This window comes from Lygodium microphyllum, chromosome 11, assembly GCF_053477565.2.
Source record: "Lygodium microphyllum isolate KBCC chromosome 11, Lygodium_microphyllum_v1.1.10, whole genome shotgun sequence".
Taxonomy (NCBI): Eukaryota; Viridiplantae; Streptophyta; class Polypodiopsida; order Schizaeales; family Lygodiaceae; genus Lygodium; species Lygodium microphyllum.
This window is the reverse complement of record NC_141145.1, coordinates 161513450-161657628: the sequence shown is the minus strand read 5'-3', so window position 1 is coordinate 161657628 and position 144179 is coordinate 161513450. Positions and strand designations below refer to the sequence as shown.

At 38.4% G+C, this 144179-nt stretch overlaps 1 protein-coding gene across 4 annotated transcripts; it reads left to right on the top strand.

Moving 5' to 3' along the window:
- The first annotated feature begins 44745 nt into the window (after positions 1–44745).
- On the top strand, positions 44746–138537 carry LOC148029587 (uncharacterized). 4 transcript variants are annotated; one of them, XM_087688456.1, is made up of 11 exons: positions 44746–45009; positions 45098–45187; positions 45338–45442; positions 80121–80222; positions 96443–96527; positions 116893–116959; positions 117117–117161; positions 117313–118845; positions 118930–119146; positions 119909–121368; positions 138463–138537. In XM_087688456.1, exons 1-10 carry the CDS (start codon positions 44815–44817, stop codon positions 120503–120505), a joined length of 3036 nt encoding a protein of 1011 aa, XP_087544582.1. In that variant the 5' UTR covers positions 44746–44814; the 3' UTR covers positions 120506–121368; positions 138463–138537. The 4 variants fall into 4 exon arrangements, with proteins under 4 accessions (XP_087544582.1, XP_087544585.1, XP_087544583.1 ...); XM_087688459.1 differs by lacking the exons at positions 44746–45009; positions 45098–45187; positions 45338–45442 and adding an exon at positions 79544–80006 and having other exon boundaries at positions 80121–80161; positions 138463–138533; XM_087688457.1 differs by lacking the exons at positions 44746–45009; positions 45098–45187; positions 45338–45442 and adding an exon at positions 79544–80006 and having other exon boundaries at positions 138463–138533.
- The last annotated feature ends 5642 nt before the right edge of the window (positions 138538–144179 follow it).

The following is a 144179-nucleotide window of genomic DNA, read 5'->3' as shown; positions in this document are numbered from 1 at the left end:
AACAACAAACAAGAAAACCACCACCACCACCACCACTACTACTACTACAAACAAGAAAAGAAGAAAAAATTACTACTACTACCACTACTATAACAACAACAACAACAAGAAAACTAAACAACAAATAAATAAGAAAAGAAAAAAAAAACTACTACTACTACTACAACAACAACAAACAAGAAAACCACCACCACCACCACCACCACTACTACTACAAACAAGAAAACCACCACCACCACCACCACCACCACTACTACTACTACTACGATGACTACGACTACGACCACCACAACAACAAACCACCACCACTACCACTACAATAAACAAGAAAAGAAGAAGAAGAAGAAGAAACTACTACTACTACTACTACTACTACTACTACTACTACTATTACTACAAACAAGAAAGCTAAACAACAATAAACAAGAAAATAAAATAAACTACTACTACTACAACAACAATAAACAAGAAAACTACTATTACTACTACTAGTACTATTACTATGACCACAACTACGACTACCACAACAACAATAAACAAGGAGAAAAGAAATTAAACAACTACCACTACCACTACCACTATGACTGCCACAACAATAACAAACAAGAAAATAAGAAATTAAATAACAACTACCACTACCACTACCACTACCACTACCACTACCACTATGACTACCACAACAATAACAAACAAGAAAATAAGAAATTAAACAACAACTACCACTACCATAACAAACAATTAAAAAAAAGAAATAAAAAAACAATAACAATAATAGCAACCTCTCTCTCCCTTCCTCCCTCCCTCTCCCTCTCTTTCTCTCTTTCCCTATTATTTTTAATGTTTTCTCCCTCTCTCTTATTCCGTCTTTCCTTTTCTTCTTCTTCTCTCTCTCTCAATACATATAATTTTTAACAAAAACAAGTAAAAGAAAAGGAGAAAAAACAAAAACAAAGCAAAAAGGAAAAATGCACTCACCGCAAAGGCCCGAGGATAGATTTAGCGGCTTCTCTTCGCCCTTCGTATACTTGCTCCTCTTCTTCGCAAATGGCGGCAGCGACGGTGAGAAGCTTTTCTTCTCCCTCTTTCTCTATTTCTCTCCCTCTCCCTCTCAAATGCAAGATGGAGTTTGTTCTCCCTTGCGGTCTCTCTTTCGTTCATTCGTGCAAAATAACGCACTCGAGTTTTGGCCCACATTTTTTCGTCTAACCACCGTCGCTATTTGCGACGTAAATAGCGACGCCGCTATTTTGCATCGGAAAGCGCCGTCGCTATGCCTCCGTATCCTTGTAGTATCTATATATCCATAGACTGCACCTATGTAGCTTTGTTTTCTTGAAGGCTCAGTGTCTTCTGGACTTAGCTTAGGGCAGTCTGCTTGGATGTGTCCTAGCTTATTACAATGGAAGCATTGACAGTAGAGACATCTCTTATGGATGTGCCCTATCTCTCCATATGTATGGCATCTCTTACCCAAATCTCGGGAGTCATCTTTAATACAATTGCCCAATTTAAGTTCTTGGATGATTGGATTCGTTTGGAGTAATGCATAATGCAAGTCCGTTGGATACATTGCTTCAAGATGGTGGTTTAGAGGAGTGTTTAGACCATGGAAAAACTTGGATACTTGCTGCGCAATATCCATAGCTGGTGCATATTTTAGTAGGGTTACAAAGAGTAGTAAGCTTCCAAGATTAATTCCAGTTGCTTGAGCTTGAAAAAATTCATTCATCCTCAAAGTCTGGTAGGTTGGCAGAAGGTATTGTCCGCGTATAGCATCTTTCAGCTAAGCCCAAGTGACATCAGCTTTGAAAATACCTTGATCCTTGCACTATTGCTTCCACCATAACCGGGTCTGACCAACTAGCTTGAGTTTGGCTATCATTGCTTGATTGGTAGAAGCAGTTCCCGAAGCAGAGACATAATCATCCATAGACTCAATCCATATCTCTACCTCTACTACGACGTCTATTCCTTCTCCATCAAACTCGGGTGCCTTAATTTGCTTGAGAAGAAATTTCTTCTCTTGCATGTCAGCATTTGTGGGTGCAGGAGGTGCCTAACAATCAAGCCATACCATTTAGGTTATTTTGTTTAGGATATGTTTATGAACCATACATTAATTAATCATGCATCATTATGAAGTTTTGCTCTAATACCAACTGTAAGATGCCCGCCCATCGGCTGTCTAGGCACGCTTTTAGCAGTCTATCGAGAAACAAATCTAAGTGTCGCTACTCGGCACTCCCATGGAATATTTCGAGTTTTGTCACCTAGGGTTCCCTAAATCCGCCTCACAACGGAATGCTCACCGTCGAACCCACTAGGATTGACCTGAAATTTGGGCTCCTATTGGCCAAGGTCTCCTAACAACATTCTAGCATCGAGGATCCTGGACATCCTACTTTACATAGAGATACCCAAGCAGAAGCAGACACATGCCCCACACTTGGTTCAAAGAGAATGGAAAACGAGAGGGATGCACTGCTCAACCTCTCTGCCTGTAGGACATAGTCCCATTCTGGTCCCCTAAAATGGCATGAATCGGGCTCTAGCCTAACCATACCCTAAAGATCAAATGATGGTAAAATATTGTGAGAAGACTCCCAGTTCTCTGGGACCACCCTGCCATAGGACAAACTCGTCGGGGGTTTCGCCCACTCACTTCCCTTAATTGCTTTAGTTTTCTAATTAGGTCCTACCACATTTATGTGTGATACTTAAAGTCATCTTCATTATTTAAGCCTTTTAGAGAACCGGGTTCGTTCCATAACTTACAGCACAAACACAAAAATAGAGCAAAGCAATCTATTGACACATAAGTTCAAACAGGTTCCTTAACTTATCTTCAAGTTAATCTTTGTCTCTCGCCCATATAGGAGAAATTATGTCTCTCTTTTTTCCAACAGAAGTATCCATTCTGCCTTGCAGAAGTAACTAGTCCAAATCACATGGCACCACAAATTCAATCCTTTATCTAGAATAGGATCTCCCAACATGCCCAGATGTTGGGGGCCACGGAGGTCTTCAACTCCATTCTAGACCCAGCAAGGGGTGTCCAAAGCTCCACCTAACCTGCAAGCTATCTAGGAGCGAAACATCATTCACGTGGTTGGCCTTTTCACCACTTGACCTTCGGCCTATGAATCTAGCAGTGCCCTCTCGGGTTAATCCGTGATGCAATCATGGAGGTGATCTACTCGTGCAATATATCCTTCCTTAATTAAATCCTTTAAGAATCCAGCACAACAAGGCATTCAACCCTAATATCATTTTCCAAGAAAACTTTCCTTTATCTTCATGGCAACTTGTCATCATAGACCCTTGCCAAGCATTTATCATAAATCACAAGCACTTGGAATAATCATCCAAACAACAAACTAACAACTAGTTGAATGTAAAAGTATTTAGGGTGTTGTTCGATCAACTAACAAAACCAATTGTATTCTTTCCAAACAATGCAAGAATAGACGATATAACATTTCCATCGTATATTTGCTCTCCCCCTTGGGATCTAAGAGCGATACTATGCAAAAATGTTTCTTAACACTTCTTCCTTTCAACTAGGGCATATGTTAAGGGTTCAAACACTATTTACGACGTAAGTTCTATAGGTCACTTACATTGATCAATAAGCCAACCCTGAATTTGGATTGAAAGAGTTGTCGCTATCCAACTGATCTCAAGACATCTTATTTTTAACCCTTATGATTAATTTCTTGTACTAGCTCTTAGTCAAGTCATGAGGCAAATAGGAAATCATCCTCATATATCAAAACATGTTATAGGCATAATGTGTAAATACTTGATAAGATAAGTGCAAGATGATCTCAAGTAACTAGACTCTAATAGGCCTTGCATTGAGCTAGAATCTAGTTCTTCTCAATATTTTGGCTCTTAAGCTAAGTACTTTTGAAGTATCTAAACTTTAAACTAGTACATTCTATTCATGATTCTTAATGTCATATTATTTTAGCAATTATGCTCTTTATAACCCTTGACTATGCTTTAACCTAGCACTTGTATGCATAATCTTTTAATGTCGTTCTTTTGATGACTATATCATTCATAACCCTTGACTAATTCTTCCTTGTAATTGCTCTACCAACAAATAAGCCATATGCAAGTACGTGCAATTAACTTCCCTTGATATATGCACTTCACAAACTCCATTTCTCGAGTAGGTGAGATGAAATTTATCCTTTCTGATGATGTATACTCGTGCATCATAGTATGGGCATAACGTATCTCATACGAGAATAAAAATAAGCATCTATCAATTTGGAAATACATTATTTACGACCGGTGCCGCAGTTGGATTGACAGTGTTGCCTTCGTCCGAAGCTTTGTTGTTGGTTATGGGATTGCTATCCGCACGTAACATTCATCGCTTGGGGGCCATCATCCGCAAGTAGACTCAAGAGACTAAGAAGGTGGAATAGATTCAAGATGGGAGAGCGTAAGAGAAGATAGCTAAGTCGAGGATTGAGATAGAGGGAATTGAGCTAACTCTCTCCCTTGCAGCCTCTTTGAGTAACTCCTCTCTCTCTCTCTCTCTCTCTCTCTCTCTCTCTCTCTCTCTCTCTCTCTCTCTCTCTCTCTCTCTCAAGCTCTCTCTGACAATCTCTTGGAGGGGTATCCTTCTCTCTACCTCTCTCTCGCAACCTCTTGGGGTCTCCTTATCCTTCTTGTACCTCCCCATGCTTCATATTTATAGTGAATTAGAAAAGAGGCTTGTGGCTGAGAAGAGGAGTTCTTTGTGGAGGGGAATCTTGGAAAAATTAATGATATGATGCTCAGATCTTAAATCTAATGGTTCCATTGGCTCAAAAGGGGGGTAAAACCCCAAGAAACTTGATTAGAAAGCTCTCACTTTACTCCTTCTTTCCTCTGTTCGAAGTGTTGTTTTCTGTTTGTAGACTGTGATTGCGGCGCACACGATTTTGCAAATCCCTATCTTTATTTTTTCTTTTGATAAAATCTCCAAACTAACTAAAACGTCACTTGTCTTTTCTTTTAAATGACATCCAGTTCTAAAAATCTCCATATCTTTCTAGGCTAATATCTAAAATATCTAAAATATACTAGTTTTACCCAAAATCTAATATTTTTTAACCATCCAAACTATACACATTAATACTAGTGATTAATATAGCTCATAAGTCTCGTTCATGTTGTGATTTCCGTGAAGGGTGGCTACGGTCCTTGTCAATCCGAGGAAAATATCGGATTTACGACTCTTGATTTTTCTAAATAAAATATATTTAATTAAATAAAAATTATTAATTACTAATGTTATTTAGTTTTTACCTTAGTTAGTCTTTAGTTAGTAACCTTACTAACTTATTAATTGACTAACTAACTTTCAAACTAACCAACTAACTTTTAATTGCATGGAAATATTACAGACACCCCCAAAAATGGTTGCATGAGTGTTTGTCAAAGGGCTATATTTTCCACTCTACATGTTAGGATTGGCTTTGTGTGTGAGAGGTCTGTCAATAAGGAGCATAGCTAGCTAGGAGACTCTAGTCGTAAATCTTGGCACATCAAAGACTAGTCTAACCCCCTACGAGCCCGAGATGGCTTTTTGAAATGTCTTAACACGAACTAAGGGCAGAAATTTAGTGGAAATGCCTTCGGGTGAGTCCTATATTTGATAGATTTATTTATGTAAATGAAGCTATATTGCTTAATTGGAATAAAATATTGTTATTTTTTACTAAAACGATTGTTTGATATTATCTTCGTGCCCATGCCATAATTTACATGAAGGAACCCTTGATCGATTTGTCCTATAAATGAGTAGTCTCATGGTAAGTCAAGAGTTTTTTTTCAAAGTGCTAGACTTACGATGTTTTAAGAAGAGTTGAATGATAAACTTCCTAGGGAATTCTATGAGACTTGATGTCATGTTGTTTTAGGGAACCCAAGTGAGACTTTGCCTTATGGGCAGAGGGGTTGACATGTTAGCTCCCCTAGTTTCTCACTCACTTTGAACCAAGTTCCACACAAGTTTGCTTCAGTTTGGGATGAGTTGTGTAAGCAAGTGCACATGTGATCGATGTTAGGTGACCATATTACTATTTTAGGAATGAATGTTTAGGTAACAATATTATTGTTTTAGGGACCTTGAATTTACGTCGATTCTCATGGGAATTGGGCAAAGCTTTCCATGCAAGGTAGACTCAAGCAATCTAGGGTAATAAAGTTAGTAATATTTCTAGGGAGTTTTGGATGGTGTTCCCTAAAAAGATCTCTTGATGGACTACTAAATCATGCTGACATTAGGTACATTACATATGGTATTATAGCCAAATCGAATAAACATCTAGGAAGGTTTGTTTGTAACCTATTTGAGAAAAAATTGAGTGTAAAAATGATTTTTCATCTAACAAATGGTGGGATTATTTCTAAAATGAGAAAGATTGCAGAAACTCCTTATATTTCAAGCAATGTTTACCTCCACAATGCATTCTCCTAATTTTGATTGGTTGGATCACTTCGTGAGAGTCTTGGAGCATATATATAATCCTTGTTGTATTGGGAGTGGCAATGGATGCAAAGTGGAGTCTATTGACTCATAAATGCCGTTTGACTTTCTTCTTTACAAATTAGTCTCAAAAGGATCAAGTGGATGAAAGACCTTAAGGTGGTCAAGTTATTCATCTTTGGAAAATCACATCATATTCTCAACATAAGCAGAGAGTAGACTTGCTAGAACTACTATCTCTATGACCAATTGCTCTCCATTATGTCAGTCATCATTTTAGGTGCTCACACTATAATAAATATTCTAAAGATGGCTTTCAAGGTATTCCCCTTAAATATAGAATCTTAAATATCTATGTTGAGTTTCTAGAGCCCCAAGAGGAACACTAAGGAAAAGGGGATTCTACTGCAAGAAAATCTATCTTGTAACATCAACAAGCTTTCATTTCATTCTTTTGATAACCAAAACAAAGAAAACAACAAATCTTCACACAACATCATAGTAGATATCTCTCACGGATTTGATAGAATCAATCATAATCTTCAACATCTTCATAAAATCCATCAATAGAACAATGAATATAAAATAATACACCATTTTTGAATGGAAATCAATCACATAATATTCATCTTCAATGTCTTCATAGTTCTCTCTCTCAATCTCTCATATATAGTTACACTATTTTGATAGAATTGACTATCTCTGGCTCTCTCTCTCTCTCTCCATCAATAGTGCTTAATCTCCTCACTACAATACTCAATACTAACTCTCAATAATCATTCTTAGGTCGTGGATGCACCTCCCAAGAGGTATGTCTGATGTGAAGAGGTACTAGAGATACTACAATGTCTCTTCATAGCTCACTACTGTCACTGTCACTCCAGTCTTCTCTTCAGTCTTTAGTAGCTGCTTTTTCCATTTGTTTTAGCTCTTTTGAACTTAGATTCATCCTTTCCAAAAGTTAAAAAACTTTCCCAAAGTCACACATACATTCTACAGAACACTTACAGAAGATCTACAGAACAGTACAGTACATGACCAGAGCAGATACAGAACAGTTTACAGAGCCGAGACAGAGGCTCTACAGAAGCTTTACAGAGGGTTACATAAGGTCATCAGAGAACATCAAATCCTCATAACTCATACTAAAACCATTCCAAACTATCAAAAACTATCCAATAGATTTTCAAAAGATTTCAATCTTCATCAATCATCAATCCATACTTCATACAGAAGAAAATCAGAACAAAACAGAAGCTATCAGAAGGTATACATAACCAATCAAAACCTCAACAGAACCTATCAGAACATCACAAAGCTTCATATCTCTACTAAGAATCATCATGAGCTTCCAAAACATAATCAATATCATCCAAAATGCTCTCAAATACTTCCATTAACAACCAAACATCACTCTAAATCCATAAAAAATCAATCATTTAGTCCTAAAAAACAACAAAAATCAGTCAAAATTCAGTCTTTTTCCACTCTCAACATATCCCCACACTTAGAAAGGAAGCATCCTCACGACCTAAGGAAAAGAAGAATATAAGTTCATTAAAGAGCTCAATTTTATCTTCCGTAGGATCTTCAATAATCTCTCTTAACCACGACCCCAACTTATCACCTATATCTGATAGAAAAATACTTCTAAATGAAAACTTTCGTTATTCAGTAACTCATCTGATAATCATTTAAAAGTGATAACAAATTTGTAAAGGATATAAGAGGTTCTTCTTCAGCTTTCCACCATAGACTTTCCATCCACCATCAATAGTTCGAAAAGAGCTCTCAGACAAATTATTCAATCAGCACAAACTCATCACATACAAATTATTACAACACACACACAAACACTAAATACAAAACCATCTGAATGACACTTCCAAAAAGAGATATATATATCAGTAAGAATCATCCAAAATACATTGCAAAGGCATCAATGAAGGTGATCCCTTTTGAAGGCTTGGTGATTTTGAAAACGATCCATGGAGAAGGACTCATCCACAAATGTCTTTGGAGGATTTTGAAAGAACTGAAGGCAACACATCCTTTCTACCAAAACAAGGTATCTGCTAGGTAGACATAGGGCATGAAAATAGAGGACATCCAACTGTTGGGAATCAATGTTCACATTGACATTTATACAAAGCTTTGGAATGGCCTTTTGATCATTATGGGAATGCCTATGCATATATGCTAGATATCAAGCAAAATGAGCTGTCAATCTCACTGAATGATCTAGAGATTGTGAATATTGGTGAGCAAAATGGAGGTAATTCTGGTATGCTTGACTAGCAGTAGTCCAGTCCCCTGGTTTTTTAATGGCCAGTTAATCTGTGGTCCTATGAGAGAATCAGTCGAGCTCCATCCTCTTCTTCTCAAAATCTGTTGATCAAATCCATCGTACTCACTAACCAACTGAGGGGGTTGAGAAATAGAAGTGGCAGGAGATAGAAGTGGAATAAATAAAAGAGGATGAAGAGATGGGTAGGCAAAATCATAAAAGGAGGAATAGGCTAAAGAAGGAGTGGCTGAAAATTTAAGTGAATCAGTTAGGAAAGGTATCAATTGATAACCAAGAAAAGTAGAAGGTATATGGATAGATGGTGAAGGGCATAGTGGAGAAGGGGAAAAGACTTGATATTTGATTAAAGAACAATAGGTAAATATAGAAATTTGAGGAAAACCCTGAGATTGGAAAAGAAGAGGTAAGATAGCTGTTGAATTGGTTTGATAAAGGGAAAGATAAGTATCATAGCGATAGGCCATTTGTTGATAGTACGATAGGCTAGGAACAGAGGGACCTAAAACAAATATTCTTTGATAGGCATCAAAAAAGGATGAATCAAATGGATGGTTCTTGGAAAGATAAGCTAGGAGATCCACCCTCAGTTGGTTAGTGCTTTGCACATAAGTAGAAGCTGTATTCTGACGTTGATTCAGGATCACAGAATCAATCATTGAATGCCGTGAATTGTCAGGGCAAGTAGCCCCTTTTGAAGAATAACACTAGAACATGACATCTATTCTCAACTCCAAATAGTTGACATACAAAACAGCTTGCAAAACCACATCCTCCACATACTAGGCCAGATCTACATCATCTGAAATCAACAAATCACCTCGTAGATACATGTAAGACAACAACATGGTATTTGTCGTCACACAGAATCTTCAAAAATCGTACGGACCACTTCTATCAGCAAATCAGGAGACCAAGCCCCACTCCAACCATCCTCTGGAAGAGAAAGATCCATCGTTGAAAGCTTCATATAGAAGGCCAACTTCTGCATGATAGTGGGCAAAGAAAGAATGGTCCGGAGGAACATACTCCTGAAAGTGCTCAAATGTAGACCATAACAAATCCATCGTGGATTGCAATCTTTCCACTTTATCTTGAAACAATGGACACAATGTGGCCTATCTCTAGAGAACTGCCAAGTCCTACTGAGACATAGAAGGAATCATAGGAACATTAGGGCTTAGAGGAATGGACCGTGACTGTGCCAATTGGTATTACAACTGCTTAATTTGGAAAGCTTGTGATTCCACTGTATTATGAGCAATCTGTAAAGTGAACAGTTTTGTATCTAAAAGAGTCTGAAACTCTCGAGCTTCTTTGGACATTCTCTCTTTCTCCTCTGGGACTCTAGTGACCTCTGACTGAGCTTCTGCTAAACTGAATCTTCAAAGAAGATATTTCTTCTCTCTGAGTCTCAACCATTTGGGTCTATTGCTCTATCTGCTTAAACAAATCTACAAGTGTGTCTTTAGCAGAGGCTAACTTTGAGGTTGCCTTATGCAACTGGTCTTTGGACTGCATCAATTCTTCATAGAAAGAAGCATACAGCTGTTGAACACAAGCTGTCATTGAAAGTTCAATCAAACTTTGGATGTCATTACAAAGGAATGGAATAGTATCTCCTAACACTAAATTGTTTCGTGAAGGGATTGATATTTCCAAAGAACCCTCTCTATGTGCCTTGAATAAATTGTTACATGGGAGGTAAGCAAGGAGGTCACTGCCAGATGTAGTAGGAATTGTGACTGAAGGAAGTACTGAGGAAGTTTTATCTGCTGCACGCTTCAAGCGCTTTCGCTGAATGACCAATGGAGGAGGGGAATCAAGATCCTCTATGTCAATAGGTTTTGACTCTTCTGAAGGTGGAGGGGGAAGAACTGGATCAGATGGAGGAGGTGGTAGCACACCCTTCCTAAGGCCTGAGTATATCAAGAAAGCATATAAGTAGGAACCATAAGTGACATTTGTGACATTCCCTCTGGTTACTTTGACAAAATTTTGGTCCATCTTTGTAAGCAGATAAGTACTCCAATCAATGGCCACCCCATTTAACACCATCCTGGAAGCTGTGAAGAGTTCTTTGGACAAATAATGGGATGGCATTTTAGCAGGCATAAACCTGTCTTGGAGGAACTGGTAGACTAACTTCGAAAGAGGATCAATGATGATCATGGAAAAAGATACTCCTAAAGTGTTTATCACTTTCTTAACATCCAGAATCTCTTTGGTCTGCTTTTGTAACAACTTGATAATCTCATCATTGGAGAATAATTGACTGGCTGTAACAAAGGGCTCTCCTTTGTAGGGAAGAGACAAAGCCTTCCCTAACCCTCGGGGTGTCAACACCATGGAAGCACTACGAACCAGGTCCGACTTTTTACTATATGATGCAAGAAACTCATCACACATGGATGGATCATCTGGAATCAATGGGAATGAAGCAGCCATGAAAGTTGCAAGTCCTGCTTTCGCTATAGGCTCAAAAGCCAATAGGGAAGAATAATCCCTACTGATCAGCGGGACATACTGGATAGGAGGAGGAGTGTGAGGCGCCATTCAGATGGAAAACACACACACCACAAAACACAGACAATCACAAAGGATGCCTGCAAAATAACCGAAATAGCTATAAAAAAGAAATCAATCCAAAAGAAATACACACAGACGTAACTAACCAATTTACCACCCCAAACAATCCACATCCTAGAAAAAATTCAACATGACCTCTACACATATGCGACTGAAAACTTCATGCGATGCAACAAACAGGCACCCAAAACCCCGTATCAGGCAAAAAAAGAAAGAAAAACTACAAACCGCACCCATAATCGTAGCACATAAGCAAATCATAATACCATAAAAATCTAATCAAGACCTAACCATAACTTTGACCAACAATTTCAACTTAGAGAACTTTACACGCCCATCCCAAGAAGCGTGTTTATTAAAAAAATTTAAAAAAATGTGTAATGAGAAAAAATGGTTTTAAAGAAGGGTTCATTTTAAGAAATTATTAACAATGGGTGACATTTTATTAGGTTGTAAACCTTAATAAGAAAACGACAGTTCCTTTTTAAAATTTAATTACAATTTATTAGGGTGAAGCGGTGCTTAAACAAAACCCGGACTGCGATTTCTTTATTAATTAAAAATTAATGGTGATGTGGAGTGTTTTTTTGCCAACGCATGCTTTTTTGTGATGGCTGGTTTATTTTTATTAAAAATTAAGGTGCCTCTGAAGCACACGTAGCGCATGCAAAGTGAACAGCTAGTTGATTTTTAAATTATTAGAACATTGTGTGTTTAGCACGAGCACGCATGAAAAAGTGAGTGAATATAGTTTATTTAGCAATTAATTATGGTTAAGGGATGATGAAAATGAATAAAGCTCAAAAAATAAATACATGGTAGGGGTGTGTATACAATAGACTGAAGGCGCACTGGATAGTCTCCAAATGCAAGGAATCCATTAAAAAAAAAGAAAGCACCTTAGTGTTTTTGTATTATTTTTATATTTACTATTATTGTTGTTGTTATTTTTTTTATTTTTTAAAAAAATAGTTTATGTATGTTTGTATTTTGTGTATTGTATGGTTTTGTTTTTTTTTTTTCGTTCGTTTTCTTCCTTTGTTTGTTTGTTTTTTTGTTTTTTAATTATGAAAACGGGATATAGAACACATGAATATATTGTGAAGTATAAGGGTGGAATTTCAACAATCCAGCAAGTATCAACAATGTGTTGTAATTTATCCATGATTTTCCAGCTAATTTTTAAAATTTAAAATGAATTTTCATGAGGTGAAGTATTAAATTTAGGATTTTGGCTTCAAATAATACTTTAGCCATTTATAGAAGCATTTCTGGTAAAAGAGGCAAGGAGATTTGTAGAATTTTCTAGAATTTTTTTGGAAATATTTCTGAAATTTTAATGAATTTTACTCATATTATATGTATTTTTAAAGAAATTTTGAAGTTTTGAATTTTTGACAATTTATTTTCTTGAATTCCCACTTTAAAAAATATTCCAAATGATTTTAGCAATGTTCGAATTTTTTTGCACTTTTTTTGGATTTTAAATGAATTTTTAAAGTTTTTAGGTGTTTTATGTGTATTTTTATGTGTTTTTCGGGTGTGGAAATTAAAAGGTGATACCAGAGCTACGTATGAACATCGGAGGATGACTGCATGTGAACGGCTGACTGCAACACACCACCGCACAGACAAATCGGAAGCACGTCTTCGCACGTCAACGCCCGCTAGCAGCTCATGTACGCGTGCACGCACTGCGTTGTGAACAAGGGAGGTAGAGGGGAAAAATGAAGGAACGAAGCGAGCATAGGGGAAAACGGGGGTGAGGGGAGGATAGGGGATGAAAGGATCGAAGTTAGGTGAGGGAAGGAACTGAGGTTAGGTAAGTTAATTAAGGCGAGTAAGTAAATTAAGTAAACTAGGTTCATTAGGTGAATTAAGTTGATTAAGTTATGTTAAGCTAAATAGGGTACTTAAGTTGATTAGGGTAGTTAAGTTGATTAAGTTATATTAAAGTAAATTAAGTTAAATGGAATGTAGGAGGACTAACCAGGGGGTGGTGGGGGGGCGTTCGACGGCGGCGTGGGATGAGAGGAGGAGAGGAGAGGAAGACGGAGGTGGGGTGGGTGTTGACAGCGGTAGAGAAGGAGGAGAGGAAAGGAAGAGGGAGATGGGGCACAGGCATCGACGGCGGCAGAGGAGGAGGAGAGGAAAGGAAGACGGAGGTGGGGCGTAGGCATCGATGGCAGTAGAGGAGGAGGAGAGGAAAGGAAGATGGAGGTGGGGCGCAGGCGTCAACAGCGGTAGAGGAGGAGGAGAGGAGGAGAGGAGGCGGGCGGACGTGAGAGAGGCATAGGTGGTGGGAGAAGGGCGAGGTAGGAGAGGTGTACGAAGGCGGACGTGGTGGAGGGCGAGGTGGGAGAGACGGAGCAGGGTGAAAAAGGCAGAGAATGAGGAGGTGGCGACAATCGCAGTTGGTGTAGAGGGAGGGAAAGTGGCGATGGAGCAGGGAGCACGCGGAAGAGAGGAAGGCGAGGAGAACGCAGCAAAAACAGGTAAACAGTTTTTTTTCTTCTTCTTCTTCTTCTTTTAAAAAAATAAATGGTTTTTTTGTTTTTTTAATTAAATTTATTTTTATGTGTAGGGGGTGTTTGTGGGTTTTTTTAATTGTTTTTTCATTATTAGTTTTTTATTTGTATTTGTATTTTTGTTTTTTATTTTTTTAAGTGTTGTGTGTTTTTTTTTAAATTTACATGGGGATTAGGTTTGTAATTATTGTTGTGTGTTTGTTTTAATGGTGGGTATTGTTTTTTGTTTTTCATTTTGGTTTTCTTTAAATAAAAATAAATTGGTTATGGGTGTAAAAAAGAAGCGCATCCTCGTCCCGCGCGCACGCGCGGGGCAAGAGTAAAAAAAAATGCAATGACGGGATCAAATAGGGCAGGGACGGCGATGTGCAAGGCATTGAGGCGACGAGGGCGTCCGGAGGCGCATAAAACTAAAAACAGGCGCGTTCACACGCAACATGAGAAACGCGGCCACACGACAAAAAGAAAGAAAATTTAATAAAACCCAAACCGTTCGTCGGATCAAAAAATCATAAAAAAGAAAAAAGTGTTGAGATATGAGGGGAAAATCATAGAAAAATGTGACTGTTTTTGGGGAAAAATCAGGGTGTTCACATGGAAAAAATACAAAAAACAAGCCCAAAAACACATACGGGTATTAATATCAAAAAATTCGCGCATCGCAACGAAGTGTGAAAACAAGGAAAAATGTCCAAAACAATGTGTCCAACAACCCTATCACTGCAAAACACAGCTCCGATTGAGATAGGATGCAGTCACATGGGAAAAACTCCAAAAACATATCCAAAATGGACTTAGAAATTAATATGAGAAGAACCATGCACCGGAATAGAGGACAATAAACAAGAAAAATGTCCGAAAGAAAGGGATTCATAGGGTTGGCGCATCAAAACTTAGTTTGGGGGAAATTAGGAGGGGTTCATATGGGAAAAACACAAAAAACACCCGAAAACACTTGAAATTTTTAATAACTAAAAATCTGACAGTCGGAAGAGGGGTGAGGAAAAAGAAAAAAGTGGAGGAAAGGCTAGTAGGACATAGTTGTCAAATTAAACTGGAGTTTCGGTGAAAATAGGGCAGGTTCACATGGAAAAATGAGAAAAATATGTACGAAAAAAGGCCCCGAAAACCTGCAAAAATTAATACCGAATAAACCGTGCATCGGAAAGATAGGGTGTAAAAATGAAAAATATCAGGGGGAATGGGTAGGATAGGGTTGGCACATCAGATTAAGGTTTCGAAGCAATAAAGATGCGTTCACATGAAAAACCATCCGATGTACATAAATTACTTCAAAAATTAATAACTTTAGAACCGTCTGTCAGAACAGGAGTTAGTAAAAAGGAAAAATGGGCAGTTCAAAGGGACGAACAAGGTTATAAGGTTGGATGTGAGTTGCGGTGAATGTATGGTGCGTTCACATGAAAAAATCACAAAACAAAGGATAAAGGCAAACAGTCAAGAAACAGCTCCAAGGATAGGGTGAAATAGAACGGAGGAGTGGGGAAGGGATCCCATTAGGGTAAAATGAATTCATGGCATAGATACATGATCATAGCAGGGTATATACATGGGGTTATGCAACAGAGACGCATTCTCCATGGATCATTTTCGAAACCACGAAGCCTTCAAAAGCGATCATCTTCATTGATGCCTTTGCAATGTATTTTGGATGATTCTTAATGATATATATCTCTTTTTGGAGGTGTCATTCAGATGGTTGTGTTTGTGTTTGTGTTTGTGTGTGTGTTGTAATAATTGTATGTGATGAGTTCATGCTGATTGAGAATAATTTGTTCGAGAGCTCTTTTCAAACTATTGATGATGGATGGAAAGCTGAAGAAGAACCTCTTATATCCTTTACAAATTTGTTATGACTTTTAAATGATTATCCGATGTGTTAATGAATAACGAAGTTTTTCTTTAGTAGTTTTTTCTAGAGATACAGGTGATAAGTTGGGGTCATGGTTTGGCAAGATTATTAAAGATCCTATGGAAGATAAAATTGAGCTCTTTAGTGAACTTATATTCTTCTTTTCCTTAGGTCACGAGGACACTTCCTTTCTAAGAGTGGGGATATGTTGAGAGTGGAAAAAGACTGAATTTTTGACTGATTTTTGTTATTTTTGAGGTCTAAATGATTAAGGCACTTTGGCCGCAGTCGAGTGCTGATGGTCACTTGCAACTACCTCGCGCTCCTTGGGTTTTGTCCACTAAAGAAAAGCGCATTGTGAAGCAAATAGTCAATTATATTTGCACTCCGACGGGTATGATGCATTCTCTCATGTCTGCGTTTTCTAAAGACAACTAAGTATCAGGGCTAAAATCCCATGATTGGCATAAGATATGTCAAGTTTGTACTACGAATGGATTGTAAGTGGCCTGCATATTTTGCTATTCGGAGTACAATCGTTGTTCATAATGATTTCTCATTTGTGACAGTTTGTACTACCGATCGAGATCGCACGATGCCTTACTCCAAATATACATGGGGTAATTTACAGGTTGTCGACTTTAGTGCACTGGATCTCACAGAAGGAGATTAAGACGTCCTCTATTGAATCCGAAGACAAGGAGCACTGGAGATAGTCTATCTCTTTGAGAAATACCTACTTACCAGCATGCTCACGATACAAATCCACCTTCTTGTGCATCTTGTAGATGAAGTGGAGATTGCTGGACCTGTCCATACGCAATGGATGTTCTTTTTGTAGCGCTTCATGAAAACCCTAAAAGGCTTTGTGCGACAACGAGCTCGACCAGAAGATAGTATGGTTGAAGATTGGTTGGTGTCTGAGGCACTAGTGCATATTTCATAATGGCTACCAATGATGGATTCAGAAAACAGTATGCTATGGTTGCTGAAGGACAATGATAGATTGACCGGAGATGTGGATCGATAGCTCACCCTTGGATCCCTAGAGCTCACATACCCTTCTTTTTTGGTCACGTGAACTGTGTAGACATTTTCTATGTAGTAGTAGTATATGGTCATGATTGTACCGGTCGCTTTCATTATGCGATCATGTATTTATTTCATGTAGCAGTGTTGTGATTTAAGTACACTTTGCCTTTATTTGCACGAGCATTGTACACATTACTGAAACTATTTTGTATTGCCCAAATAAAGCACATAGTGCTATATGTGGCAGGGCATCTTGCTACCTTGCCACAAATTTTTTCCCCTGTTACCGTCACTATTAGCATTGCAAATTTACTGCACATGTCGCTATTAGTGTCACAAAATGTGTCGCAAAGTGTCGTTATCAGCATCATTTGCGTCGATATCAGTGTCGCAAATACTGATGCAAATAGTGACGCTGATAACGACGTTGATATCCACTGTTCTATGGCGTCGCCAATAACGACATCTTTTGCAACGATGGGGGAAATTTTCTTTATGAACATTTTCGTCGCTTTCAACGTAGGTATAATGCCTATATCTTGTAGTTTTGGCTATATTCATTAGAGTAATGGACCTGACCTAAAGCAATTGGTCAAATTCCTACTTCACTGATTTTGCCATATGAAATTTCCTTTGATACAGTTACATATAGATCGAGACGACATTTGGTTTAAGGGAAATCTAATGTTAGTAAAAGTGTGGATCCATGCCTTTCATGTCAAAATAATCGTAGGCAAAGACACCTTTGAATTTCTGTATTAAAGAGATCGACTTCTCTTGGAACTCAAAAGCTAAGTGAGCATTGATTTTGACAGCCTTCATATCATTCAAACCCATATAGATTGTAGAAATTTCATCTTCAATGAGTTTGGTCACCTTTCTCAACTAGGCCTCAAACTTCCCTTCCTGATATAGTACTTTCCCCACATTAGAATGTGTGAGTGTTGTGGATACATCAACTTCATCTTTGGAATTTGGAATAGTTGATTTTGATGGTTGTTGCCCCAATCTTGCCTTTGTTGTTTTCAAAATATCTTTCAAAAGGAAAGAGGCCACCATTGATGAGAACTAAGATATTAATGACTAACTTGAAGAATATCTACCAAAGAAAAAGGCTCTAGATTGGAATTATCCACCAAGAAAACAGCTTCCTCATCATTGCTTAAGTCTTCTACCATGTTAACTATCTTTTCCACCACCTATCCGAACGTTGAAAGTGGGAAAAAATCATATTGAGTGAGAAACAAACCTTATGATAGCCATGGCAAATGGTTATCCAATCACGATCCCAATTATGGCTGACTCTAGTCTACTGCAACCAAGGCCTACCTAACAAGAGGTGATAGTCTTCCCTTGCCTATTCCACGGTGAGCACCACCAACAAAACCAAGAAGAGGATACGACCACTTTGATCAACATTCATGCATGAATGCCCAATGGCCCTACCCATTTTGTTGATTAACCATGCAAACTAAGCATGGGACTAGCTCTCCCAATACATTAGTCCAAAAGCTTTGCATGTTGCCACTGTAATGATATTAACCTTGGATCCACTATTATAAGAATATCATTAATAACTTCACTGCCAAATCGAACATAGATGATTGGAATGGTTGGGTCAGATAAGGGATGTGGGGCCACATGCTGCTACTAAACCTTCCAAATTTCTTTGAGTTTTACTTTCACCATCAAATTTTCCACCTCCTACATGGATTGTACAAGATGATCCAATTGAATAATTTTTAAGAGATGACCCTTGTGAATGTCAGGAAGACCTGATTCAACGAACGACCCAAAGAAATAGTGATGCAAAACAATGGGCATTCTGAGTTTTCCTCAGATTGCACCAAATTGGATCCCATTGATAGTGTTGCAAAACTTTTGATCACCAAATATCCCAAATTTGTGGGTTTGCCTACATGCAATTGAACATGAATAGGTTGTGGATCTTGCATCGTCGCAGGCTCTGTTGTAGACCATCGTGCCACTTGATGAGATGAATAGCCTCCGATTCTGCCCATGAGCACAACCTATTATGTTTGTTGGATGCTGCTTCAAGCTTTTTACTAGATTGAGTCACCACGTGAATTGTTAACACACAAATCTCTTCTATTTCCATAGTGTTCATCACAAAATGTATAGTGATTTTATCCTGACCTTTTAGTTTCAAAGCATCATACATCTGGGCATTGGGATATTTCACCCACTACAAGTGCCCTTCTAACGCATAAAAAACATTGATGTTGCCAAGTGGGAAAGGAAAACCACCTCGATTGCCTCAACCCCATCCTTGACCTATGCAACCCATGTCAAAAGCTAGATAATATTGTTGAGTATAAGTGATTGTTGGCACTTGTACCACAGATGGCCCCGTAGTGCTCCGATTGGTAGGCACATTTTCTCATGACCTAGGCATCCTCCTTGGTGCACCATGGGAGCACACGAATAATATCAAAAAATCTCAATAGTGTACTGAGTTGAAGTCTTCTAAGGATTTGTGGCCATTTTCCGTCTTCTTTGGCTTCTTAGGCTTCTTCCTTACCTCTTCCTCAAAGTCCTCTTCATCACTATGGCTATCCTTCTCCATGTCCAAATCCAAATTTGAGTCACTATTATCTATACTATGTCCTTTGTCTCACTAGACTTGCTTGAGTTCTTCCCCTTTTTCTTTTTGTGTTTAGAAAGCACTAACTCCGTCTGTAAAGCTTGTTGCACAAAATGATTCAAATCATGTGATGCCAAATCATTTGTAGTTAGTATGTGATGGAGATCATGTTGTAATCCATGAACATACATAGAGTGAAGCATTTCTCCTCCTAGCTTATTAGTCGAGGTAGAAATTTAGCCCAATAACATCCAAAAGCGGGTATTGTAGTTTTGAATAGTATAATCACCTTGAAGTTAGACTCTACAAATGGTTCAACTTCGAGTTACCATTCCTATCCTGCTAAAATTTATTGGCAAATGCCACCTTTGTTGCCACATAGGTGTGCCACCCTTGCTCCTTAGCTAGCCAAAGCTGCCATCTTCTTCCATATACATGACTCGAACAATAACTCTTAATGGGTCTCATCATTTAGATTAGGAAAAGTAATCTCATAAGCCACCTCAAAATGCTAGATAAAGGCATCCAAGTCTTGGGAATCTATTCCATTGAAATGAGAAAAATCCACCCAAGGTGTCATCTTACAACAAAAGAGAGGGATAGAAGGCACAAGACTTGGAATGGTGGAGGAGAATAAGGCTAGATACTTTGAGTGGGGTTTGACGGTTGATAGGCAGAACTAAGGGAGATCCCCGAGCTGGAGGAAGGGACTATGATAGCTAATGATGCAAGAATTCCATCCTCTTTAGGTTCTTGATCTCTCCAAGAAGTATGTATCCAAGAACCTCTAGGGTATGAAACCTCCTTGTCTCATGCCATGAACAACACCTAACCACAATAGTGGGGGGACCTTGAGATCATGTGTGCATGAAAACTCACAACAACGGGAACAATCATCTTGGTCACTAAGTGTAATTGAGTTCAAACATACTTAAAAAATACAAAATGCCACAATACTCTAATCCAACGAAGGGATTTGCATATTCATGATACATTAGTTCATTGTACAAAAGAATAGAAAGAACATTGGGCAAATATAGAATTCAGAATAGAAAATTCATTGCACTTTATTATCTCTCTCAAAGTACATAATCATCATTGTCATTGTCATACTAGAATAGATTATAATACAAGAAAAAGTTCTACTCAATCAATAGATGACAACAGACACTATTCCATACACAACTCTTGACTCTTTTAGATGCCCCTCTTGACTCCTCGGTATTTGGTCCATCTTGCTATCTAGCATCCAACACTCATCTTCCAATAGATTCACTCCAAAGTTTGTTGGATTTATGTGCCCATGATATGATTAATATGCTCAATGATTGCTGCAAGACTGGGCTAATGCTAGTCTAGAGGTTCCATAAAGAATCATTCAAGCTTGTTTTGAAAAGAGTGAATAGAATAAAGGCAAGCTACTGTAGCCGCCTTACCATCCTTAACTTGGCATACATAATCTTGGCTAAATTGTTGACTTGAAGGGTCTAATTCATCCTCTCCAAGGTGTCTCGCCCTCAACACTACGGGTTCATACATGTAAGGATGATTTATGAGGCCATCTTGAACTTGATCCCTTGTATTGACTTGGCTCTTAGCTCCCAACTGGAATTTGTGCTAGCAAACATGAATTTTGATCGTGTGCACAATAGGGTAAGCTTCTCCTTTATATGGTATGGTCCAATAGTTAAGCAATTGGTTATATCAAAATGTTATCTTAAATTAGTAAAAATGGTCAAGGCTTTTTTCTTATTAGAGAGAGAGAGAGAGAGAGAGAGAGAGAGAGAGAGAGAGAGAGAGAGGGAGGGAGGGAGGGAGGGAGGGAGAAGAAGGTGAAACGAATGCTAGATGTAGGAGCAAGCGAATATGATGTGGATGGTGGTAGGAGTATAGTTGAGGGAGGAAGGAGAGATCGATAGGCAGGTTGTGATGATGGCGATGGTCTCGCACAAAGAGAGAGAGAGAGAGAGAGAGAGAGAGAGAGAGAGAGAGAGAGAGAGAGAGAGAGAGAGAGAGAGAGAGAGAGAGAGAGAGAGAGAGATTTGGTTAGACTTATATAATATTAATAGTATTTGTAATAGTTAATAATTAAATATTAGTTCTAGTATTAGAAGTTAGACTTATGTTAGTTATACTTATTAATAGTATTAGTAGTTGTAGTATTATTAGTTAATTAGTCAAACTTACATAGTATCAGTAGTATTTGTAGCAATTAATAGTTAATTATTAGTATCGGTAGTATTTGTAGCAATTACATAATATCTGTAGTATTTGTAGCAATTAATAGTTAATTATTAGTAGTGAAACAAAAGGAAAAGAAAACGATCTTTCTGAATGTATAGAAAAAACAAAGCGTAACAATCTTTTAAACATACTGGAAAAACCGAAACCGTAGATCTTGAACAAACATTATATTTTGAATGGATAGAGGAATGACACCTTTCCCCATGATTATTTAAATATAAAGAGACCTGTGCCAACTCTTCGGCATGCTATATAGCATGCTTTTCCATTTCATTTAGTTTTTGAAGTATTGTTAATGTTTATCAATTGTATTTATTTATTTGAATTATAAGTAAGTGAAAATTTTAAAAATCATCATTCTTGCACGTAAAACACATAAACTAGCTTTTTAACTTTTTTTAAAATATGTAATTACAAAGTATAGCATGTTGGCACCATAAATAAGTATATTATAGTTGAATGATAAAAATATATTGTTCTCATTAGCATTATTGGGGACACTATGGAAAGACAAAGTCATAGGACATCCTTGAGGACTTCTTTGGACCTCGGGTAGTTCACTATATGTATACCCTCTATATCACGTGCATTCAATGCCTATTTACAAATATCCTTATCTATGATTTTTTAAATAATAAAATATAACCCTTTTCTATTCAATTGGTAACCTCTTTATATGGAACTCTTATGTATGTAAAAATGGTATTTTAAAAATCCATTATGTTGAATCCACGTGATGCATACATATATTTATGATTGACCTCCCCGAGTTTTGGACAAAAGAACAAACGACATCATAGCATACATACCCAATTGAGCTCCTACACTATGGATTTAATATCTTGCTCAACTAGTTGGTAGAAGCTATGAAAAAAAAAGATAAGAACATACTAGAAGATTATGTAAAAAAAGAACCACTACAATCATGCTCGTGACAATCCTGCAATAATGATCAAGAAGATTACATACCTTTTGAGCAAAGAGGTCTACACCTACAAATACAGTTCCAACACTACAAGATATAGGCCTTATACAGACGTTAAAATAGATGAAAATGTTCATAAAGAAAATTTACATTGTCGTCGCAAAAAACGTCATTATTGGCGGCACCATAGAACAGTCGGTATCAGCATCGCATTTACCGACGCAAATAACAACATTGATAATGATGCTTTGCGATGCTAATAGCGACATGTGCAATAAATTTAAGACGCTAATAGCGACAGTAACAGGGAAAAAAAAATTTGTGGCAGGGCAGCCACATATAGCACTATGTGCTTTATTTGAGCCATACAAAATAGTTTCAGAAATGTATACAATGCTCGTGTAAATAAAGACAAAATGTACTTAAATCATAACACTGATACATAAAATAAATACATGATCGCATAATGAAAGCGACCGGTACAATCATGGCAAGATACTACTGCTACATAGAAAATGTCTACACATATCACGTGACCAAAAAAGAAGGGTGTGTGAACTCCAAGGATCCAAGGGCGAGCTATACATCATCGCCATCCGAAACCTCGTCTCGCCGCAAAGAAGTATCGAACGGGCTCTGCAAAAAAAGAAACAACTACACATCAGTCCACCATACAATAATGCATTCTAAATAAACATGGTAACTCCAGATAAGAAATTAAAGATGAGTGACTTACAGGGCCGCCGCGTCCATACAATCAATCGATCAATGCAATGAGACCGTGCCTCTCTGCATATCGAGTCTCGAGGCCGGTGGGATCGCGATTTGTAATGGAGTGCTGCAAAGAAAACAAAATACAACTGTTAAAAACACAATTGTCAGTACTATAAAGGATATTGCAAAAAAATAAGCAAGCAAAACAAAGGAAAAACTTACAAAGTCCTCCAGACATGTCCTGTGGCCCGCCACTCCCAAGATGATGAACCACTCCGGCCTCTAGTTGTGCCCACACCACCTTACGCTGTTGTCTCCAACATCTTGGAGAATCTATAGCCTCCTCCTTGAGTCGACATCAGTCATCCGTGTCTAGCCACTCGGGCTTTGAAGCCCCACTCTTGAGTGCCTTGCGTGCGTCCGATCGTCTGTGTGACATATATATATGCATGCACTCCATCATCCAGCCTGTAGAAAATCTAACTGTTGTGGGTGGTATCGGAAACTCCTCATGCAAGGATGCTACTATGTAGTCCTTGCTCCTCTCCAGTATGTTCTTAAAAATGATCCAAGATGTCGTGCCGAAAAACTTGTTACCACAACTCTCTCATGCGCGAGCCATCACCCTCCTTTCCTCATCATTCATGATGTTGCCTCCTGACCTATCATCTACAAGGTAGGCATACCCCTCTGGGGTATGCCTAAGATGGGTCCTCTCCCACCTGCGACCACGCTCCTGGGTATATCCAAGAGACCCCTGTACATCTGTTGTATGTACCGGGGTAGTATCTATCGGAGTAGCATCCCTAGGGGTGCCACTTACAAACGGCTGTGAGCAAAAGCCGGAGTGAGTGGAGTAAAAGTCCCCACAGGTGTGACAAATCTCGGAGGTGATGCAACTCCAGCAGAATGACGAGACAGAGACACTGCGTCCGTGCCTCCACAGCAACCACCTGAGCCATGCTCTCTCGAACTGCCATGAAAGTGAGGAGTAGTACCTATATCCCGAGCCGATTGTGGGTTCACTACATTCGGATCTTTGCAATATCCCCTTGAACCACTCCCTCCGTCTGGCCCAAGTCTGGAGCGTCGACCTCGTCTGTTAGAAACTGAAGCATCAGATTGTGCCAAAGTAAATCTAATAGAGCGGGCCGACGGTGTCCGAGACAGATCCTGTTCCACCATGTTTCTGAATCTCGCTATCTGATCTAGAGACATACGCATGAAGATCTCCTGCAGCTCCTCATTGCTCATCCCTCGACTCATCCTGATGATCTAAATATCCACAAAGGTCACCTGTACAAACAAAAAATAATGTTATCATAATCAATATAAATCATACAAAGCATGGTAATATAAATCTTTAAAAAATGATCTTACTTAAAATGCATATCTTATGTACCCTTATAAGCGATTTTTCAACGAATTAAGTAGGTGGATGCTCCAAGTATGAAGTATCCTATGGTCCCATGTCAATATCCTGACACAACTCCGCATGCACTGGAATGTTGATAGACATGTCACCACAAAAGGATGAGTCAACATCGTTCTCAAAGAATTCTTGGACTCATGTATTTCCATCATTGTTACCCGATGCTAGCTTCTCTACATGCTCCAAGCTTTTGGTGGCCTCCACCCCTCGCAATATCGACCCCTCTATTTGCATAATGTCCTTATCTATGCTCGGAATATCACTTTGATCATATACTCTCGCACTTTGGGAACCTGAAGGTATAATGTACCACCATTGAGGTTGTCGGAGGTTTGGATAGAAATTACATGTTCACAATCACGTACAAGAGAGATTTAACTATTGTGACATATACCATGTCACAATGAGTCACAAATTGTTGCTCCAGCTCCTTTAAGTACCACTTTGAACCACTGCACATCAAATAAGATCATGAAGAAGTTACGATAATCCATCATGACAAGACTTTGCAAGTTTTCCAAATACTATATCTCATCTATAACCGTGTTTGGATCTGTTGCTCGTCATCGGCTCTCTTGCTCGAACCTTGCCATGATACCACAATCTGTTGTGGAGCACATTTTGTCAATATGCTCCACGCAAAAAAGACGTCCGCACGACCACGTTGCACTATATATTTTGTATTGTACATTGAAACACTCAATTATTTGTCGCATATAAAATATAGATATGACAAACCCTAAACATGTCATCACCTTTGGACTACATCCCCTCGAGAATTTCCACTCCTCGATTGAGACCTTCGCCCCTTCGCAAGATGCTGCAGTCAAAGCTCCATGAGAATTCCCACTCCGCGGTTGAGACCTTCGCCCCTTCGTGAGACGCTGCAGTCAAAGCTCTCCATGCAACCATCACGTTGACATGAACCGCAGCATCTTCCCCATGCTCGACGTACAAAACATACTATTTATGTGGGGGATATGTGAAAAGTCTCTAAGAACTTTTTCAAGGGTGGTTTGCATTTGCAAGTCCTGTCGATACCTGTGAGCACCACACTTTGGGCATGTCTCCATAGTCTCGTATTCTCTTGGAAACAGTATGCAATTGTTGATACATGTATGGATGTTGTTGTAGTCCATTCCAAGCTTTCGTAAAACATGTCGCGCATCATCACGAGACTCATGCATGGTATTTGCTAGTAATATATGATACTTCAGTAACCTGAAAAAAAATCATTAAACACCTTGAAAAAGTACAAATGTTTTTAATGATAATACCAAAAAGAAATCAACGAAGCGTACGTATAAGATACTTGAACAACTCGGTCACACTCGCATTGCTCCACCTGTATTTTGCTTGCACACTTAGAAGTGCAAGCAGTGTCTTTAGGCGAGATACTCGACATCCATCATATAACGGTATGGATGCTTTCTCTCTAAGCGGATCAAAAGTCTCGACATCCATGGGCATCAATGCATCGATCATTGCCTCCATCTCAGGCTCCAAGATTGTAGGTAAGTCTCGAAGGCTGCCAGTCTCCTATGGTATTGACAGTATAGATTGGGCAGTACCTTCCAAGTGGTGGATTGGCTCAAGTACTCCATCCATCGCATGCCCACGAACTCTTCTAATTGGCTGCAAAGAGTGCACTCCTCCTTAGGACAATATGTCACCTTCCTGGATAGAAAATTTGCCAACCACACCCAATCTTTTTGTATACCGTATTCAATTATCTTGCGAATACAATGTATGATTGATATACACTTTTCTTACCATTTACTCAAAATCTAAGATCGTCTGATCAATGATCTCAAATTGAAACTCACCGAAGCATCATACGTGTTCTATAAACAATCAACGTTTTCATCTAATTGTCAGCTTACATTGAGAGCAAAGACATGGGACACTCTGATTAAGATATGCCTCGCGATCTTGAACAGCACGACCTTCATCGTTTTCCATTTGATTTACATTACGACAAACAAATTATTTTTGTTATCATTCTTTTTTCCTTTCTTAAATTGTTTGAGAATGGATTTCTTCTCTTGTAACTCAGCAAAAATTAATGTATGTAAAGTCTCCACCCACCCACAAATTAACGTATGTTGAAGTGTTTCCTGTCTTTATTATGTTCTATGTTTGTTCACTCTCTCTCGTTCCTTCTTCCTTTTTCTCTTCCTCTCCCTCTCTCATTTCCTTTAACAAAGCATGTCTCTCTCTCTACTACCAATTTCCTTTAATAAAACAAATCTCTCTCTCTCTACCACTACCACTACCACTGTAATAAACAAGAAAATAAGAAAAAACAACAATAGCAATAACAACTACTACTACTACAAGCAAGAAAAGAAGAAATAACTACTACTACTACCAGTACTACAACAACAACAACAAACAAGAAAACTAAACAACAATAAACAATAAAACAAAAAAAACTATTACTACTACTACTACTACAACAACAACAAACAAGAAAACAACTACTACTATTACAACCACGACTACGTCTACATCTATGACTACCACTATAATAAACAAGAAAAGTAGAAAAATCAATAACAACTACTACTACTACAATAACAACAAACAAGAAAAAAATAAAAAACTACTACTACTACTACAGTAACAACAACAACAAAAAATAAGAAAACTAAACAACAATAAACAAGAAAATAAAAAAACTACTACTACTACTACAACAACAAATGAGAAAACTACTATTAGTACTACTATTGTAATCACGACTATGACCACAACTACGACTACCACAATAACTCTCTCTCTCTACTACTACCACTACCACTACAATAAATAAGAAAAGAAGAAAAAACAACAACAACAACTACAACTACAACTGCTACTACTACTACTACTACTATCACTACTACAACAACAAAAAACAAGAAAACTAAACAACAATAAACAAGAAAAGAAAAAAAAAACAACAACAATAAAAAACAAGAAAACCACTACAACCACAACTACGACGACTATGACTATGACTACAACTACCACTACAACAAACAAGAAAAGGAAAAAAAAAAAAACAACAACAACTACTACTACTACTAAATAACAACAAACAAGAAAAGAAGAAAAAACTACTACTACTACTACTATAACAAACAAGAAAACTAAACAACAATAAACAAGAAAAGAAAAAAAAAAACTACTACTACTACTACAACAAACAAGAAAACTACTATTACTACTACTACAATCACGACTACGACGACTATGACCATGACTACGACTACCACAATAACAACAAACTAGAAGAGAAGAAATTAAACAACAACTACCACTACCACTACCATAATAACAACAAATAAGAAAATAAGAAATTAAATAACAACTACCACTACCACTACCACTGCCAATACCACTACGACGACAACCACAAAAACAACAAACAAGAAAATAAGAAATTAAACAACTACTACTACCGCTACTACTACCACTACCACTACTACTACCACTACCACTACCACTACTACTCCCACGAATACCATAACAACAACAAATAATTAAAAAAAGAAAAGCAGAAATAAAACAACAACAACAATAACAACAACCCCTCTCTCTCTCTCTCTCTCTCTCTCTCTCTCTCTCTCTCTCTATTATGTTTAATGTTTTCTCGCTCTTTCTCTCTCGTTCGTTCTTTCCTTTTCTCTCTTCCTCCCCCTCTCTTATTTCCTCTCCCTCTCTCAATACACATTATTTTTAACAGAAACAAGTAAAAGAAATAGAGAAAAAATAAAAACAAAGCAAGAAGGAACAATGCGTTCACCATAAAGGCCCGAGGATGGATTCGACAGCTCCTCTTCGCGACGGCGGCTCCTCTTCGCCCTTCGTACACTTCCTCCTCTTCTTCGCGAATGGCGGCGGCGGCGGTGAGAAGATTTCCTTCTCCCTCTTTCTCTCTTTCTCTCCCTCTCCCTCTCAAATGCAAGATGGAGTTTGCTCTCCCTTTTGCTCTTCCTTTTGCTCTCTCTTTTGTTTGTTCGCGCAAAATAACTCGCTCAAGTTTCGGCCTACGTTTTTTCATCTGAGCACCGTCGCTATTTGTGATGCCACTATTTTATGTCGGAAAGCGCCGTCACTATGCCTCCATATCATTGTAGTACAACTTCGATCCATTCAACAATATAAACTATGTAACAAGCAAGTTCTCAATGATGACTTCTTCTCAAACATTTTTATAAAAAATCAAATTTTTTGGCACAAATGCAAACAGAAGCAAACCAAACTTCTGTCAATGCTAAACTTGCAACCTCAACCACTGAAAATTTTGCCACCAACTTAAGTACTTTCATATTATATGGGAGCCCACGAGCCAATCCTGAAGTGCCAAAGCAGAGACACAAAAGCAAGTACTTCATCTGTAGCATAAGATGTAAGAAAAATGACAAGGAGTACGTAGGACAAACGACCAACATCAAGAAAAGAATCCAATAGCATTAAACAAATCCCATTAAGAAAATAAAGAATGATCGAGAAACATTCCAACCCTTCAAGGATAACTTCAAGGTTAATATAGAAGCAATAGTTGATCACATATACAAGACTAGGAATTTCGAGTAGACCACCATCTGTAAGGAAAATAAAACAATGACACGTTACAACAACATATACGAATATCCAATAAGATGTAAAAAGTATTATTTTTTGAAGAGAAGAAACCTCATTTAACACACTACAACAAAAAGGCCTCTTAGACACGATTTTTGAATTGAGAGAAAATCTTATGGGCACGTCTATAAGCCTGTTTAAATGCGTGTGTACCATTTCGCACCTATAGTCACGTGTATAAGGAAATCCACGCGCACCTTTAGACGTGCATACACAAGCATAAATAAACACGTACACGAAAATCAAAATTATTATTTATTTAATTTTTTTATGTGTCTACAAGCGCGTCTACTTGGAAGATTAGATGGGTATATAGACACGTGCATAGACGCACTTTTACGTGCGCTAGTAGACGCGGCCACAAAACCAAAAATCTCATTTTTTTAAAGATATATTTTTTAAATTAATTTGAATTATATAGTGCGTCTATGGGCGCGTGTACTTTGCATTTTAGACGCGAGTATAGATGCGCATTTTCTGCAATTTAGATGCGCAAATAGACGCGAAGCACTGAACATGCTCTCTGGTTTTTTTTTTTCCACCTCCCATACATCAAATTGTGCATTTGGAAAAAAAACAACGGATATGAATGCACGAGAATTGAAAACAAAAATCCATGTATTCATTATATATAAAACGCATTTACATGGGGAGTTTAAGTGCTTGCGACCTAAAGTGTGGCCGCAAGCAGTAGGCCATAGAGGAGGTATGGTGCTCCTCTACGAATTTGAAGAATAAACATTTTCGCTAGCACCACCATCGCTACTGGCGTCGCTATCCCCCTCCTCGCTATGCTCCACATCGGGGTTCACCTACACACACAAAAGATCAAGGTTGCTTACATGCAATTGCAAAGAAAAAGTTATAATTAATAGAAAAGTAAGAAAAACATACCTCATCTGGCTGTCGAATCCTCATAGCCCGGTTGTATTGCTCCTCAGTGATGAGACCCTTCTCATAGAAGTGAAGCCATGTGGCTACCCAGTTATGGCCTCGATGGTAACCTACCTCTCTAGGAGTAGGTATCCTACCAACGATAGTAGTCTGCAAAACAATTATGATATACAAACAATTATGAGACACAATGTATCAGAACATATTATATAAACAATTTTAAAAAAGATAAATGAAAAAAAACTAGAAATCAAAATAAACTTACAAACTCTGCCTCCCACGACTCTCTGCCGTCTGATCCATAATACGACGATCCTATAGTTTCCATTTGGATGCATCGCGCCTCTACGTGCTAGCGACTCTTCACTTTCTCTGTTGCTTTCTTTTTGGCTTTCTTCCACTCTATGTGGTAGCACATAGGTGGTTGGCTATAGGCTCCATGCCCCTCCTGTTGTCTCCGCAGTGACTCCCTGGCGCATATCATGAGGTGGGATCTTTTGTTGTGAAGCAAATCCCTCACTTTTGTGCGTTCCCAATCATCCGAGAATCGCTGACCCTCAGGATTTGGGTACCTCCTATGGACTGCTCTCAGCACCTCCTGCCACAAGCTGCTTTTCTGATTCTTAAAGTAAATGAAACAATCTTTATACGTCACATGCACGACGCTCCTCATGTACGCCATCACATTCCTTCCTTAATCATCATGGAAGATGCCACCAGTATATCTGTAACTCTATAGTACTGGCGTACTGGCTCCTCTACGTGATCTTCTAGTCAGGGTGATCGCTCGCCACCTCCTAGGAAACCCTCACACAAGCCTCATCCTCCTCCTTGACTCTCCCTCCTCCCTCTCTATCGACTACCCTATGCCTCGTTGGATGCACGTGCTTCCGCAAATGCACGTGCGTCGGCTGACGCTTATGCTTCAGCCGATGCATGTACAGGCACTGCACGTGGGAAGCAAAGACGTCAAAGATGTTTCAAACATGACACTGAACACCTCGTCTGCTGTGGGAGAGCAACCAAGGTGTCTAGTCATCTCTCCCATGAAGTCTTTCTTACTAGGAAAACCTCCAAAAAAAGCATTGACCCCTCTGCTGAACATGACCAATGTATCATTCATGTGCTCCAAATTTGGGTCATTGCTAGATGAACTAGGATGCGACATCTGCAAACAAAACATAAGAATAAGACAAATTTGCTAAACTGTAATATTGTGTAAACTGTACTATTGTGTAACATGTTTGTACAATTTCAGAAATAAAAGCTTGTTTTTTTAATCAGATCTGACGCGTCTATATTCGCATCTGAGATGCAGAATAGACGCACTCTCAGATGCTCTGGTGCGTAGATCGGACGCTGTATGCTCTCGTAGTGAATGCCAGAAGGTCCCCAAGAACAATGGAACTCTACTTTTTGCACAAATTACAAGGTAAAAAGCATGAACGACAAGAGCAAGAGACCAATTGGGTGCAATCTCCCCCCATGCATTGTGTGAGCGCTCCACAAAGCATGTATTTTATGTATTATTCATCTTCAAGCTCAAATAATAGCCCAAATTACAAAATAGCAAGCTTTTAGCTTTTGAGTTTGCTTTAACACAAAATGGGAATAAAGCTAATGGACGGTGCCCAAAGAGTCTGGCACGCCCAATACAATGTCCAAATAGAAATAACATAACCGTGAGCCCATACGCATGCAAAATAATAATAAATAATCGATGCCTCAATAAATAGGCATGACAAAATATAGGCGTGGCATCTATCAAAATATAATCCATAAATCGAATACTCGCTATCCTCCAATGCTTTCCTCCGCCACTGCTGCTATCTCTACACATCAACTGAAGCATTCACAATCGTTAGTAAAATAATACAATTAAATCGACAAAAGTGAATACCTAGCAGTCTTCAACTACATAAATAAATCGACTGGTTAGAAATAAATCCTAACCTTAATTTATTACGATTGCGCACTCTAAACTCATAAACGTTTATTAATTTAATATGCATTTTGCGGAATCACCCGCTATGGAATCACCCATGTACACACTAAATTAATGAAACGCCTGAAAAGGACAGGCGTCCCCATTAACTTCTCGCACAAAGAATCCACTTTGTGTATGAGCCCCGGTCATCAAAGTTTACGGAATCCATCGTAAAACCTCACGGAATCCACCGTGAAATATACCTCTTGGCATCATACCCCCAGGGTGGGATAGCAATTGACCTTAATTGCTATTAGCTCAATGTGGAGCTAACAGAGTGGGGAAAGCATTTAAGTCTCTAGCGTGCATCCATTGTGCTTCCTCTACAGGATGGTTCTTAAATTTAACTAAATATCTAGAATATCTTCGGCTAGTTCTAGTGGTCATAAAGTCAGTGTCTATGATAGCTTCGGGTTCAAGTATTTTAGTCTCTTCCTCTAATAAAGGTGGGTTTTCATAAACAGGGTGTACATGTAATTGGTCCCTAAAAGGTCTTAACAAACTAATGTGAAATATGTTGTGAATTTTCCAGTGAGGTGGTAATTCTAACTTGAATCCATTGTCGTTAATTTTATGAATGATCCTAAATGGTCCATAAAATCTAGGGGCTAATTTCACAACTGGATGTTTATCTACACTTTGTAGTCTACGTTTTTCTATTCTCAACCAAACATAGTCATCAACTTTGAAATTCATTGCTTGTCTTTTCTTGTTGGCTTGTTTGGTATATGATTGCTGGGCTTTAGCAATCATATCCTTAACCTCATAAAAAATAGTATTATGTATACTAGCAATATCATCAGCACTTTGAATTCTATTTGACAAAGATGCAACATGTGTAGATAATCTATATTCATAAATCACTTCAAACGGTGCTTTCTTTGTAGATGTGTGTGGTGTATTGTTATATGCAAACTGTAATAAATGCAAATGTGTGTCCCATGTCTGTGTTTTAGAGATAGTGTATGCACGTAAAATATCTAAAATAGTGCTATTTGTGGCTTCTGTTTGTCCGTTAGTTTTAGTATGAAATGCAGATGAGAAATCAATCTTTGTGCCTAGGTTAGCAAACATAGTAATCCAAAAGTTGTTACAAAATCTAGAATCACGATCTAAAATAATAACTTTTGGCAATCCATGGTTAGTGAAAACAATTTTAAAAAACAATTGTGCTGCTTGTGATGCTGTTAAAGTTTTCTTACATGGAATGAAATATGCTTGTTTACTAAATCTATCTACGACTGTCCAAATCATATCATGGTTAGATTTAGTATTAGGTAAACCAGTAATAAAATCCATAGAAATTTGTTCCCAAGGTTTAGATGGAATAGACAAAGGCATAAGTAATCCATATTGTTTACCATGATGTCTCTTAACTCTTTGACAAATCAAACATTCAGAAACAAAGTTAGATACATCAGTGTCCATATGCTGCCAATAAAAATCTTCAGTTAACGTACGTAAGGTAGATATGATACCTCTATGACCTTGATAGGGAGGACAATGAATCTCATTCAAAACAAAAGATCGAAATGGAATTGTAGCACACAATCTCTTTTCATAAAACATAAATCCATCATTATATGACAATGAATCAATAGGAATCAAATTATTTTAAATTAATTTATTCCAATCAGCATGAAAAGTAATATCCTGATGATAAGTATCTTTCATAGCAATCAAAGAATCAAACGATATAACAGAAGTATTATGAATGGCAGGTCTTCTACTCAATGCATCAGCCAACTACATTTTCTTTTCCAGGTTGATATTGAATGATAGGATGAAAACTTTGAATAAAGGATGCCCATTTGATATGTCGGTTAGAGATTTGGGGTTGGCTAAGTAAATGTCTAATACTTTGCGGATCGATCTTAATCATAAATTTTGAACCCATTAAGTAGTGTTTCCACTGTCTTAATGCTTATACAACTGCTAATAGTTCTTTGTCATATGTGGAATATTTCAGTTCAGAGGGTTTCAACTTACAACTAGAATAGGCTATGGGATGATTGCCTTGCATAAGTACAGCTCCTATTCCTGATCCACTAGCATCGGTCACTACTAGAAAGAATGGTCTATTAAAATCAAGCAACTGTAGAACAGGGGCATGGGTTAATGCATGTTTCAATAAGTCAAAGGATTTCTGTTGATTTTCGGACCAATGATAAACAATACCTTTCTTCAAAAGTTTGGTTAATGGTAATGCAAGTAATGAAAAATTACGTACAAACTTCCTATGGAAACTAGCAAGACCAAGGAATGAGCGTAACTCATGCACGTTTTTAGGTACAGGCCAATTCAATATTGCATCAATTTTCTTAGGATCAACTTTAATTCCATCAGGTGATACTATATGACCTAAATACTCAATTTCTATTTTAAAGAATTCACTCTTTTCAGGATTTGCATACAATTGATTATCTTTTAGTAGCTGAAAAACCAATGACAAATGCTCATAATGTTCTTTCTCATTTTGACTAAACACCAAAATATCATCAAAGAAGACAATTACACAATACTGATATTTCAGAAATATATGATTCATCATTCTACTAAACGTAGCAGGTGCATTAGTCAATCCAAATGGCATCACTAAAAATTCGTAATGACCAAACTGTGTTCGAAATGCAGTCTTGAATATGTCAGACTTATCTAGTCTCACCTGATGATAACCAGACTTAAGGTCTATTTTACTAAATATAGCAGATCCTTGCAGTTTGTCCATAAGGTCATCAACTCTAGGAATATGATACCTATTCTTTACAGTGATCTTATTTAAAGCTCGAAAGTCAACGCACATACGATAGGTATTATTCTTTTTCTTGACTAATAGAACAAGTGCACCAAATGGAGAACTACTAGGTCTAATCAATCCTCTATTTAGTAATTCCTCAACTTGACTCTGAATTTCTTTTTGCTCTATCTGGTTATGTCTATATGGTGCTTTGCAAGGTGGTTGTGTGCTAGAGATCAAATCTATCTTATGGTCTTCTGGACGTGAAGGAGGTAAACCAGGTGGTAGGTCTTCAGCAAAACAGTCCTTAAAATGTGCAAGAAATTCTTTATGCCTAGGGTGCATATGATTATCTTTTACTTGCAGTTCATTCACCCAAATGAGATAGGATTTACTACTCTTGCGTAATGCACGTTTAGCTTGAGTATGCGAAAGCAGTGGAAAAACATTAGATGCATGCATACCATATAATGTAATAGATTTTCCTTGAAAATTAATATTCATTGAGTGTGTGGAATAGTCTATATCTGGGTTATGCTGGTGACGCCAAGGCATACCTAAAATAATGTCACTCGATTGTAATGGAACAACTAGAAAATTTCTTCTTTCTGTGTATTGACCAATTTGAATCTCTAAGCCATGCACTTCCTGTGTACCATTATACGTAGTGCCTAAGAATGCAGCTTTGATGCGGTAATGCGAAACAGGCTGGTGACATTTATAGCATACTATTGGCTTGGCTTTGGTTACATTGTTTGCAATGGCGGGAAGTCTAGGGACATTAGGGTTTGGTTGTGGAATAGGCTTAGGATTTTGATTGACATTGGATGGTAATGCAGGTGGTTTTGCCCAATTTTTACGGAAAGATGATGAAGAGAAACGACCTGGATTAAATCTTCTAAAATTGGAATTGAATTGCTTAGATCCATAATTACCATTGGCTTGGAATTGCTGTGGACGTCTGTCTCTACCTCGCAACTTGTCTTCAGTGTCGTGAGCTAGTGAAATGGCGTCTTCAAGAGTAGCAGGCTTGAACATGTTAACTTCAGCGTAGTAATGCCCAAGGAGTCCAGACATATACTTGCGCTTGTGTATCGCTTCATGTACATCTTCAAACATGCGTAGCTGGAGTAATACATTCCAAAATCGCTCTGTATACTGAGGAATAGGCTCACGATCCCGTTTGCTGAAGAAGATCCCATTGCTTAATAGCTTTCTCATGAAATTGTGGAGGAAGGAAATTCTGCATGAACTTCTTCTTGAAATTCTCCCAAGTAGCAGGACAATCTATGCTCTTGCGTACTATAGTCTACCAAAGAGATGCTCTGTCCACTAAATGATTAGTGACACACTTGATTTTATCTTTTTCTGCATAGGTTTCCTCATGAAAATAGTCGTCAAACTGACTAATGAATGCTAGAACAGTTTTTCCTTCTCGTATGAAAGTACGGAATTTGAAACTTCTTTTACTTATCTTTGATTCCTTGCGGATGGTTTGAGCTTCAAGAGTTGCGTCGATGGTACGTCGGATAAGATCTTCAGCTTGAGGTTCTTCTTTGTCGGTAGACGCTCTTTGTAAATTTGCCAGTTGAACTTGCAATGCTTGCCTAGCCCTTCGTTCTTCTTCCAATTGCATCATGATTAAGTCCAGCTTTTGCTCCATCGTAGGTTCAGGTAAGTCGCCTTCAGCCATAATATCATCCATATGTGGTTCCGTCATCCTGCAAAACTCAAAAGACCTTTCTCACTTAAAATCAAGTTAGCGGGATGAGCGTAGCTCAAGTTCGGGAATACAAGGCTTATGTATTTTTGGGTATAGCTTTCACAATCTTCGAAAAGTTGCGTTTTATCGTTCTTTGTATGCTGAAAATGCTTCAACAAACCTGCGTATGGGTAGAGTAGCTTCCAATGAACAACTTTGCAGTTCAGAGTTTCTGCGCAGGAACAGTCCTTCTAGGAGTTTTGAGCACAAATCAGTTATGACTCCACTTGACTAGTCTGACTTGCAGAGTTGCAGACTTATGTGACTTGTAGAGTTGCAGACTTGCAGAACTTAGTCGCTTTACAGAACTTGCAGAACTTGACTTGAAGATACTTGCTCAACTTGACTGATTGGGTGTGACCTAGAGTTAGTTGTGACTAGCTAGATTGAAGAGCTTGTGTGACTCTAGCTTAATTGATTAAGCTTCAAGCTTTATGGCAGTAAACGGCGCAATTCGTGGGGGGGGGGCCCGTTTTTCAGTCCACGGCGCAAATTTCGGAGATGTCTGGATACCTCGTGTTGACAGTTTGAAGCTTAAAGCTTCTCTTAAGCTTTCTAAGCTTTAAAATTTAAAGCTTGGAAGGTATGAAATTGATAACTTATCTCTGTGTAACCACGACTTGATGTAAGAGAGTTGAGAGTGGTCCTCCGTCTCTGCAGACCGGTCCTTCGCGATCCAATGATGGAAATATGTGTTCTTGATTGCCAGAAGTCTGCTTGTATCGACGCTGCGCGACGAGATTGACCATAAAGCCCGATCGTTCCAAGAGCTCCGCCTTCGCACAAGATGGGTAGCGATTGGAAGCTCTTGATCTCAGCTTCGCTCTGATACCACTGGTGTGCAGATCGGATGTTGTATGCTCACGTAGTGAATGCCAGAAGGTCCCCAAGAACAATGGAACTCTACTTTTGCACAAATTACAATGTAAAAAGCATGAACGACAAGAGCAAGAGACCAATTGGGTGCAATCTCCCCCCATGCATTGTGTGAGCGCTCTACAAAGCATGTATTTTATGTATTATTCATCTTCAAGCTCAAATAATAGCCCAAATTACAAAATAGCAAGCTTTTAGCTTTTGAGTTTGCTTTAACACAAAATAGGAATAAAGCTAATGGACGGTGCCCAAAGAGTCTGGCAGGCCCAATACAATGTCCAAATAGAAATAACATAACTGTGCGCCCATGCGCATACAAAATAATAATAAATAATCGATGCCTCAATAAATAGGCATGACAAAATATAGGCGTGGCGCCTATCAAAATATAATCCATAAATCGAATACTCGCTATCCTCCAATGCTTTCCTCCGCCACTGCTGTTATCTCTACACATCAACTGAAGCATTCACAATCGTTAGTAAAATAATACAATTAAACCAACAAAAGTGAATACCTAGCAGTCTTCAACTACATAAATAAATCAACTGTTAGAAATAAATCCTAGCCTTAATTTATTACGAGTGCGCACTCTAAACTCATAAACGTTTATTAATTTAATATGCATTTTGCGGAATCACCCGCTATGGAATCACCCATGTACACACTAAATTAATGAAACGCCCGAAAAGGACAGGCGTCCCCATCAACTTCTCACACAAAGAATCCACTTTGTGTATGAGCCCTGGTCATCAAAGTTTACGGAATCCACCGTAAAACCTCACGGAATCCACCGTGGCATGGAATTCACAGTGAAATATGCCTCCTGGCATCACGCTTCCCCAAAGTCAAAGCTTTTATTTTCTGAGCAGAGCACATGTATTCTCATGTCTAGTATGCAAAATAGACGCGCTCAGAGACGCGGTACCACAATGGAAAAAGCTGAGCAGGACGCGTGTATACTCGTATCTATTATTCATAATAGACGTGCTTAGAGACGTGACTGCAAACATGATAACAGCAAATACAGCTATGCATCTATATCTGTGTCTGCTCTGGAATCTACACACGCTGTCAAACGCGCTAAGTCGACCGCTCTCAGGCTGACAACCGCCATGATTTTTTTTGTGATAAAAAAACTTCAAATTCATAGACAGAAAGATCCTAATACAGAAAGAGAGAGAGAGAGAGAGAGAGAGAGAGAGAGAGAGAGAGAGAGAGAGAGAGAGAGAGAGAGAGAGAGAGAGAGAGAGAGAGGACTCACCTTGGGTCTTTGGTGTGGACGGGTGGTGGCGCTGCTTCCTTCTCCTTCTTCCTCTCCTTGGTGAGTTATTCTCCCTTGATGCTCTGCTTGTTGTCTCCTCTCTTTGCCTCTATATTCCTCTTGTTCTCCTCTTTTTTGTTCTCTCTTTCTTCCTCTCCTTGGCTTTCTTCTCTTTAGCTGTCTTTTTTCCCTTCTTGTCTCTTTGAAGTGAAAGAAGAGGTGAGTCATAAAGAGACTAGTGGAGGTAGACTGCATCTTAGCTGAACTCGAGCTCCATAGAAAGAAAGATCCTAATACAAAGAGAGAGAGAGAGAGAGGGCTCACCTTGGGTCTTTGGTGTGGACGGGTGGTGGCGCTGCTTCCTTCTCCTTCTTCCTCTCCTTGGTGAGTTATTCTCCCTTGATGCTCTGCTTGTTGTCTCCTCTCTTTGCCTCTATATTCCTCTTGTTCTCCTCTTTTTTGTTCTCTCTTTCTTCCTCTCCTTGGCTTTCTTCTCTTTAGCTGTCTTTTTTTCCTTCTTGTCTCTTTGAAGTGAAAGAAGAGGTGAGTCATAAAGAGACTAGTGGAGGTAGACTGCATGTTAGCTGAACTCGAGCTCCATAACGCGCAAAAAACACAGAAAAGTCGTGGTTTGAAAAGAAATCGCTTGTATCTTTTGAATTTTGACATTTGCGTCTATTTTTGCGTGTATATGTGCGTCTAATTTTACGTAAACGCGCTAGTAGACGTGCAGATAGACACATGCATAGACGCGCATTTAGCACGCTTGCGTTTTTATCATAATTAGTTTTTGTATTTAAGATAAGTTTTGATAATAAGTTTTTATCATAAATTTTTATGTATTTATGATAAGTTTTGTGTATTTAAAATTAAATATCTTAGAATAATTAATACACCTTGAAGTTTTTATGTAAACATATTAATAATAAATTTAATGTTGTCATGAATTAGGTTTAATCATGTCGTCGTCATCACCTAGTACGGTGCATGTTGATGAGTCAATGAGCACATTCTCAAGTGAGGATGAAACATTACGTCTTCATAATCGAGATGCATGGCTACGACGAAAAATTAAATGCATGTGTGATCGTTGTCGAGGGTGTATTTTTCGAGCACGTCGAGTTGCAATGTCACACCTCAGCATGTATGGAGAATGGAACCGAGAAAAATCACCGGTATTCATTGTTTTCAACACTAAGATTGCCAGTCTATGTTTGAAATATATATCAACGTACATGTAACTCCCTTCTGTGGTTGAGCAGGATGCGATGCCACATCCTCGGATGCTCTCTCCCGGGCATCGAGAGGCTACAAAACGTCGATGTGAGGAGGCAGAGTCTTCAAGAAGAGTGGAGATTGACGACCATGATAGTAGCCCTCATGAAATACCCCATCAAGTTGTAGAGGATGAGATTTTGGACAACATGGTACACGATCCATTTGACATCAAAAGCACATCATACAGTGTATGGCCAGTGGTATTGGTGAACTATAATATTCCTCAATCCATGGCAATTAAAAAGGGACATGTAATGTTGTCCCTTCTGATTCCTAGAAAGCACAAGGTAAAAAACATAAACATTTACTTAGAGCCTTTGTCTGAAGAGTTAGAAATGTTATGGGAAGGTATTGAGGTGCAAGATACAATCACATCTGCATCCTCTAGAGATTTCACTTTAAAGGCCATGTTGTTGTGGACCATGCATGACTTTCTAAGATATGGAGAGTGTTCAAGTACATGTATATAACTCTATATTTAAAATTCAAGACTTGAATCAATTGCATGTTATTAATTCACTTGTTTGTTCAGGTTTAACCACATTAGGATATCATGCATGTTCTATTTGCGATCCCTCTCTGGTTTCCTCTAGGCCGGCACGTTTAAAGAAGATTATCTATGACAATCATCATCGATTTCTTCCTATTGACTATCCCAAATATGTTCTCCCTACTAATGGAATGACTCCACAATCTCTAACCATTCGAGATTGGAAGGAGAGATGGATTAATGCCGATAGCCACCCTCCACTCGGCATGAGTCAATAAGAAGTATATTTCTCTTGATTGACTTTAAAGTATATAGCATGATGAATTGTTTACATAATATATTGTTTGTTTATTAGATTCTCTATATTTTTTCGTCTTTCGTATTGGACTGAACTCAAGATCAATCACCTATTGGACCCCATGCACATATTCAAAAATGTTGTATCTACATCATGGGATCACTTGATAGGGGCTCATGATTCAGTCAATGTAAGGGAGGATTTATGTAACATTGGTCGCATGAGACGAGCTTGGCCATGCATTTTATGCAATATATAATGAAAAAATACATTGTATACACACCTCACCAGCTCTTCCATCTTGTTACTCCACTAATTACTATATTCATGGTTAGAGATACCCTTACTTGAATCATTTTGTGTCAATCCTGGGACTTCAAACCAGATAGTTGCTCCACACCTCTTTTATTTTTCTTTATGAAGGCTCCCTTGAGATATCTCATACATCCTATGGGTGTTCGAAAGCTACGTATCTGTTCCTTCACTATTTTTTCCTCGTTCTTTGACAGCATCCAAGATGCATGGGGTAGCGCAATCTTTCCTCTGGATCCATTATATATTGCATACATCATGTAGTGAACCTCTTTGAATTTCTACACAAATATAAACAATTGTCAAATACATCCTGACACACACGTGAGCTCAAAGGAAATTGATCCCAACACATTGCAAGATGCTCGAGTATTATCTGTCGAGGTGGTTTGTTTGGTGGAGGAAAAATTTTATCGCTCCATTTTGACTACTCAATTACATTTACTCGTACATTTGATTGATGAGATCGCTCTTTGTGGGGCAGTTCATGCAAGATGGATGTTTTTTCTTGAGCGCTTCATGAAAATCTTAAAAGATTTTGTGAGGCAAAAAGCACAGCCTAAGGGAAGCATGGTTGAGGGTTGGTTAGTGCAATCATCCCTTGTTTATATCTCTGAATATCTTGCTAAAGTGGACCCCTCTCAACCACGACTATGGAAAGATGATGAAGACTTGAGGATGACCTGTATAATACCTCAAGGAAAATGAATGAGTAAAGTGCTAACAAAAGAATAACTTCGTAAGTTAAATAGTTTTTGTGTGCTCAATAGTGATGTAATGAGCAAATGGACGACACTATATAATGAAGCAAGAGCAAGAAGAAAAAGCGAAAAACAAGCATTTCTCACCAGATATGGACGTAATGTCTCATTTTCAGATCATCTAAATGCGCTCCCATGTCATATTGATACAGATTGGTTACATGAGGAAATGGAGAGAATGGAAAAAGATGAGAAAATTAATATATCTCAAGAAGAGTGGGAATACGCACAAGGTTGCTAATCAAAGGTGAGACATACTATCAATTAATTTATTTTTAGTTATATTTTATATAATAAATTGACATGTTTGATCTTAATCTTTTACTAATAGTGCACATTATTCAACGCTATTTGGTGTAAGGGTAAACATCTTCAAACTCAACGTATAGATGAAAAGAGAAATATCCAAGATTGTGGTGCCCTTGCTCACTTCGAGGATGCCAATGGTACCATGGAATGTTATTGTGGCTTAATTGAAGATATTCTGAAGCTTGACTTCAGGTGAATCTTTATATATGTACTGGATGTGAAGTGGTTTAAAGAAGTGGTAACAAATGGTGAGCATTGCACAATCAAACGTCATCCAAGTGGTTTTATAATCATTGACTCTACAGAATTTCACCAAAGCAAGAATGACACATCAGTACTACCTCAACAATGCGAGCAAGTATATATGTAAAAGCTAAATTTTTAATATGCATACATGTAATATATATACACAATATAATAAGTATTTAAGTTTCTTGCTTTTGTTTTTCAAATACAGGTTGTGTATCATCCAATGGTAAACAATAACCGATGGTGGTATGCCATCCCTATATCTAATCGTTCAAAACCAATATATGGTAATATTACCGACATAGAGATAGCAGATGACAATCCAACAATTAATGATGATGTACATGATGACACTATAATGGATGATATGCGTGATATAGTACAAGATGAACCTCGCGAGAATATTCAAGGAAACGTAGAAGATGACAATAATGTGGTTGATAATGATGAAATTATTGAGCAATATAGCAACACATCTGATAGTGGGATAGGCTTATTTGTTTCGTTACCTCTTGGTAACATGGACCTAGAAGTGGATAGTTTAGCAAGGGCTGATCTCATTGAAGATGAGATGGATCATTCACTGTAATATACTTAATTTGCTTAATGATTCAATGTGTATTCTTAATTCTATGGAAAATATTATACGTACATGTGCATACTCAAGAATCAATTGTCAAGTTTAAAGCTAAATTGAATTTTCCATAATAAAAATAAAGTATAAATTATTATCTTCTTCAAGTAGAGAAATTACGAGATACATGCAATGCTTGTTACTAATTGTATAATAAGGTTTGTGTCGCTTGCCGCTAATTAGTTATATAAGGCTTGTCAACTCGAGGAACTGCCATTCATTAGATAGCAATGTAAAAATAAATATTAACTCTGGTTTTTTTATTATATTAAGTCTAATTTCAGGTGGTTTAATAATTACATGTCTGAAAATGTATCTATATTCGCGTCTATCTATGCGGATATATAGACGCAAAATTTGCGTTTATTTACACGCTCTTTTACACGCGCATATAGACACAATGATAGACGTGCCTGACTTTGCGCGTCTAACATGCGTGTCTATGACTCGTTTATGTTGTGGTGACATAGGGAAAAAAATGTAAATGTTCAAACTCATTATCATTGACTCGAACTATATAAGTATACATATTTTCCTTTCAAGATTCTCCATGTATTAAAACAACACTAAATCTTATCTATAAACGCACTTCACTTTAAAGCACGTTACATATCTAAACACTATCAATAAAAATGCTATATAATAAACATACAAGATTTGCATATGGAACTTCATAGTTTTTTACTTAGTTGTTGCGCATGTCAACCTAGTTAAATGTCTCTTTCTACTCCTGTTTAAATCAAAAGTTTCATTCGCTTTCTTCTCCTTCTATTTCAATTAAATTTTTTAAAAATATTTTTTAAATAATTTTTTTTGACATACTTTGAGAGAGAGAGAGAGAGAGGAAGAAGATGATGATGCTAAGAGAGGAAAAGAGGGGGGGAAAAAGGAAAGAGAAAAGATTTTTTAAAAATGTAAACTTTTTTATTACAAATTTTGACTTGATAGAGAGAGAGAGAGAGACAGAGGAAAGATAAAAGTTGAGAGAGAGAGAGAGAAGTTTGACTTAAACTTCAAACTTTGTGATGTCTGATTGGTGCTAATTTTATATATTGATGAAAATTTATGAGTTTGATGCATAAAAGAGATTGTATATATATTTGACGTTCTATATCATAAATTTTATAAATCACTTTTAATTTTAAGTTGAGAGAGAAAAAGAGAATTTTTTATAAAATAAAAAATAAAAACAAAAAGAAAAAAAAAGAGAAATAGATTGTCCAGCAAAGTTGCCATGTATTTGCTACTTTATAGTAGAGTTACGAAAAGCTGTTGCAAAGCGATCTAACGCAGGCTAGCTATATAACAAATCGTACTCAAGTTTACCGCAAACATGTGTGGTGCTACGTGGGTCCCGCTTGGTGGCACCGATCTATACGCTTCTGATCGCAGACATTATGGTTCCGTCTTTTAAGTTCCGTCGTGTAAGAGACTACCCGTGATCTAAACAGCCCCTTCTATGTCTTCAAGCACAATCGTCTTCCGCTGGACCGAAGGTGACTACTCTCTCTCGTTCGGGCTGCAGGAACGAGGGTGGTAAATGAATTTTAATGATACCATGTACGATGAGGGTGGTGGTTTACTTTTATGACATATGTCCATGAATGCCTATGCGAGAGTGATGGGAGTCCAGCAAGAGCTGGGAGACCTGTCTCTTCGTCTGTATGCGCAATACTACAAGCGAATACTCGTGCGTTATGCTATCGGATCAGTAGAGGGCGCGATGACAGGTGTGCTCGCGGGTGCTGTCTTTATGCTTGCAGGGTATGATCAGGAAACCGAAAGCCAGGTAATCTACTCTCTCTCTCTCTCTCTCTCTCTCTCTCTCTGCCTCTTTCTTCACGATGCTTTTTGATCGTAATAATGCTGACCATCAGCTGGCGAGTCTAATACTGGAGCACCATGGCGCCACGTCGGTCGACGTTGCATCCTGCACGCACGTCATCGTTCCAACATCGCTACTGCTGGTATTATGCTGCCATCTCTTTCTCTCTATATCGCCCCCCCACACATGCAAATGACTTTTAGTAATTAACATCAGCAAGAGGGGGCTCGTGGATTTGTGTTGTATGATTAATCGATAGCCTGTGAACTAATCATAATGAATTCTGGTTCAGGATGATCCGATCTGTGCCATTGCAAGAAGACATGGGAAAGCGATGGTCACTCGCCGTTGGATCAGTGACAGCTTGGCTTTCGGGGTCGCTGCCGATATCAACTCTGTAAGCATTTTTCCACTAACTTTCTCATGCATTAATTTCGACTTGCGCTGTGATTGGACCAATGTAGTACTTCATTTTAAGATACCAGCCGTTTTCAATACGCATGCTTCGGTTGTTATCAACAGGTATGATTGCAATAGTTTTAAGTAATGCATCAAACAGTTGAACCTCTTATCAAAAGTCTTATGTTACGCATCTTTTCCCTATAACTTCTCTTATTATCTGAAACTTGTTAGTCTTTCCTCCAATATGTCCTTGTGCCATGGCCGCCCACTTCTATCTGCATCAATCATTGCCAAGTTTTTTAGTGCATGCTTTTCGTGCTTGTGGACTTGCCATAGGAAAAAACATGTAAAGGCGATCTCCATTGCTACATCAAGGTAATTTTAATTGCTATATTTGGTAATGCATTGATGGAATATATGGAAGGGCATTGTCCATTCTTTTAGTGTAAGACTAGTGTCTCCGACAATATTAAGATAAGGAGATTAGCTTGTATTTTCTAAACCACACACTCTTCCTTTCTTTGCCAAGTCATGTAGAGAGATATTTGCCATGTTATAGATCACATCTGATAAATGCTCCATCACTTCTTGCCTTGGGAAAATGGGCTTGGCTTAAATGCTTTGTGAAGGTGTATAATTGATTCCTTTTGCTATCTTTTTGTCAAAGGCAAAGATATTCCCTAACATTGAGTCTTTCACTTATATACAAATAGTTTTTTTGATTGGCATAGGTCGGATACAAGATAAAGTTTTCAAACAATATTCCTTGTCTCTAATGGTGTAATTATCCAAAAGCAATACTGAAATTGTTCTAGTCAACTATGATGTTTGATGTATCATCGGGCTATTTTGCAACCCTAATCTCATAGTGAATAAGTTTTTGTCATAGATGTGATCTAACTTTGGTGTCTCTTGAGCCTCGAACTCTCCAAGTTGTTGGATGGTCACATTGTTTGAAGATTGTTCCTATACCAACACTATTGGTATCATTTAGAAAACCATGAATGGTCCATTGAGATCCAACATTCTCAACATAGGAAGGAAATAAAACATGTTCTTCAACTCCTTGAAGCTTGCTTTATTTTCATTGTCTATATCCATTTTGGTAGCTTTGTGGCATTTGTAAAAGGCCATGTCATAAATGCATAAAGCTTTATAAACCACCTATAAATTACTCTTGATTCCAAGACAAAAAGCATCTCTGATGTATGTTAAGCACAAGGCTACTCCATGATCACTTTTGATGTATTAAGGACAAGGTTATTTCATAATCACCTATTGAGGCAATTTGTCCAAGAAAAGAAAGTTGCAATACCAAGCTTTTCTTGTCCACATTTCCATGGCTGTGAAAGAGGACTATTGTCTTGCCTTTATTTGTAGATAATTTATTTGTAGCCATTAATTATGTTGAAAAATACTTCATTTGGTTAGAGTACTAGTTTGTCCTTATCAAAAGACATGGGTTTGATTCTTGTGAGAGTCTTTCCTTGAAAAGAAGGTAACAACATGTTCATTTGTGAACTACAAGAGTGGTATCCTTTGATATAAAGTTAGACAATCGAGAGATTCAAAACATGAAGCTATTGAAAGCAATCCTAAAGAAGCTTGAGAGATGTCTCGGATAGCTCATGCTAACTCAATTAATGTCTAAGGGTAGAGAGAAAGAAAAGTTTATGTGATTATAAAAGTTACTATATTGTGCTAGGTCTTTTCTCTGGGATGTCAGTTATATATATGTATGTAATGCATGGGCTCAACATAAGAGATTTTAAAAATAAAATTTTCATACAAAACGGTCTCATATAAAGGAATTACTTACATATTGAATAAAAAGAGTTATGTTTTATTAAGAAAAAGTTTACAAATAAGGATATTATAAGTAGACCTTGAATGTATGTGATATAAAGAGTATACATATAGTAAATTTCTTGGGGGTCTTTTGAATTGTTCTCTTTCTTTAGAGGTGAGATATAACCCCTACTTGTTGAGTTAGTTTTTTTAAGTGTGCTAGCATTGTGTCATAAAATGAGCAATTGATCTACCAAGTCCACTTATTGAGTTAGATTTTTCAAGTGTGCTAGCATTGTGTCAAAAGCTGTAGAGGGCTCTCATGAGGACATGTATTTTTGAAACCTCACTTAACATGTGGATTAATTTTTAATCACATGGTTAAGTAAATGTTGTACATGTGAAATGTAATTGGGATTAGAGTAAATTTATGAGCCAGGGACTTGAGAAAATCATGGGATATCAAAGGCAAAAGTTACTATAAGTTATATTACATATGTACTTGGTGGTATTTGGTGTTGGTTGTTGGTCTAGGTTATTCATTTGGCCATAAGTATCGATTGGTGACACTAGAGAAGTAGTGTTTTAATGGTACCTAATGCTAATCTGATGGTTAAAGATGACGCAAAGACACTTTGGAATGAAAGATGTCTAGTCAATTTAATTATTGGCCAATCAGTTTATTTTTTTGGACACTAAAATAATTATTAGATTAATTTTTAGTAATTAAAGGTTAAAAATTAATATATAATTATGAATAATGTTGAAATAACTATTTGGGAAGGCTATCACTTGTAAAAAATGCCCATGCAAGATTGAAAGACGTCTTTAGAGATTGGAGAGAGACATTTTTAGCATATTCAGCTTGTAAGAGGAAGGGAGGAGATGCTTCTGGTTTGATTTGCAGCCATTGGAGGACCTTTTGAGACAGCCAAGGGCAAGAGAAGATCAATTAACAACAGGTGATAACATCTATAAGCTGTTGAGACAAGACAACAGCAGTAAATGATAATCTTTTTTAGTTTTTTGCATCTACAAGCTATTGTGGCAGGGCAACAGTTGCATTTGACTGATTTTTAATCATTCTTTATGACAAAACTTTGAATTTTCTCTCTACAGGTTTCTCTCTCATCTCCTAACCATTTCATAACATTGCTCTGAAGATCTCAACATTTGGACCCTTGGAGGTTGAGAAATTGCAAATTTCTTTGTTGTAAATCCTAATTTACAACAGAAATTAGGGCTTCGCAGCAGCCTCAAGAAGCGTGCAAAAAATTGGAAGCTCCAAGACTTGGAATTTTTAGGATTGAATATGAATTTCAGCTAAATTCAGGTGGAGGACTAGCCAACCATTGAATTCGGGTCATTTTCATAGTCTATGAAGTGGGTGAAGGCCAATTAAGTATTTGAATCAAGGGGCAAAATAGTTTGGAGACTTGCCCGTCACTTTGGACAGCAAGGGGAGTTTGGATTGCGAAGGGGATTGGGAGAATCCCATTGTAAATAAACTTTTTTTTCAATAAGGCTAAAGAAATACCGAAAGGGGCATCAATTTTGGGATCAATCGGGTGTATATTGTCCAAGATCAGTAGGTAAGTTTGTATTTTCAGATTTACATTTATTGTTTGCTATTGTAATTAAGTTGTAATCAGGTATTTACCACCCATCCATGGAAGGAAGGTTGGTTACATGCTTGAGTCGGCCCTAATTGGAAAGCATCAAGGTAAAGTTGCAACAATTGAGGATAGTCTGTCAAGTCATCCTCCTCTATCCATTTAGCATCCATTACTGAATAATTCTGAAACTTCACCAAGTACCTTTTGAAAACCTTACCCTTGATCTTCCTCTCTTTGTGTGCCAAAATCTGCTATGGTACCAATGTTTTATCGAGCTTTTCAACCTCCAGTTGAATTTTAGCAGATACATCTTTTGGTACATCTCCATGAAAAGGTCTAAGCAAGCTCATATGAAAGGGATTGTCTATCAAGGTAAAGTTGCAACAATTGAGGATGGTCTATCGAGTTATCCTCCTCCATCCATTTGGCATCCATTGGTGAATAATTTTGAAACTTCACCAAGTATCTTGTCAAAACCTTACCCTTGATATTCCTCTCTTTGTGTGTCAAAATCTGTAATGGTATTAGTATTTCATCGAGCTCTTCAACCTCCACCTGAATTTCAGCAGATACATCTTTTGGCACATCTCCATGAAAAGGTCTAAGCAAGCTCACATGAAAGGCATCATGTATCCGTCAGTGTGGAGGCAATTTTAGCCTATAGCATGCATCACTAATCCTCTCCAACACTTACAATAGGGATAGATTTCCCTTTCAATTTTACATCCAAAGTATGAACTTTGCCTCTATGGAAGAGGGTCACAATCTTATCATGAGTATCAATCAAGGTATGCACACGATGACACCAAGGCATATTAAGCAAGACATCATATCCTTCCAATGGAGCAATAAAGAACTCTTTGTTGTCCACATAACTTTGGATGTGCAAACGAAGCTTTGCAATGATAGGAGTGACCAATTCTGCATGTCCCTTGCATGTCATACTAATCTCACCCATGGGTCCCATCTCATTCTCTCTAATGCCTAAATGAGCTATCGTATCAAAAGAGATGAAATTCGATTGTGCTCCTAGATCAAGAAAAATTAATCCATGTTGATCTTTGATTTTGCCCCATGTCCTGCAATGTTCAGTACTATCTTGATTAGGTTGATCTGCCACTACATCAAGCACTAAACCAGCAGTGGTTTTGCCTTGCTTTCCCTTATTATCATCCTTTTCAACTTGCTGTTTATTAGAACAATTGCGTGCCATATAACCTTCTTGTTCACAAATATAGCATTTATTTGCAACCATCAGCTCCTTACGTCGTGCATCACTTTTTCTACTTTTTCTCTGCAATCTGTTTCACTTTTCAGTCCTATTTTCAGATCTACCATGGTTTTCAACTTTATTTTTAGATTTACCCTTTTTCTCAGCCTTTGTCTCTTTGACACCTGACTTGGCATCATCATCATGGAATCCTACATCCTTTTCACATAGCAATGTGTGGGTAGTAGTAGTAGTTTTTGTAAGCTGAGACATGCTGAAAACAGTGGATTTAATGCAAAAATTCCAAATATCCCTTGGCAAACCACAAATATACTTCTCCAGTTACTCATAGAGGGGTATTGTGCGATAAGAAGTAACTGGCAATAATGCATCCCAAAACTTATTGTACTGATCCAAGTTCTTGCAATCTTTGGAATTCAACTAATTCCAAGCTATCATAATGTCTACTTCAAAGGTACTTGCCAAACAATTTGAAGCAAATATTTGCTTGAATTGGATCCAAGTGGTAGGTGACTTCTCTTGAATAAGAAGTGTAGACTACCACTGCAATGCATTTCCCTTCAAAAATGTGGTTGCCTTGCATATCTTAGATGCCTTTGTGAAATTGCCTCTAGAATAGGCTACATCAAACTGCTGAATAAAAACAAGCGCTTTCAGTCTATTTTGTGTAACCTTGAAAGGCTTAAACTTCACTCTTTTGCCACCTTCATCATAGTCCTTCGATGGGTTTATGGAAATCAAGTTATTATAAATGGGCTGCTGCAAAAAAATACATTGGCTGTATTTGCATAAAAACCAGCACTATCTGAAGTGCCTACATGACTAGAATCAAATCCTTGTGCACCAATAGTCCCTGGGGGTGTCGATACATATCCATATGGCCCTCTTTTGTGCCCCAAGCATCATGCCTATGTTGCCGTACATGGGATTAGGAATTCCACTTGCATTACTTGGATATGTTGGGTGCTGTGAGCCATGCATTGGTTGCACCATACCATAGGGATTTATGGCATACATTCTTGTATGCGATGTCTGTCCAACCATAGCTTGTAACTAGACTCTAACAGTCCTTGCACTGAGCTAGAATCTAGTTCTTTTCAATATTTGGGCTCTTAAGCTAAGTACTTTTGAATTATCTAAACTTTAAACTAGTACTTTCTATTCATGATTCTCAATGTTATATTCTTTTAGCAATTATGCTATTTATAACCCTTGACTATGCTTTAACCTAGCACTTGTATACACAATCTTTTAATGTCATTCTTTTGACGACTATACCATTCATAACCCTTAACTAATTCTTCCTTGTAATTGCTCTACAAGCAAATAAGCCATATGCAAGTAGGTGCAATTAACTTCCCTTGATATATGCACTTCACAAACTCCATCTCTGGAGTAGGTGAGATGAAATTTATAATTTCTAATGACTTATACTCATGCATCATAGTATGGGCCTAACATATCTCATATGAGAATCAAAACAAGCATCTATCAATTCGGAAATACATTACTTACGACCGGTACCGCAAATGGTACACCGCCAAAGTATCCTTGCTGTCCCATGCTTGCATGTGCATAATTGCCTTGCTGTCCATGTTCCCATGGATTGGCACTACCAAGTTGGCCATGCATTTGCACTTGCTGCCCCATGGATACCAATTGTTTGTGCATATCATGCATTTTGGGCTCTTCTAAAGAAGGCTTAGGTATTTTCTTCGGTTCTTGTGGCTATCCCAAAGCTGTAGAAGGTGTCTTCTTCTCTTTGCCTTTGCTATCCTTCTTTGGGGCATTCAAGAATTCAGTAAATTGGGGATCCTTTGCCAATTCAACAAAAAGATTTGCTGTTGTATGCATTGGATCCTTGAAGCTATCATCAAATTCTTCAGCCCCTTGTTGGTCATCAGCCTCTTTATGCATTGAAGTGCTAATATTTAGGTCATTTTTCACATTTTCAGCATGCTGTCCATGTTGAGAACCATGGCCAACATTAATCATTGCATTTTTCCCTTCACCACGTGATTGACCAAGGAGTGATGCATCCTCTCCACTTGATTCCGTATCACCACGTGAAGACATGCTTGTTGTAATTCACAGCTGAGAACAATTTCTCCAATAATGCAATAGTCCCAAGTTGAAATCAATTACTACGGGCCCACCAATTCAAAGGATTTGATGGTGTCCCGGCAACGGAACCATGTAACCAGTCTTTCTTTTGTGGATGGGTGGTAAATCCTTGATTACAACTTAATTACAACAGCAAACAATAAATGCAAATCTGAAAATACAAATTTACCCACTGATCTTGGACAATGCACACCCGATTGGTCCCAAAGTTGGCACCCTTTTGGTATTTCTTTAGCTTTATTGAAGAAAAAGTTGATTTACAATGGGATTTTTTTGATCCCTTCGTAATCCAAACTCCCCTTGTTGTCCAAGGTGATCGGCAAGTCTTCAATCTATTTTGCCCCTTGATTAGGACACTTAATTGGCCTTCAGCCACTTCATAGACGATGGAAATGTTCCAAATTCAATGATTGGCTAGTCCTTCATCTAAATTTAGCTGAAATTCACATTCACTCCTGAAAAATCCAAGTCTTGGAGCTTTCAATTTTTGACACGCTTCTTGAGGTTGCTGCTAAACCCTAATTTCTGTTGTAAATTAGGGTTTACAACAGAGAAATTTGCAATTTCTCAACCTCCAAGGGTTCAAATGCTGAGATCTTCGGAGCAAGGCTGTGAAATGGTTGGGAGATGAGAGAAAGATGTAGAGAGAAAATTCAAAGTTTTGTTGTGAAGAATGATTGAAAATCAATCAAATGTAGCTGTTGCCTTGCCACAACAGCTTGTAGATACAAAGAACTAAAGAAGATTGTCATTTACTGATGTTCCCTTGTCTCAACAGCTTGTAGATGTTATCACCTGCCGTTGATTGGTCTTCCCTTGCCCTTGGCTGCCTCACAAGGTTCTCCAATGGCTGCAAATCAAACCAGCAACATCTCCTCCCTGTCTCTTACATGCTGAATATGCTAAAAATGCCTCTCTCCATCCTCTAAAGAGGTCTTTCAATCTTGCATGGATATTGTTGACAAGTGGCAGTCTTCTCAAATGGTTTTTTCAGCATTATTAATAATTAAATATTAATTTTTAGTCTTTAATTATTGAAAATATTCTAATAATTATTTTGGTGCCCAGAAAAATAATTTGACTAGTCAATAATTAAATTGGTTGGGCATCTTCTATTCCCGAGTGTCTCTGCCTCATCTTTGACCATTAGATTGTCGTTAGATACCATTAAACGCCACTTCTTTGATGTCACCACAACTGATACTTATGGCCAAATGAACGATCTAGTTTAACAATTGGCACCAAATATCCACCAAGTACTCGTGCGGTATAACTTATAGCAATTTTGCCTTTGACATCTTGTGATTTGCTCGGGTCTCGGGCTCGTACATTTATTCTAATCCCAATTACACCTGATATGTGCAACATTTACTTAACCATGTGATTAAAAAATAATCCACATGTTAAGTGAGGTTTCAAAAATAAATATCCTCATGAGAACAAACTGCCCTTGTTGTCCAAAGTGACTAGCAAGTTTTCAATCTATTTTGCCCCTTGATTCAAGCACTTGATTGGTCTTCATCCGCTTTGGTGGACGATGGAAATGCCCCAAATGGCTAGCTAGTCCTCCATTTGAATTTAGCTGAAATTCACCTTTAGCCATGGAAAATCCAAGTCTTGAAGGTTCCAATTTGTGGCATGTTTCTTGAGGTTGTTGCTAAATTCTTATTTTTGTTGTAAATTAGGGTTTATAGCAGAGAAATTTGCAATTTCTCGACCTCTGGTGATCTCAATGCTCCAATCTTTGGAGCAAGGTTAGGAAATGAGAGAGAATGCTGAGGAGAGAGAACATTCAGACTTTTTTCGTCATGAAGAACTAAAGAAAATCTATCATTTACTATAGTTGCCATGCCACAATAGCTTGTAGATGCAAAGAATTGAAGAAAATCAATCGTTTACTGTTGTTGCCTTGTCTCCACAGCCCTGTAGATGCTGTCACCTGTTGTTAATTGGTCTTTTCTTACCCTTGGTTGTCTCAAAAGGTTCTCCAATGGTTGCAAATCAGACTAGCAGCATTTCCTCCCTCCCTCTTGTAGACTGAATCACTAAAAATGCATCTCTCTAGCCTCTAAAGACTTTTCTTAGTCTTGCATGGGTATTTTTGACAAGCGGCAGTCTTCCCAAATGGTTTTTTTAATATTGTCCATAATTAAATACTAATTTTTAGTCTTTAAATTCAAAAAATTAATCTAATAATTATTTCGATTGCCTAGAAAAATAATATGACTGGCTAATAATTAAATTGGCTAGGTAACTTCCATTTTGGAGTGTCTCTGTTTGCCATCTTTGACTATCAGATTGCTGTGAGGTATCGTTAAATGCCACTTCTCTAGTGTCACCAACTAACACTTATGGCCAAATGAATGACCTAGGCCAACAACTGGCATCAAATACCACCAAGCACTTGTGCACATAACTTATAATAACTTTTACCTTTGACATTCTGTGATTTTCTTGGGTCTCGAGCTCGAAAATTTACTCTAAACCCAGTTACATCTCACATGTGCAACATTTACTTAACCATGTGATTAAAAATTGGCTAAAACATCAATGGCATCATAACACATACTATTGTCTATGGAACTAGATATAAACAATTGACAACGAGCATAATTTGATCATAAAATGATCACTTGTTGCTGATCTGAGAACTGATCACAAACTACTGTAAATGTAACCCCAAACTAATCACAAACTCATTTTAAAAGCTGATTGGCAATCAATGCAAAAACTAATGCAAAATTGATCCAAAAAGTGACCATAAACGGTTCTCAAGTTGATAAAAAACTGAGTTGAAATTGATTAGAATTTTTGTCTCAAAATTGAGGAAAATTTCATGCCAAATTGATCATAAGTTGATGCAAAAGCATAGTTCTAGTGCCCGGGTGAAACTCATACTCATCTGTATATATCTCACAATGACTAGTACACTAAGTAGTGACCTCATGGCAAACTTAGTGTCAGCACAGTATCTTAGATGCATATTGAATACATTCGAGATCCACTACATACGAGAGTTTTCCATTGTTGAGGAGTGGAGGTGCTAGCTCCCTCGCAAGCATCAAGTAATACTCTGAACCTCTGCTTTGTTGAACTTGATTGAGCTCGAATTGAAGTCGGCTCTAATTGGAAAGCATCAAGGTAAAGCTGCAATAATTGAGAATAGTCTACCAAGTCATCCTCCTCCACCCATTTGCAATCTATTGGTGAATAATTTTGAAAGTTCACCAAGTACCTTTTGGAACCCTTACTCTTGATCTTTCACCCTTTGTGTGCCAAAATCTGCTTTAGTACGAGTTTGGTACCGGTATTTCATCGAGCTCTTCAACCTCTGACTGAATTTCAGAAGATACATCCTTTGGCACATCTCCATGAAAAGGTCTAAGCAAGCTCACATGAAAGGCTGTAACCATACTTTCTTCTTGAATAGGGTGGTAAATCCTTGATTACAATCTAATTATAGTAGCAAACAATAAATGCAAATCTGAAAAGACAAATTTACCTACTGATCTTGGACAATGCACACCCGATTGGTCCTAAATTTGGCGTCTCTTTCGGTATTTTTTTACTTTTATTGAAGAAAAAATTGATTTACAATGGGATTCTCCCAATCCCCTTCGCAATCCAAACTCCCCTTGATATCCAAAAGTGAGCAGTAAGTCTTAAATTTGATTTGCGCCTTGATTCAGGTACTTAATTGACATTCACCCACTTCATAGACAATGGAAATGCCCCAAATTCAATGGTTAGTCCTCCACCTGAATTTAGCTGAAATTAACCTTTAGCCTTGAAAAATCCAAGTCTTGGAGCTTCCAAAATTTGGCATGCTTCTTGAGGCTGTTGCTAAATCCTAATTTCTGTTGTAAATTAGGGTTTACAATAGAGAAATTTGTAGTTTCTTAGCCTCCAAGGGTCCAAATGCTGAGATCTTCGGAGCAAGGTTGTGAAATGGTAGGGAGATGAGAGAGAAAGTTGTAGAGAGAAAAAATTTAGAGTTTTGTCGTGAAGAATGATTGAAAATCAGTCAAATGTAGCTGTTGCCCTGCTACACAACATTTAGATGCAAAAAACTGAAGAAAATAAGTCATTTACTGCTGATGCCTTGTCTCAACAGCCTATAGATGCTGTCACCTGTTGTTAATTGGTTTTCTCCCACCCTTGGCTACCTTACAAGGTCCTCCAATGGCTGCAAATCAGATCAACAGCATCTCCTCCCTCTCTCTTGTACGCTGAATCACAAAAAATTCATCTCTCCAGTCTCTAAAGACGTTTTTCAGTCTTGCATGGGCATTTTTTACAAGTGGCAGCCTTTCCAAATGGTTTTTCTAGCATTATTCACAATTAAATATTAATTTTTAGTCTTTAAATATTGAAATTTAATTTGATAATTATTTCGATGCTTAGAAAAATAATTTGACTGGCCAATAATTAAATTGGCTAGGTAACTTTCATTCCAGAGTGTCTCTACACTATCTTTGACCATTAGATTGGCATTAGGTACCATTAAATGCCAGTTCTCTAGTGTCACCAACCGACACTTATGGCCAAATGAATGACCTAGGCCAACAATTGACACCATATACCACAAGTATCTGTGCCGTAAAACTTATAACAACTTTTGGCTTTGACATCCTGTGATTTTATCGGGTTCTGGGCTCATAAATTTACTCTAATCCCAGCTACACCTCACATGTACAACACTTACTTAACCATGTGATTAAAAATTAATCCACATGTTTAGTGAGGTTTCAAAAATACATGTGAGTTGAGACTAGGAGTCAATCTCACTCTATAAAACTATATCATATCATAAACATGGATGTCAATCCTAGCTCTAGGATTTCCAAACTTGCTAAACTTTAGTTGATGAGTCTTAATTGCTCCATCTTACCATCCTCTCACATGTCCTCTTTGGCATTGGTGAGTTGTGAGGGATAATGGCATCATTTGTACTAGAAAGCAATAGAGGAGGGACAACGATGCCCTTCTCCTTTGGAATCCTTTTGTGCGTGGCTTTGTCTTGGCTAGAGGCTTTGAATCGGAGTTGGAGTTGGAAGAGGATTATGACTCATCAGACGAGTTTGTATCCTACTTCTACTTCTTCTTTTTCTTTTGTGATGCTACTAACTTGTTGCAATCCTTGTGTAAGTGACCCTCCTTGCCACATTGGTAGCACTTAGTCTTTATCTTATTCTTGCTATCATCCCTCTTTGAAGTTGCAAATGCCTCATCATGGCCACCATGTTGAGATGGAAAACCTCCCTCGTAAGCTCAAGGATGCCTCACGCTCTTTTAGCATAGAGGACATGTGAGTGAAGTTCACTAGTGTTGATGATGTTTGGGCTTGTAAACCATTGGTGGCTTCAAACTTCAGAGAAGGCTTATAGAGTACAATCCCCATAAGATGAGCCTTTGAAAGGATGGATTGCATGTGCCAAAGTTGATTTTGAATCTGTGTAACATGAAGCAAGAAAGATTGGATAGTATCTTTAGGACCGAACTTCATCTGTTGGAGCTAATTATAGAGGGTTACGGCTTGTATGGTTGATGGAGCCTCATATAACATTTGGAGCTTCTCTGATAGCTTTGAAGCTATCCTATAGGAGGTGACAACCATTAAAATCTCTTTAGAAATGCATTGGAGAAAAGTAGATATACATGAGCATCATCCCATACAAGCACATCTTTCTCATTGTTGTTAGGGATAAAGGCGTCTCTGCCTGGCTGCCCGTGTATTACTACACTGATAGTCATCGCTATTGTACACTGCAGATGGCGAGTGTTTGTTACCGTCACTTTATTCTTTATTCTTTTAGTGACAGTTTGAATAAAGGAAGGCCCGGTCACACATTGTGACTGTTGGAGTTCTCATTTCTAGTCTCTCCCTTTCTTGCTCTTGCTCTCCCGCCGTAGCTCTCGAGTCCAACCTTCGATCCGTCGCTCCCTTTCAATTGTTATTGTGAAGAGGAGTTGGGATTTGGGGCTGCACAATAGCTTGTGAAACCAAGTACCATGGGTGCTTAACCATCTTTTATAACAACATTGCAGGTTAGATAATTAGGACCATGAAGTTCATAACAACACTCTAGGTAATTAGAACCATGCAAATGTTTATCATCAATGGAGCAATATGAAGGTGCCACTTGGAGAGGATAGGATGAGAAGATAAAGCAAAGAAGAGAAAATAGGTAGAGATAATACATACAAAATATAGCATAGATGACACTGTTGGGAGTTTACACACAGTGGAGAGATGGTAGATCACAAAGATGATTGTTGAAGCAAGGAAAATTTGATCAAATGCAGCCTATAAATCTTGAAAAATTAGTTGCCAAGCTTGTAGGGATGAAAAGAACTGAAAACATGGATGTTATAAGGCAAAACACAAGTAGAAGAAGTGTTAATGTAGGTTGTACAACAATAAAATATTGCAAAGATGCTAAACACAAGTTGTTGATGTCAAAACATAGGCAACAAGGTTGGAAAAGCATGGAGAGAGAGAGAGAGAGAGAGAGAGAGAGAGAGAGGAATGTTTAGAATACTAAACATTGAAGGTGAATAAATTAGAATGTGTATAGAAGGATGTGTGTGTATGGTGACTGTCAAAAATATCACGCTAGCTGTGTACAGTTGATTGGGGAAAAAAATAGAGAAACATGGGTTGAGTAATGTATAATTTGCCAACACTAGGTTGCTTTGATAGGCAGACTTGGTTAGACTTGCCTTGTGGCAAGCTGCTTGACTTGTGGTAAACTTGTTATTTGTGATCTTGCCTTGCTTGTGATCTTGCGTTGTCCAATGTTTTGGTTGTCATGTTGATGTTGTCATTCTTAACCTTCTTAAAATTGGTTTCTTCCTTGCTAAGTTGCGAGCCCAACCTATGCGCTTGTTTGGAAAGTGTTAATCCTCTAACACCCCCTCTTAGGTCTTGGACGTGGGATAAGGCTTGATGATCTAGAGTGCTACTTGACTTGAGGAAAAGCTTTGGTGAGGAGATCCACCAAGTTGTCTCTTGTCTTGTAGTACTCCACATTAATGGTATCATTCAAGATGTTCTCTTGGATGAAATGATATTGGATCTCCATGTGCTTTATCCATGCGTAAAACATTGGGTTTTGTGCATGTGGTATGTTGTGCTCATTATTGCATAGGACAGTAGCTTGGGCTTGAGGATAGCCAAGCTCTCCCAACATCCATTGAAGTCTGTACGGTCTTGTATGTGGTAGATGATGCTACTCGATACTTAGCCTCTATAGAAGAGGGAAACTATTGGTTGGTTGCTTCTTGTTGCTCCATGAAATAGCACTTGCATTGAGTAGAAAGAAAAAACCACTTGTTCATTGTTGGAGATCAGCATTGCCAACCCAATCAGAATTTGTTCATCCCTACAACACCAAAGTAGTGTCTTCTAAACTTGCAGGATAGAAGATGCAAGGGTTGAGAGTTCAAAGAGTCTACAATGTAGCTTGACCATGAGTTTTCTTGGTCTCACTCATAAACCTTGCAAGCAAACCAACTGAAAAACAAATGTCGATCTTGGTGTTAACCAAATCAAGGATCCAATTAGTTACTCGTCGATAGTTAGAAGTGTCAACATTTGGAGAATCTACATGGGGTGAAGCCTTTCAATTAGGATCCATACGAGTGAAAATGGTACCCAAGCAGTGTTGTAGATTGATGAAGTGCAGACAAACATGAACCTACTATCATTTTTGTTTAAAAAGTTTGATGATTTGCTAATAGTTGACAATTTTGCTGTTTTGCAACCATTTTTCAATCTTTTTTTTTTGGCAGATCTGCTCTCTAGTAGTCTATGTTTTCAAACAAATTTGTGCTTTCAACGGGCATTCTCAAAGGACGCATCAAATGTGTTAGTTGCCATGCTTTTGTCACTGTACTCTCTACACTTTTGTTCCTCGCTCTGTTTTGAATTGTATTTCTTGAATTGCTTAACTCCTGGTATTGGGCTTTGTCTCGGCTCGTGTTTCTCTCTCTTCAAACTCTTCTTTTATTTTCTCTACATCTCAACTACAATGGCAACTCCTTGTTTCTCTATTGTTACTTGGAGTGCCATCATGTAAACTTGGTTTGTGTAGCACCTATGGTATGTTGTTTTTAGAGCTACCTTATCCCTAGTTGCACTCTTCTATCTTGGACTAGGATGAAGAAACTTGTGAGGACAGAATGCTATTATTTTGGATCCAAGAAGAGGCCCAACTCTTTAAGGTTGACCTACCATCTTATTGGGTAGACCATATTATGCACATATTAAAGAAATCTTTACCCAAATGCCCAAATTTAGAAAAGGTGCAACTCACTTGCCTTTTGATCAAGACCTGTCTCTACCAATTGATTGTCATAAAATTGCATAGGTTAGGGCAAGACGGTTTATTGCACTGTATATAAGCATAAGGTAGATATGTGCTGTAGGAAATATATTGGAGGGATAGTAGGAAGCCATTTCGATGTCACCATTGTGGCTTGAAAAGTATTACACCTATAACTATGATGGCTGACCTTGTTTAAAGACATGACACATTTTGTGAAACATTGTGATGCGTGCTAGTGTTACAAAGGTGTCAATCTACAAGAAAATGAAACTCACTCCAATGATCATCCATCAATCCTTCAAAAAATGGGGTATTGATTTATTAGGACCCATTAGCTTGGTAGGTCAATACTTTGGAGTACAATACATCACTGTAGCTACTAATTACATGATAAAATGGATTGAAGATAGGGCAACTCATAAGAATAACACAAGGATGACAGTTAAGTTCTTACAAGAGCAAGTCATCCCTTGATCTCATTGCTCCATTGAGATGGTTAGTGGACCAAGGAACTCACTTCGTGATTAAAAGCAAAATCAATGAACAAATGTTGATAGACGTCCTTGCCAAAGCTATCTCTATCTCTACAACAAATTGGAATAACAAACTCATGGTTTCTTTATGGGCCTACCAAAACAAGATACAAGATAGCCACGGGCTAAAATCCATTCAGGTTTATATATGGCATTGATTCCCTCGTGTCTATGGAGTTTCTTATTCGCATTCTGTGCATAGCAGAGCAATAGGAGGGAACCAAAGCTTGGACCAATCATTTGACTAAACTCAAATTCTTAAGAGAGGACACGCCTCTTCTCCATAAATGCCTTGATTGCTAAGAAGGCTAGATGGAGAGCTTGCTTTAAGCAAACATGTGCAATGTAGACACTTTGAAAGAGGTGATTTGGTGCTCTTGTAGTTTGTTTTTGACAGGGTGAAATGCACACTAGTTCAATATAACCTATGGTAGCAGTCACCTTATGTTGATTTCCACACAAAGATGAGGAGTCAAGACACTACAATATAGCTTCCCATACTCCTTCAATCAATCATCCTCTCAAGGAATCTAGACTCTCGATCTAGACTTTAGTATCACCCTCTCTTGGACAAAGTTGTGCATGAGGAGGAATTACACATAGCTAGGAGATTTTGGGGGCCAACATTGCTTTGCGTATTCATCACATATCTTTGTATTCTAGCATGTAGACCCTTTGGTCTAAATGTTGTAGTAGACTTGTGGACCAACCTTGATTAAGACTTACATAGAATTCATTAGGACTTTCAATCCAAACTCGCAAGAGTGGAATTGTTGGGCTTTGGATTTGCAATAAACAAAAGACTTGCCGTGTCCCACTCTCACCATAGCTAGTGGAACACGCATTGGGAATAAGGCAAGGAGAAGACAAGTACAACAAAACCAAGAAAGCCTTAGCCATCTTAGGCAGGTGGTGGACAAGTCGAACCTAACTCATACACCAAAATTTTCGAAAGTTTGATAGAAGAGATTATGATGAGTGGAAAAGTGAAGCAAAATTTGAACAATTTGTGGATTGAGGTGGTAAATGACTCAATTATGAGTGCTAAAAGGATTGTCCACGAACTTCCAAGTGAAGAACTCACAATTGCAAAAGCCAAGAATAATTACATGTGGCGGCTTCTTAACTAGAGTCATTAATATGGCCTTGGGTCTACTTGAAGCCACACCACCTATTTAGAGACTCCATAAACATGATGAAACCCAACCCTATCTAGGAGGAGCTCAACTTTAAGGAGTGTTGTTTACAAACCCTAAAGAGAAGGAGAAGGAGAAGGAGAACTAGGACAAGGGAAGAGGCAAGGAGAAGAAGCAACACAAGTTGCCAAGGAAAAAGAAAATGAGTAGGAAAAGAAGAAAAATAGGAAGAAGGCATCTAGAAGCACAACAGAGAAAGCTAAACTCAAAGCTATAATAGAAGATTCCAAGAGGGGTTACAAGCCTTGAAGGATGCTCATGCTAAGGGATCTGAGGACACCCTTGTATCTTTACAAATGTCCTTTGAAAACCATGAAAGATGCTTGTGTTAATGGGTTTGAGGACACCCTTATACCTTTGCAAATTTCATTTGAAGAACATATGAGAAGGAAAGAGGAGTCCTTAATACAACAAATGGAAGCAGAATTAGCCAAGACCAAGTAAGTAGAGGTCTCTAAGGTAAGGAATAGATGGTGGAGAAACTTGCCTTAAGCATTTTCCAAAGTGACATTAAAAACCCCTCCCAACTATGCAAACAATATAGGAGGAGAAAACCAAATTTAAAAAGAAAAAAGAAAATCAATAGAAGTTGTGGTCACATCTTAAGTAGGGCAACTTGTTGAGTCAACCACTAACTCTCTAGACCATCTCAACAAAATGGCCCATATCCTAGGCAACATTTTGACATTAGAAAACTTATGTGAGGAGCATATGCAAGATAAGGTACGAGATGCCAAGGTACAATGAGAGCTCTAAATGCAATTGGATGAAGAAAAAGTAGATTGCTAGGAGTATTTACACTAGTCCACAAAAAAACTCTTGGAAGTGCAAGCACAACTAGAGGAAAGAGACAGAAAGATTGAAGAATTGAGGGCTAGGATGCTAGGCATGAAAGAGATTTAGAAGAAACATAAAGAAGCTAGGGCATTAGTAGTTGAGTTAATGATCCAAGTTGTTAGGAAGGGAACTAGAGAAGAAAGAGAAGAGAGAGAAATACTAGAAGTAGAGAGAGAAAGATAGGAAGATGAGAGGTGAGAGCAGCCATGAAAGCTATGCAAGAATGTGAGGATGAAAGAGACTTTTGATTATTGCCCAATGATGAAAAAGTTAAGTCTCTTTATATCTTTTATACCAAGTTAGCGTAGTTGGTATTTTCCCCTTATTTTTATCCAAAAAAGGTAGCGATGCACTTCTTCATCACATCAAGAATAGCTAACATTTCTTGGTCATACACATTCATTTCCATCTCCTTTTCAATCAGCTTGCAACTTTCAAAGCCAATGACTTCATGCTCTTAAAGTAACTATCCTCGTTCACTTACATCACATTAGAAAGTGAATTCTTTTCAAAAATCAAGATAGGAGCTGAACTGAGCAATTCTTTTAATCGATTAAAGCTTTCACCAGTCATAGCATCCCAAAAGAAAGCTTCTCTCTTCAGTCTATTTGTCCAGGGTGCTACAATAGTTGCAGAGTGCTTAACAAATCTTCAATAGAAAGAGGATCAACCAAGAAGACCATGAAGAGAAGTGGTATTTGTAGGTAATGGCTATTCCTTAACACGCTGCACTTTCTTTGGATAAGCCTTGATTCCTTCTTCACTCACAATGTGGTCCAAAAACCCCACTTTAGTTTGCATGAATAAGCATTTAGTCTCATTGGAAAACAACTTGTGCCTTCTCAAAACATAAAAAAACTTTCTCGTATGCATCAAATGATCCTCCAATGACTTGTTGTAGATAAGAATGTCATTGAGGAATACCAATACAAACTTGAAAAGGAAGGGTTGCAGTATTTTATTCATGAGATTCTAAAAGGTGGCTAGAGCATTTGTTAATCGAAATGGTATCACAAGAAAATGATAGAGCCCTCGATTAGTTTGAAATGATACCATTTGTTAATCCAACTGGTATCACAAGAAAATGATAGAGCCCTTGATCAATTTGAAATGTTATCTTTACTTCATCACCTTGTCTCATTCAAATTTGAAGGCAACCCGATCTCAAACCTATTTCGGTAAAGTACTTTGTCCTCTTAAGCTCATTCAATAAATCATCTACTCTAGAGAGAGGATATCTATTTCTAATAGTGATCTTGTTGAGGTCTCTGTAATCAATGTACATTTGAAAGCTACCATCCTTTTTCTTGATCAATGAGATTGGAGAAGCATAGGGTGAAGAGCTAGGATTAGTGAAGCCCATCTCTAGCAAATCTTTAATTTGCTTGGCTACTTCTTTCTTGTTGTATTTAGATTTTGTAAGGTGTCTTATTAATGGGTTTTGATTGGGGTTCTAAGTCTATGGGGTGATCCATCTCTCTCTTAAGAGGGAGGGCTACATACACTTGAAACAAGTCTTTATACTCCTCCAAAAGAGCTTTGAATGTTTTTTTTTTGAATCTTTGGATTTATATGTAATCTTCTTGTTGAGATGTAAAACAAAGATTTTTGAGTGCTTCTTGAACTCTTTTTAAAGCAAATTTGTTGTTATGAGCTAGAAATCTACTTTATTGTGAACTCCCTTTAAGTTTATGAGCTATCCTTCACTAACAAACTCCATGTGCAATTGAGAAAAATCCATATTAATCTTCCGTAATTGCTTTAGTTGAGAGAGATCCATGGTAATCTTCCCTAATTGCTTCAGCCAATCCATGGTAATCTTGTTGAGGTCCATGTAAAATCAATGCACATTCAAATGGTACCATTCTTTTTCTTGATTAACAAGACCATACGAGCATAGGGTGAAGAGCTAGGCTCAGTGAAGCCTATCTCTAGCAAATCTTTAATTTTCTTAGCTATTTCTTTCCTTTGACATTTAGAGAGTCTATAAGGTGGCTTATCAATTGGTTTTTTGTAGGGTTCCAAGTCTATGGGGTGATCCGCTGCTCCCTTATGAGGGAGGGTTGTAGGCACTTGAAACAAGTCTTTGTACTCCTCCAAAATAGCTTTTAATGTTAAATTCTTTACTGAATCTTTGGAATGATTTGTAACCTCCTTGTTGAGATATAAAACAAAGATTTTTGAGTTCTTCTTGAACTCTTTTTTAATCTGTTTTGCTGTTATGAGGTGGAAATCTCTTTACTATGAACTTTCTCTAAGTGTATGAGTCCTTCACTAACAAACTCCATGTACAACTCAAAGAAATCCATGGTAATCTTCCCTAACAGCCTAAAACTATATCAATAGGGCCCATTTCAAAAGCAATCAAGTCCATTGATACTTCATAATTTTCAGCCAGACATAGAGAGACCTTAGAGCACATTTGGGTGCTGATCTCTTCGTCTCCATTGGCCACTTGCACCTTGATCGGTTGCTGCAAATCGATAGGAAAGCATTGCAATATGCCCATTCCTTGTTTATTAATGAAACCATGGGTGGTACCACTGTCCACCTAATATATACACCACCTTGCTATGGATGCTCCCTTGAATCCTTAGCATGCTCTATCTTTCTTGAACCAATCCAAGCATCTATTGAAATTGAATAGGCTAAAGTGGCAATATCTGATAGATTTCTTGACTCATCTCCACCAGGTCAAAGGATATGTGACCACTTGGATAAATGGAAACCCTTCCAAATGATTATAAAATTGATCATGGTCATTCTCATCCTCATAGCCTTCATTTTCAGCATTATCCATCACAAGTGGAATTTCATCCTCTTCTTTTGGGTCTTTAATGCTGAACATGTTGTTTACTTTGGCTTTCTTATACACACATTTGGTTGCATGATCAACAATATAGTTTTCCCCACATTTGAAACAAAGGCCCTTTTCTTTGCACTCCTTAAAGAGATCCATGAGGATAAACTTTTGACTAGCTTGTGCTGAAGTATTTCTTGGTCTATTTTCAAGTTGCTTATTCTCTGTTTCAGGACTGAATGTTGTTCCAAAATTCCCTTGCTAGCTTGATGCATTAAAAGATGGGTAAGTTGGCACTCTAGGGATGCTATTTGGTACATTACTTCCTTCAAATTGTCCTTACTTACAATAGTCCTTGGCTGACCTACAGACAGCTGAGTAGTAGGCTCTCTTTGGTTTTCCTACCATATCTATTTGCTAGCTCAATGGCCTTGAATAAAGTTGCAGGAGATTAAGCCACGAGCCATTACATCAGCAGACAATGGTTTCGACCCATATTGTATATACTTATGCAACTTCCCATCATCACTTATGCTTTCCATATGCATTGTGAGGTTGAGAGATTGATTGGTGTACTCCTTTACAGTGAGTCATTGTTGCTCTAAGCCATACCATCTTCAAGCAAGTCTCTTTTTCCATGGGGGAGACAAACGCTTTTGAGTGTCTTAAACTCTTTCCAAGTATCCATAGGCTTCTCTTCATATATTGCCACAAGGTATGTGCAAGTCCTTCCAAATGTAGGGTTGTAAAATGTATCTTGTGCTCATCACTTTGTGGGAAAATATTATAATAAGACTCACACTTAGAGATTCACTTGTCAATATCGGAAGGAGACGATGATTGGCTGTTGTATCTAGATAACTCTATCTTATCCCTTAACTCTCGATCATTGTACATTGGCTCTCCGTCTTATGGCTGATCCTGTTAGCTACCTATTTGGCCATTGTTGCTTTGAGAAATTTCTTCCAAAAGATTGTAGAAATCTTGTTGCAAGAATTGACTCTCTTTGCCTATGGAAATTTGAACCATTAAAATTTCCAAAATGCTCTTTATTCTATTGGGATGGACCTCCCATTTTATATTGGCTGTTAGGAATTCCCCATTTGCCTATGATGCCTTGAGATTTGAATTGAGTGGTTGAAATGGAACTCTTATCAATGTTTGCTTGCGCTTTTTCTCTAGTCTCCTTATCCCTCATTTGAAATGCCATTCATTGTGAGAATCGAGTCATAGGGTCAGCATTAGATTTTGCAATTCGAGATGAAAGTGGAGCATTAGAATCCAGAAGCCTATCAGTGGTTGACTTAGTTTGGTCCATAGGTGCCACTAATTCATTGTGTCTTATAGCATGATGGGTTTCATATTCACACAAGGTACTATTCAATTGGCTGAGCTCCCCATGAAGTTCGGCACCTTTGGATGGTCTATGGTTGTTATTATCCACGAGAGAATCCCCTATTTACTGTGTTACTTCTCTTGGACCTTGTTTTTATCTTTATGCCGCCCTGTCATTGTTATGCAATCTTGTAGTACCTCTTGTTACAAAAACTTAGATAGATTTTGATAGAGAGATCCGATGACCAAATTTTTTGATTCAAATTGAAGCTATCCTCTATGAGAAAAGAACTTAAGCTTGATAATTAGTTTAGTACAAATAAGTTATTACAATTAGAAGTTTGCTGATAGAAACTATCAAGAACCTATCATTACTTGTACAAGCTTGTAAATGGTTTGTATACTCAATTTTGACCTTGTAAAGCCTTGTAGAATACCTATGGGATTTGTGTACACTTTGGGACCTAAATATCCCTTGTGGGAACGTAAATACCTGGTATTTGTATATAACATGGAAAGACTCTGTAATACACGCCAACACCTATGAATCTTGTCTAAATGTGTAGCAACTTGTAAATCCTGATAAGAGCTTGAAATTGCCCTATTTCTTCAGCAATGTCTTCGTCTTTAGTCCTCCACATATGGGTACTTGTGTGAGGGATAAAACAGCGGACAAGGCTCTTTAGATGTGTTTCGAATCATTGAAGTGTGTGCAAAGTTCCACCCTAGAAGGTGGGGTTGTGTACCACTTCAGAATCCTAAGTAGTAAGGGAGACTCACCTCTCGTTTCTGTTACTACCTTGTCTAGCATCCATCTTTTCCCTTGACGGGATTTTATTGCAATGGCATGCTAAACTAAGAAGACAAGGATGACATACATGGATTGAAAAGGAAACTTTCAGCTTTCGATTATATCTATGGCAATTGAAAATTTTCAATTGACAGGAAGAGGGAATACATCATCAATTAGTGACCCATTGAATTGCTTACTTAGCCCTTTACAATTTATGGATTTATGAATGGAACGAACACGAAAGAGTCAAAGATTATTCAATACATAGTCTTAGAATTAATTGAAGCATGGGTATGGATATATGCTACTATAAACGACTCTATGAATTCCAAGATTTCACTAATGAGCAGTCCAAGCATGCAATTGAAAATGAAGATGATGGTTGCATTTATGTTTGTATTAATATGTAAATTAAGGCTTAAGTGAAAGGATTTAAAGAGATTAGAAAGTAGTTTTCAAGAAATACCCTTGAAATGCAAGCTTAGAAGTTTAAAAATGCCCAATGCCTTCAATCTCTTTCATGACTTGACCATGGAGCTTCAATGCCAACTCTTGTAGACTCGTCCAATGCTCCTCAGCACAAATGAAATCTCCAATGTCAAAGAAAAGGCTGATATGCAACTTCTCCTCAAATCTTAGTATACTTTGCAATGCTATTTGAAGAATGCCTTAAATCTTTACTATCTTGATACTTGACTCAAGAATCTTCCAAGTATGTTGATCCCAAATTCTGTAGAAAAATTCTTTTTTCAAGATTTGAAGGCTTCATGGAGAATTTTCCATGGTTGTCTTGTTGTTATAGTTAGGGTTTCAAGAGAGGATGTGTCAAAAAGAAATGAAGATAATATCCAATCCTTGCCATGGAGCCTTCGGAATGAAAGAATAACAAGATTTTAGAGTGCCTTGATAAGATTCAATATAGAGATATGAGGTTGGGGGACTGCTTCCATTCAATATAAACAGCACTAAAAAATGTGTTGGACTATGTACATGGTCCCTTGAGCTATTGTCATCCACAATTATTGTTAACCAGCTATTTACTTGATGAAGAATGCCCGTACACTATTGCTTGATGCTTGACAGTGTGGAATATGGAGATAAAGGAAGCATTCCATCGTGGAAGTTGAAGGAGAGCTTGAAAAGAAAGAGAGAAAAATCGTACATTGAAAAGTAGAAGAAGTTCCAATTGTATCCACTCCCCATAGCCTTCATTTTGTTTAAAGTGTGCTTTAAAATGGCTAAAAATTGGTGATGATTGGATCTTGCCAACTTGTTCAAAGCTCCAGTGAATAGCTCTAGATATGGTGTCTACTACTTGTAGAAGGACTACTAGTCATTGCCACTCATAAACCAAGGTTTGTATTTGTTGTACCTATGGTGAAATAGATTATTTGTGAAAAATAAGTGTATGATGGATATGAAAGGTGATTGAAAATGGATCAATAGCTTGTAGCTCTGATACCACTTGTCAAGAAGGAAACCGGAGAAGAACGAGAAGAGAGAGAGAAGGTTGCAGAAGAGAGAGAAAGACTAGAACTAGAGAGAGAAAGATAGGAAGAAGAGAGACAAGGTGAGAGCAGCAATGAAAGCTGTGCAAGAAGGTGAAGATGAAATAAACTTTTTGATCATTGCCCAATGATGAAAAAAATGAGTCTCTTTACATCCTTTATACTAAACTAGTGTACTAATGTCTTTTTAACTCTTTACGTTCTATCCCCACCTAAAGGTTTTTACCTTTAGAGACAAAAGAAGGGACTCATTACAAATGGCTTCAATTGTGGAGATAAAAGAGTACTACTTTGTTTCAGCATTACAACTTTCAAGGGTATAAAATCCTAGGGAATCTAAAATAATTTGATTCGATTCAAAGCCTAAGAGTAAGTCTCTCATATGTACATCTTTTGGAACTCCATAAGTGGACATGTGGCTACCAAATCTTCATGAAGATACTCTTGCAAATGGTAGATACTCACCTTTTAATACACCAAGATAGTAAGGGAATTGAAGGATAACATTCAGCCCTAAAATAGAGAATAGGCAAGCTGAAAATAGACCGAGAAATACTTCGATCCAAGGTGGGCAAAAGTTTATCCCCATGGATCTCTTTAAGGAGTGCAGAGAAAAGGGCCTTTGTTTCAAATGTGGAGAAAAGTATATCACTGATCATGCAACTAAATGCGTGTATAAGAAAGCCAAGGTAAACAACATGTTCACCATTGAAGAGTCGGGAGAAGAGAATAAAGTTCCACTTGTGATGGATAATGCTGAAGATAAGGACTATGAGGATGACCATGATCAATTTTATGATCCATTGGAGGGCTTTTCATTTTATCTAGGTGGTCACATACCCTGTGATCCAAGTGGAGATAAGTCAAGCAAGTTATTAGATATTGCCACTTCATCACCCTCTCTTATTTGAACTGGATGACAACATTCGATAGCTTGCTTGACTTATCTCATGTGGAGCGAAGGGTATGTGAAGATCTAGATTCAATGGAAACCCCTCCAAAGGATCATAAAACAGATCATGGTCATCCTCATCCCCAAGCATCCACAAGCTGATATACTCTCTTCATGTAGAGCCATCCAAATATGCCCAAATTCTTCCAAATTTGGGGTTGTAGAATGTATCTTGTGCTCACTACTTCGTGGGAAGATGTCATAATAAGACCGAAACTTAGAGATCCACTTCTCAATATCGAAAGGAAATGATAATTGGCTATTGTATTTGCGCAACATTATCTTATCCCTTGGCTTTGATGATTATAGACTAGCTGTCCATCATATGAATGATCATGTTGAATACCCATTTGGTCACTATTGCTTGAGAAATTTCTTCCAAAAGATTACTGAAATCTTGTTGTAGGAATTGACCCTCTTTGGCCATGGAAATTTGAACCATTAAATGTTCAAATGCTCTTCATTTTGTTGGAATAGATCACCCATTTCATGTTGATTGTTAGGAATTCCTTGTTTGCCTATGATGCCTTGAGAATTTGAATTGAGTGTTTAAAATGGAACTTTATCCATGTTTACTTGTGTTTTTTCTTTGGTCTCCTTATCCCCCATTTGAAATGCCATCCATTGTGAGAATTGAGCCATAAGATCAGGATTAGATTGTGATTTTTAAGATGAAAGTTGAGCATTAGACTCCACAATCCCATCAATGATTGACTTAGTTTGGTCAATAGCTACCACCAATTCATCGCGTCTTGTAGCATGACATGTTTCATTTTTACACAATTGACTATTCAATTGTCTAAGCTCTCCACGCACTTGAGCATCTTCGCATGGTCCATGGTTATTATCCATGAGAGAATCCCTTATTTGCTGTGTTAACTTCTGCTAGGCCTTGGCTTTACCTTTATGCCCTATCATTGTTATGTAGTCTTGTAGTACCTCTTGTTACAAAAATTGAGATAAATTTTCTAGAGAGCTTCAATTACTAAAGTTTTTGATTCAAATTGAAGCTAACTATACCCCTATGAGTGCAACACTTAAGGATAGTCAATTCAGTATAGAAAAAGTTATTGTAGCTAGAAATTAACTAATAAGAATTGTTTAGAACCTGTCATTGCTTGTATAAACTTATAAATGGTACGTATACCCGATTTGACCTTGTAAAGTGTCCCAAAACATTTATGGGACCTATAGATACTTTTTGGTACACTATCTGACTTAAATACCACCAATGGGAGTTTGCAAATACCTTGTGGTAGTTGTATATATGTAATACATTGCAATTTCTATAAATTCCTTGTCTAGTTGTGTAGGAACTTTTAAATCTGTGAAGGAGCTTGAAATTTCCTTGTTTCTTCAACAATTTTTTCTTATTCAATCCTCCACATGTGGCTACTTGTATGGGGGATGAAATGGCGGATAGGGCCCTCTACATGGGCTTTGGATCACTAAGGGGTGTGCAAAGTTCCACCACAGGCATGGTTGTACACCCCTTCGAAGTCCTAAGTAGTAAGGGAGGGTTACCTCACCTTTGTCTTAAATCATAATGGTGGTTATGCAATTGCTTACTTGATGAAGAATGCTTTTGGACTATTGCTTGGTGCTGGATAGTTTGGAAGATGGAGATAAAGGAAGCATTCCACCATGGAAGTTGAAGGAGAGCTTGGAAAGAAAGAGAGAGAAACCCTATCTTCAAAAGTAGAAGAAATTTTAACTGTATCCAAGCCCTTTAGCTTTCATTTTGTCCAAAGTATCCTTCAAAATGGCTAAAAATTGGTGATGACTTGCCATTTTGATCTTGATCTTGCCAAACTTGTTCCAAGCTCTAGTGAATAGCTTCAAATATGGTGTCTCCTACCTATAGGACTGCTAGTCACTACCACTCATAAACTAATGCTTGTACCCATTGTACTTGTGGTTGAAATAAATGGTTTGAGAGAAATATATGTAGAATGGATATGAAAAGTGATTGAAAATGGATCAATAGCTTGTAGCTCTGATATCACTTCTCAAGAAGGAAACTAGAGAAGAAAGAGAAGAGAGAGAAGATTGCAAAAGCGAGAGAAAGAGGAGAGAGAAATATAGGAAGAAGAGAGAGAAGGTGAGAGCAGCCATGAAAGTTGTACAAGAAGGTCAAGATAAAAGAGACTTTTGATTATAAGATAAAAGAGAGTTTTGATTATTACCCAATTATGAAAAAATGAGCCTCTTTATATCTTTTATACCAAGCTAGTGTAGTTGGTATTTTTCCTTTAATTTTTTCCAAAAACACTTATGTATTTCCATCTCTTTACACAAGTAGAACATGAGCTAGGATGTTTACCATTTAATAAGAGAGCTATAAGAGATCCAACAAGTGCAAGGACAGTTGAAAGGTAGTCTTGACCTGGAATCAACCCTAACAAGAGCTGCAAGAAGGGTTGAAGAGGAGAGGAGGAAAGTGTATGAGGCAAAAGAGGAGATTAGGAAGAAAATGATGTCGATTGAGCAATGTTGCTACATAAAGAGAGCAACTTCAAGGAGCAAGTCGCTCGTGTAAATATGTGATCTTCTTGTAGCAAGAACTCTACTAGAATGCAATCCTAATTGTGTGCATAGGGGATGCAAATAAGATTGAAGATAAAGGTATTAAACACAATGAACTCAAATAGAATAGACTCGGAAAATGGAATACAAGGCTCAAGTATGTGTACAAAGACATGAGTTTTCAGCATGTGGTTGCTCCATGATTAGAGAGTATTTGTATTGGACTTTGACCATTGTAGGTGCATGATGCAAGGTACTCTTATTGTTCAAGGCTTCAACAAGTTTTCTCTTTTTTGCTATTATACTTTTGACTTTTTCAAAACTTTGTTTTTCTCAACGGTGAACATGGTTTTTGCATGCTAGTCGGATGACCTTTTGTACACTTGCTTATTCTTTAATTCCAACAATATTTACATGAGAGAGAGAGAGAGAGAGAGAGAGAGAGAGAGAGAGAGAGAGAGAGAGAGCGTGTGTGTGTGTGTGGTCCCATTTACTATGTAGAAAAAGCCTAAGTTGGGATAGCCTCCCTAATGAGCTGTTCTCGCCCAATAGGCAAGAGCTTAAGGATCCATTGACTCGCCTTTGCCAACATGTGTGGAGATCCAGATTAGTGCCTTCGGATTGAAAAATTGCAATCATTCACGTGCTATCCAAAGTTTCTTCCCTACGCACTTTAAAACAATGGAGGCCCATTTTTGTTATGGATTCCTTGTACAAAATATTTTCCAAAGTCATTGCTAAAAGATTGCAAAAACTGTTTTCACAATTGATTCATACACGTCAGTATAGTTTCATTAAGAGACGGAACATCATGCATAATATTTTGAATGTTTGAAAGGAAGCTAATTTCCTATACGTAGAAGTGTTGGCTACTTCTAGCCTGTTCGATTGGCCAGATAAAGAATTTCAAAGAGAGATTTAATCAAATGGCTAGATTGGGACTGCCAAGTACGAGATGTTGTCATTCCTGGATAGTCTCATCTTTATTTTATGTGTTGTATACACCGGTACTTTATGGTGCCTAGAGGCTATAGCCAAATCTGGTTGATCTTATAGGATTGGCTTCAGAGCCATAATCCATTGCTTGGTTTTTAGCTCACTTCACCTTGGTAAGATTGGATGTTTGTAAAACTTGATGATTTTCAGAAAAGGTTGGCTAATCAGATCTGCCATAAGATGGTGGAGGATAAGTGATGGGTCATTGATAAAGCTAATAAAGTTTGGTGTGTTGGGGATAGTAAACAGAAGTGGTGGGATAGATATCTTTAATTATGGATGTCCAAGATTTCTTATGAGGGGAAAGTTTTTGTATAGAGATTGTTTATTGGTGGTCTTCCTACTGGGGATGTCCTGCATGTTTGCAAGATTCAACAAGGCCATTGTATGAGAATGTGTTTTTGTGTAATATGTGTACACACATATATAGGAAAATTACGATGATGTGTCATAGTGTAATTCACATACAATGGAAGTATGAATATTTGTAAATCAAGCTATAAATTTGAAATATGTATGGCTATAGGGATAGAGAGGAAGCTAAAATATGTAAATAAATCATAAAAGAAAAAATAAAGTGGAGAGACATCATGTCTATATGTAGGATTTATGTTCCGCTTAGCTCAAATATCAACCTCATGAGATTTTGCAGCGATTACTTTAGCTTAGCAAGGTTGAAGTTACTTGATATACATCTCTTATGGTTGGCAATAATGGCTCGAACTTGCTAATGGTGAGGATTGTATATTTGAAACTTAACCAAGAGAACAATCCCAAGTTATATGAGAAGAAGATTGAAATGGCGAAGATTCCATATGCATCTATAGTTGGCAGCTTGATGTACACAAGCTCAAGATACCTTATCTAGCATAAGGCTATGACTCAGTCCAAGTTGATCCCTTGTAGACACGATCTACTTGGGATTGAAGAAGTAGCTCTCGCAAGGGGAGACGGGGGGTCAGGGGGTGGGGGGGAAGAAGCAGAACTTTGGTACTTTTTGTGGTGAGGAACCATATAATCATCATATGTCTAAGTTGGTGTGAGTATTTTGCTTTCTTGTCTTTTGAAGAGCATCTTTGTGTTGTTGAAGCTTAAGCAAGAGAAGGCGTAGTCATCTTTGGTCCTCATACTCCTTGATTCACCATGGTGGTTTGAAGCTCTCTCCAAAGAGAGAATGATTTGGCCATTTGATTTGATAGTACAATGTGTAGCAACTTATGTAATGTTCCTTTGATTCTACCTTCATCTCTCATGATTGGGATGGAAATGGTCTCGTGGCACTATAACCTTATATATCCTTATCTTTGCTTGCAATGGATATGGAAGATTTGGTGAATGTGTGTAGATTGAAAGCTTAAAATGCACATATCTTTGCATAGAAAAGTCATATGAAGATTATGGTACTATTTTCATAATATACTTAGAAAGAGATTTCACATGATATCCATGTCAAGGAATCTCTAAATTTAGGAAATTCCTTAATTTTAGGACTGTTCGACTAGCCTAAAAATTTTAGTTTTAAAAAATAGAGAGAACATTTGGACAATAGTAAGTTTTGTATTTTGGGAGAGTTTAATAAGTTTGGTTATTTCTATCCTTGATAGTACTCAATCTAGAAAGAAAGGCCATAGAGAAGAGACAAGTATCAAGACACTTATCACATAATTTTCCAAGTGTCCCACTACTTATTATATCTCTTGATATGTGGTTGATACTTATCTTGTGCTGCTTCACTTTTCCTTTTTGCATTAACTATTCTATATCAATTTCCTTGGTGTAATCTCTTGTATAACAACTAAAGTTAGCTTAAATTCGATCCAATCTATCTCAATCATCATCGAATACCTCCATATTCCCTCTTCTTTCTTTGTTGTTTTACATAATAATAGACTCATAAATTCATTACAACATCTCTTTCTTGAGCTCTTTTTCCATTTTAAGGACGAGAAGCAAGCCATATCGATATATTGTTGGTCAATAATGGAGAAGGATGGTTTTTTGTTCTATATTTATCTTATAAAAATGAGGTATGCATATATATCTTTTACATGATCTTGTGAGAGTAAGAATACTTATTTTCGTTCTCATATTGATTGTAATTGAGCTCTTTCTTAAGGGACTTCGGATGAGTAGAAATACATTCCTTTGGTGGGGGTTGCTCATATTCAACTCTTAAATTGTCTCCATTTCTTTTAAGTTCTCATGGTTGTAATTTTTTAAATAATTGTCTCATTTGGGAGCTTTTCTTGTGAATGAGTGCATTGTATTATTGCAAGCAAACTCTAAAAATGAAAGATATTTTTTCCATTGTGATATATGTTTACTAATATAAGCCTTCTATATATCTAAAACACTTGAAAAGTGATATTTTTATATCTTCGAAGTATGAAACACAACTAAGAGGCCCTTTTTATAATGTCATATCTTTTTTTTTCATATCATTTAGACAATATCTTTTGAAGGCTATAGCATGGTCTTTTTGAATTGAGCATTGTACCAATATAATCGTTGCATATATTCACTTTCATCGTAAATTGTTTTACCAAATTTGAAATAATAAAACCAAGTCCAAAAGTGAGGGCTATTTTTAGCTTTGCCAAAGTTTTCTCTCTTTCTTTTCCCATTTGGAAGGAACTCTTCTTTTTTATAAGACCGTGAAAAGGAGAAGCCATTCGAGCAAAATGCTTGATGAAGTGGCAATAATATGAACATAAGCCAAGGAAATTGATGTATAATGAGGAAAAATGAGCTCTCTTTATAGGAAAAAAGGGACGAGCTAGTACGAAAAGGAAAAGTGGAGTAATACAAGACAAGTGTCCAACAACATATCATGAGTTGTGACAAGTGGTAGCACACTTGGAAGCTTGTGTGACAAGTGTCTTGACACTAGTCTTTTCCCTATGGCCTTTCTTTTTGGACTTAGCATAGCAACTAACAAACACGTTTCTTTTACTTTGAAACTTACGAAACATTTTAGAGAGTAAAAAATGTGGGGTTTCTTTTTGAGTTGGAACCCAAAATGGGGTTTTTTTGAGTTGGAACCCAAAATGGAGTTTTTTTGACAAGAAACTATTAACATGATGATGATGATGATGTGTAATGACTCGTAAGGGCTCAAGATTTTGGATAAGAGATTGATTTTTTGTGATTTTGTTTAGTTATTGAATTTTGTTAATCTAATATCTATTTTTGTCTTGAGAGTTGATTATTATAGGACTTTAGTCTTATTAATGAGTTATTTATGATATATTATGATTTATTCTCGATTTTGACATTTTGTCAATTTGTTTTGAAATGAGAATCATGATGTTGTAACTTGACTCAATCCATATTGTAGATAGGCTATTTAAATGTTTATTTCAATTTTCTTTGTATGATATATATGAATTATGATGCTTGAGCTCTAAACCATAGTATAGCTTCTCCAAAGACTAACTTTGACGTACGGGACAAGTCAATAATGGATCATGGATATGTAACATATTATTCTCAATTGACTCTATTATCACTCAAGCTCAATCGACCATTCTTTGTTTAAGAGAGTTTCACAAAGGTTTAGAATATCTTTCCCTAGTCAAAACTATTAAAAACTCTTATATAAAAAAACCTGTGTTTCTTATTTTATCCCCTCTTGAAAGAAACTTATGAAACACATTTTTAACGTTTTGTTTCTAAATATTTTTGTCATTTTTGGTTGCTATGGGATTGAGTACTATCAATGAATATAAACAAGAAAAATTTAGGAAGTGTTGTTAAAACACAAAATTTACTATTCTTAAATGGCATCTCTACTCTTTAGGACACATTTTTAGACCAATTCGAGACTCCTAGAATTTAGTAACCTCCTAACATTTAGGAAAATCTCCCATTAAGAAACCCCTCTTTCCCCTTTCTTTTCCCCTTTCTCGGGGAAAATCCAATATGCGTGTCATGTGAAATATCTTTTCAAGTATATTACAGAGACAATGCTAGAATCTTTATATGACTTTTCTATGTAAAGATGTGCGTATTTTAATCTTTCAGCTTACACATGTAGATTATACAAAGATTTTGCAATTACATCTTGTTGATTGTAACTTTCTACTTTAGTAGATGTAGCTCACACTTTTAGGCATTAATGCTTTCTATTTGCGTGTTTGACCCCAATATACTTGAGCTTGGTCATAGGCGTCCAATTGGGTAATCTAAGCTTATGTGGGTACTATATACCACGATCTTATCTTTTCCAAGTTTTATAGAGAGGTCACTATTTGCATAGATGATTTTGTAGCCCTTGAGGTGAGTTGGAGATTAGCATGACATCATCTATAGTAGAGTAGGAATCAATACTTTAGAGAGGACTACACTAAGGCCTTTGAATGTGCTAGTATAATCTACTATCTCATTAATATAGGGGCCAAACAAAGTAGGTACCACTAATATCCATGTTATACACAATGTTATTGGTCACCATATTTGAAAACCCTCTAGGTATATCGTCTCAATTTGATGAGATGCTCAGTATTTTATATGACACGTAAGTTTTTTTAAAGTACCTTTCATTTAGATGGATTAAGTCTCCAGCTATTTAGAAATCTAGGTATGCTATACTTAATACCATTGGAAAAGGACAAATGATATTTTCAACAAGAATGTCATTTGACATATGTAAAATTTAAAGCTTGTTTTGACGGAGAAAACAACAGAAAGTAGGTATGCTAGCTGTTAAATGTAGGCCTTACTCATAAGCAATTGTGTCACAATGTCAAAGGCTTTGCTAAAGCTTGCAAAAGAATAATGAATCCTCCTTCCATGTGCACAATCTTCCTCTATGATAACTCTTATTGTAAGCATTGAGTTAAGTGTATCCCCTCTCAAAACTAGCCTACCTTGAAGCCCTAGTGTGTATGCCTTTGCCTAGTTGCTCAATTAGCCCTCAATGATAGAAATGGAAACAATGGCATCATTATGGTCCAATATTTACTAGGGATTATGGGATTGAGGTCTCTTTAAATAAATGGCATAATAGTGGGATCTGTCCATTTGGTTAGGAATCCCTCATGTACGACACTATTGAACACGTGTGCGAGGAGTGGATCTAGTGTATCATGGGCATGTGATAAGGGTCCAACTACTAATCCATCATGGTCTTGGGCTCTCCGTGTTTGCAGTGTATCAATAGGATCCATAATCATCTTGAGTGTAAAGACCAAGGTATTCGGTGGCCTAGGTGTCATTGGATGTGGTACATGTCAACAATTGTTTTTCTAGTACTCTTAGGGTCCTAGGGGTACGTACTGGTTTGGAACAGCTTGCAAGATAGGCTAGAGCTGCATTCTTCATTGCCTAGGATTCGTCTCCATGGCTAGATTGGGCTTGCGAAACTTGAGGACTTCGTGAGACACTTTGGTTACAAGGTCTATGGACAAAATGGTGGAAGATAAGAGATAGGGGACTAAATGGTAAAATAAACTTTTGGTTGCACAAGGATAGTAAAACTAAATAACGGGATAGGCCACTTCTAGTATGGAAATACAAGGCATCCGAACAAGAGAAAGTATTTGTTTGGAAGCAGATGATAGGTTGTCTCTCAACAGGTGATGTGCATCTGATGAGATCCGCACATTTTAAAAAATTGACCAATGGCCCAAAAGTGTGGGCTTTTATTTCTGGATTAGACTTTTGTGAACCGTTGCACACCATCATGGGTTGTTGGGTGGGTAAATTGCCACCGACTCTGAGATTGCAGCCAGAACATCCATGTCTCTCTCAGTTTCTGCTTTTGGTCTACTTGGAGGACATGTAACGCATATATATTTGGTTGAGTTACAGAAATGCATGGTAATATTGGTGCGCATAGAGACATCCATTTAGCTACAGCAATGCATGGTCATATTGACCATATATTGGCGTTGTTGCCAATGCAAGTGGATTCCATGGTTTTAGCTGGTCTTGTTCTTTGTGGAGTGGCAGCTCCAGGGATGGAAATTATGTATATGGAGCTGGTTTTACTTGGTATGCCAGAAGGCCCTTTGCACATAGCACAATTTAACTTGATACTCTGAGAGAGAGAGAGAGAGAGAGAGAGAGAGAGAGAGAGAGAGAGAGAGAGATTGATTTTCTTTGCAGGTTGTTTACATGCCAGGACGTGATGCGAAAGGTATCTCAAGGTGTGAAAATCTTGTCATTTGTCAAACTGGCTATTGCGGTCTAAAACGACAACATGTTAAGGTTATTGCATTGAAACTACTTTCTTTTTCTACGTTCAAAAAATGTATACGCTCTTCCCTTGATAGATGGTCACTAAATACTAGCTCTTGTTTGTTAGCACATATGATGATGCTGCATAACAGTTTTGAGACAATTTACATTACTTCAGAAAGAGAACCCAGCTGCTACATAGGGCCTTGAGTCTTGACTTTGAACTACACCAAAAAAGTCCAAAATAATGAAACAAAAATGTCACGGATATGTTTGATGAAACGCATGTTAGTTTGCTGTTGAAGTAAAAGATGTTGGGGTTGAATCTCATTCCCTTAATGCCGTATAGTGGGCTTGTTATTCTTTTTTTGCTGTTGAAGTAAAAGATGTTGGGGTTGAATCTCATTCCCTTAATGCCGTATAGTGGGCTTGTTATTCTTTTTTTAGTTTGCATTCTTTAAATGCTTTTATTGATGCAGTGGATGTTTTATAGTTTCGCTAATTGTTAAGAAAGGTTATATTAGGCCACAAATAATGTTAATTAATATCAAACTAGTGGCAAAAACTTAAACACAGCCCCAAAAAGGGCTAATTTCAATTATCTTTGGTAGGACATATATCTGTCCAAATCCTATAAAAGGGACCAAGGGGAGAAGCATTACTTACCCCACATTGTCTCACACCAAAGATCATCATACTCTTGGGATTCCATGCCAGCAACCTGCTGCCCCACACCAGCTGCTTATGTGACGGCTCCAGCTGCTGCCACTACTGTCCCAGACACTGGTGACTTGTGCTGCTGCTGCTACATCGTCATCTATCCCATCACAACTGCTCCAGACACCAGAATGCAGCTTGTTGCTCCATATGATAGCTGTCATGTCATGATGGGCTGCTGCTGCCACCTGTCACGCTGCTGTTAGCTGCCCAAAACACAGCTCTGCTGCTTCAGCTTACCTTGCTGCTGCTCCAGCCTGTTATACAGCATCCTGCCCTCAGAATGCATCATGTGTAAACCAAATACAATGGATTCAGCAAATACAAAAGGATGATGGTGCAAAAGGCATCCCGGGACTATACAAACACAAAGGATCAAGAGTTTTAATGGGATCTCTCTCTTTCTCTCTCATAATTTTGTGTTACCCTAACTAGGTTATCAACCCACAAACTAAGGCTCAAATCTTTCTTTTTGTTTCCTATTACTTGTTTGGGATGAAGCAAGGGTGCCCATTGTAGCCTGCTTTGTTTGGTCTCTATATTGATGAGATAGTAGAATATACAAAGACACTAGAAGGCCCTAGTACAAGCCTAGCGTAAGTGCTAAAACCCAACATGTTGTATGAAAATGAAACATCCTTATCTTACAACTCTTTTGAAGGCCTACAACAGAACTTAAATATCTTGTAGACCTTCCCCACAAAAAGAGACCTCTTAGTGAACCTTAATGTTTTGAATGTCCTATAGACCTTCTACATAGAAAAAGACCTATCAAAGGCCTAAATGCCCTACAAAGCTTCTGCACAGATAGAGACCAGTTAGTGAACTTTGGGAAGACTAAGGTCGTGGTGTTTAACATCACATCGGCTTGAGTACTAGATCAAAGCACCAATTCATTTTGCAGTTATGGACACTTTAAGATGGTCAGATCATATGTATATTTGGGCGGGACCTTCCAAGGGCCATAGTTCTCCATGGAGCAAATAGTAAGAGCCTAGATAGCACAAGGTTTTGCAACACTAGGTGCACTCAAGGAATCATGCAACGTGTACAATTTCAAGAGGCACCCACCAAATTGTGGCTTTTAGATACATTTGTCACATTGTGCTTCTCTATGGAGTAGAGATTTGGGGGCATAGCCTTTATCACACAAGGAGTGTGCCACTTGTGCAACAAAATGAACCGAAAAGAAGAGAATATTGTGATGGATGGCAACCCATGGAAATATCATCGATCATGATGATAGCACATAAGCTTGGTAGCAAACGGTCAATACCCCATGAGATCATTAGAGCAAAGCTAAGTACCACACCTATGGTTATAGAGGCCCTCTTCCAAGCCATGAGATTCCTTCAAAGATTATGGTAGCTTACACGGTAGAGATATTCCCAATCGGCACTTGTGTCCTCAAGATGATTAGTGGAGGGAGAAACTTGCTTCTTCTATACCCACATGTGCACTTGGTTGAGATTAAAAGGAACAAGGATAGGTATACACCCACCATTTGATTATAGCCTCAAATGTCCTCACCTTAGTCACAAATGTCCAAAGCTTAAGTGAGTGATCAAGATGGACATTTTGGAATTGGATGTTGGCAAGACTTGAATGAACCCCCTCCAACATCTGGTTAGGAAGATCATACAATACAAGACTCATTTCTTTCACCTTTGTCAAGGTGACACACTCAACATACATGGATACACCCTTCTCACATAGTCTGAATTGCACCATTGGCCAAAGTTGCACCTCATTAAACGAGCTATGGAAAGATACAAGGAGGTACGATGGCCTTGTGGCAAAGGGCCCTATATAGTAATTATGCGGGGTGGAGGTAGAGTTTGAGTTTCAATGCTAGAGAGACCAACTTGAAAGATAGAAGAGCCAAATAGTGTGAATAACTTAGATAGAGGATGCTTACAAAGTTCCTCATGATAGCAACCACCAAATTTCTTCCACCCCGAACGGTTCTCTGTAGTTTTAAACAAATAACTTTTTGTGAGGGGTCACCTTAGAGTGAGTCATAGCTTTGCACCACACAAGGCATCCTTGATCCCAAGGCAACAACCCACATCAGTTACACATTTGAGCCCTTATTTCCCCCATAAGAGACGCCTTTTGAGACATTTCCACCATCGTAGCTAGAGAAAATGTTGCACCATCCAATGAGGAAGATATTGAGATGAACAGACAATCCATTAAGCTTATAGCCGCAAAAATATTTTATTTGGGTCCTAGTGTTTATTTCTATCAATTGCCAACATTTTCCCTTTTAGATTCCTCTTTAGTTATATGTCTTTAATTTGATTGTACATGATTGAATTGTGACTTCAACACCAAAGTTCATCTATCAAGGAAATGTAGTGGAGCAAGTGTCATCCTATTCCTACCGTGGGATCACCTTCTCTAGTCCCAAAGTCTCCATGAGGAGAGATGTTGATGCTAGGTTCACGAGAGTGCTTGCAGCTCCTTTCTCATGTATGCAGCTTTAGGATCCAACCCAGAGAACCACAAATGAAGCTATGGCTTTTCATCACGAGTTGCCTTAGCACTTATGTAGTAACTTCTTTTAGGGTCTTGACCTTTATACCAAATGGTGAAGGATTGAGAGGCCAACAGTGTTGATACGCAATAAGCCATCTATACTGCATGAGTTTGTGAGAGTGGAGCTAGCTGCTCCCACCATGATTGTTGAAGCTCTCTTCTAGGCAACTGGAATATTTATGAACTACACGAGCTGACCATAAACACATACTCCCAATTGGCGCAATGGGCCCAAATGGATGTTCTACCATGTTTCTTGACAATCTAGGTGTGCCCACCATCATGCAACTAAATCACATGAGCTAGACCATGTCATGAGAATGGACACCATGGGGATAGACATTAGAGAGCACACATTTTCCTATAACCACCACTTCGCACAAAGATGGCCTTCTACAAGGACCATCTTGTTTAGATTTCCAAGGATGGTTTTATCATTAGGTCAAGATACATGGATGTGCACATGTCACTTCAAATGCAATGTGCCATAAGGCAAGATGCAAACCTTGTCACACCAACTTCGAGTTGAGATAGGTAGATGTTGCGAAGAGGCATAGGAGGGAAGGATATATCAAAGGTGTTAGTTTTGGAGGTAGGCACAAAGGAGTGTAACATGTGCAACGACCCTACCTATTACGAAATACAAGGGTACTATGTTACCTCTTCCATTAGGGGTTTGGACCTCTTCACCAGATCACGCCCTTCCCTAGTCAAAGATGCTTAGGACTGCTATCTTCATGAGCCGTGCATACACCAAGATTCATTGGCCCAACCTTAAGCTTTAGTAACAAGTATACAAGACCACATGGAATCAAACTCACAAACTACTTTAAGGCCCCACCATCACTGATACAAGCTTCACGCCTTGCCTCCACTAGGTGTAGAACCACCCAAGGTGACCATTGCACCAAGATTCATCGGCCCAACCTCAAGCTTTAATAACATGTATACAAGACCACAAAGAATTGAACTCACAAACTACTTCAAGGCCCCACCATCATTGATACAAGCTTCACGCCTTGTCCCACTAAGTGTACAACCACCCAAGGTGACCATTGACTAAGCCATAAAGATCCTACCCCTTTTTGAGGATCCAAGCAATCATATCACTTCATCTTTGAACATTTTCAAAGAGCCTCATCTTTGGAGATGCCACTATAGATGTACTAAGATCCCTCCATAGTAATCACGTGCTCAAATTTCAAAATAATAGGAGATCAACAAACTTGAGCATATTTAGCCAATGTGGAGACAGATGTATAGCGATTGTTTTATGCAAAGAATTTATACGAGGCACAAAGTCAACCCCGTATGTCTCCCGTGCAAGGGCCTTGTCCATCTTGCAATTCATACTTTCTTATAAGGATGGTAACGAAGGCAATGTGTACATTGTAGCATGGCAAGGCACACAATCACGATGGCGTAGTTGGAACACATTTTATACATGCATGGAGATCTTGCTTCCTTATTGATGCACATATTTAATTGAGCCATGTGTGAGGGTCTCAAGATTTATGCACAACATATGGGACATTGAACAAAACTATTGTTTCACGAGCTTCAATGCTCTTGGACTCCACCACTTGTCACATGGTCGATTCACAATTCAATCTCACTGCAATCTACTCGCTCCTCACAATCCCAAGAAAGCAAGAACAGAAACAATCGAGAGTTCCTAGTAGACTCATCTTCTCGCCTTCGCACATTGTAGTCCTCGAGTCACTATACTACTTCGGCACAATTGGTTCACTCCGCAAGCGCTCCAATGAAGAGAGAAACATAGAGGAGATATGGAAACCTCAACCCCACACTCCACCTCTCGCCCTCCAAGTTATGGAAGAATAAGTAGAAGAGGAGAAGAATGCAAAACTAGATCTAAACTTCACTCTCCAAGTCCTTCATTTGCACTCTCACTCTCACATCCACATTGTCAACCTAATGCACAAAAAAATAGGATGGAACTTAGATGAAGATAGCTCTCAAATTTGCACACATGAGAATGAGCTCCTTTATTCACTTTTTGGCTTTCATACAAGTGTTTGGGATTTAGGGTTTGCTCCATAAGTTTGCCACCCCTTCCACTTTTGAGCTCTTGAGTAGATCCATCTCTCTAAAAGTGAATGGAGGATTCCTGCCTACAACCTCACATGGCTATGAGTCTTCCTATCTACTCCGAGACAATTTACAATCTGTATGAGAGCAAGCTCACTTTCAAAGACATTAACAAAAGTAGCACAACCCGAAGTTGTAGCACTATGTTAATAATGGTGCCTAAAATAATATAATGCACTCCCAAACAAATAAATTTTTGTTTTGTTTTGTGAGTCAAGTATGCACGATCAAGTCATACAAACACTATCACAAGGCCAAACCCTTAAGTCTCTAGTTTCGTCAAACTAAGCTACTTTATAATATCCCTACTTCCCTTCGCAAGTGTCCCTATGCTTTTCTTCTTTTTTTTCTTTTTTCTTTTTTGCAATTTTTGGAAATAAAAGTTCAAAGGCTTAAGCCTTTGCTATGAAAGAAAGAAAGAAAGAAAAAGTGTGAAAAAAAAGAATACTAACAAACTACACCACCACCTCTCCAGCTACCTACGACTTCTCCTTGCGATTGTCATGAACCCATTCTCCTTGCGATTGTCATGTGTCAGAAGTGATGCAACAATGGAAGCATAAACAACATGTTGAAATAAACTATTGAAACACAAGACAAGAGAAAGAATGAATGAGTGAACACAAATACAGATGAGAACTCAAATGTATGCTCAGGAAACGAAATCCATATCGAACATGCGACAGCAGTCTACAACAGTGAATCATTGGCTGTGTGGGCACCCTAGCATCGGCTCCTCTTTCCCTTGAAGAATCCACAAGTGATGACTGAAGTACACAAACAGGAGGATGCAGTCGGCCAGCATTAAATGCTCCCCAACCCTAAAAAGAACACTAGAAAAATGCCAGAAAAATACTGCATGAAATGCCATAGCCTCTGCAGCACAGACTCACACCTGAGCTGACTAATCTGCTAACACCCTCTCTTAGATCAGGGGTGATCGGATGCAATACAATAGTACAATGATGGGGAATCATAAACTATACAACATAGAACCACCAGAAGAACCATGGATATCCAAGTAGTGGGTGGCCAGCCCACCACCAAGATGCCTCGGAGAGTATCTAATGTCGATGTCGATCATAACAACACCACTTGAAAATAGAGAAGAATCATAGCAGCTCTTTGTGGTGTTATGTCACCTATGTCACATAGGATATACAAGATCAATTTGCCAAACATGTCTCTGAACATGTGACCATGGAATCCCCGCCTTTGGCCAAAACTGCCAAAGTGTCCCCCCATGTGAGCTCCAGACGAAAGCCTCCCACTCTTTGTTAAGTAACCAGCCCATCATGAACCTGGATATCAATCCCAGCTCCAGGATTTGTCCCTGCCAGACTTCGGTCGATGCATCAGGGATGTCCCTCTTTGGATCCTGTGCATCTGTATAGACATATAGATGAGGCATGGTTGCCCCATCTCACCACGCTCTCACACTTCCTCTCCGGCACTGGAGAGTCGTGAGGGATGACCGCATCACCACCACTAGAAAGCAGCTGAGGAAGGGGCCACTAAGCCCTTTCCATGATCCGAAGAAGAGGATCCCTTCCGTGCCTTGGACTTCGCCTTGGCTGGAGGATCGGAATCAGAATCTGAGGCAAAGGATGACTCGTTGGAGGAGTCCACGTTCCGCTTCATCTTTTGCACCTGTTTTTGCCTGGAAGCTGCTAACTCTTTGCAGTCCTTCCTTAAATGACCCTTCTTGCCACAGTGGTAACATGGGGCCTTCGACTTCTTCATCTTCAAACCCCTCTGTGAAGCTGTAATAGCCTCACCTAAACCTCCATAATGTGACGAAAGCCTCCCTTGTAGTCACAAAGTAGCCTCATGCTCAAGTAGCATGGAGGGCATGTGCAAAAAATTGACAAGAGTCGTAGATTTCTGCACTCGTAAAGCATTCGCCACTCCATCAAACTCCCGAGGAAGCTTGTAGAGTACCGTACCAACAAGATGTGCCTCTGATAGGGCAGACTGCATAGTGTGAAGCTGGTCCTAGAGTTGGGTAACACGAAGTAGGAAGGATTGAATTGTATCTTTGGATTCAAACGTCAGTTGCTGGAGCTGGCCATAGAGAGTAACAACCCTCATGGTGGAAGGAGCCTCGTACATCAACCGTAACTTCGACCATACGTCTGAAGCTGTCGTATAGGAGGTGACCATACGTCTGAAGCATCATCCGAATCCCATGTAAGCACTGCCTCCTCATGGTTGTCTTCATCAACATTAGATGGAACAGGAGAAGGTTGTCGGGGACGGGCCACAGCTCCGCCAGCCACGTACCATAACCGCTTCTGAATAAACCAAGCCTTCATCACTGCACTCCACGTATGATTATCAGGTCCATGGAGCTTGTCATCTGTGGATGTGCTTGAGGAGCCATTTGGAGAGGATTTAGAAAAGAAGTAGAGAAAAGAAGGGATTGGGAGAGGGAACACAGCCAAACCACGAGCATATACTGCAAAAAGCAAGAGTTCACACGTAGTATGACCCAAAATCTGATCAAAATAAGACAAAAGCTGCTGTAAAAAGTCAAGAAATTAGTCAAAAACAGCAAAAACGGCCTGATGATGTAAGTGCCCAGCCAGGAGGAGATGTAGAAACACCAAAACGCAGGCTGAAATGGAAGTGCAGGCTGTACGGATGCTGACGTCAGCAAAAAACGCAGGCAAAACTGGTTGCTTGATTGGAGCAGCAGCTGCCTGATCAGCAAGAGGGAAAACAGTCCTGAAATTAGCAAGAAAACACAGTGGAAACAAAAATCCTGAAATCTAATACCATGTCAGAAGTGATGTAGCAATGGAAGCATAAAAAACATGCTGAAATAAACTGCTGAAACACAAGACAAGAGAGAGAATGAATGAGTGAACACAAATACAGATGAGAACTCAGATGTATGCTCGGGAAACGGAATCCATATCGAACATGAGACAGCAGCATACAATAGTAAATCATTGGCTGTGTGGGCACCCTGGCACCAGCTCCTCTCTCCCCTGAAGAATCCACAAGTGATGACTGAAGTACACAAAGAAGAGGAGGAGCCCAGCAATATGTAGGCATAAAATGGGGGGAGCAATAAATGCATTCGGCCAGCATTAAATGCTCCCCAGCCCTAAAAAGGGCTTGAGTAGAATTGTCATTCCTCAAGTCCGTTCTTGCAAAAGTGGTTTTCTCATTGACTTGAGATTGCTTGTGATGGCAGTCGTCTTATGATCACAACTGAGCAACACCATCTTGCCTTGCCATGAAAGTTGCTATATCACCCATTGCTTCACAAGATTTTGATCAAAGAGGAACTACACATTACTAGTCGCTTTGCAAGACCCTCTTTACTTGGTGATCTGATTACCTACATTTGTGGATTGGTTACCAAACCACTTGACTTGGATGCTTTTGCTGAATTGGAGTACAATCCAAATTTCTATGATTGGTGGATCCCAAAAACTGTAGATTACTAACTCTTTTTCCTTTTTAGTCTTAGTTTCTTTGTATATATTTTTCTTTAGCTCAATTTGTTGCACTTACAAGAGCAAAATCCCTCCAACTTTAGAGACAATGCTACATCTTATGTGAGGGAAAAAAAAATAAAAACAAGAGGTACAAGCTCAAACCCTTTCACTCCTCGTGTGATGGTGAAATTCAAAGAAGAAAAAAAGTTGTTCATAATTCTTTCTATCTTTTTTCCTTGAATCCACTGCATGGTACTCTCAAAGTTTCACCAAGTGAATGCAGGAAAACCATAGGTAACAAAGTAATGCAATGAACCTCAAAGCTTGAAGACAATATCATCAGCAATAGAGGCTATTCATGGATATTCTACACTACAACACCATTAATGAGTTGAAGCTAACACTAGCATCAGAACCTTCCTAAAGATCTCAAGCTTGCACGGCATCACGTCAAGACATCAAAGGCCAATCAAGACGACGAGTTTATCTAGGAGTCTCACTGAAAAAACACAGAACTTAAAGAACTCAACAATGAGGTTTCCATTTCTTCAATGACAACATACCTTGACTACAACATCCAATGGTCATCTACTTCCTTAGGAGCCATTGCAAATTGCTTCATCAATGAGCATACCAATCTTTATTGCCAAGTTCAGGTTCTTCTTTAACAACAACTTCATTAACAATGTGGCAATGTGCTTCAATGTCCAAGCTCAATATTCAAATTTTCATTGAAGCATGCCTTATTGTATATCACTATTGCTACTTGACTTACCAAAAGAAAAAAAAAAGAACAAAGAGAGAAAAGAAAAAAAAGAGTGACAAAAAACGAGAGGCAAAAAAAAAAAGAAATATGCACTCACATGCACTACACCGCACCTAGGGGTCCTCAAGTTGGATGCGTCTAGTGGCTTTGGTTGGCTGGCTCTGTCTTTAACCCCCTAGCCCTTTTCCCATTTTCTCACACATTTGCTCAGGGCACATCAAGGTCAGGACATACCTAGGGAATCTTGACTCGCCTAGGTTAGACCTGTCTCCCTGAGTCACCTGCACATTTCATCCCTTCATTTGACTTATCCAGTGTCATCAATCCTCACTTCCTAGCAAGGTGGAAAAGGTTTCTTCACATGCTAACTCCTTTTCCCTCAGCCACGACAATTTTTCCCATCATCATCTATTCAAGTTCCTTTGCTTCATCAAGCATCACTATCAACAGAAGCACCCATGGAGAAGTCTTCTAACTATGTAATAGACTATGTAAGCACATGCACTCACTTCGTATGTGCACCATAACCTATTCACGGTTTTGGGTCCTCAAGTGTGGGACAACACTTTAGGCTTTCTTGGAGTCTGACCCATCTCCCAAATCAACATCATTATTTGTCTTGTGCACGAACAACAGACTAATACTTTCCCCTAGGGAGTGATTGCACGAGAGGTTTTACTTTGCAGGTTCAAAGTTTGTGGAGGATCACACGTCATCACTGCTACATCAACATCAAATCTCCCAACCTTTGCAATCTTCCATTCATCTCCAATGACCATTCAAGCTGTCTCCATCAACATGATGAACCCTCACTAACGTTGTGGGTTGCGTGCAGGGACTAATTAGTCCTCCTTTTGTATTTAGCATTTGTTCCTTGTTTAGTGGAGGTTTCTTTTCTTCTTCTCTTGCAAATTCTCTCTCTCTCTTCCTCTGTGTTTGATTTCCTTCTTCCCTTGCGCACTCTCACATGGTATCATCACTTAAGTGAGAGCACAAAGTGTAGATTTGTTGTAGAGGAGCATACCCAACTATCAAACGGCTTCGCAAGGTATCTACCCTTACACACTTCTCTTCTTAAGAGTGCAACATTTCCATGCCCTTAATAACTAGGTCTCTAAGGCCTTACCCTTGTAAGTATATACTTACGAATGGGCTTTTAGATTAATTTGTGCCACGAGCAAGTTAATCCTAACTACCAAAGTAATCCTTTGTTCCCTTCGTATTTTTAAACCCAAGAAACCTTCTATACCATCAATGATCAACCCTCCCCATCATTATTATGTAAGTGTATTTATCTCTTTAGGAGTTTGAATCAAACAAAATCGAACCCATTTATGACTTGATTGAAGAAGTAATGATCAAGAGTGGAAGGGAATTTACAATGCGAAGATGAATATGCTGCTCTGGTTAGCTAGTTGATGTCCATCATGCATGTAGGCCATTGCTCCAAGAGAAAATCCAACTCAACACACGCAACGATTACAACATATATTTCATCACCTTGTTTGGGATGACATGTACTGCTTTCTCCTCACACGAACTAGTGCATGTATTGCAAAGCTGGAACATCTTAAGGAGCAACAAGTTCAGTTGTAATTTTGAGATTTACGAGTCACAAATATTGCCATCTCAATATAAGAAAAACACTCTACAACCCCAACTCCCATATATGGCTAAGGACCATACAAAACAACCCCTATGGCAAGAGTTGGGTGTAGTGGGAGGAACACCCAAACTACCGACGGCAAGGTAGTACTTCCCAATAGCTCAAATGGCCTTACATTGTTGCTATCTAATTACACTATCTAACTAAATGTTCCTCATTGCCTCCAAATGGCAAGGAGTCAAAATACACAATGAAGAATGCAATGCAGATTTGTTTTGTCTTTTTTTTTTTTTTTGGAGTGAGAGGATGCAATGGTGCCCAAGGGTACCAATAGGGAAGGGAGGGAAGGAGGATGTGGTGGAAGTTGTTGATGACTATTGTGAGAACTTGCCTATGAGGCATCGTATGTGAATGAGACACCCCTTGAGGCCCTTGCTCTTGAATAAGGCTATTAGGAAGGTCTTGATCCTAACCTTTTCAACAATGATGCTGAACTTACTCCATTGTCATCAATTGCAAGGTGAGGATCAGCTGTCAAATGGTATCTTGTTGGATGGGCTTTCAGCCAAACCGCATGCATTCAACACCTTGGTGCCATGATACACAACACTGGTAGCACTACCCATGACATATTGTTAAACTATGTCCTTCCTTGCCACTATCTCAATGGTAGTGGGAAACATGGAGAGAGTTCGCAGCTATTAGTTGCAAGGTGAGGACCACTTGTCAAATGGTATCTTGTTGAATGGGCTTTCACCCAGACCGCATGCATTCAACACCTTGGTGCTATGTTACATGACATGGGTATCACTACCCATGACATATTGTTAAACAATGTCCTTCCCTGCCACTATCTCAATGGTAGTAGGAAACATGGACAAGCAACCAAAGTCCTTCCGTAAGTGACAAAGCTTCAATGCAAGTCCTTAGAAGAGAAGAGTGACTAGATTCTAAGCAAACAAGTAGAAAAGTTGGAAGCATGAGACGATAAAGCCATTGTACCAAGGCGGCATCCAAATGACTCCTCTACGGGGAAAACCAAGGAGTTGTCAAGGAGCTCTGGTACCACCTCTATTAAGGTGAGTAGAACCATGAAAGTCTAATGTCCATCAAAGTGGCATTGCTAGTACAAAAAGATCTGATAAAAAATAAAGTGAAGCAAATACTAAAGTAGAGCATAGGATGAGAATGTGACGATGGGTCCAATGACTATAGTCTCCTCATACTCCATTTTCGTTCCTTGAAGCAACTGACGTTGCTTCTCAAAGAGGACCTCATGCAAGGTTGTTGACTTGGATGCAACCTTAGGTTTCATTGGCATCAAACTAGAGGTTTTCATTGATATGCAAGGAGCAATCCTATGCGAGAAGCTTGCCCCCAAAATAGGAGTGAATGCCGCTACAAGGAAATAGCAAAATAACAATGCCAAGAGTAGAAAGAAGACAAACAACCATCATGGCAACTTTGTGCTTCCAAAAGTAGCAAACTAACCAAGTGTGAGGAAGGGAAAGGTTAAGTGAAAGAGAAGGCAAACCAAGGTGGTGGAGAGGGCATGACGCAATGGCATGTGGAGCTAGATTTTAGTTGGATATTCTCGAGCTATCACTAGAGTAGTGTGGACTTACCAATGACTTTAAAGATAATATTGGTAAAGAAGAATTATTCATGCAATTGTGTTAAGGTGAGAGCTATTGTCAAACTTGTAGAAGGTCAAGCAAGTGGACAAAGACCTAATCATTATTGGTGTAAGACCAATAGCTGCAGGCGAACACCCCTTGTATAAGTACACACTGTGCATATCTAAGCTAGGCAGTTTCACCAAGTCAACGAGGATAAGCAACACTAGAGATAGGCAATACAATAGTAGATGGAACAAAGCTAGGTAGAGCTTTGCACTAGCTAGATAACTAAGTGAGCTAGATAGTAGTAAGGCTGATTCGGTATATGCATGAAAGAAAGCTAAGTAGTAGATAGGTCAATGGTAGATGGGGTAGCTTCAGGTTAGGTAGGAATTTCCTATTGTATGGCTATAGTAGGTGCGCAATGCTTGTGCACATGCAAAATTCCCAACAATGGAGCACCATGAGGAAAGTAGTGGCACTCACCAAATGACCTAGGTGTGTGCCATATGAGAGTGTGTGATAAGAGGAAAGTAGTGGCACTCACCAGATGACCTGGGTGTATGCCATATGAGAGTGTGTGATAAGAGAGTATGTGATGAGACTGGAATGAAATGCACCAAAAACAAGCTCATATGAAGCAAAATGTGAAGTTTGAGATATAGTTTATCCAAAATTTTTATCTTTTCTTTTAAGTTCGCATAACAATGATTCTAATTACTAATTGATCTTCTCCAAAGTTAGTTGAAGATTTGAAAGCTCTATTTCAAAGTCTCTTACCCTCGGTGGACCTCCTTAGTTCATTAAACAATCCACATTTCACATCTCAAGTGGCATAAAACTTTGAGATGAGTGCTTGTAAGCACTAATGTGGCACTTTACAATCATGTTGCTAGTTGGATATTGACTCAATTTGATGTTTTTATCAGAAAATTAAATCCATCAAGTGTTTTATGTCATTAACCTCTTCTTGCTTGGTTGTAAGGCTATGTGTACAACTATAAACACATAGACCACATCCCAATATCAGCTTGTTGTTGGTACATCGGAGATATGAGTGTTATTGTACTCTCCTTTGATTCATCCTAGAGCATAGAGTTGATTGATAAGCCGTGCTCCACCAAGAACTCCTCTAATAGGCCACATTATCAGGAAGAACCTAAAGTCCAGTCAAAGCACACCTCATTGAAACCTAGGAAAACAATAAAGCTTAAATCAAGAGTTGTTCGAAGAACAAGACCTCCTAAATCCTATCTTGAGATATTGCATATGTATGATTTCTAACCGTTTTCAACTCTACAACTTTAAAAGTTGGCTATTAGTTTTGCTATTCGGTTGTACTTAGCTACTTATAAAGGACTAGACATTGCCATTGCTTAAGGCAATAGGTAAGACCTTCCTATAATGGCCATGTCCTATGCATATGTAAGGCCTCAAATTTGCAAGTTCAATGGAAAAGATTTCCATCCTTGGCAAGTCCTGGTAAAATACAAAATGATGAAAAGAGGCTACTGGCCCTTCATAAAAGGGACCAAAGTTATTGACCCATACAATCCCCTTGATGTAGAAGATGATGAAAGGGCTTAGGCCATCATCATGCTTCATTTAGATGAATCTTTAATTTATCATATTGATCAACTCTCCACTGCCAAGGAGAAGTGGGATGAGCTTGAAAGGCTCTATGGTGCTACATGGAAGAACTCCAAGATATTTCTCAAGATTTAGTTTGGAGTACAAATAGGGAGAATATCTAAGCAAGTTTATTTCACATATGAAGGCGCTTATGGCACAGCTTGTCTCTGTTCAAGCACCCATTCATGATGAAGATGCCATTGCCATTCTTTTGAAGTTTGTGAAAAAGGTTTTTCCGACTCTTGTGACTACCCTAACTAATATTCCGAACCCAATCTTGGCAAGTACCATCCAGTCTTGCCTGGATGAAGAGAAGAGAAACCATATTGAAGGAACTTTAGCGTTTATTTCCCGTGAGCAAGTGTTAGTCTATACTGCTTCTACTAAGCGCTCCTTCTGTCACAAAAAAAGGGCATATTGTAAGCAATTGTTGGAAGAAATATCCTGACAAAATGAAAGTGCAATAAATGCAAAAAGACCGGGCATATCACCAGTAAGTGTTCCAATGTTCCACAAGTACCTAAGGAATTAGAGGCCAACTTTGTCTCCCAATCCATGATCGACTCTTTTGAGTCTTGTAACATCCTCTACCTATGAATATCCTTGTAGCCTGATTTATGAAGGCATCCCATTTGATTGAGGGGGGGAACTTTAACATGTCTTGTGATGCAATGCCACCCTGGCATTGAGGGGGGGGGGGGGGGTGTTAGAATATAGGCATAGGAATTCACCCTAAGCAAGGGTCTATGAGGGTAGATGGATGTGAATGGCCTTAAGGGGCAGGGGAAACCCTAACCCTAGCTTGGCAGAGGCTATATAAACAGCCTATGGGTCACTATCAAAAGAGAGAGAGTGCACCCAAGTTGTACTCTAAACAACTTAGTAAGCAAGATTTTGTTCGTGTACTATGAGCTCTCTTCTCCCTCTTGTGCAAATTCTTCTTGCTGCAAACTCTGATTTTCCACAGCCCTGGAGATACAAATTGCAATAGAGCTGGAGGAAGGGTGAAGGCTCAAAGCAAAGAGTGACAGTAGGGTTATACAAGGGTCAAGAACAATGGACAAGGTGGTCCACGGTTTGTAATGCTGAAGATAGGGTCAGATAACACAACAAACCTCAGGGGTATAGTACAGCATTACTCATTCGGATCCCAGATGTGAGCAACCAACCTGTACTCAAGGTAGGGGTACCAAACATCAAGGTAAAATCTGCATTGGGGTGCCAATGGTGATGAATTTTGGCTGATAGCAGCAGTCCACAGCAGAGGCTGCATTCTAGGCAGCAAGCAAGGGTCTACTCACAAGTACCTACAATCTTGAAATTCATGTCAGATGGTGCCAGCACCTTTTCTGTTGGGATATGGTTTCTGAAATTTCTTTTGAATGTTTCTTTTGAAGATGATTTACATGTGCTTTTGTAGGGACGTTTGGCTGGACCAAGCCAGAGTTTTTGGCGAGATTTGAATAAAATGCTTACAGATTGCAACGGCTATCTGCTTTATTGTTCACCATATTTGTCAGTCACTATATTCCTGCAGATCCTTATATACCATAAATGAGCAAACTTTCCATAGGTTTAAGCTGATTTCTCTATCTGAATTTTCTTTTATGGATGAAAAGGCAAAGGTTAAGGAGGATGTCCCTAAAATCTATTTCTCTCTAGCTTGAGTTTTTTTTGCTGCTTTCATACTTTTAATTCAATAATTGGAAATTCAGCATTACATGCTTTCAAGAAAAGAGGCTGATTAGCTCTCAAGTATTTTACATGTATCACTAGGTTTTTATGGAAAATTTTATTTGTCATTACAGAGAATGGTGCAAAAAATGGGTGCAAGCTACTCAAAGGCTGTAGTTGCAAATAAAGTTACTCATTTGATATGCTGCAAGTTTAAAGGTAACCTTCAAGCAAATATTTCTCTCTCTGTGTATGTGTATGGGTGCATGTGTGTGCATGCGCACGATAAATATTTTTGAACTGCAGAAGAAGCAGATGGAAAGAGGCCATTTGACCAGTATGCAAAAGCCATATGGAAAGCTGAAAAGAAAGAACAGAAAGAAGGCCACATGGCTACTAGTAGGAAAATGTAACTTGGTCAAGCCCCTGACACTAGTGTCCTGCATTGTCACACAAAAACAATGGGAATAATGTTCCTGATTTATGCCAAGTCAAAACTTGAGTAGTGATTGAAGTCCCGCGAATAACCTCAAACTATCGAGCAGCCCTATTATGAACCCCTGCCAAGATTACAAAACCCACTAAACACAATAATCAGCATCTGATGTGATCACTATGGCCATGAATTCCAAAGGTCAACTCAAGAGTGTTCTAGTATGGAAGATGTGCCAAAGCCCAATCCAATGGAAGTAACAAACTAAATGAGGATGTTATGGCTGTAGTATGCCTATTTGAGGCAATCTTCCCAATACCCATGCTCTCAGTTAGTACTTCATTGCAATGTCCTTGAAGTCCAAACCTTGGAAATGACTGACAATCTTGCATGATTGCACCATGCCATTAGTAAGGAGGCCTGCAAGAAGAAGTCTCCAAACAAAATCCTTACCCTGATTCAAGATCTTGAACTTTCATAATTGTAACAATCAATTCTGCATCTTTTTATGGCTGTCTTACGTGACCAAATGTGATAAGTGCCATTTGTTGAAAGCTGAAACAGGTCATTAGAATTGATGAAACCCTGATCTGGCCAAGGCATTCTTGCAACCTAGGCCACACCAGCTTTATGATTTTGGGTGGAACTACTATTGAAGACAACAAAAAGAATAAATTCTTTGATTCGTGGTGAATGGTGGAACCATTAACCTTTCCAGTTTTGTTTTTTGAGCCGGGTGTCTAATCAGGCTCAAAGGTGGAACCTGGTGCCACTAGCTTATATGTGATGTCCTCTTTAGTTACTCATCTTGCTTTTGCTACTTCCTTTAGGAGCGTATTCCTTGGAAGACTCCACTTACCAACCAAATGAAGGAGCATGTGTAGGCACCTAGCACCCTAGTGTAGGGGTCCAAGTAATGTTGGACTCTCACCAGCTAAAACTTCCAATCTTGGTTGATTCCCTTAGAGGGATGCTATATCTCGAGGTTGGGCGTTGGGTCCTAACCTTTCCAGTCTAGTTAGTTCTTTTGGACAGGGATTTATCTATCCAATGCAGCAATCTCGAGACAACCAACATTGGCATTTTGCTTCTCTGACAGAAACCAATGAGTAAAACAAAATTTGAACAATGCCAAGAGGGTTGAATCAAATGTGATAGTAAAACAAAATTTGAACGATGCCAAGAGGCTTGGATCTGCACATTGCCATCACCTCCTAATAAAAACTTTTGCAATATCTGTTGAATGGTGTTGCTCCTAATATCTCTTGCAAGAGCTAAGTGAGGAGCAACCGTGTTTTTCTTGGCATACAAAAGAATAGCCTCGTCCATACACTTTGATGAATGATATGTTGTGATGACACTCAAGTTTGACCAAGACACTTTCCTTGTTTCTTCCATAGCATAAACACAAATAGCTGCACCAATTCAGCCAAAGATCTACGAGTCCAGGTAACAATGGTAGGAGGAAGGAAATCATACGAATCATAATACTTTATTCCACTTTGAGATGAACATGTAATGGCCAACCTTGAGATTTCCCATATGTAAATGTCTACACATCTAGTCCAACAAATACTTGGGTGTCACATCCACCCCAATGGCATAACCATGGCAGATGTCTAGTAATTATCCCTCAAATGAATCTTGCCTCCACATCCCAAATTGGCCAAATCTTTTTCCATGCAACTAAGAAGAAATGATTTTTGAACATTAATATACAATATAGATGCTAATCAAAATAGAGCCCAAGCAACTGTAGCTCTTTCTAGATAATTTTTCTCAGCCCTAAGAAACATTTAAGAGGTTGATGACTAACTAGTCAACTTTACAATACTAGGACAGGTGAGACCCACAACATCTCCATGTGAGGTAAGCTTATCCAACTAACTCAACATGGGATAAGTGACTACATCAAACAAGAAAGGGTTGAGTGGACATCCTTGCCTCAAAGAACAAGAAAATGAAAACTCTTAAGGCAGCCCTCCATTAAGCATATTTTTTGCAATACCACTCTATTTAATAGTATTTATCATCCAAATGTTCTGTGTGCGCGTGCCCGCGCACGCAAAAAACTCTTTAGGCAGCTCTCCATCAAGCACAATTCTTGCAATCCCACCCTAACTAATAGTATTTATCATCCGAACGTTCTATTTTTGTGTGTGCATGTGCATGTGCACGTGTGTATGTATGTGTAACTTGTGTGATATTAAAAAGAATTAGATTTATATAAGGCCTTTAGGTCCGTGTGAAAAGCCCATGTAAAAAATCATGTGAACAACAAAGGATCTCAGAATGCGGCTACCATGCTACTCTAGAAACATAGACTACATGTAAATTTTGATGTGTTGAAAGCCTAAAGATACATTTTATTTTATGCTAATGAAGTGTGGATGGATTAGGGAGGCAATGAAAATGCATTGATCCTATATGCTGATGATGTGTACATTGTTCTATATGATTTGGATGGAACATGAAGGCAAAGGTAGGGAGGAGGAAGGAAAAGTTAAGGAGAGTTTCAAATTGGATTTCTAAGCCTAAAACCATAAACCTTGAGCCATAAGTGTGAAATGAGTTTTGATGGAGGAAGGGACATTAACTTGCTTTAGAGTGAGAAGACAAGTCCAAAGGAGCCCCCCTTTTATGGAGGGAAAGTGAATTGCTTTGTTGTGCATTCAAAATTGACCTATTTGGCAATTGCATGATGGGGAACCTATGTTTTGGTTGCATTATCCAACCTTGTGCAACATGGTAGTAGCTATTGACCTACAACTTGCTTGATGATTGCGAGTTGTTTGGCATGACACATGTTGTTAAGTCCCAACATTTGCTCTTGACCCCTCTAGCTCCTTGTTTCTTGGGCCATATGCCCTTCACTTTAGTAGACAATTGGTGGTCATATCACTATCCTTGCAACTTGCACATCTAGGTGGGTTGCACTCCCCTCTAGACGTTGGAGTTTGTTCACTTGTATAGCTTGTTGGTATCTTCAAAGGAATGACAATGTCTTTAGGATGAAGTGGGATTGGTCTAACCATGGTGTATTTAGTATTGGCCTTGGGGTTACCTTGGAACTTGAGTGGTTGTCGATGTCACTTCATACATAAGTTGCCCTTTTTGTATCGAGAATTTCATGCAAAATATCTTTGTTCGATTGTTGTCTATGTGAGCTGCTCTCCGTTACATTCTATAAATACTTGACCCAATTGCTAACATAAGTCAATGTATGCATTTTTCAATCAATGGACATGTCAATTTATAGGCTATGTTAAGTAGCTTTCAAATAATCTTGAATGGGGCCTTCTTCCCTGGAAACTTTAGAGCCACCTTTCCAATTTGCTTTCATCTAGAGTATTGGATTTTTGAACAACAACAATTTCATAATGGAAGATTAGAGTTTTGAACCTACTTATGGTAGAGATGGAATAGGACTATTATGGATATAGCTTGACCTATGCTTGAGCATGGGCCTAAATCCTCTTTGGGCTGGGGAAACTTGCATCATGTTGTGACACGTTTTTCCAAGGATTTGCATGGATCTATAGATAAGATCATGACACACAAACAAGAGGAAGGACTATGTAGGTTTTGTGCCATAAGGCAGGTGGGATCTAGGAGGTTTTAGCAACTAAACTTTTTATGCTTCCTATGAAAGCATTCCAAGGTTTTCCCCATGGTTAGCATGCTTTTACCTAGAGTTGTGGGTATTTATTAGAGGTATTATAGGGTTTTGTCTTGGTGCAAGGCTGTGATGACTATTGAGATTTGAGTATCAAAAGGATTTGGGGGGAATCTGTGTTTTTTGAGTACGAGTTTTTTAGTTTCCCTTGTGTGTTAGTTTAAGTGCTTGTAGATTAAATGGTTGATTATCACCCTTTGCATTTGTGAAGGTTGGTTGCACTTTCCTATTGCTATTGTCTTGTTGAGACTTAAAGGAGGGTTAGGATTTGGGGGGGGGGGGGGGGGTTGGTATAAATGTTTGAATAAAAGAAGTAGCCAGAGAGAAGAAATTTATCATTTCCAAGTTCAATGTCAAACAATATAGGATGCTTGTCTGACTCGCTTGAAGGGGGTGGATAGTGCCCTTGCCTCATTATGGGGAATAGAAGGATCCAAGATTTGTGTTTAGAAGAGGTTATGGATGGAGTGGTTTCTTGCTAGAATTTGTATTGGTGAATTACCAATTCGCACAAAGCGATGCAGTGTTCAACAGAGTCTTATGGATGGAGTGGTTCCTTGTTGGGATTCATATCGGTAATCTACAAGTTTGCACAAACAATGGAGTTTGAACAAAAGATTCATCATGTTTAGAAGATTGTTATGGATGGAGTGGTTCCTTGCTAGGATTTGTACTAGTGAATGACAAGTTTGCACAAACAATGAGGTTTGAACAAAAGATTCTTCATGTTTAGAAGATTGTTATGGATGGAGTGGTTCCTTGCTAGGGTTTGTATTGGTGAATGACAAGTTTGCACAAAGGAATGAATAGGGGTTTTTCCATCAAAAGCTATTAATAGGACATGGATACGTTCTTCATTCACTCATTGGATTTCTACTCATGTATTTTTTCTCTCTCTCTCTCTCTCTTGAAAGATGATGTAGTTCTAAGTTTGGATCCATCTCTGACGGACATCTCTCTTTTATTACTCCCTCGACCCACTTCCATGAGAGCCATCCATTATTGGATAGTTTTATATTTCTGTATCTTGTATACTCTTTCATTCATCTATGATATTCATTTATTTACTTTAGAGCTATCTTTCTTCTTTGTTTGTGTTTTTGTGTTTTGCATTTTTGATTGAGCTATTGTGCTTTAGTCATGTTCGTACATTCTATGTTTTATCCGTGCAAACCCTAGCATATCTTCACACCCTCAAGAGATTGACACATAGCTCGATGCTTTAGAGATCCCTTAGTGCATTGTTCATATACTTGTGACTCCCACTTTCCCATGCCATATGGTTGAGACTTTAGAGATGATACATACCATCATAGATCTTGCCACCCAGTAGATGGGAGGAGTAGTTGTCTTATAGGAGAGGGAGGATACATTCGAGGACCATATAGATGATTTGGATGGCTCATTAGACTTGTAGGAATTTTCTCTCTTGTTTGAGGCAATGGAACTAGTAGAGAAGAGTTTTGATAAGCTGTACTCTAGGACATACTAGTCCTAAAGGCTTAGAGTCATGATGATCCTTCGTCAACGAAAGACTCGTCATGTAGGGCTGGATACTCATGAGATAGGACCTGTATGAAGCACTAGTGGAAGGATGGATGAATTTTGTCATGATATAGTGGCACAATCTCTTGGTACAGAGGATATCCCAACGCTGTGGAAAGCTTTTGCCAAGACAAAGCTACTGTTCTAGGGTAGCAACTGTGGGAGCCATAATGATTTAGGTAGGAATTTGTATCCAAGTTGTAGAGTAGTGGAAATAGACTATACATGATTAGGGCATCGTGATTCCAAGGAGAGCCTTGTGGGTATATATTAGAGTTGATGACACTTATCGTTTTGTTGGTCAAATATGCCTCAAATGGGTGATAGGAGACAATTTTGGACTACTCTCAAATAGTCCCTACCCTAGGCTAACCATTGAATAGTAGGTGGGGACTTACATGGCAGAGGCCTTGAAGGATTAAAGAGGTAGATACAAAGAGACATTAGCAAAGGAGCATAGGTTGCATGGGTGGAGTTATTATATCAGAAGACAAAATCCTCTCTTTATAGTGGAGTTTGACGAGTCCACAAGCTGACCTTAGTTCTCTAGGAGAGACAAGGTAGCAAGAGCTAGAGTCTTTCCTATGATTGATACTTTTTATGTGGACGATTAAACTTGTGACTAAAGTGGCTCAGTTTGCATCGTCTTCATCACTACTCTCCTAGACCACTCATCATTTATTAAGCTACTTCTTTTTGATAAAGTTAGTGAACCCTAGTGTCACGAGGACATGTATTTTTGAAACCTCACTTAACATGTGGATTAATTTTTAATCACATGGTTAAATAAATGTTGCACATGTGAGCTTTAATTGGAGTTAGAGTAAATTTATGATCTCGAGACTCCAGAAAATTGTGGGATGTCAAATGCAAAAGTTGCTATAAGTTATGCCGCACAGGTACTTGATGGTATCTGGTGTTAGTTGTTCACCTAGGTTATTCATGTGGCCATAAATGCTAGTTGGTGACACTAGAGAAGTGGCGTTTAATGGTACCTAATGCCAATTTGATGGTCAAATGACACAGAGATACTCGAGAATGGAAGTTGCATAGCCAATTTAATTATTGGCCAGTTAGATTATATTCAGGGCATTGAAATAATTATTAGATTAATTTTTCAGTTTTTAAAGACTGAAAATTAATATTTAATTATGGATAATACTAGAAAAACCATTTGGGAAGGTTGTCACTTGTCAAAAATGCCCGTGCAAGACTGAAAAACGTCTTTAGAGATTGGATAGAGGCATTTTTGGTGTATTCAGCTTGCAAGAGAGAGGAGGAGATGCTGCTGGTTTGATTTGAAGCCATTGGAGGACCTTCTGAGGCAGCCAGGGACAGGACAAGACCAATCAACAGCACGTGACATCATCTACAGGCTATTGTGACAGGGCAACAACAGTAAATGATTGATTTTCTTCAGTTCTTTGCATCTATAAGCTGTCGAGACAGAGCAACAATAGTAAATGACATATTTTCTTTAGTTCTTTACGATGAAAGTCTGAATTTTCTCTCTTCTCAGCATTCTCTCTCATCTCCCAGCAATGGAACCAGGTAAGCAGTTTTTCTTTGGTGGATGGGTGGTAAATCTCTGATTACAACTTAATTACAGCAGCAAACAATAAATGCAAATCTGAAAATCAAATTACCTACTGATTTTAAACAATGCACACTCGATTGGCTCCAAAATTGGTGTCCCTTTCGGTATTTCTTTAGCTTTAATGAAGAAAAAGTTGATTTATAATGGGATTCTCCCGATCCCCTTTGCAATTCAAACTCCCCTTGCTATCCAAAGTGATGAGCAAGTCTTCAATCTGATTTGCCCCTTGATCGGGCACTTAATTGGCCTTCAGCCACTTCATAGATGATGGAAATGCCCCAAATTCAATCACTGGCTAGTTCTCCATTTGAATTTAGCTGAAATTCGCCTTCAGCCTTGAAAAATCCAAGCCTTGGAGCTTTCAATTTTTGGCACACTTCTCGAGGCTGCTGCTAAACTTTAATTTCTACTTTAAATTAGGGTTTACAACAGAGAAATCCGAAATTTCTTAGTCTATGGTGATCTCAATGCTGTAATCTTTGGAGCACAAGCTCATTTCATTCCGGTAAGGAAGAAAATAAATGCGATTATATGCCATAATTGTTTTTTGTAGCACATCTTTAAGTATCATGGTAAGCCAGAGTCGATCATTAGTGATTGAGACATGCAGATGACCAATTTATTTTAGAAGGACTTGTTTGAGAATATGGGTACCACGTTGGAATTCTCATCATTCTTCCATCCGCAGTTAGATGGTCAGTGTGAGGAAGCAAATTCCACAATGTTAGATCTTTTGAGGTGCTATGTTTTAGACCACAAGACACAGTGGGAGCAACATTTGCCGGTGGTTGAGTTTGCTTACAACAACACAGTGTATAGTTCTACAGGCAAAGCTTCATTTGAGGTGGTTCAGGGTGGCAAGAAGTTACCACCTATTCTGCAAACTAAGGATAAGATCTTTGAGACTGATGGTTATGTGGAAAACTTGGATATAGCCTATGTAAAGATAAAATGTGCACTTCAGAGATTGCAAGAAAAGCAAAAGAAAATAGTTGATCGCCACAGATGTGCTTTGCAGTTTGCAAAGGGTCATTATGTATTGCTGCGTTTTGAAAAGGCAAGGTTGAAAAAGATAAAAGGAAAAGAAGGATTTTATCCGAATTTGAGTATGAGATACTATGGGTCCTTCTAGGTGTTGGAGAAAATCAACGATGTGGCATATCGGCTGAAATTACCTCTACATTGGTGGATACACAATGCTTTTCATGTCACTTTGTTGAGGCCTTTTCATAGTGATGTGTCAAAGGATATGTCTGCTGAAATTCAACCTGAGGTTGAGGAGTTGGATGAGATTTTGGTACTTGTGGATTTTGGTACATAAGGAAAGAAATGTCAAAGGTAAATTTTTCAGGAGATACTTGGTGAAATTTTAGAATTATTTACCAATGGATAGCAAATGGATGGAAGAGGTTGACTTGGCAGGCCATTGTCACGAGGACGTGAAAATTTGATGCTTTGCTTATGTTTAATTGACATTTGATTAAAGGATTAATCAAATGTGCAATTAAAAGATGCACATGTGTTGCACATGTGAGGTGCAAGGTACTCTTTTACAGTTGAAGGCCCAAGAACCTTGTGAAAAAGATGGGTATCAAAGGCAAAAGTTGTAACAAGTTACACTTGTTAGATTCTAGGTGAATTTTGGTGCCAATTAAGTGTTAGTGGTGACACTAGGAACTAGGCATTAATTAATGGATTAATGCTTGTCCAAGGGTCAATTAATGCATGGGACCACTTTGGGTTGCAAATGGCCTAGCCAATTAATTTTTGGATGGGCAAGGTCAATTTTTTGGGCATGGATTAAGGGCTGAATTAATTATTTTTGAAAATTAATTAAATGGCTGGAAATTGCTGAAAATGGATTAAGAAAGCTGCCACTTGGCAAAACTTTCCCATGCAAGTGGGGGAAAGGCTAAATAGGGCTGAAGGGAGAGGGAAATCTCGTTTTTTCATTTTGGAGCTGTTGGAAAGAGGTGTTGGACTGTTGCTGCCAGCTTTTGGGGCCAATTCCCAGCCATTGGAGACCATTCTGGTGATGGAGATTGTATATTCTTGACCTTGGGAAGTTGACAATTGCTGCTGATGCACTTTCTTCTCAAGATCACAGTCTCTGATGCTCCTATTGTTGTTGGTGCATCTGTTTGGGGCTGGTACAGTAGGGCAGCAACTGATTTTGATTAGTTCTTCGCGACAAATCTCAAAATTTTCTCTCTCTATAGCATTCTCTCATCTCCTTCAGTCTATGCTCAGCCATTCTCAGCAATTCTCAGCCATTCGGAGGAGATCTCAGCCATTGTTGGTGGGCTGATCTGTAATTTCTGCAGTAAACCCTAATTCACAGCAGAAATTAGGGTTTAGCGACCACCTTGGGATCCGTGCCAGAGATTGAAGGCTCAAGGGACTGAAATCAGTAGTTGATAATTGAAGATTATCAAGGGATTTAAGGAGCTAGCCCATCCCGAATTGATTTGGGGCAGCATTTCGCCAGCCAAGGGTCAAATTGGAGAAGAAGTCTTGGGTGAAACAAGGGGCAAATGACCCAAAAGGCTTGCTGGACATTTATGACAGCAAGAGCAATTGGTTAGCAGGAGGAGATTAAAGAATCTCAAGTTGTACTCCTTCCAATTGAATGAAAGCTAAAGAAATACCGTAAGGGGCACCAATTTTGGGGCCAATAGGGTGCCTATTGTCCAAGAATGTTATGGTAAAGTGTGTATTTCATTTTATGTGCATTTATTTATTGCTGTAATTAACTCTTAAATCAGGTTGTCAACACCCATTCCAAGAAGAAAGGTTGGTTCTAGCCATCCTCGGTTGCTGCAGTTTTACTTGGATGACTTTAGTTCGAGCTTCGTCAGGTTGAGCAAAGCAAGGGTTCGGAGTATTGCTTGATGCTCAAGGGGGAGGCATAGTTGCACTCGTATGTAGTACGAATTGGTTCATACTATACGGTTCGTACCGTACCGTACCATACGAATTCGTACAAGAAAACCAACACTTTTTTGGGGGTTTTTTTTTGGGCGTGGTGGTTGTTGTTGGTGGTGGTTTGGGTTGTTGACTGCTGTTGTTGTGGTAGTGGTGGTGATTTTGTAGCCTTGATTGATCAACCAAGAAAGGGGGGTGGAAGCTTGATTAGACTTCTCACACATGTTTTGTTATGATTTATTTTAGAGCCAAAGGCCATATATAAGGTATTCAAGCAGTTTTAAACGTTTCTAATTGATGCTCCATCATTTTTCACAATATGTTAGTGTCATCAATAAATAAATTCAGCACCATTTGAGAATCATCAAGTAGCTTAATCCTATTGATTTTACCTTTGTTCACAGCTCATTTTGCACCACCCAACTCAAAGCATTAGTACACATTGCTAATAAAACTAGGCCAGAGCATAGCTTGGCCTAATGTACCTTCTGAGAGTACATGAATTAGTGAATGTACCATCAGTTGCCACTTTAGCCTTAGCAATGCCAAACAAAACTATAACAAAATTCATAAATCCTTTACCAAAACCTTTGGTGGTTTGTTTGGTAACTGTTGTTCTGAGAGTACATGAATTAGTGAATGTACCATCAGTAGCTACTTTAGCCTTAGCAATGCCAAACAAAACCATAACAAAATTCATAAATCTTTTACCAAAACCTTAGGTGGTTTGTTTGGTAACTGTTGGTCTCATAGGTCATTTTGGCCTCTTGTAGACATTAATAAAGCATCTCATGTCATTTCATCTCTCTCTCTCTCTGTGTGTGTGTCTCTCTCTGTCTCTCTCGCCTCTCTCTCTCTCTCACAACCTTCTCTCTCAAGCATACATGCCTCTTATTTGTATGATCATTCATGTATGATGTATCAAATCCTATCTATGTACTTGTAAGTTGTAGCGCATGTTGCGCATGCGGTATATGCCATACAGGTTTTGGCGTGTTACTCGCAAGTATTCATCTTATATACTCCAATAGCATTGCTATTTAGACTTTAAACATCTGTTCTATCATCTATAGTTCAAAATAATTAAGTTAATTTTTTTTTTCGTACTAATATCGTATTGTACCTTATAAAATCTTAAGGTACCATTTAGTACCGTATTTTATCGTACCGTACTGTACCGTACTTTTCGTACCTGACAACTATGGGGGGAGGTAGCACTTGTTTCCTCCAGTTATGGATAGCTCTCGTATATAGTGGATCTCGGATGTATTTAGTATGCATCCAAGGTATTGCGCTGACAGTATGTTTGCCATGAGGTCACTACTTAGTGTACTAGTCATTGTGAGATGTATGCAGATAAGTATGAGTTTCACATGGGCACCTGAAACTATACTTTTGCATCAGCTTATGATCAATTTGGCATGAATTTTGCCTCAATTTTGAGACAAAAATTCTGATCAATTTCAGCTCAGTTTTTGATCAGCTTGAGAACCGTTTATGGTCACTTTTTGAATTAGTTTTCCATCAGTTTTTGCATTGATTGCTGGTCGGTTTTTGCTATGAGTTTGTGATTAGTTTGGGGTCACATTTGTAGCAGTTTATGATCAGTTCTCAGATCAGTAAGTGATCAGTTTATGATCAGATTATGCTCAGTTTTCAATGGTTCACATCTAGTTCCATAGATAACAGCATATGTTATGATGCCATTCATGTTTTAGCCATGGTTTATGCTTGGTTATGCTATGTTATGATTTGGTTTTGCCATATGAGTTGAGCTCATGAGAAATAGACATGTCATATGATAATCTAGTAATGTTTTTTTTATAAGATTCTTTGTGAGTCTTATGGTATGTTATGATTGGCTGGTAATTTTCAGCATATGTTGGGCATATGAAATGGTTGAGCAACAGTGCACAATGTTTTGTTAACTATGATGCCTTGTGGAAATTCCAATTCACTATTTTGCTTTTGAGGACATGTATTTTTGAAAACTTACTTAACATGTGAATTAATTTTTAATCACAAGGTTAAGTAAATGTTACACATGTGAGTTGTAATTGGGATTAGAGTAAATTTACGAGCTCGAGACTCAAGAAAATCAGGGGATGTCAAAGGCAAAAGTTTCTATAAGTTATGCCACACAGGTATTTGGTAGTATCTAGTGCCGGTTTTTCGCCTAGGTCATTCATTTGGCCATAAGTGTTTGGTGGCACTAGAGAAGTGGTGTTTAATGGTACTTAATGTCAATTTGATGGTCAAAGATGGTGCAAAGACACTCTGGAATGGAAGTTGCCTAGCCAATTTAATTATTGGCCAGTCAGATTATTTTTCAGGGTATCGAAATAATTATTAGATTAACTTTTAGTACTTAAAGATTGAAAATTAATATTTAATTATGGATAGTGCTGAAAAAACCATTTTGGAAGGTTGTTACTTGTAAAAAATGCCCATGCAAGACTGAAAAACTTCTTTAGAGGATGGAGAGAGGCATTTTTTAGTGTATTTAACTTGCAAGAGGGAGGAAGGAGATGCTGCCTGTTTGATTTGCAGCCATTGGAGGACATTTTCAACAAGCCAGGGACAGGAGAAAACTAATCAACAATACGTGATAGCATCTACAGGCTGTTGACAAAGGGAAGCAGTAGTAAATGATTGATTTTCTTCAGTTTTGTGCATCTACAAGTTGTTGAGACAAGGTAGCAACACTAAAGCAGATTTTCTTCAGTTCTTCGCGAAGAAAGTCTGAATTTTCTCTCTCCTCAGCATTCTCTCTCATCTCCCAACCTTTCTACAACCTTGCTCCAAAGTTTGCAGCATTGAGATTACCAGAGACTGGGAAATTTCAGATTTTTCTATTGTAAACCCTAATTTGCAGTAGAAATTAGGACTTAGCAGCAGCCTCGAGAAACGTGCCAGAAATTGGAAGCTCCAAGTCTTGGATTTTTTAGGACTGAAGGTGAATTTCGGCTAAATTTAGGTGGAGAACTAGTTAGCCATTGAATTGGGGGCATTTCCATTGTCTATGATGTGGGTAAAGGCCAAAAGTGCTCAAATCAAGGGGCAAATTAGATTGAAGACTTGCTGGTCACTTTGGACAGTAAGGGGAGTTTGGATTGCAAAGGGGATCGGGAGAATCCCATTGTAAATCAACTTTTTCTTTGATAAAGCTAAAGAAATACCGAAAGGAGCGTCAGTTTTGGGGCCAATCGAGTGTGCATTGTCCAAGATCAGTAGGTAAATTTGTATTTTAAGATTTGCATCTGTTGTTTGTTGCTGTAATTAAGTTGTAATGAGGGATTTACCACCCATCTACGAAAGGAAGGCTGGTTACACCTAGTGTAGTAGTAGTATAAGGATTCTAGACCACTCATACCACAACTAGCAATTTAGAGAGTGAGTTGTACAAAATTGGGGATCTAGACTCTTCTTAATAGGACATGTATCTAGAGACTTGATAAGAGGCTATAAGAGATTAAATTCTTCTTTCGAGTGGAGGTTATGAGGAGATAGAGTCTTCTAGAGAGGGAGACAATTGATAGTGATTTTATTGCAGATCTCCTCTTACCTTGCAACATGGCCAAATTGCCTTACTTGCAATTCTACTCCATTCTTGTGCAATAGTTGAGTCTCTCTCTCTCTTTCTCTCTCTCCCCATAATCAAGTGGCTACCCTAGTGGTAAGCCACTTGTTTTTATTAACCCATTGACCTAGGTTCAATTCTCCCATTTGTAAAGCCTATACTAAATGACTGTGCAGAAAGCAAGAGTCGATTTGAAGACTTGGTCACCACCCTCTTCAATTTAACCAATTGAGCTCAAACCAAACATCAAGAGTCAATCCAAAGTCTTGGCCACCACCTTGTTCAATTTAAGCAATTGAGCTAAACCTGTTAGGTTTGACCAAAGTGCTGCCAACTCCCTCGCCCAAGATGAAAAATTGGATGGAACTCTAATTTTTTTGCTGTTTCCATTTTCCCTGTTTTCAAAACTCGGAGGAAGTATGCACTAGATTGGTTGTTTACTTGATCATTGTGTATGATGTACTTAGGTACTCTCTGCGGGGTCTTCTTTGTACTTGAAGGTGAGAGAGAGCAGCCCAAAATCCTTGACCAAATGACCAAGCCAAACAGCTTCTTTCGAAGCTTCAGTGGGGCTGAAATATATTCAGCCTCAGTGGTAGAAAGTGCTACTATCTTTTGTAATCTAGAGCACCAAGAAATGGCCCCATGAGTCAAGGTAAATATGTACCCGCTAGTAGACTTGAGGCTCCAAGTCACCTACCATGTTTGCATGGCAATATCCATGTAGATCTGACGTACCCTTTTCATAGCAAATACATTTTCTTTGTGTGCCTTTACGGTATCGGAAGATACATTTCATTGCCTTTCAATGTGCTTTGCCAGGATTTGACATAAACTTGCTCTCACATCTCCCACTGCATGAGCAATGTTAGGTCTAGTGGCAACAATAGCATACATGAATGATCCACAAACTGAAGCAAAAGGAACGCCCTTCATAGAGCTGGCTGCCTTATCATCTTTTGGGCAATTTGCTTTGCTAAGCTTAAGGTATGGTGGTAAAGGAACACGAAGTAGCTTAGCATTTGCCATAGAAAAACGATAAAGTACTTTGCTTATGTACTTTTCTTGTGAGAGAAATAAGAGCTGTTGCTCTCTATCTCTCATCTTATGCACGCCCAAAATGTGTTTAGCTGCACCGAAGTCCTTCATGGAAAATTGAACTGTCTTTTTAGTGCATTAACTTGGATTTTATGCTTACCAACAATAAGCATATCATCCACATAAAGGACAAGGATTATAAGGCTTCCATCATCATCCTTCTTTATATATAAGTAGTGTTTTAAACCATACAAGCTGCTCGTAAGCCTACACACCAAATGCTCCTTCCCTGGCATAACAAGGCCCTTTGGCTGTTTCATAAATAGCTCTTTTTTTAAATCACAACGTAGAAATGTAGTTCTAACATCCATTTGATCAAGTTTAAGATCCATAGATGCTACAATAGCAAACAATATCCAAAGAGTGGTCATTTTGACAACAGGTGAAAAGTCTTTTTGAAGGTCAATCCCTCTTTTTGTGTATAACCCTTAGTCACAAGCTTGGCTTTGTATTTGGGTTTGCCATCCACACACTTGATATTATAGACCCATTTGTTAGGGATAGCTTTTCTATCTCTGGGCAATGGAAGAAAATCCCAAGTATCATTTTGATACAAAGATTTCATTTCTTCTTGCACAGTTAGCTTCCATTTTTTCTTTAACTCGCATGATAATGTCTCTTTATATGTGAGAGACTCACCCTCATCAGTGAGTAAAATGCAGTCCAAAGAGGGATCAAACCTCTGTATAGGTCTCCTTACACGTATAGACCTTCTCATCGAATGATTTGTGTTATCAGGCAATGAATCCACATCCAAAGGAATGCCAACGACCTCATTATTTGGCTATTGAATTGCATTCTCAGGTTGCTAGGTTGTTGTAATACATTTTAAGCTACTGTAATTCATTTTCAACATGCTGATTTTGTTGCCCAAGTTGATTTTCAGCATTCCTTTGCTGCCCATTTTCATCTGGCCCAATAATGAAATGCTTATTATCAAAACCAGCATCAAGTGGAGCTGAATTTTCAGTGGTTCATGGCAGTTCAAGTGGGTGATCATGCTGAAATTTCACTTTCTTTTTGTCTAAATCACTAGATGTGGCATTTTTCAGCAACTTTGACTTATTAAATACCACATCTTGGCTATGCAATACCTTTTTCATGCTTGGAACCCAAAGTCTATAACCCATTTCACCTTCCATCTTTATAACCCATTAAGATGCCTCTGTGGGATTTCATGTCAAGTTTGGTTCTACTATCAATAGGTACATGTACATAGCATTCGCAGCGAAAGATCCTTAAGTGGTCATATGAAGCAGGTTTACCAGACCAAACCTCTTAAGGGATATCACTTGTAAGTGCACGATGTGGAGATAGGTTACAAATATGCACCGTGGTTTTAAGTGCCTCTTCCTAAAATGATTATGGGAGATTAGTTGTGGACAACATGCACCGAATCTTCTCACAAAAAGTGCGATCCATTGGCTTAGCCACACCATTAGATGACGGATTATAAGGGGCTGTAAAATCTTGTTTAATCCCATTTATATCACAAAACTTATTGAATTCTTTAGATATATGTTCTCTCCTATTGTTTGTTCTTATGCATTTTAGTTTTAAACCCTTTTGAGTACTAACAATTGTATAAAACCTTTTAAAGGTGTCCAATGCCTCACTTTTTTGCTTAAGCAAGTAAACCCATAGCTTTCTAGAGTGGTCATCAATAAAGAACACAAAATAATGGAAACCACTATGAGTTTTTATTGGCATGGTACATATATCAGAATGGGCTAAATCCAAAATACATGCCTTTCTAGAGGCTCCATGAGGGTATGAACTCTTAACAGTTTTTCCCAAGACACAGTCATCACAAAAGTTAAGCTCCAAGTTTTTCACATCAACTCTTCCAAGTGAAGAAAGATCTTGTAAACCCTTTTGGCTCATGTGTCCACGACACTTGTACCATAGCTTCACGTGTGGCTGCATTTTTGCAATTACAACAAACTTTCGAGGAAGTGCCTTTGTAATGAAGATAATATAGAGTTTCCTTTTTACAACCTCTAGTGACTAGCATGGATTCTTTCTGTATTTTTCACATTCCACTACCGAAGGTAGTGAAGTAACCCTTGTTGTCTAACTGTCCAACAGAAGCAAGCTCTTCTTAATTCCAGGTATATATTTAACATCATGAAGAATCAATTCCCGATCATTTTCAAGAGCCAAGTGTATGGTGCCTACTCCTTCAATATCACATGCATGGTTATTTCCTAGATAAACTTTTCCAAGGTTACCTTTTGTATAAGAAAAAAAACACTCTAAAGATGGAGTTACATGAAATGAAGCACCAGTATCAACAATCCATATTGTGGCAAGTCATCATGAGTAGACAACAAGGCATCCATCACCTCCCTTTTAGAAATATACATGTCCTCCACTGTCATAGCATGTGGATTTGAAGATGCAACCGGCAAATAGGCATCTTTATTTTCTTCTATCTCCTCAATAACAACATTAGATAGCACATTTTCCTTCTTTGTTTCTTTGGGGACATAGTTGCCATCCTTCTCATTCTTTTTGCATTTTGCATTAGCTTGCTTCTTTTTATAGTATCCGCAATTAAGCTTTTTATGCCCTTTGCATCCACATTGATAGCAAGTGACATCTTGGTGTCTTTCCTTGCTTTTTTTGTGATTTTTGTGCTTATTTGCAGCATTGGACCTCTTTTCAATTCATCCTCTTACATTATAGGTTGATCCATTGTTTTCCCCACTCACCTTGCATCTAATCTCTTTATTGAGAATAGAACCATGCACATCATCAAATGTTGAGTTGGGGTTCTTGCTCAATGACACAACCAATGCTTACCATGAATTTGGCAAAGTCATGAGTAAGAAGATAGCCCTCAGCCTAGGATCTCTTTTCAATTCGTCCTCTTACATTATAGGTTGATCCATTGTTTTCCCCACTCGCCTTGCATCTAATCTCTTTATTGAGAATAGAACCATGCACATCATCAAATGTTGAGTTGGGGTTGTTGCTCAATAACACAACCAATGCTTTCCATGAATCTGGCAAAGTCATGAGTAAGAAGATAGCCCTCAGCTTAGGATCAAAAGTCGGCGAGCCTGCATCTTGCAACTGATTCAAAATACTATTGAAAGCATTTAAATGCTCTAGGGCAGGCTTAGAGTTATCAAGCTTCAAGTTGACCAACTTTCACATGAGATGGACCTGATTGACAAGAGTCATATTCTCATATGTAGCCTTGAGTTTCTCCCAAACTGCATATGTAGTAGTGACTCACTTGATATCAACCAAGATATCATCTGTGATTGCCATTTTGACATAAGTGATCGCTTTCTTATTCATTTTAGGCCAATCCTCATCTGACAAAGCAATAGGTTTATGTTCTGCCAAAGCATCATCACAATCCTTCAGAAAAAGTATACCTTGCATATGATCTTTCCAAAGATCAAAGCCATTGCTGTCAAATTTGCGAATCTCAAAAAGATTCTTTGTCAGATGTAGATGCGCTGCTAGCCATTTACAGCAATAAAAAGTGCATTAAAATACTGAATACTTTCTGCCAATAGCAAGGTTGCTGAATATAACAGCAAGTATTCAAACTTGTACTTCCAAAAGTGCCCAAGAAGCAGATATTCTGCTGCAATTTCAGTCCCAAGGGCTGATTACAGCATATACATGAACCAAATCTGATACATATGCATAAAAGACAGCTCCCACTCCATAATACATCACCAGAATGCCCAAATAATCCAAGTGCTGTATGTACCGCTGTTTCATTGCACAATGAGCATTAAGCAATACATGTACCAAGAGAAGCTGCCCTTTTACAACATTTAATACAGCCCAAGTCCAAATTCCTCCCACTCTGCAGCGGATCTGCTGTAATTTCACTGTCAAAGCACAAATCGGCTCAGAATGCATCACCTATGCGAAAAGCCCCAAAAATTTTGCAATAAATGTCCTCCAATTGCATTAATACATCATCCGAAGTGTCAAATATGGGCAAATGTTCCAGAAATTTCTCAAATTCTGCAAAACCCCCAAATTTCAGCATCCAAATGTGCACAAATTTCAGTGAAATTGGATCAGCTAAGCTAAATTTCACTTGTACATGAAAAGCCCCAAAATTTTCGGGGCAAATGCACACAATGTTTGCAATTTCTGGGTCAAATGTCTCTGTTTTGCATGAATAGCATCAAATCTCGGAAAAGCCCCAAATTTCGGGCAAAATCTGCAAATTGTGCTTGCACGTGCGAACCCCTGTTAGTGAGCAAGGGTCCTGCTTGCAGAAATTGAAAAAAAAAAAGACAAAAACTGCCCGATATGTGTTGAGTCAGCCCGTCACCAGCTGTTGACTGTTGTGTGCCTTGTGCCTGATGCCGCCTGGTCAGAAACGTGACGCCCACTGCCTACTCATGACCTGTGCCTACCTGCCGATGGTTGCCTGGTCACACCTGCCTGCTGCTGGTCAAATGCTGGTGCAGCCTGCGGTTGCGCTTGTCAGAACTGACTGGCGCCTGGTCACGCGGATTGATGCCACCTGCCTTTCGCTTGTGCTGAAGACGTCGTCATCTGCACATAGAAGTGACAACCTGCTGGTCTCTTTGCGCACACATGCAGAAACTGACCTGTACAGTCGTGAGGAAGTGTGCACACTCTTGCCGAAGCTTTGATACCAGTTTGAAGGGGAGAGAGAGTGTCCAAGTGGTGTGTGCAGAGAAAATGAGGTGTGTTCAGCAGTAGAGGGTGCAGAGAAAGTGGAGACTTGAGTTGGGTGTGTACTAGTGTGGTACACACAAAGAATAAAAGAGTGCATTTATACTTAGGGTACAGCACACACACCCGCAAGGGTGCGGTCACATGTATAAGTAAATTTATACACAGGACTAGCAAAAGGGCCTTTACACCCAATAGTACTTTGTATATTTTACCTCAGAGCCAACAAGGCAAAAGACAATTCCGCATTTTGGGCAACTATCGATAATGGCACTAACACAATTTTGTAGAGGTGATTCAATTGAGCAGTGTGCCAATAGAATAAAGCATCCAATGTTACAATTCTCAACAAATAAAATGGTTACCTGCAGATTCAAGATCCATTGATATGTCCATATGTCGCACTAGTAGTGTCCCATAGCACCCTACTAAGGAGGAAGGTCATCACGACAGACATGGACCATGATAGTTCCCTGCACTTCTAAAGGTCTTATGCATGCCATAGTATCATGGGTAAAACAGCAGGTTGTTGCTCTGATACCAGTGAAACACCCTCCTAGGGTCCATCTGCACATGATACACGACACAAGCCATACTCAAGAAATCAGTATCTCCTGCCAGCCATAGAGCCAAACAGGCTCACCCTTGAGCTTGGGACCAGCAGATAACAGGACATGCTCATGTGACAAGGGCTGGCATCCCATACCACTAGTGCATAGAGTTCCAACGTATTATGTGATAAAGGGCTATGGGCCTAGATTCAAAGTGGGGTGATCACACTGCACTAGATGTTGCAAAAATTAGTCACGGAGTCCTTGTTATATGACTCTTTAACTGCCCTAGCCTAAGCTATGCAAGACTACTGACTGTGTTCTACATTGTTTATGTTTTCTTTTGGGTAAGGGTGAAGAGAAAGGAGAGACACCATTAATTTGCCAGACATTTGCTAGAGGGCCGAGCAACAAGTGAACCCAAAAAGCCGGACTTAGATTAGGAGGGAGTGTTATTGCTATTGTGTAGTTACAAGTTTGATGCTTATCTCTCCAGGTGTAAAGTATCGTCTTTCAAGACAGCTTGGGCTCAACATTGTCAGTCATCAATGGCTTGAAGACTGGTGAGTAGTTGCTGAAAAATCCTTTGCAAGTCTCTCTTTTATTGAGCATGGAAAGATTCTCGTTAAAGCTTCTTTAGCCATGGTTAGTTACACAAATGAATTTCATGTTATCTTTCACGAGTAGTTTTTCTCACTTGTTGAATTTATTGATTTGTAGCTTAAAAGAGTGGGTTCTTCTGCCAGAGGAAATGTACTTGGCAAGGTGATAGTTGTAATGTTACATAATGAACTTTTGTAAATTTCACATTTTGTGAACATTAGGAAGTAAGACTCTGGTGATTACATTTGATGAGAATTTTATGCACAGTTTCTATTAAACAGTCACTCTAAATTAAAATCACTTGATGGTTTAGTGGCTCTAAAGTTGATCAGCATCTGGAGCCTGAGGCATGTGCACAGAGTGGCCAAGCTATAGACACAACCAATACTGAAATTGAAGATCCTACAGAAGATGGGCGTTTATTTGGAGGGGCTATGGAGTGCAGGGTGACTTGTCAGATGCAAGTGAAAGGATCGACCTATGAAGATAGTACTCTGGAGTCTATCGGAGCCACTGATACTACTGGTAATGCAGAAGGAACCTGTTGTAGGGAAGAAAGCCCTAACAAGGTTCAAAGTCTTTCAGAAGTTATGGAGTGCAGGGTGACCCGTTGGATGCAACTGAAAGGATCGACCTATGAAGATAGTACTCTGAAGTCTATTGGAGCCACTGATACTCCTCCTGGTAATGCAGAAGGAACCTGCTGTAGGGAAGAAAGCCCTAACAAGGTTCAAAGTCTTTCAGAAGCTATGCAACCTAGTCCTGCATATTTGTTCAATAAAGCCAGTAGAACTTCAGTTTCTCACTCTGGCAATGATATTTCTTCAAAAGAAATTGCAAGAAATCTGCTTTGCAATACAGTAAGTCGCATAAGCAGGAAGAAAACTACTTCGAAAAAGCGGCAACGGAACAGTCCTATGGAAGGACAAGTTGAGATGCTAGCCACAGACTTGCTTAATGCACATAGTGAACCGAGTCCTGCATGTTTGTACAGTAGTTTCAACAGAACTTCAGTTTCTCATGTTAGTGAGGACATTGATTCCAAAGAATTTGCAAGAAATCCACTCAACAGTACTGTAAGTCACAGAAGCAGGAAGAAAACTGGCTCAAAAAGGCAACGACAGAATGCTACTAATGCACATAGCAAAGCACTGAAGTTTGATTCAGCTCCTAACAATGTTATTCCAGATACTGACACTGGTTTTTGTAATGAAATGCCCACAGAGAGAGAAATGAGCTATCAAAACACCCAACATTATCACAAATCAGGAAAATCAACTAAACCTAAGTACACCTCAAGAAGAAAGGAACATAAAGACCTCTTTAAAATTCATGCAACTGGCAAGACTGGATGCTTAATGATGGAGACAACTAAGGAAAGCAGTGGGCATGACACAATGAAGCAGATAGGTTGTATTTTGGAGCAAGTACAAGCTGAAAGATCAAAACCTTTTGAACCACCCATTGAGTCTACGGCACTTAGTAACAGTAAACTCTTAGTACGTGCTAAAGACTGCACAGATGAGGGGAGAGAGAGAAAGAAACAATTGAAAAAACATTTAAAGGTTTCGTTCAGTAAAAGTATTCGTGTGATCCCAAAGCACAGAACACATGTAGACTTGCCTTCTCAGTTGTCCAAGGCACCAGTTCCTGAATCTGTGAAACTTAAGTGCTTTGCTTTGAGTGGACATGATCAAGAGAAGAAGTCTCTTCGAGCTATAGCCAGAAGTCTTGGAGGGAAGCTTTGTCCGGATTCACATCTTTGGTCTGATCAAACAACTCACTTGGTTGTAGCAGGATCACTCCGCCGCACTGAAAAACTTCTCTCAGCAGCTGCTGCTGGAAGGTATTCGTCTCTCCTGACCAAATGTTATTATGTTTTTCATTGAAGTGTGTTGATATACTGCTCCCTGTGGGTGTTATTATCCAGGTGGGTACTTCGAGGAGACTATTTGATAGATAGCAACGCTGCTAAAGGTTTCCTAGAGGAGGAGAGGTATGAATGGCATGGATCTGGGTTCACTGAGGATGGTTTGATCAGCCTTGAGGCTCCACGGAAGTGGAGGAAGTTGAGGGAAAGTACAGGAACTTGTGCTTTCACAGGCATGGGTATCATGGTTTATGGAGAATGCAGCATGCCATCGCTGGTAATATCTTACCATTTGACCAGTGTGTTAAACCCTGTAAAGATGTTGGGGAGTGAACGTGTGTTTTGGCAGGTGTCATGACCGTGTGTTAATTCCTTGTGTCAAAGCCTCTCAAACGTGTCTAAATCTTTTTAGGAATGAGCCAATCCTTGTAATAGTCTATGGTAAAGCTCAAGTACTGATGCCTGATTTATATGATTAACTAGGCTAGTACTTTCTTACCATCTGACCAATTGGTTAACCCTTGACAAAATGTGGGGAAGTTATGGGTGTGTTTGCAGGTGCAATCGCACATCCATGCCCAATCCCAAACCTTTTCTGCTGTCTAAATCAGTCAGGGTTGAGTTAAACATTGGACGTTGCAAAATAACTTTAGACAAGGATGGTTTTGTCATGAAGGTGAATTCAAGTTTCAACTAGGCCAGAAAGAACAAGACACTCTCACGTGGGTGATTTATATTTAGAACGACTATTTGAAATCCAGTGCTGTTCAATCTTCTTCATCTGTGCATTGCAAAGTAGGTCAAATTTGAGACCAGATGTAAACTGAAAATCCAGTGCTGTTCAATCTTCTTCATCTGTGCATTGCAAAGTGGGTCAAATTTGAGACCAGATGTAAGCTGGAAATCATTGGCCTTTTACATATATATGGCCTTACTTCTGAGAAAACTTAGTGGCCCTGATTGCTAGTCTCTTCAAGTCCAAACAGGTTCCATACTATTACAGTGGCATGAATCGTGGTCTACCTGATTTATCACACAGGACACGTTGAAGCGTGCTATCAGAGCTGGAGGAGGTGAAGTTCTAGCAGCATGTCCACCTTATACGGATGCTCTTGATGCAGGAGCAGATTTTGCTATCGTGAGTCCTGGAATACCTCTGCAGGATCGGTGGATACAAGAGTTCCTTGATGAAGGGGTGGCGTGTGTCACAGCTGAATTCTTTGTGGATTTTGTTTGCAGACCAGCTCTCCCCCTTCACAGGCACGTCTTGTACAACACGCACTCCATGGTACAGAGTGCGTTGGTACGTCTGGAAGTTAGTAGATATCTTGTTTCAAGAAAAGGAAAGGCCAATGCTGCTCGAAACATGACATGTCCTGACAATGATGGCATGGGGGTTTGTGTGGGGAACAAGAGTGACACTGCTGCAGCCTCAAGTGAAGACGGAGAGGACATTGCATGTTTTGTGTGTGGTGAACCTGACAGGGAGGATGTGATGCTTCTGTGCGGCGATGATCAAGGGAGTGGTTGTGGAATCGGGATGCACATTGATTGCTGCGAGCCGCCTTTGACAGAAATCCCTGCCGAAGATTGGTATTGCGCAAAATGCCGAAAGGACAGCAAAGCGCTAGTGTGATGGGAGAGAGAAGCAAGCTTTGGGTTTGCCAAGTTGCTTTGTTATTATATTTTTGGGGCTTTGCTGCAACTGGACACCCCATTTTGAACAAGATCTACAAGCAGTTGTTTGTTTTTGGTATGGAACTATTGTAGCCCATGCATTCCGTAGTTCGTTATGGACCAGCAGGATGCGGTGGCTTCACTAGTACTTGCTTATAAGTTTGGATGGGCTTACAAGGGTCCTAAGCTTAAGTTCAATTATGGGCAACTTTGTAACTATTCGAAATTGCACGTTGACTTGACACATCAAGAGAATTAATGTCCGAGAAAGGTATCGGCACGATTAGGAGTCAGGACTCTTTGCTCTCACACTGCTTGATTGCATTTTTAATTATAGGTGAAACTTTTGACCATCTTAGGAATTGCGATCCACCCATACAAAACAGATGTTGGATTGAGGCAATTAATTTGCTGGTCAATGTCCCCTCGTCGCAAAGCTGTAGTGCATGCATGCGTCTCGACATGAGAGAGCGGAGAAGAAAGTAGGCGTGACAGAGTCGAACTCTACGAAAGTGGAAAGAGGTGAAATTTACATGATATCGAGGTTTGAGGTGAAGAGATGGAGATGTAAAGCTCAGCATGAGTCGCCAATAAACGGGAAACCACCATATTAATTGTAGTGCTTTGAACACATGTTTCTTCGTGGCTACTTCTCAAGCCTCTCAAGCTTCAAGCTGGAAAAGTGGCAGACTTGTTGCAGCAGCAGCAGATTGCAGGAGTCGAAGGAGGAGGACGAGCAAACAAATTATAGGAGGACAAGCTCTCCCACGTAGCAAACCTCTGTGCTCTTTCCACACTTGGCTCGAGATCTGCAACCCACACGTAAGATCAAGCTTTTTAAATAGATTTGACTAATGTTTTAAATCAACCAATTTTGAAAATTCAAGTATTATTCTTTGAATAGAGGTAGAATACTTAAGTTCAATAGAAGTATCAATCTTTTAGGTGTAGATTACTCGAAAACTCTGCATTGTCATTAAACACAAGGAAACAATTATGGAGGTTATGAACTTGGGGGGCGTGCTAGTCTTTGATGAACACTCCATAGCACAAGCTTTTAGGCAACACTTGGTTGCAATAGTGGGAAGTGACCCTCTTGAATGTCCCAACTACCATGAGCAGCTAAGGAACTTCTTGCATGGTACAACAACTCCAATTGGGGTGGACAAGGCTCTAGCTCAAGATAGGCCATTCTTGGAAGAAGTGCTTAAGATAATAGTCTTTGTCTTTGCCATGAGAATCAAAAAGTGTGGAGGAATTGATGGCAGGCCTTGTGAGCTATTCCCAAACCTGTGGTCAATTTGTGGCAAGGACGTAACTAATCTAATGAACTACATAAGAAGGTCAGGTGGCATGCCTCCTAGCATGAACCAAGGTCTAATAAAATTGATTCTCAAACATAGGATCGCTCCAAACTCCAATTCAAGATTGCTTACCGTGCTTACCTTTTCTTACAAGGTTTGGGCTAAGGCATTATCCCTTAGGGTGAAGCTTTTCTTTTCGGAGATCATCCATGAGAAACAGTTTGGCTTTGTGCATAGGAGACACATCCAGGATGTTGTCCTCGATCTCACCCTCTTCGTGGATCATGCTATGAGTTTGCAAACTCTATTTGTCCTCATTAATATGGACTATGACAAGGCCTATGACCAAGTGAGTTGGGGCTTTATCATGGTCATCTTGTTTGCAATGCGCTTTGGACCCATAGCCACTGCCTCCATTAGCATTAATGTAGCAGTTTTCTCTCCCTTTGCTTTAAGGGGATCTATATAGCAAGGCCATCCATTGGCTTTGTTGGTGTTCACCCAATGAAAAAGAATTGCTCTTCCATGTGATTGATAAGCAACCGCAAGATGGAGAGAGACCCTAAAGCCTGGTTAATCAAACTAAAATTGAACTCTTCTTTCTCTTCTGGAGAGAGCATGAGTAACGGATTTTGCACTTGGGCTTCAAAGTTGTCTAGCTCAGAGAGATGGATGGGAGAAGTCTCTTTAAAACAAAGATTCAAATGGTTTTTCGGTAAGTTTTAAGAAAAGCCAAAGAGGTGGATGGGAACATTGCTATTCTTTTTAGTGAGGTTAACTGTCTAAAATTGTATATGTTGGATCCCTCCTCCCTTTTGGCTAGGCAGCATGGAAGGAGATAGATAAAGCAATACGTATCTTTTTGTGGTCCTTTCAAGACAGGAAGCATACAACGCAAAAAGGCTAGGATGTAATCACTACGGCTAGGGAAGCAGGAAGAGTCGGGGTACATGACTTGCATAACAAAGCTCAAGGCTTTGTCTATGGCACCGCTAAAAAGGTTGAGTGGGAATCAATTGTGGATCTTGCTCATGAGGCATTGGATTGGTGTGTTTAAAATACATGGCAAGCAATGGACCAATGTAGAATTGCAGGATATAATCGTGTGCTTGCACTTGGCTATCAACATACTTCAATTGGACTTTGCTTAAGTTCAAGTAAGCAATTCGTAGAAGATTATTGTAAATGCAACATGGAACTCCATGAACCCCAAGCATGGAGCTTTATCGTTGAATAGGAGCATATGGCTCTTCCAATTGTGGTTGACCTTAGAGCACCCTCTGATATATAATGACCCAAAGCTAGCAAGAGAACTTCAGAATAAATGTCTAAGGACCTATTGTGGATTTTGGATCATTTTCACTTGGGCAATTGTGAAAAGGACCTATTACGATCAATCCTTTAGGAGGTTATAACAAATTGGCCAACCTCGGTAGTCAAGCATGAGTGCTCGATCCTCAGAGGCCTTGCAAGCCCAAGGAGGTAGTTATGGTTCTACAAGTCAATGTGGGGCTACATTGTGCGCTCTTTGGGAAATTTCGTAAGTCTATTGACCAAATGGAAAAAGCAGTGCGCACTGGCTAGCCCTACCATGTGTAAGAGAAGACTTAAGAGGATATGGACTACTTCACCGTCATTCACGCTGAATGTGTTTTGATGGCGCTTAGTGATCAAGAAGCTCCCCCTTTAGGCGAGGGTAGGTAAATGGTTAACAATTTCACCTCTTTCCCCATTTTGTGGGTGTGCAAAAGAAATAGAAAAGCACTTGTTTTGGGAATGTCTCCATGTGGTGTGAGTATGGAGAGCCATTAACAGATGGTTGAAAGGAGCTAATCTAAAGGATATGTAGTCTTCTTTGCAGATCGTGGTCAACTGGATGAAGGTAGCTGGAGGTTGTTAAACCTAATTGTTGCAGTTATATTGAACTTTATATGATCAAAGAGGAATTTATGCTTATTTGGGCAAGGGGTAAAAGAGAAACCCGATGATTGCACAAGCTCCTTAAAAAAGAGCTCGTAGTTGTTTTAGGACCTCTTCAATCGAAATTTTGTCTTTATAAGCTTTTCTTTAGGAAGCTTAGTACATTGGCCTAGAGCCTTGTTGCATCTTAGATGTTGTAACTATCTTCTTTACCAATATAATACTTGCATCACAAAAAAACGTTAAGGAATACATAATAGGAGATGGAGGCTTTTACCACCTCCCATAGCCAGTGATTTCTTTCGAAAAAGTGTGCTCTTCACAATCTCTTCACAAAGTTCATCTATCATTGTCTCGAATGATTGCTGAATAAGAGTTTGGTTACTATAATAATGCATGGTGAATCTTGGATGCGATGATTAAAATCTTGATGTTTGAAAGGTTCCCAAGGTGATTGTTGTATGGTGGATGCTTTGAATTTTATTAAAGCAAAGACAATTGCAATGTATATAGATGAAATTCATGGTACTCACATGTGCATCTCTTGATGTGCCTTTTCAAAGGCAATACTAACTCTCAATGATATATATGAACTTGCAAAATTCTCTTTGTATTTTCACATACTTCGCTGTTGCACATTGTCACTTGTTGTGCTTAAGAACTTTGTATATGTACTTTCAATGCCATCTACCTTCTTCATATCTATACTTACAATGACTTTTATTTACTTCATATGTTTAATTACAGAATTATCTTTGCATTGTCATCTAGTTGGTATATACTTGCAAAAGTGAAATGTAGTTAGTGCACATGGTGAGAGTTCTACCAATTAACATACACATTTATTGTTATTACATGTACTTAATTGTTCTTTGGTATTATGTACTTAGTATTTATACTTGCAATGCCAATTATCTACTTAGTTATTGAACTTTAGAACATATTTTTTTATTACAAAAGAATGAAGTACAACAATATATTTTTTGACTACATTAAATACAAGATGAGATAAGGCAAGAACTAGAGATAGATAGCTTAAATTGCAAGTAGAGAGGACGTACTTCGTAGGAGCCTCACAATTGGTGTTGGCAAGATTGAAGGGCTTGTAGCCCAAGATATTTCTACTAGAGTTAAGCAAGTTGAGGGGAAGCTTCTAGATTATAATACCTTTAACATAATCGTTGATGTAAGCAATGATGATAGCAATAAAATAAGTGCTCTTCTAGAACCTTTTAAAGAATTATCTAGAACATTCTTAGAAAATATCCTAGAACTTTTTTGAATCTTTCAAATTTTTTTAAAAGAGATTAGGTTTCTTGGTGTCCATGACATTATCTCCTTCTTTAGCGATGCTTTTCACGAGGAGCAACGGGCCTTCTTGGTAAGGATCTTGGCTTCAATGGATGTCGTCGATGAAACTCCTTTACTTTAGTAGGTGCTCAACAAAGATGGGAGGCTTTTTTCCATGTTCACTTAGTAGCATCACAACCCTTCCAATGAACAAGGTATTCAAGCCTTCTCTAAGAGATTCTGGAATCAAAGATAGTCTTTACTTTGTACTTTGTGTGACCTTTGATTTCAACAGGTGGTGGTTCTAATTTCCCCTCCCTTGTTGAGGATATATGGCAAGGCTCCAAGATTGAGACATGGAATACTAGGTGAATTCTCATGGATTGTGGCAAACGCGACATAATAAGTGACTAGATTGGTTTTGAATGTCCCAAGTCCTTTGATAATCCATCTTCTAGGAAGGGCGAGAAGAATATAAAAGTTGCCGTAAAATCTAATCTTGAACTTCGATGTTGTAATTTGGATGTTGCATTCATTGTCGATTTATCTTTCGTGGGCTTGTTGAATACATGACTTTAACTCCTCATGGATCTTTGATGAGTGTTTAGATAGATTCATAAGTATTGGATTCTTTATTGGGGGACTTGTATAAATGAAGGGGCAATGGGTGGTCCGATAGCCCAGGGACTTTTAGAAAGCCTCTTCAGAGAGGATAATAATTTACATTTTTTATTCAGGTTGATGCATACTTTCTCATTGTGTAAAAACTTATTGCAAAATGCATATGTAATATTTATGCACACTTGCAATACGATCTATCTACCTGGACTTTGCACTTTGTTACTATCTTCTTCTTTTTATTGGATATACTTAGTTTCTTGCACTTTGTTACTAACTACTTTCGTATTTATATATCTATTTGGAATGCCTTCTAACTACTTCTTGCAAAGTATATATCTAATTTTGATGTATACTTGCAATGTCATCTATCTTCCAATTCAAATCCGTATTTCATTTGGCATATCTAACTCCTTCAAAAATGAAAATCATGAATTCTCCAAAAGAAATAATCGCTCTATTATTGAATTGGAGAAAATAAAATGATCTAGACTCATGTACCCTTTGACAATGATGCAATATGCTCTTCTAATTTACATTGTTATCTAGGTGAGATTACATTGGAGCTTGTATAAGACTACAATCTTCATCTTTTAGAAATTAAGTTGGATAGGGAAAAAGAGAAGTAGGGGGTGATGGAGATTAGGCGAAGAGTACCAGGAGCAGGAGCAAGATAGTGATGAGGATGACAAGAGCATTGATCTATGAAGAGGGAGGGGATGGTGGTCACAACTCTTCATAAGACATATAAACATTGATGTACATAGTAGCCTATTAGGTACTAGAAGCCATAATAGATTGCTTCAAAATCATGTATTATGTCTTTCGTATATTTTATGCAATACCAACTACTTTTGTTCATTTTCAACTAATACTAGCTACTCTTAGTCATCTTGGTTATCTACATTTAATTGCCTTAAGCTTTGTTAATATGTATAACATTTTCCTAATACTTGCATATAATTTGTGAAGTTAATGCTTAGCCAAATGAGTACGTAGGAAGAACTTAAGAAAAATAAGGGAGCTATTATTTGTATAGAACTATGGCTAGATGATACAGGTCTAGAGCGCTCGTAACTTTTTTCCCTTCATAAAGTGGTTTATAGTAGCATAAAAATGCATTGAATATTACAGATCGAAGTGCATTTAAAATTTCATCTAAGTTAATATGAAAATTATGGGTTTCGTCGCATATAAAAATGCGTGAAAACTTGTGTTTATATGTCACAAATAAATGTGATTTTGGATAGGAGTCTCATGATGATCTTGTGTATAATCATCATATATCATGTTTCTCATCATGGATTTTATTTTCAAATATTCATCAACGTGCTTCAAAACAAAAATATATTGGACATGGAATCATGGATAGTTGTAAATTGAATAGTTGCAATCATGGCCTTTATGTATGTACTTTTACACATATTCAACCATTACAATTATCAAGCATACTTCAACATTTATATGAGCATTATACTTGGAATTGAATGTACTACCCATCACTTATCCAAGATATTACCCTTAGCATTATGTATACACAAGGAACTTTTAATCATTTCCTATGTAGGAAAAAAAGGGCATTCCCTATAAATTCCCTAGTTAAAAATACACAAGTGGGGAAAGTAAACAATAGGGAAAATGGATCACTCCCTAGTTAGAGAAATTAGGGAATTGCATAGGAAATTTCTTACATAGGGAAATTTCCCTACCTAGGAATTTCCCTAGTTAGAGAAACTAGGAATCGCATAGGAAATTTCCTACATAGGAAAATTTTCCTACTTATGAAAATTTCCTATGCTATTCCCTAGTTTCTCTAAAGTCTAGGGAATGTTCCATTTTCCCTATTATTTACTTTCCCTACTTATGTGTATTTTTAACTAGGGAATTGATAAGGAATGCCATGGATTGAGAGCAATCTATCTATAACTACTATAACAGATCTACTATAGTACTCTTAACACCTCTAGCCTTGCATTTTTGGACTAACAAGACAAATCTAAAGCTTCATTCACTAAATAAAATGATATTTTGTCATCACTCAAAGCATAACAATATTCAGATATAAATCTAGTGAACACCAATAATGCCTACAATTCTAAGATGTTGAAATCACACTAAAGCTTTAAACATTGGCAAATATAAGAGCGTTGACTACTAGCAACATGAGACACCTACTTGTAACCAAAACCTTTTAAAATTCTAGACATGCAAAGCAAGTACTAAATGATGTATTGATTCTAGTGAGCTCAAAGAAAGAGCATAATAATTTAACTATTAGTGCTAACAAGCAAGATCAATATCACCATTTAAAGAATGATATAACATACATTAGAAGGTTCATCTCTAGAAATACGAGACACCTACTTGTAGCCAAAGACTATTAAAATTGTAGACCAACAAAGTAAGTACTTAATGATGTATTTATTCTATTGAGATGTGATAAAGAGCATAAGAATTTGACAATTAGTACTTTTCGAGAGGTCCAATATCACTATCTAAAGCACATGATATACATAGCTGTGATTGATAGAATTTGTGATGAATGAGACCTATTAGACAAACCTCCAACAATTGTATTTATCCTTACAATTATAGATTCAAATGCTCATGCCTTGAGATGAATATGGAGCATCCTAATTGTAATAAACATGTAATCTCCAATTCTAGTTTGTAATTATTAAGAGCTAGGACCAATTTAGAATTTGAGTCATACTGATATGCATGGTACATCTTTTGCATGACAACATCAAATATCTAATCGTAACCATCAACTCTTAAGAAACATAGGCCCCACAAGTCTATATACACTCTGACTTGTATCTATTTAGATCTACTCATGTAGGAATATGTTTTCCTAGACTTCTAAACTACTTCTAAGTGCTACAACTAGTTTTAAATTCAACAATAATATCCCTTCTCTTCCAAACTCTTAGGGATGGAAAGTAATGGGGCAAGTAAAGAGTGCATAGAATGTATAACACACACTAACAATATATAATAAATGCTTGATGAGAGAAGTGTGTATTAAAAAAATAAGAATAATATGAGCCCTTGGCCTCCACATTCGAAGGACTAGGGGAATTGAGTTGACGATGGAGTTGATGACTTTTAAAGCAGGTCTTCTGAGAATGGTTGTATCCTATATGGATTGAGTATTTAGGTTGTCATTGTGTTGCAAGTTGTCATACAACATTGTTCTCTCAACAACATTGAACATGCAACCCAAGGTGAGAGAAAATGTGTAAGACAAGATAGTGCCCATGCATTAGCATGGACTGGGCATCCTAAATCATAGTTTACTTTCTTTCTCTCTCTTGTCTCTCTGTGTTCATGTCTTCCTTTCAGTCCAGTCATACACTTCCACATTCATTGCACTTTGATAGTAACCTTTGAAATATGGACCCTTACCTTGCACTCAAGAAGATCATAGACTATTTTATAACTTTGGCTTTGCTACTTCACTTGAAGTCATTGTAACTCTAGAACAGTTTTCATGAATATGAATACATTTCATAAGACTGGCAATGGAGGAGCAATAAGAACTAATCTAGTTTTAAAAGAAACACTTCAATGATCTTAGGATTGATATATCTTCATTCAAGAAGTCACATATTCAGACATGGAGCTCTAACACATGGGATATTTGATATGGTTGGTGAACATGCATGGATTTAGTGTTTAGAGAGAATTGCTTCTCAAGGTCAACATGAAAGGAGAAAGAAGAAGGAAGTAGAAAGAGAGGTCTAGACCAAGAAAAGATGCACGCTTTAATTGCAACTACATACTCTCCATACATTGGATCACTTGATACATCACTACAGTTGAAATGCATTAGCAATCTAGTTATTTAGCTCTAGAGAGGCATCAATCTCATTTGAATTCTTGTATTGCTCAAACCATGGTAACTACAAATATACTTTCTTTGCTTGTCTTCAAATCAGCCAAATTATTTAAAAAGGGCGTGATTGTCGGGAGTGATTGTTTACCTCTTCTTGGGATGATGATGAGTTGTGCTACTCCTGGTATTGCCATGTTGTAATGGGTTGCATATATGAAATCTATGAATCCTAAATTTTGACACATTTTAGGAAAAGATAACCTAGTGGTAGAAATGTTGTCTAGAGACACATATGATGATGAGGATATAATGGTGGCTAATAATGATGAGGTTGAAATTGTAGCTACTACATTGATATGATGATTCTCATGTTTCTTTAGTGGAAAATTCTTTAGAGAAGCGATACGATTAAGAGAGTGGATGCAAATTCAAGATTATTTGAGTGTGTTGACCAAGAGAGATGGATGGATTGATGATGAGTTCAAAAGAATTAGGAGATATATCGTTCTTGTATGTGAGGATATTACAAATGAGGTTGAGGTCTAGGCTTTGAGGACTAATGCTACAAGTGTTTATGCAAGTTTCTGCTTGAAGATGCGTTTTACCCGTTATGGATGCTCCATGACAAGTATCTACTAGTTGAGCTTGTACATGGGTAGAAACTAATCATGCCAACAAAAGTACTTTTTCCAATTTAGACCATTTGATGTTGTGCTAGAAGCAGCTCCTTCCGTCACAATGGTGGATCGTTTGGCTCTTTGGAATGCTAAAATGGTATTATGGCTATTTTTGATTTTGTTTGAGAGTTAGTTACTTCTTGGCTCGAGGACTCATATTCTAAGGACACCTCTAGAGACATCACATAACAGGAACCATCTTAGTTGTGCTCAAGCTGCGGAACTGGTGCTTGTTGGCAAGGTGCATCATCATCGTCCTTTTTTTAGAAGGGAAAATTAGGGAAACAAGAGCCACTACTAAAGGAAGGCTTATTTTACTTACTCTATTTTTTATAAATTCTTTGCATATGATGAGATTCATTTACTAGTCCAAAGGATACCAAAGTCATTCTATCCAACATCATGGGATCTTCAGCTTTAGAAGCCTTTAGAATTTTCTTCTTATTTTCATCCTCTTCTGGTTGGATAGATTCTTTCACTTTGCTTTCGTAATCTTCTTCTTCAATTTCATCATCGTTCTCTTCAGACTTTGGATTTGTCTCTATAGGGGCTCTATAAGAGAAGAATAGGTTCTCTACTTCGTGTTTTGCTTCTGTCTTTGGCTCTGCTATGGCCATGTAATAGGGAGAGCAATACATCCATGCCTCTATCTCACTGTCAAGACATAATTTTAGAAGTTATTCCTGATTTAGATAGGTAGTATTCACCCATTGACAAGTACTTTGCTTCTTTTGGGAGTTGGCCTACAGTGCCCATTGTCAGGGATTGTGCCTCTATTTTCTTGGGAAAGATCGATTTGAAAACTTATTTATCTACTAATATACCATCTGTAACTTCATTGGAAGATTTTGATAAGGCTTGATAGAGGTGCATCCATTACCTTTTTGTGAGTCATACAACTTCACTACCACCTTGTTGGGTTGTCACCCAAGGTCGGGGTTTCCTTGAACCAAACTGTCTATGTTGCTTTAAAAAGCCATGGTTTTCCTAGTAGAAGAGGATATGATGTCCCATAGAAATTTTATTTCACTACCAAGTAGGTCAGCCAATAGTCTCTTCCCACCAGAATGGTCTTCACATATGGAAAAATATCCAAATGCTTAATTTTGCTCTTATTGACTAGCCTAATAAGACCATTATGTAGGTTACATACCTTACAAGCCTAGATCCTTCATTGTCACATTTGTCATTATGTTCAATGATAAGAATTCATCAATCAATACATCTACAATAAAATATCATTCAATCCAAATGCCAATCTCTAGGGTACCAAGATCCAAGAAGGAATTGGCCACATTCACTTCTCTCACAGGCTCTAGGGTTCTATTGGTTTTTGTAATAGTTACAAGGTTGGCAATCCTTAGACCATGTCATCGCATGATAATACTTTTCAATCTTTTTCGACAACTAGGAGACAACATTAGCACTTGATAAAATGTCAAGTTAGACGAAAGATATCTAGATCATTGACCAAGTCATATTCATTACAAGGATATGGAGGCATAGGGATAGCGCTTTCCGACGCAAAATAGCAATACAAATAGTGACGGTGGTTAGACGAAAAAAACACGGGCCGAAACCCGAGCGCGTTATTTTGCGCGGTACACGAAAGAGAGAGTGAAAGTGATGCCAGGAGGCATATTCCACGGTGGATTCCGTGAGGTTTTACGGTGGATTCCGTAAACTTAGATGACCGGGGCTCATACACAAAGATGATTCTTTGTGCAAGAAGTTGATGGGGACGCCTGTCCTTTTCGGGCGTTTCATTAATTTAGTGTGTACATGGGTGATTCCATAGCGGGTGATTCCGCAAAATGCATATTAAATTAATAAACGTTTATGAGTTTACAGTGCACACTCGTAATAAATTAAGGTTAGGATTTATTTCTAACCAGTTGATTTATTTATGTAGCTGAAGACTGCTAGGTAGTCACTTTTGTCAGTTTAATTGTATTATTTTACTAACGATTGTGAATGCTTCAGTTGATGTGTAGAGATAGCAGCAGTGGTGGAGGAAAGCATTGGAGTCTAGCGAGTATTCGACCTTTGGATTATATTTTGATAGACGCAATGCCTATATTTTGTTATGTCTATCGAGACATTGATTATTGATTATTATTTTGTAAGCGCCTATGCGCACGGATATGTTATTTCTATTTGGACATTGAGATTGGGCGTGCCAGACTCTATGGGCACCGTCCATTAGCTTTATTTTCCTATTTTTGTAGAAAGCAAACTCAAAAGCTAAAAGCTTGTCATATTTTTGTAAATTGGGCTATTATTGAGCATGAAGATTGAAATATACATAAAATACATGCTTTATGAAGCGCTCACATAAGGCATGGGGGGAGATTGAACCCAATTTGTCTCTTGCTTCTTGTCATGCATGCTTTTACATTGTTTTTTGTGCAAAAAGGTAGAGTTCATTGTTTTTGGGGACCTTCCGGGATTCACTACGTGAGCATTCTGCGACCGATCTGCGCACCAGTGGTATCAGAGCGGAGCAGAGATCAAGAGCTTCCAATCACTACCAATCTCGGGCGAAGGCGGAGCTCCAGGAACAAACGTGCTCTACAGTCAATCTCGTCGCGAACCGTCAATACAGGCAGACTTCTGGCGATCAAGAACCCCTGTTTATACTGTCAGATTGCGAAGGACCAGGCTCTGTAGGCAGAGGACCACGCATCCATCTCCTTCATGAAGTCGTGGTTATACAGTGAGAAAACAAGAACTTCATCTCTTATTTCTCATAAGTTAAGCTTAAGTAAAGCTTAGAAGAGACTTAAGAAGCTTAAGAGCTTCTTAATTGCTCATCGTGGTATCAGAAGAGGGTCGCGTTTTTCGCGCCGTCATAAAAAACGGTTCCCCCCCCCCCCCCCCCCACGAAAATTAGACGACTGTTGATTAAGCTTTTTAAGCTTAACTTCCTTAAGTCAAGCCAAGTTACTCAAGTCAGACAAGGCAAATAAGTCCACAAACTCCAGGTCCTACACCGCAAAAGTCAAGTTCTGTAAGTCACGTGGAATCAAGTTCTGCAAGTTCATCAAGTCGGCCTAAGTTTTGTAAGTCTGCAACTCTATAAGTCGGCTAGGTCTGCAACTCTGCAAGTCAGACTAGTCAACTGGAGTCAGAACTGACTAGTGCTTAAAACTCCTAGAAGACTTGTTCCTATGCAAAAACTATGAACTGGAAAGTTGTTCGTGGCAAGGTGTTCTACCTATCTACAGGTTCGCTGAAGTATTTTTAGCAAACGAAGACGGAAATATTGCAGATTTTCTGAAAATAGACAAAGAAATATCAAAAAATACATAGCCTTGTAACCCCAAATTTGAGCTACGCTCATCCCGCTAACCTGATTTTGAGTGAGAAAGGTTTATTGAGTTTTATAGGATGATTACCCCACATATGGATGATCCTATGGCTGAAGATGACTTACCTGAGCCTACTATGGAACAAAAGCTGGATCTAATCATGCTACAACTGGAAGAAGAGCGAAGGGCTAGGCAAGCATTGCAAGCGCAATTGACAAAACTACAAAGAGCGTCCACCGATAAAGAAGAACCTCAAGCTGAAGATTTGATTCAACGTACCATCGACACCACTCTTGAAGCACAAACCATTCGCAAGGAATTCAAGATAAGTAAACGAAGTTTCAAATTTCGCACTTTCAATGGCATACGAGAAGGAAATACTGTTTTATCATTCATTAGCCAGTTTGATGACTATTTCCATGAGAAAACTTATCCAGAAAAAGATAAAATCAAGTGTGTTACTAATCATCTGATAGACAGAGCATCACTTTGGTGGACTGTAGTCCGCAAGAGCATAGAATGTCCTGCTACTTGGGAAGATTTCAAGAAATTCATGCAGAATTTCCTTCCACCGCAATTTCATGAGAAGGCTATCAAGCAATGGGATTTACTTCAACAATGGGATCGTGAGCCTATTCCACAGTATACAAAGCGTTTTTGGAATGCACTCCTACAGCTATGCATGCTTGAAGACGTACCAGAGACGACACATAAGCGGAAGTATATGTCTGGACTTCTTGGACATTACTATGCTGAAGTGAACATGTTCAAGCCTGCTACCCTTGAAGACGCCATCTCCTTAGCTCACGACACTGAAGATAAGTTACGCGGAAGAGATAGACGACCACAGCAATTCCAAGCCAATGGTAATTATGGATCTAAACAATTCAATTTCAATTTTAGAAGGTTTAATCCAGGTCGTTTCTCATCACCATCTTTCCGCAAGAATTGGGCTAAACCACCTGCATTACCATCCACTGTCAATCCAAATCCTAAGCCTATTCCACAAGCAAATCCAAATGTACCCAGACTTCCAGCCATTGTAAATAATGTAACCAAAGCCAAGCCAATAGTATGCTATAAGTGTCACTAGCCGGGGCATCTCGCAGCAAATTGTCATTCAAAGAAGCCACCAGCACATATCAACTATCTTGAAGCCATGGACGAAGACGAGCATGAGGATATGCCGGATTTCACTGAAGATGAGGATGATAATACTACTACTTCCAATACTTTACCAAGTATGCCTACTCCACATTCATTGTTGACTATGAAATGTATGGTGCATGGAAAGAAAAGAACTATCTTGCATGATGACGGTAGTACTCATGACTTTATTTCAGCAAAATTGGTAAAGGAATTGAAATTACAGATTGTACCTACACATTATCGCATAAAAGTTACATTTTTAGGCACTAGGTACAATGGCACACAAGAAATACAAGATTTAGAAATTCAAATTGGTTCATATATTGAAAGAAGAAATTTCTTAGTTGTTCCATTATAGTCAAGCGACATTATTTTAGGAATGCCTTGGAGACACCAGCATAATCCAAATATAGATTATTCCACGCACACAATGAATATTAATTTTCAAGGAAAATCTATTACATTATATGGTATGCATGCATCTAATATTTTTCCACTGCTTTCGCATACTCAAGCAAAACGTGCACTACGCAAGAGTACTAAATCATATCTCATTTGGGTGAATGAATTGCAAGCAAAGGAAAATCATATGCACCCTAGGCATAAGGAATTTCTTGCATATTTTAAGGACTGTGTTGCAGAAGACCTACCACCAGGTTTACCTCCTTCACGTCCAGAAGACCATAAGATTGATTTGATACATGGCACACAACCACCTTGCAAAGCACCATATAGGGACAATCAAATAGAGCAAAAAGAAATCCAGAGTCAAGTTGAAGAATTACTAAATAGAGGCTTAATTCGACCTAGCAGTTCTCCATTTGGTGCACCTGTACTCTTAGTCAAGAAAAAGAATAATACTTATCGTATGTGTATTGACTACCGAGCATTAAATAAGATCACTGTAAAGAATAGGTATCCTATACCTAGAGTTGACCTTATGGACAAACTGCAAGGATCTTCTATATTTAGTAAAATTGACCTTAAGTCTGGATATCATCAGGTGAGGCTAGATAGATTCGACATATTTAAGACTGCATTCAGAATACAGTTTGGCCATTACGAATTCTTAGTCATGCCATTCAGATCAACTAATGCACTTGCTACTTTCAGTAGAATGATGAACCGTATCTTTTTGAAATATCAATATTGTGTGATTGTTTTCTTTGATGATATCTTGGTGTTTAGTCAAAGTGAAAAAGAACATTATGAGCATTTATAATTAGTTTTTCAATTACTGAAAGAAAATCAATTGTTTGCAAATCTTGAAAAGAGTGAATTTTTTAAGACAGAAATAGAATATTTAGGTCATATTGTATCAAAAGAAGGAATTAAAGTTGATCCTAAGAAAATTGATGCAATATTGCATTGGCCTGTTCCTAAGAATGTACATGAATTACGCTCATTTCTTGGTCTTGCTAGTTTCTATAGGAAGTTTGTACGTAATTTTTCATTACTTGCTTTACCATTAACAAAACTTCTTAAGAAAGGAATTGCTTATCAATGGACTGAAACTCAGCAGAAATCTTTTGACTTACTGAAATGTGCATTAACTAATGCCCCAGTTCTACAATTGCCTGACTTTAATAGACTATTTTTTCTAGTTGTGACCGATGCTAGCGGATCAGGAATAGGAGCTGTACTAATGCAAGACAATTATCCAATAGCATATTCTAGTTCTAAGCTGAAACCCTCTGAGCTGAAATATTCCACTTATGACAAAGAACTATTAGCAGTTGTACAAGCATTAAAACAGTGGAAGCACTATTTAATGGGTTCAGAATTCATGATAAAGACCGACCAGCAAAGCATTAGACATCTACTTAGCTAACCCCAAATTTTTGACCGTCATATCAAATGGGCTTCCTTCATTCAAAGTTTTCATCCTATCATTCAATACCAACCTGGAAAAGAAAATGTAGTTGCTGATGTATTGAGTAGAAGACCTGCAATTCATAATATTTATATCATATCTTTTGATTCTTTGATTGCTATGAAAGATACATATCACCAGGATATTACTTTTCATTTTGATTGGCAAAAATTAGTTCAAAATAATTTCATTCTTGTTGATTCATTGTCATATAATGATGGATTTATGTTTTTTGAAGAGACTGTGTGTTACTATTCCATTCCGATCTTTTGTTTTGAATGAAATTCATTGTCCCCCATATCAAGGTCATAGAGGTATTATATCTACATTACGCATGTTAACTGAAGATTTTTATTGGTCGCATATGGATGCAGATGTATCTAATTTCGTTTCTGAATGTTTGATTTGTCAAAGAATAAAGAGACATCATGGTAAACAATATGGATTATTAATGCCTTTGTCTATTCCATCTAAACCTTGGGAACATATTTCTATGGATTTCATTACTGGATTACCAAATACTAAATCTAACCATGACATGATTTGGATAATTGTAGATAGATTTAGTAAACAAGCATATTTCATTGCATGTAAGAAAACTTTAACAGCATCACAAGCAGCACAATTATTTTTGAAAACTATTTTTACTAACCATGGATTGCCAAAAGTGATTATTTCAGATCGTGATTCTAGATTTTGTAACAATTTTTAGATTACACTGTTTGCAAATCTAGGCATAAAGATTGATTTTTCATCTGCATTTCATCCAGAAACAAATGGACAAACAGAAGCCACAAATAGCACAATTCTAGATATTTTACGTGCATATACTATCTCTAAACCTCAGACATGAGACACTCATTTGCATTTATTACAGTTTGCATATAACAATACACCGCACACATCTACAAAGAAAGCACCTTTTGAAGTCATTTATGGATATAGATTATCTACACCTGTTGCATCTTTGTCTAATAGAATTCAGAGTGCTGATGATATTGCTACTATGCATAATAGTATTTTTGATGAGGTTAAGGATATGATTGCTAAAGCCCAACAATCATATACCAAACAAGCCAACAAAAAAAGACAAGCTATGAATTTCAAAGTTGATGATTATGTTTGGCTTAGAATAGAAAAGCGTAGACTGCAAAGTGTAGATAGACATCCAGTTGTCAAATTAGCTCCTAGATTCTATGGACCATTTAGAATAATTCATAAGATTAATGATAATGCATTCAAGTTAGAATTACTATCTCATTGGAAAATTCACAATACATTTCACATTAGTTTATTGAGACAATTTAGAGACCAATTACCTATCCACCCTGTTTATGAAAACCCACCTTTATTAGAAGAAGAGACTGAAATACTTGAACCAGAAGCCATCATAGACACTGACTACATGACCACTAGAACTGGCCGAAGGTATTCTAGATATCTAGTAAAAACTAAGAACCATCCTGTAGAGGAAGCACAATGGATGCACGCTAGAGACTTAAATGCTTTCCCCACTCTGTTAGCTCCACATTGTGCTAATAGCAATTGAGGTCAATTGCTATCCCACCCCGGGGGTATGATGCCAGGAGGCATATTCGACGGTGGATTCCGTGAGGTTTTACGGTGGATTTCGTAAACTTAGATGACCGGGGCTCATACACAAAGAGGATTCTTTGTGCGAGAAGTTGATGGGGACGCCTGTCCTTTTCGGGCGTTTCATTAATTTAGTGTGTACATGGGTGATTCCATAGCGGGTGATTCCGCAAAATGCATATTAAATTAATAAACGTTTATGAGTTTAGAGTGCGCACTCGTAATAAATTAAGGTTAGGATTTATTTCTAACCAGTTGATTTATTTATGTAGCTGAAGACTGCTAGGTATTCACTTTTGTCGGTTTAATTGTATTATTTTACTAACGATTGTGAATGCTTCAGTTGATGTGTAGAGATAGCAGCAGTGGCGGAGGAAAGCATTGGAGTCTAGCGAGTATTCGACCTTTGGATTATATTTTGATAGGCGCAACGCCTATATTTTATTATGTCTATCGAGACATTGATTATTGATTATTATTTTGTATGCGCCTATGCACACGGATATGTTATTTCTATTTGGACATTGAGATTGGGCGTGCCAGACTCTATGGGCACCGTCCATTAGCTTTATTTTTCTATTTTTGTAAAAAGCAAACTCAAAAGCTAAAAGCTTGTCATATTTTTGTAAATTGGGCTATTATTGAGCATGAAGATTGAAATATACATAAAATACATGCTTTGTGAAGCGCTCACACAAGGCATGGGGGGAGATTGAATCCAATTTGTCTCTTGCTTCTTGTCGTGCATGCTTTTACATTGTTTTTTATGCAAAAAGGTAGAGTTCATTGTTCTTGGGGACCTTCCGAGATTCACTACGTGAGCATTCTGCGACCGATCTGCGCACCAGAAAGGGAGAGCGAACTCAATGTTGCATTTGAGAGGAAGAGGAAGAGAAAGAGAGAAAGAGGGAGAATGAAAGCTTCTCACCGTCGCCGCTGCCATTCGCGAAGAAGAGGAGGAAGTATACGGAGGGCAAAGAGGAGCCGACGAATCCATTCTCGAGCCTTTACGGTGAGTGCATTGTTTCTTCTTACTTTGTTTTTGTGTTTTCTCTTTTTCTTTTACTTGTTTTTGTTAAAAATCATGTGTATTGAGAGAGGGAGAGGAAGAGAGAAGGAAAGAAGGAACGAGAGAGAGAGAGAGGGAGAAAACATTAAATATAATAGGGAAAGAGAGGGAGAGGGAGAGGGAGGGAGAGGAAATGAGAGAGGGAGAGGAAGGGAGAAAAGGAAGTAAGAGAGAGGAAGAGAGAAAAGGAAGTAAGAGAGAGAGAGGAAGAGAGAAAAGGAAAGAAGGAACGGGAGAGAGGGAAAAAACATTAAACATAATAGGGAAAGAGAGAAAGAGAGGGAGAGGGTGAGGGAGGGTGAGGAAATGAGGGAGGGAGAGGAAGAGAGAAAAGGGAAGAGAGAGAGAGAGAGAGAGAGAGAGAGAGAGAGAGAGAGAGAGAGAACACTAAACATAATAGGGAAAGAGAAAGAGAGGGAGAGGGAGAGGGAGGAAGAGGAAATGAGAGAGGGAGAGTAAGAGAGAAAAGGAAAGAAGGAATGAGAGAGAGAGGGAAAAAATATTAAATATAATAGGGAAAGAGAGAAAGGGAGGGAGAGGGTGAGGGAGGGAGAGGAAATGAGAGAGGAAGAGGAAGAGAGAAAAGGAAAGAAGGAACGAGAGAGAGGGAGAAAACATTAAACATAATAGGGAAAGAGAGAAAGAGAGGGAGGGAGAGAGAGGAGGGAGAGGTTGTTGTTATTGTTGTTGTTGTTTTATTTCTTCTTTTCTTTTTTATATTGTTTGTTGTTGTTGTGGTAGTGGTAGTGGTAGCTGGAGATTAATTTCTTATTTTCTTGTTTGTTGTTTTTGTAGTGGTAGTGGCAGTGGCAGTGGCAGTGGCAGCTGGAGATTAATTTCTTATTTTCTTATTTGTTGTTTTTGTGGTTGTCGTGGTAGTGGTAGTGGTAGTTATTTAATTTCTTAATTTCTTGTTTGTTGTTGTTGTGGTAGTCGTAGTAGTAGTAGTAGTAGTAGTGGTAGTGGTAGTGATAGTAGTAGTTGTTGTTTAATTTCTTTTCTTCTAGTTTGTTGTTGTTATGGAAGTCGCAGTCGTGGTCGTAGTCGGCGTAGTCGTGATTGTAGTAGTAGTAATGTTGGTAGTAATAGTAGTTTTCTTGTTTGTTATTGTAGTAGTAGTAGTTTTTTTTTTCTTTTCTTTTTTATTGTTGTTTAGTTTTTTTTTTTTTGGTAGTAGTAGTTGTTTTTTCTTCTTCTCTTGTTTGTTGTTTTTTGTGGTTGTCGTAGTAGTGGTAGTGGTAGCGGTAGTTGTTTAATTTCTTATTTTCTTGTTTGTTGATGTTGTGGTAGTCATAGTAGTAGTAGTGGTAGTGGTAGTGGTAGTGATAGTAGTAGTTGTTTAATTTGTTCTCTTCTAGTTTGTTGTTGTTATGGTAGTCGTAGTCGTGGTCGTAGTGGGCGTAGTCGTAGTGGGCATAGTCGTGATTGTAGTAGTAGTATTAGTAGTAGTAATAGTAGTTTTCTTGTTTGTAGTAGTAGTATTTTTTTTCTTTTCTTGTTTATTGTTGTTTAGTTTTCTTGTTTTTTGTTGTTGTAGTAGTAGTAGTAGTTTTTTCTTCTTTTCTTGTTTGTTGTTATTGTAGGAGTAGTAGTAGTAGTAGTTGTTATTGTTGTTGTTGTTATTGTTTTTTCTTCTTTTCTTGTTTATTGTAGTGGTAGTGGTAGTGGTAGTCGTAGTTGTGGTGGTTGTAGTAGTAGTGGTTTTCTTGTTTGTTGTAGTAGTAGTAGTAGTTGTTGTTGTTGTTGTTGATTTTTCTTCTATTCTTGTTTATTGTAGTGGTAGTGGTAGTGGTAGAGAGAGAGAGAGAGAGAAAGAGAGAGAGAGAGAGAGAGAGAGAGAGTTGTTGTAGTGGTCGTAGTCATGATTGTAGTACTAGTACTAGTAGTAATAATAGTAGCTTTCTTGTTTGTAGTAGTAGTAGTTTTTTTTTCTTTTCTTGTTTATTGTTATTTAGTTTTTTTTTTGTAGTAGTTGTTTTTTCTTATTCTTTTATTTATTATAGTGGTAGTGGTAGTGGTAGTCGTGGTTGTAGTAGTAGTGGTTTAATTGTTCGTTGTTGTAGTAGTAATAGTTTTTTTTGTTTTCTTATTTATTGTTGTCTAGTTTTCTTATTTATTGTTGTTGTTGTAGTAGTGATAGCAGTAGTAGTTTTATTGTTTGTAGTAGTAGTAGTTGTTGTTTTTTCTTATTAGTAGTAGTAGTAGTAGTAGTAGTAGTATTTTTTTTTGTAGTAGTTGTTTTTTCTTATTCTTTTATTTATTATAGTGGTAGTGGTAGTGGTAGTCGTGGTTGTAGTAGTAGTAGTGGTTTAATTGTTCGTTGTTGTAGTAGTAATAGTTTTTTTTGTTTTCTTATTTATTGTTGTTTAGTTTTCTTATTTATTGTTGTTGTTGTAGTAGTGATAGCAGTAGTAGTTTTATTGTTTGTAGTAGTAATAGTGGTGGTGGTGGTGGTGGTGGTGGTGGTGGTGGTGGTGGTGGTCGTAGTAGTAGTGGTAGTAGTAGTGGTAGTAGTAGTCGTAGTGGTGGTGGTAGTAGTGGTAGTAGTAGTGGTGGTGGTGGTGGTGGTGGTGGTCGTCGTCGTCGTCGTCGTCGTCGTCGTCGTCGTCGTCGTCGTCGTAGTCGTAGTCGTAGTCGTAGTCGTAGTCGTAGTCGTAGTCGTAGTCGTAGTCGTAGTCGTAGTCGTAGTCGTAGTCGTAGTCGTAGTCGTAGTCGTAGTCGTAGTCGTAGTCGTAGTCGTAGTCGTAGTCGTAGTAGTAGTAGTAGTAGTAGTAGTAGTAGTAGTAGTAGTAGTAGTAGTAGTAGTAGTAGTAGTAGTAGTAGTAGAGAGAGATGCGTTTTGTTAAAGGAAATGAGAGAGGGGGAGGAAGAGAAAAAGGATGAAGGAACGAGAGAGGAAATAAACATATAGCATAATAAAGGAGAGAGGGATGAAAGGAGAGGAGATAATGAATGGATAAAAAACAAAGAGAGAGTGGTGGCGAGGTTTGATGCAATACCACGAGACAAGAAATACTCTGACATACGTTAATTTGTGGGTGGGTGAGTGAAGACTTTACATATGTTAATGTTTGCTAGTTACAAGAGAAGAAATCCCTTCTCAAACAATTTAAGAAAGAAAAATAGAATGATAACAAAAACAAATTTTTTATCATAACGTAGAAAAAATAGAAAACGATGAAGGTTGTGATGTTTAAGAGTGCAAGATGTATATTAATCAGCGTGTCTCATGTCCTTACTCTCAATGTAAGCCGACAATTAGACGAAAACGTCAATTGTCTATAGAACACGTATGACGCTTCGACGAGTTTCATTTTGAGATCATTGATTAGGTGATCTTGGATTTTGAGCAAACGGTAAGAAAAGTTAATATCAATCATGCAGTGTATTCATAAGCTAATTGAATACCATATACAAAAAGATTGGGTGTGACTAAAAAATTTTCTATCTAGGGAGGTGATGTCTCATTCTAAGGAGGAGTGCACCCTTTGCGGCCAATTACAAGTGTTCGTGGGTATGCGATGGATGGAGTGCCTTAGCCAATCCACTACTTAGAAGGTACTACCCAATCTATACTATCAATACTAGAGGAGACAGAGAGCCTTTTAGACTTATCTATAATCTTGGAGCTTGAGATGGAGGCAATGATCGATGCATTGATTCCCATAGATGTCGAGAATTCTGATCCGCTTAGAGAGGAAGCATCCATACCATTATATGATAAGTGTCGAGTATCTCACCTGAAAACACTGCTTGCACTCCTAAGTGTGCAAGCAAAATACGGGTGGAGCGATGCGAGTGTGACCGAGTTGATTAGGTACCTTGTGTAAAATATTACATGGCACAGTGAACAGAATCTGAGAAAGAGATAGAGAGTACACAACAGATAAGAGGAGAATCAATAAATTCTTTAACTCCAAACAACTGATACAAAGATGGCTCTGTCCACCCATGCGCTTCCACTGTGTGAAGCTTAGATGGCGATCTAGACAGAAGATATGCGAAGAGATTAAGGCTAGCTGGAATAATAACTCTGACTGGGTGAAAGATGAGTGAGAGATGGCTGCGAAGGGGTTTAGCTTTTATAGCCTGTGAAGGTCGTTAGGTCGGCCTACTGACCGACCTACCATATGAGCCTCCACTAGTCGGCCAGGGAATATTCCCTTTACTAGGGAATATTCACTTAGAATATTCCCTTTACCATCGGGTCGGGGGCGCTGCCCCCGGACCCTCGACAAGGGGGCCGCTGGCCCCCCTGGAACCTTCCAGCCAGGGGCCGCTTCTGCGGCTCTCGGAACCCACAATAGGGGCCTCTTTTAACTCCCTTACACTGTGACTCAATGCAATGCGCCTCGAGTTGTTAGCAGCTTAACCACTGTCTAACCCAAAAATTAGACCCACAATGGTCATCTTTTTGCCATCTGATCACATAGACCTCATCTGATATACAAGTCAGGACTCAACCAATGTCCAGGCTCACATTTGGCTTCTCCTCATAATGGGGGCCTTACAACTTTGAGCACCATGGATCATTTGTAGCACCTAATGAGGGTGGGGCATTGATCATATCTAACACTCCCCCTCAATGTCCACCCATAGGTTAACTATCTCCTCGGCCCAATGCCGAGTCTCTGAAGATGAACTTGAAGCAGATCCTTCGTAAGTGCTTTGGTGAAGATATCTGCTCCATTCTCCTTTGTTGGACAGTAGACCAGTTCCACTATCCCATCCTCTATCAAATCAGACACATAGTGATACTGGATCTCTATATGCTTGGTGCGTGCATGAAACACTAGATTTTTAGCAATGGCGATGCAACTCTGATTGTCATATCTCAGCACAGTCGGTTCTTCATCCTGTACTCCCATATGCCATAGAATCCTTCTCAACCATACGGCTTCACATGCAGCAAAACAAGCTGCCTTGTACTCTGCTTCGGTAGAAGACAATGCCATTGTTGGTTGCTTCTTACTAATCCAAGAGAAAATTCA

What these genes read in the sequence shown, in the direction of transcription:
- LOC148029587 (XM_087688456.1), top strand. Translation starts at nt 44,815, where the DNA reads ATGTCCATGAATGCCTATGCGAGAGTGATGGGAGTCCAGCAAGAGCTG. An exon ending in GAGGAAATGTACTTGGCAAG is followed by an intron (nt 117,162 to 117,312) that starts GTGATAGTTGTA and finishes TTGATGGTTTAG; the next exon opens with TGGCTCTAAAGTTGATCAGC. An exon ending in AATGCAGCATGCCATCGCTG is followed by an intron (nt 119,147 to 119,908) that starts GTAATATCTTAC and finishes TTTATCACACAG; the next exon opens with GACACGTTGAAGCGTGCTAT.